Source organism: Empidonax traillii, unplaced genomic scaffold (genome assembly GCF_003031625.1).
Source record: "Empidonax traillii isolate 1590-97213 ecotype Southwest subspecies unplaced genomic scaffold, ASM303162v1 scaffold562:size474401, whole genome shotgun sequence".
In the NCBI taxonomy this organism is placed as follows: Eukaryota; Metazoa; Chordata; class Aves; order Passeriformes; family Tyrannidae; genus Empidonax; species Empidonax traillii.
In genome coordinates, this window is record NW_020955755.1 from 312,536 (window position 1) to 439,360 (window position 126,825).

Consider the following 126,825-nt stretch of genomic DNA (forward strand, 5'->3'; position numbering starts at 1 on the left):
AAAAAAAAAAAAAAAAAAAAAAAAAAAAAAAAAAAAAAAAAAAAAAAAAAAAAAAGAAAGAAACTGGAAATTGCCATTAGAAATTGCCATTAGTTCAAACTAAAGGTAACAGTTACAACAGTGGGAACATATGCACTTCTTCACATGCTCAAGATGCCTGTCAGACATTACACACATAGTACACCAGACAAACTGTGTTCCCACAAGATGAACATCATTCCTACTTACGAGTTACATTTGGAGATGAAGATGCAAGGAGGTAGGCTGATGTCTCCAAGCCCACAGGGTAAGTTAGAAGCAACATCAGAACAGCACAGGAATTTCCAGCTGATCACACTGCAAGGCCTCTTGGTCTGCTCCTTAATTTAAGGGCCTTTTTCCTCCCACCATCAGAGAAAGGAGAGTACACTGGACCACTGAGCAACATTTCCACTGGCTAAAAGAGCAGGATTTTTTATTATTCTCTATTAATGTCTCTCAAACCATTCTCCTTGCCCCAAAGGGCAGAAGTTGCCCAGCATGGCCCTATGTGAAATATATAAGTGATAGAAAGAAAATGAACAGGGCATGAGACAGTCATTGCAGGGCTTGGCTTCTTTCCTGAGGTACAGGGCCACACACATTGCATACTTTTATGTAATGAATTTTTTTTTTAAAGTTGCATTTATTTCAACCTGTAGTAATGCAGTGTATTTAGATTATTACAGCCCACTAAATTCAACCACTAAATTCAACACCAGTTTTGATTAATGATTGCAGTACTGCTGGATGTCTACGATTCTATGATCAGGAACATGCTCAGGTGCATCAAATATCATCTGATCATGTGGAGAAGCAGCTGGAGCAGAAGCAGCAATCCCTGCAGTGTGTTCAGCACACGTCCAACATGGTCAGCTCTTCCCATGGAGACCCAGATCTTTTCCTTCCCTTGCTGTGAGGACACACATTCCATACCTGGGCAGGCACCTTCAGAAGACACTTCTGCACTTGTCAGCTACAAGAAGAAAATGGGCCAGTCATGACTGTAATTCCCTCAGGCAATAGGCAGGAAAAGGGGGAAGCTCCCAGAGGGTGACTTTGTGGGAGCTTTACTGCCTTTTTACCTCTCCCTTAATGGTGGCAATAAATGCTGCCAACTTCCATTAAAGGAGCATCCACCATCCAAGCAGCAACCTCGAGCCTCTCTAGGCCACTCCTTCCAGTCCCTGGCAAAGCATTTCATCACAAATGATTCCCAGGAAGTTCTTACTTCTTCATGGGACCCCGATAAAAATGTGGTAGTATAAACAATTTCAGACACTGTGCATTTGACAAAAAGCAGCTTGAGTAAAAAAGGTGTTTTAAAAGAAAGAACTTCCATGGCTTTTGATTATACTTATTATTTACTTTATTGAATTGTTTCCACTTTTAAAATATATATTTCCACCTTTAAAATATAAACTTCTTGCTCATGCTCTGCGCTGCCTATTAAGACGGAGAATAAAATTAAGACTGATCGGTTTTGCCCTTGGAATTCTGGTATCAGCTACCAACACAACGTTTAAATTGCAATTAATACCTGGTGAATTTTAATCCAAACCAGTAAAATTTGTAAATTGAAATCTTGAGACTGTTTCTGGAAGCATTTCTCTCAATATTCAATTTTGCAACCTTTCTGAAGAACAGAATGGGGTATTTTATGCCTACATTGTGCAACCACATTGCGCTCTGAGAACGGAATTATTCAGGGGGCCATAATATTTCTTCAAAGAACGATTAGGGAACTGAAAAGGAAGCCCTGATGCTGTCACACTTCTCTCACATTAGGCAAATACATCGAACAAATCAGGATGTTCTGTCCAAAGGCCGGAAAGCGCCCCAGTGACTCCCAGCTGTCCGTAAATATGTTGTACTTCAGGAAAGCACGGTGCTCCAAGCCCGTGGACAGAGTAATATTCCTGTTCAGTATATAGACTCCATCGTTGTGGAGAGTGCAAGTCAGGTTCAGGCCGGATTTGGACGAGTTCTCGTTGAGGTAGAGCCACTCTTTGGTGGCAGTGTTGTAAGACTGCACAGTCAGCACGTCCTCGCTTTGGCTGGGTCTCTGGTTTGGTCCAAGTTCGAGAATGCAGCCCCCCACCAGGTAAATAGTTTCCTCAACAGAGAGCATCTGCTGCTTGCGGACGTGGACGTCGCACAGCTCAAAGTTGGTCCAGGAGTCAGAAGTGGGGCAGTACTGCAAAATGTTCATGTTCCTGTCTGAAACGGAGGGGAGACGTTTGCAAATAAATAGTTCTGTCAGAGGGCAGTCATGGAGGGAGGCTGTTCCTCCCTACAAACCGCATCAGCCTTTATTACAGATAACATGTTACAGTGCAAAAGCACGGCAAAAACAGGGAAGAAATACTGATCACTGGCAACTGCAAACTCTGTGTCCCTGACAAGAAAGTTTGAACGTTCTGTTCCCCTTGCAGAAGGGAAAAATTATGCTACTTCTGGCACACTGCACGTTGTAAATTGTCTGGGGATGCACACTTCAGCAGAATAATCCCTACAACTTACACTTTTTATTTTGCCTCTGATACGTAAAAATTGTTTTTAGGAAAAGGGAAATGGAGCAATATTCTCCTGTCCAGCAGTGGTCACAGATGAATCAAGTTATCATGAAGACAGTCTGCTTCATTAATGGCTGTCAAGTGCTGATTTATCATCTGAGCTTAACTTCGGCTCTGTGTTTCATTCCATAAATCGAAATTTATGGAATAAAACTCATAACACTGCTTACATTTCAGCAAGGGGCACGGATGACCTAAGGGCACCTTATAAAGAGAGAAAGACATTGTCAGAATCATCCAGGAACCAAGCACTCCGTGCTCCAGCATCAGACAGGGGCTCAGGAAGAAGCTGAAGTAATCTCCACACTTCAGTTACAGCTCAGTGTGTTTTCTACAGGGTTATTCTACAAAATTGTTACGATACCACCCTGATTTATAGTCCAGTGAAGATGCTGGCTGCGCCCAAGGCTTCACTAAACCATCACACAGTGCACAGGACTGATTCAGTTATTTATCCAGGGAATAAATTCAGTTCCAGCCTCCGCAGACCTGAGCCTAAATCCAAACTCAAGTGACAAGTGGCAACAGGTTTGCAGGGTCCAGACTGGCCTTTTAATAAAATCTGCTCCATGTTACAAGTCTATCCTGCATGAGGATTTCCAGAGGAGCTCCCAAGGGGAAGGAAGAGCAGACAGTGACATACTGACAAGTTATGTGAGGGCACAGGTATAAATAGTCAGAAATATAACTGGACTGCCATGAATGAAGTGCATCAGTGGCATTAGGGAGGTGCTGCCCCAGCATCTGCCTGCACTCTGATTATTTTCATAGCGACCTTCTGTGAAATTGCTGATCAAAGCTCTACATATAGATGACCTTTGTCTACAAATGTATCATTCTCTGACTCATTAAGGGGAGGGGGAAATCCCAATTAAGTTTCTATGACTATCTGTAGCAGTAAACTTCCCCTATAAAAGGTGCTATAATTTGAGAGGGGGGTGTATGAAAGAGAAGTCCATTGCAATGTGGCCCTCATTTGCTCAGTCTACAGCCTGGGTCTTTTATATCCACTGAAATAATGAAAAAAAAAACCCAAATCAAAACCCACAATACAAAACATGAACTTCTCAGTGCCTGACATGGAGTTTCTATTAGGATCTAGGTTCATAAGTGAGAGCTGCAAACAGGAAGGAGGGACTTCATTCAAAAAGTGTCATAATTTACAGTGGGAAATGCCAGATCCTCCCCTATTTTGAAAGTGCAGTCTCAGGAGAAAGCTCTACACAAAAAAAAAAAAAAAAAATAGCCCACAAAACCTGCCAAAACTGAGGTATATACAGAAATACCACAACATATTTTAAATTGTGTAACATATAAAAAATATTAATTGCTGCACATGTTTTATGTACTGAATATAGCAAATCAGCATACAAACCTCAGTGTCTCTCAGATAGTCAGGCCTTAACACTCTCTGACACCTGCATTACTTGGAAGGAGAATCACCAGTGTAACTATGGCAATTCTGGTTTCTAAGTCTGCTAGCTGTCCTAAGCCAAGGTGTCACAGAAAAAAAACTGATTCTAGACCCTTATTCAGCAAGTTATTGATAACAACCACAGGTGTTTGTTGTCCTGAAAGGCTCATGTTTAAATCCAAGACCAAAGTGTGCTACTTCTCCACTACTCACAACTGCATGTCGTTTTACTATCCTGTTTCCACTGAAAAAGACTTTTAGGAGAAGACCTAGGGAAAAACAGAGGCCTGAAGGCCAACAGCAATCCCCTGTGGTGGGGGAGAAGCAACAAGTCTGACCAAAGGACTGGCACTGCAGAACATACCACTGCATGGCCCTCCATATGGACACAGGCATGTCCATGGATTTCATTTTCCTCAGCGAAGCCAAGAGATTCTCTGGGTCAGCACGGACTGGACAAGATGTGTTTGAAGGGTTTCATTACCACAAGGACCATGAGCAGCAGCAGCAGCGTGTCTTTTAATAGCTTTAAAATTATTCAGAGCTAAAATCTTCTCAGAACTCAAGAAGGGACAGCTTGTTCTGTCTGTAAAAGTTGATCTGCCTTCTCATTTTATTCTCCATTTGGAAAGAAAACCTTTAAAACCGCCGTGGTCAGACGAAGTGGGCAAAGGCCAAATTCAGACTTGGGAAATCCTGCTAAATACTGAATATTTGACAAGTAAAAAAACCTGACTTCTAAAGCTCTGAGAAAATGTATTCCTCCCAAAGAATGGTACTCTGTGCTTAAGGAATACGCAAATGGGAGCTCTTTTTAAGTGGTTTGCTTGTCTACTTGATAAAGGAAAAGTGACTGTCAGGAGAGAATGAAACTTCAAATCCTTCCCTCTGTACTGTGTCCTCAGAAAACAGGGTACAGAAATGAAGTGAGTTAAAAACATTGGTTCTTGATTAACCTTTTGATTATGATATTAAGTTATTAAGCTACAGCTCGAATTTGCTTGTGAAACACTGAAATGTCGTAGCGAAAAGACCATGACATCTGTCAATACGTGAGAAATACTAACGCAGGCAGGTATTTTCTACGTATTTCTCCTTCTGTCAATCTAACCCAAGCATTTAAAAAGTAAACAAAGCACATCTGTTGAGGCCTCTCTTTGTACTAGGTGGCCAAATTCCAAAAAAATGAGGGCTGAGCTGGGTGCTGAAGTATCCATCACTCTGTTCTCTCACAAACAAAAGGAATAAATAAAAGCAAACTATCTACCTCGTGTGGTGTATCCTCCAATAACGTATATCTTGCCCTTGCATTCACAGGCTGAGAATTCTGCCAGAGGGTTGGGCATGGACGCCACGAAATTCCACCAGTCGTTCTCCGGGTTGTAGCACTCCACGTTGGAAAGGGACTGCCCACCGATGGCATAGAGCTTCCCACTCACAGCCAGAAGCTTGAAATTGGACCTGAAAGAAACGATTGCAGCACTGAAAAAGGGTGCACAGATGTACAGAAATACACAGGGAAGTGCTTCCTGCCCAGGCTTCGACACACTCATCATCACTCCCGGTTTGGACCTTCACTTGCAGCGTCTGAACCCTTCTGGGCAAGGCCAAAGTTCTGTCATTACACTGTGGTTACTCGGGACAGCAACCAGTGACATTCTGATGTTGATGCTGAGACTGATGAGTATTTTATTCTGCATTTCAGCCCGTGCCAGTTTGAGCTCTAAATGTTTAGTTATCTAATGTGCTCAGTTTCTATTAGGCTTTTATTAGGCTTTTAGTGAAGTACCTCTAGAAGAGAAAAATGCATTACATGTTGTGGGAGACGTACACACAGTGAAGGATCTTAGTCAAAACTGCAGAAATTTCCAACAAGACTTGATGAATGCCTAACAATGCATACCTGTCTTAGGCTGTATCATAGAATCTCTTTAATAATCCTAATAAAAAGCAATTTAAAGTGGAGCACATTGAATCACGTTCTGCAAAAGGAAGAAAGAGTGAATCTTCTGTACCTTTTTCAGCATTGAACTTTTGAATACATCCTCCATCCCACTGGAGCAAGATCTATCTGTAAATTATGTTCTAGCCATAGCTGCACGAAATACATTGCACTCCACGAGCAATTATTTATTTCTCTTTCTGTTCCATTATGCTCTCAAATCTCACACATGGCAAAGGGCAACTTCTAATTACTGAAGCACAAGAAACCTTCTATCTTACACTCTGAATACAGGCAGAAACAAATGATCCATGGATAACAAAGGTGCAAGTCTGCAGGAGGAAACTGGAGGACTGGAAGGGAGAAGGATTCTATGGTCAGCAATTCCTTCCAGCTATGGAAGCTGGGCTAATAAAAGATGTGCTCCTCCTCTCCTCAGAACCAGTCTCATTGCCTAGAAAGGTTGTTCCTTCTCTGCTGCTGAGCCAACTGAGACTTCACCGTGACTGGATGTGTGAAAGCATTATGCCTGTAAAACTGAAAGGATGTTTCAGACCTCACACTGGCCTGCTGAGCAGCAAAGGGAGTTTCAACCCTGCATGAATCCAAGACTCAAAAACTTACCACTAAGTAGTTTTGCAGGGTTTTGTCTGGACAAAAGGAACCCTGCCTAGCAGCAGACTGCCCTGCAATTTCTTTTTATTAAATATATTCGGGAAAAGAGTTTGTCTCCAGATGGAATGGTTTTGTCCTTGTCATCCTGATATAGCTTTGGAAACTAAACTGCTCCTTAGAAGGAACTAATTGGTTTTTTAATCTTTTTTTTTTTTTTTTTTTTTTTTTTAACTGACGTTTACAATAAAGTCACTCTGGTCACCTTCTCTCTATAGCAATTATGTTGTCCATTTTAGAGAATCCAGAATACCATGGTGATCAGAAGCAGGTATGAAATGAGGATAATTACTATCTGGTGAAACACCTACAGCCCAACTTTCGACTTTAAATATTCTAAAAGGAGGCCACACACTTTTGTGTCAGTCATTTAACCACTTCAGTACCTCAGATTTATCATTAAAGATATGGTTCATTTTTACTCAAAAGTAGCTGCAAGTATCCATCAGCTCACTTTATATGAAAGTTTGGACAATGGCTCGATATGTTATTAAAACTCCTGTCATTCACTTTTCCATGCCAGTAACAGCAGGTGTTTTTATGGAGAGTGAACATTAGGAAATATTTAGTGCGTTTTTACACTCTTTTTAATGTGTTGGAGCAGCTGGAAAGAAGGAAAGTAAACACCCAGAAGAGCAACCAGCCAGCTCTCCACAACTAACGACTGTTCCATGGACCACAGCTTGGAAACAACAGAGCACAGTTACAAAGGTAATTCCAAATGCATTTTATATTTTTTCAATTTTTTTTTTTTTTTTAATTTCTTATAGAAGTCTGCAGAGCACACTGAATCCAATATTTAGCTTTGGAAGTGTGTTATATATTTGTGATAAATAAGGTATGAGTATTTCTAACTTTCAAATTTTTGAAAAGTCTATTTTCCCTTCAACACCGAAGAATTTTGAGGGAAAAAGAAGTAAAAAATGAGGAAAGAGCAGGTCTCATAAACAGCTAGCATTCCTCAGAAGCATCCTCTCCTACAGGCCTTTAAGAGTCCTCAGAGTGGCAGCAGTTCAGGCGCGGATTGCTCACAAAAATCACGTTCCACGTGCACGTGTATAATTCCAGCCAGGGGCTTACATGGGTATTCCAAGCCTGGAAGATTTACCTGCCACGAGTAGGAATGTTCTGAAGGAAAACAAAAGTGGAATACACAGCTGCAACTGGCACATGCAGTAGAACTCCTATCAAGTATATAATTTTTAAATAGCAAATTTCAACTGACAGTGTAAATTAAAAAGAAAAAAGGTATTCAAGGACATTACTTCCAACAGTCCAGTATGTACTTTGTTACCTTCTTGACCCCAAAAACCACAAGTGATGTCGGGCAACACTTAAAATAAGCTTCTTCTAATTAAAAGGTTCAGGTTCATTTTCTGAGGACACTATTCCAAGTACAGAAATATCTCTGGAATGAAAAGATCTAGAACCTGTGATCTGTTATGGACAATTTGTGAGGGGCACTCGATTTAGCCCTCAGATGATGAGACATTCCATGCTCAGTCACAGGCTTCCTATATGAGCCTGAGCAAATAATTTTAGCTCCCTTGTGCTAAAATAGGGAATAACACTTTCTAAAGGTCCTGTGGGCATCAGAAGAATAATTATATACATGAGTTTCCTATTGTGAACAAGCTTGGATAAGACCTCTACAGCTAGGAAAAAAAGCTAACAGCAATAACCTAAACCAGAGTGGCTGCTGGGCATTCAGGATAAATCTGATGGCTTTTGCCTTCTACTTAGAAGTAATTTGGGATTATTTCATCTAAGCACGTGTAGAGAATCTCAGCACCCTGGAATTCTGTATTACAGCAATGGAAATAGTTAAAGACAGATATACCATCAAATTTTTAAAGGTTTTTTGGGGGCAGAGAATTCCTATATGAACAGCAAACCAGCACAACTATTTCCATAGCACCTTAGCCTTCCCATATGCAGCCACTCACTTGGAAAAATCCAGATACTCAGTTGTCTGAAGTCAAACCAATGGAAACCAAATGAAATTTCAATGGAAACTGGAACCCCCCCCCCAAGGTATGTAAAAAAATTCCTCCATGGGATGTAATTGTATCGGCTGACACGAATTCATCTGCCAGACAGTCACACGACTGCAACTCCTGAGCAGCAGGCTGGGCAACAACTGCCCTGCTTATTTTACTACAGCATAACAAACTAAAAATACAATGCCAGGCAAACTGCAGAACTAATTACAGCACGTGTGCGTGCGTGGCAGACAGGCAGCAGCAACTTTTGGTGTTTCATGTAAAACCCCTCACATTAAAACACTGCCTTGCTCTCTCGGCTCCTTCGGCACAGGCCATCCCTTTTGGCCTTCTCAGGGAAGCTGAAATGTTATGTCAGAGAGAAAAAATAAGTAAATAATTAATAATTGCACAGTTGAGACTCCGTGAAGGCGGTAAGGTCAAAACCACGTTTTGTGAAGGGGTCAGCTGAGATTCCATCATGAAAAACAGTTCCCTCAATTATTCAGAGAGCAAGATACTCACTGATACCTGACAATCTAGGGGCAGGAGTAACTCTCAGTTCTTTCTGGTCTGAAATAACTGCCATGAAATGTAAGACTAGGATTGCTCCAAAAATAAGCCATTTGCATGCTGCTCTTCTGAAGTAAACTGCCAGTGTGAAAATCTGTGCTAAGGAACACCTTGATGTCACCTGCCGTGGCTTGGAAGATTAAGTTGGTGAGGATAATAACACTGGGGGAAAACATCCATGTGTTTATTTCAAGTACAATGATTATACATCCAAGAAATAAAAAGGGAAGGCATGGAGAGAAAAAAAAAAAAAAAAAAAAAGGCTGAGCTAGAGTTTGAATACCCAAGTTGCAAGGTGAAAAAGGGGCCTTGAAAAGGTATTTTTCAAGAACCGTGCTGCAGAATCATCGCCCACCTTTCGTGCTACGCACATCGCACAAACCAACACCTCCTCACTCCATCAGTGACTGACTCTGGAGGAGATCATCTCAGTGAAATAGGGGGAAAAAAGGTGAAACGGGAAACACCTAATTTTAGATCAAACCCCTGTTTTGAGGGGCTTTAGGTGGCAAAAACTGAACAGAACCTGCAGTTCTGCTACCCAGATACAAAACATTAATGCCAATGGTTTGGGTCTCTTCTTGCTCTTTCAGTTTACTGGATGAAGAACTTCCATTCTGCAGTGAGTTCTGGCCTCCTTACTTGTTCTTTTTCCGAGAGACAAGATAAAATTTTAAATTTTTTTTTTTCTAAAATGGAAACAAGAAGGAAGTTCACGCTTTGTTTCAGTGAAGTAAAAGACTTTGTATTTATAACTCCAAAGAGGGATTAAGGTAGAGCAGCTACAGCCCTGGCCAGGGAGAAGGCCTCTCTTCTTGGGTCCTTCTCAAGGCTAGCTCCCTACTTTTATTTCAATACAAATTATACAAGTGTTTCTGAATACTAACTTAAACGTAAACGTCAAATAACCAATTTTAAAAAAAAATAAAGGAAAAAAGAAAAATTATGAATGATTGAATGTTGAATGATTCCCAGCTCCACATGAGTGAGAAATTTCTCACAATCCTCCTGACATTTTTCTGGTGAATATTTAACTGAACTGCAGGCCTACAAAGCATTCAGAGTTTTATGGAAGTACAAACCAACGAATAACTGCTCCAACTAAAATTTTTTCAGCCAGCTCTGGTAGAGAGCATATCCCCACTAAGGGCAGGAAAACTTGTCACTTACTTAACTGGAATTAACACAAACCACAAAGAAAGCAGGGCTGGAATTTTATCTTTGGGTTGTTGGTTTGTTTTTTTTTTTTTTTAAACCTTTGTTACTTCGAAGGGAATTTTTACCACCACCCAGCTGTCTGGAGACTCTGGAACCTCGTGGACCGCGATTCAAAGAAGTGAGGAGCCCATCACCATTTCACACCAAGGTGAGCGATCACTCTCGGTGGAAGGTCTCCCTCAACCTTCCCATGCCACGGCAGCTCCCTGAGCGGCTCCCTGAGCAGGAGAGAGGTCCCTGAGCCCGCGTTGTGCTGCTGTGGGATGAGCGCGGCTGGCAAAGCCCGTCCAGGGGCTCAGTGCCAAGCGGGGCCTACTTCAACCACACACACGGACATACACACGGTGTGCTTCGGGGAGCAAGGGTTACCTCTTCTGGTTCATCGAAGCCAGCTGAGTCCACTCGTTCAGGCAAGGGTTGTAACAGTGGGCGGCCGAAATCTCGTGGCTGGTGATCCTGTAGCCCCCGACGATGAACAGGTAATTGTCCAGCATCGCCGACCCGTAGCCCCGCACGCTCACCAGGTCGGGGGGCAGGTTGTTGGCCAGGGGCAGCCACCTCTGCGCTTCCTCGTCGTACCTCAGCATGGACCAGGGGGGTTCCACCTGGGGGTGACGGCCCTGGGGCAGGCCCGGCGAGGAGGCGCTCATGAAGTCCCCGATGACCACGAGGGTGGCGGTGCCCCTCATCCGCCTCTCCCTCAGCTGCTGCCGGAGGGCGTGGGGCAGCAGCAGGTGCGGCCGGGCATCGGGCCTCCGCAGCACCTGGTGGTAGTGGGCGGCCATGAAGTCCAGGCAGGCGTCGTGCAAGTCCTGCAGGCCGTAGACCTGCGCCAGGCGGTGCAGCTCGAAGCAGTTGCCCAGCCTCACCTGGGACAGGAGCAGGCGGAGCAGGGGCGTGACCTGCAGGTAGGAGGCGGCCTCCACCAGCTCCTCCAGCAAAGGGGGCTCCTCGTCGCCGCCCTCCTCCTGCTCCAGCCTGGCCAGGCACGACGTGTTGATGAAGTCCAGCACCAGCTCCAGCCCCAGGGCGCTCAGCCCCCCGCGCAGCAGCTGCTCCTCCTGCCCCTGCCCTGCCTCCCGCATTCCCGAGCGGTAGAGCGCTCGGAAATAGTCGCTCTGCTCGATCAGCTTCCTCTTGCACACCGGGTAGCGCTTGTCCCCCAGCCGGATCTGCACCACCTCCTCCCCCGCACCGGCCCCATCCCCTGCTTCCCTTTCCCCCTCCTCTTCCTCCTCCTCCTCCCGCCGCCGCCGCCGCTCCGCCAGGGACATCGCTCACCCCCGGCCTGGCTGCGCTTCAGCCCCGACGGTGCCGGCAGCGCCCCGGCTCCTCCTCCGCCGGGCCGGGCCGGGATGGGACGGGCTGGGATGGGATGGGAGGAGCGGCGCCGGGATGTCGGGATGCCGGGGAGGGAGGCGCTGCCGCCGCTCCGGCCCTGCAAGGAGAGGGAAGAGGAAGGAAAAAAAAAACAAACACACACACATAGAGAAGAAAGAAAGAAAAGCCCTAAAAAGGCAATGTTGAGCGCTCCGGCGCTGCCAGGCTACCAGCCGGGGGGAGGATGTGGGCCAGCAGGGCATCCCCGGGGCCCAGCGCTGGGGAGAGGGCACTGCCCATCCCGGGTGGGTGTCAGGGACACGGTGGGAAAAGCCAAGCACTCGGCTCCAGGGGGACAGCCCAAAGGCTCAGCCATCGCCCCCGATGCTCCCTTCCCTCCGGCTCTCCCGATTTGGGCCGGGATCGCAGCTCCCGCCGCAGCTCCGACCCCTTGCCATAAATGTACCGCTGCATCCCTGCAAAGGGGGAACGTTCTCGAACCACACAAACAGGATAAAAAGTTCTGTACGTGTCCGTGGATTGGAGCACCGCCGGAGAGGAGGAGGGAGCGGTACAGCCCGACACTGTGGCATCCATTCCCAGACAAAAAGCAGCCGACACAAGGGCTCACCTTGCACGTCTGGAGCAGCAGTGGGGTTTAGGTATGGCAAGTGTGATACATAATCCTGCCGTGATTCCTCCTGCGTAGGTCCCTCCGTGTCTCAGTGCCTGTTTTGGCCTGTGAAGACACTGTGTAGCCTGTCCTGCTAGTCTGTATTCTCTGTTTAAACCAGGCTGCTGGAACAGGACATCTCAGGGGAGTGAGCTGCGTACCAGGGCCCTGGAGTTTGCTGGGCACGAAGAAGGAAAATGAACAACTGGGCATCTTGGGCAGGAATAAAACAGCAGATTTTCTGTTTGACTTGTTACATTATTCAAACATAATGACAGTTCTTTAAAAAAAAACAAGCATACAAAAAACAAAAACCCCCCAAAACCAAAAACAAATACAAAAATACCAAAAAAAAAAAAAAAAAAAAAAAAAAAAAAAAAAAAAAAAAAAAAAAAAAAAAAAAAAAAAAAAAAAAAAAAAAACACCAAACAACAAAAAACCACCTGCAGAAACAGCTGAGGAAGTCTGAGATCCCGTGTATTCCTGTCTGATGATGCTTGACACAAAGATGTTCAAAATATATCTATCTTTATAAAGATATTTTTCACCTCATGTGTTGCAGACCATAGAAAATCTTTTCCTTTGGCAGTAGTGTGACTCGTCTCCAGTTATTGCAGATTGCGTAGATTTCAGACAATTCCTTACTTCCATTGCTTGGAAGGATCTTTCCTCCCACTAGTAAACCTTTTCAGAGTGGCATTAGGCTGTTTGGGGTGGGAGTGGGGTCCCTCTTTTTTAAGGAAGGCAGGGTTGTTTGCTTTTTAGCATTTCCTCTGTGAAATGATCCTCTCTCAATGTGTTGTTGATCTTCAGCTTCTTAACTCTAGCTCATACAGATGACATGAATGTCAATCTCAGAGTTACAGGTGTTCTTTTCTGGTGGCTTTTATACAAGCATTTTTTGAGGTGAGGTAGATTTCTGTGCAGTTTTGTTTTCCACTTCACTTCAAAGCATTTTTGTTATCTTGCCTTTGAAGGGCCTGCTTAATGTTCTGACACCCTTTCCTGTAGGATCTCAGCCAGCCCCAACGAGCTCTCTTCAGCAGCCACAGTCCCTCACTAAGTCACCACCACCTCTCTTTCCTACTAACGAGTTTCACTCTTTGCTTAGTTTGTGTTCCTCTTTCATTCTCTCTCAATATTTAATTACTTTTCAAATTCCACCTTCCTGTCTTCTGTTCTTGGTGAAGCACTGCATTGTTTTGCTTTTTGAGTTTCTTACACCTCACTGAAGCTCAGTTATAATCACTGGGGCTGTTTTTTTCTCTGCTTCAGGTTCAGCCTTGAAAAGATCATCACACACAAGGGCCTCACCACTTCTGTAGGAGTCCAACCCATAATTCCTTCTTGGGCTTTAATTCCCAGGGGCAGACATTTCAAACAGTTGTAATCATTCATCCTCCAGATGTAAACAGGCTTCTCATGTTTGGCATGGCCAGTGAGCTCCCCTGCTGGAATACAGTACGATTGCCAACACAGTGGTATGATTGCCATCTTTAGACATCTGTTTTGGAGTCTCTTATGTTTCATGTATTCATAAATTAGCTCCTAATTGGTGAGTGGTTTTTTCCATGTAGTCAGTTACGGTAAGTTTGACCTCAAAGTGTTGACACCGCGGCCTGGGTAGATGGAATATTTTTTTCTGTTGCCTTGTGGGTCTTCCTGTTGCCCGTGTGCCTGCACCTGCCACTCTGCCTGAGTTTTGAGTCCTTCCTCCTCCCAGTCCACGAGATTTGTTAATAGACCAGATCAGTTCTGTCATCATCCATATTTTCTTCCTGCCAGCAAACTTTTGAGGGCACAGACTCCTACAGCTTTTTCACCAGGAGCTCTCACTTGCCCAAGGGGGGTCAGCAGCGCTCTCTGTTGAATGGCCACTTTTGAAAAAAAGCCTAAATGTGTTTCCTCACCCAGTTGTTTTTACTAGGCTTATTGAGAGCTCTCTGTGCTTTATCCAAGTTTGGGGCAGGTCAATTGTGTTAAGCCAGAGCGTGCTGACAGGGCAGTCCCCAGATTGCCCCTGGAATCAAAGAACAGGTCTTGCTGTTTCACCAGCAGTCGTCTTTGTTGATCTTAAGTGAGTAAGAAGTGTATTTTTCACAGTTGGAACTCCAGTGCTAGAGTTACAGAGTCAAAATCTGCCGTAAAAGATTTGAATGATTTTTGAAACAAATATGAGAGACCATCTGTCATTCTTCAAGAACACGCTGAGGCACGAAACAACATGAAAACAGTCATGGTAGATGTTAAATGAGTTTGTGATAAAACATACCCTGAAGAACAAGATATTTACAAGATATTTTACAGCGAGAAAGACAAGGGGAACTCTGCTCAGCTTTTCATTACCTGTCTTTTAGAGCCAAAGCCCCTGGGGCAAAATCTTCCAGCTGTTTCAGGTAGTTCAGGTTTCTTTACAGTACCTGAGAGACAGATTTATATCGAGGGAGAGGGTTCTTAAATGCCACCAAACAGACCAGGAGGACACCAGAGAGTCTCAGTCAGGGCTCTCTTGCTCTAGAGCTGAGATGGCTATTTCTGCTTGGGATTCACAGTCTGGACAATTTTTTTCTTGTGCCTGGTGCCTGAACTATTTTCTTATAATTAATTAATTTCCAAGGCTGAAAAGAGATCACCCTTTTCTTTTAGAAAGACTTGGAAATGGAAGAAGCTCTTTTATACAGGAACCACATTGTATTAGACCATTCAACCACGACACAGAAAATCAAAGCCTTTCTCTGCCTGGGCATACATTTATTTCTGTAGCCATCTCACTTTTCCAAGACAGCAAAAACAAGGGAGCACAGAGAGTCAGGAGGAGCTACTGCTTCAGAGGCAGGAAAAGTAAAAAAGTAAAAAACAAAACAAAACAAAACAAAACCCCAAACAAACCGACAACAACCAAAAAAACTCCAACCAACCAACAAAAAAACCAAACCCCAAACCCTTAAGCATCAGTACAATGTCTCAGGGAAGTGGTTTTATGCTTGTTTTAGGCAAAACTCTTGATTTAATGCAGACCCACTGGATAATACTTGAGGACCAGACAGTGACACCAACCTGAATGCTCTAAGGATAGAACCACATAGAGTGAAAAAAAAAAAAAAAAAAAAAAAAAAAAAAAAAAAAAAAAAAAAAAAAAAAAAAGGAAAATTGAATTCCTTTCAGCTTTGTTAGTCTTAAGTGTGAAATGGAACAGAATCAGGGGTTATTTAAAATATACATGCTACCTAATACAAAATATAAAGTGCCCCACTCTTCCCTCTGAGATGCCAGGGAATTGTGTTTCACTGCCAGGGAACTTTGAATTGAGTAATAGTGGAATTACTCAAGAGAGGAATTATTCTTTTGGAAAGGATTTGCCACTGCTGCCATTGTTTAGTATTTTCCTTGTCATGGGATAGGAAGTAAGCATCTGTGGAACATAGGAAATATCCTGCAGCATCTCAGCATTAAAAATGTCAGTGTTCTAAAGGATCTTGGCATTTCTGAGAGGAACTTACCAGAGCAGAGTTTTACTTCAACTGAAGTTTCTATCATTTGTGATGGATGACTTGCTAAATAAAGGCAATTTTTTATTTTCAGATTCGCAGCCAAACAAAGCACTTCTTACCCAACGCCATTAGCAATGCTTTTCCAAAAAAATAAAAATAATAATAATAAAAAGCACTCCTATTTCTAATAGTGCTTTATCTCCCAATATTTTCTGTACAATTTTTTTCTGCTTTTAAGGTAACATTTAACTTGTTCTTTGCCACAAAGGCACGCTGCAACACTACGGAAAAAACACTTGGAGCCTTATTCTGGTTTTTTTGAGCACAGATTATTTATTATGAAGTTCTTATCCCTGCTTTAGCCAAATGTGAGTGATGAGCATTAATGCTGCAGTGTGTGCTGCTGAGCTCTCTCTGGGCAGCAGTTCCAGGAACCTGTGTGCTCGTGGGCACTCTGTGTGGATCACGAGGTGGTTCAGGCAGCAGAATGGAGGTGTAAGCCTGTAAATTGTTACCACGGCCTTCAATCTGTTCCATTTTTTACTCCTCCAGGCTGCTGGAGTGCTCTGCCTGCTGCTGTACCCCCTGCCAGGGATGTTTGCTCTGCACAAGTGCCCTGTGCAGCCACAGCCAGGAATTCCTCGTGTAGGAGACTAAACTGGGGGCTTTTGAAACAGCAGATATTCCTTAATGCTGGTGCAGAGAGGCAGAGCTGAATTTTAGCACATAATAACTAGGTAAGAGGAATGGTAATCCACATGGAAGGCTCACTAAGCATCCAGCTGTATAAAATGCATCACAATATTGAAACTCCATCCCCTCTGCCCCGTTTCAAGTTCTGCCATAAATCAGCATTCGTTCACTGCTGTTTGCTAAACGTTGTGCCTTTTGTCATAAACCTTGGCTCAAGCTTGCACGTGTGCCAGCAGATGTATATTTGTATAAATCTAATCTGGCTAAGGCTTCTGTTGCTCTTTGTTTGAACACACAGATTCCAGTCTTTGTGGAGAGTTTTTGCCAGAATTAGTCTGAAGACAAGCTCCAAAACAATCTCAGGGCCTGGCAGCCCCTTGGAAACGAGGGTTTAAAAAAATGGTTTTGCACAAAGTCCCAGGAACAGAAACTGTAATATTTCACCTCTCTTTACCGTGTTGCTGGGATGGGACTGAAACCAGGATCCTGGAGCCAACTGTCCCAAACCTTGGAGAAGGTCAGATTCATTAAAAATGTGAGATATTGCTCCAAACCAGAACCTGACCACTAATAGTTGTTTTTGACAAAACGGTTCTCTTTAAAAAAATGCTGTTTTGTTGGACTTCTGACATTTTGCAAGAATGTTTAGATTTCAAGGAAAATTTTAAAGGAGAAAGAAAGCAAGCACATTATTTAAATAATGTCAAAAGTAGTTGCTTGGATTTTTTTTTTCCCAAGTATTTACATTTCATTATTTCGTGATCCCTCACATAAGTATTTTGTAACTTTTATACCGCAATAGAGTTACAGTGACATTTTTTCTGGCACTATCAAAATACTTAGCTTACGTAAAATTTTGACCTTACAATCGCTGCAGTGAAGGCAAAGCACATGCACATATCTCAGAAAAATGAGATAAAGGTGATTCAATTCATTTACATGGAGCACAACGCAGGCAGAGAGCTTCACTGACATCACATGGGATTGTGCTGCACATTTGATTGAATTTGCTTCCTGATGTTCAAAGGAGGACTGTCCTCCCCACATTAGGGCTGAGAGGGGATTCTCAGCAGTTGGCAGAAGAGCACAGGACAGACACAGCCTGGGCAACAGATGACCCACAAACAAAAGCCAACACGCTGGTGCACTGAGCTGACAATGGGATCAAAGCTTTGGCATTTTTAGTCTTTTTTTCAGGAATGCTTTCCTGTATAAGGTTGACTTAGTTGCGGCCTGCAGTGCCTCCAGGGAGCCTACGAGGAAGATGGAGAGAAGCCATTCACAGATGCCTGGAGTGACAGGACGTGGGGAATGGCTTCAAACTGACAGAGAGCAGGGTTAGATTGGATATTAGGAAAAATATCCTTCCCTGGGAGGGTGGGGAGTCCCTGGCACAGGTTGCCCAGAGAAGCCGTGGCTGCTCCATCCCTGGAAGTGTCCAAGGCCAGGTTGGATGGGGCTCTGAACAGCCTGGGCTGGTGGAAGGTGCTCTTGAGCACAGCAGGGGGTTGGAACTGCATGATCTTTAAGGTCCCCTCCAACCCAGATCCTTCTGTGGTTCTGTGATTACACAGATCCTTTCTGGTCTTCACATATTCTAAGTGATAGAACCACATATTCCACAGAAACTAAATATAGTTCCCAATATCAAGATATATCTGCTACTTTATAAGGAAAAAGTGGATGATTTTGTTTATGTTTGGCAAAAAAAGGGTTAATGCCTGATGATGGATTCTTTGTGCTTGGTAGCTCTTGGATTGTGCCATTCTCACTGCCAGTCCAGGAGGGAAACTTCAGGTACTTTTTCTAGGAAGAATCATTAAAAAAGACTATTTTTTTCCTGTGTGGCAGGTTCATCTAAACCTCTTTTACTGAAAGGTCTGCAAAACCATCCGTATTCTCACAGAAAATGGCAACTGCCTTTTTGTTTTCCAGGAAGAAATTCGAGCAGATGGATGAAAAGAATTACTAAATAAGCACAAAGTGCTGGTCTGATACCAGCCAGAGACTCTTTGCAGCAGAAGTCCCTTGATCCCTCTTTGCAGAGCACATGGAACAGTCGGTCCTTGGTTTGCAGGTAAGACTCGGATATTTCCTTCCTGTAAAATGTTTGTGAATTAAAATTTCAGCCTTCATTTCTATATATGTATTTTCCATAGAAAAGTCAAAGTAAAATTATAGGGAAGCAAGGCAGAAGATTCTAAAACTTAATAGGTGGAACTTTTTGGTTTCTAAAGGAAATTGCCTAAAGCAGCCATATATTTGCTTATTTATTTCAATCTCTTTATATTTCATTAAACAGAAAGTTTCCCTGCAGCTATTCTTACTCTTAAAATTTATTCAGAAACAGAGAAAGGAGAATAACAGGTAATGGAAAGGAAAAAAAGGCTGCTTAGTTAACGTGTAGAGCAGAACATATGAAGTTACTAAGAGCAGCAATGTGTCTATTGGCAAAGTGTGGCAAAAAGGAAAAAAAGTATTTTTAAATATACACTGAAAACACACAGATCTGTACACAATAGGATTGGTTCAAAACACGGTGCCAGAGAAAGACTTACTGGATGGTGTGGCAGATACAGGCATATTCAGCTTTGCCCAATATAAATACTTACTCTGTATCAGTTTAATCTCCTTGTTAAATGCTTCCCCAAGTTTTGAAATCTAAGTCTCCAGGATTTCTGTTCTGGAAGACATGGGAAGTGTAGGAGCAAGGAAAGCAATCAGGAATTTTGCATGTGTGTCTCATAGTACAAAATAGATGTAAAATTCCTGCTAAATGTATTGCCAAAACACAGGCATATCTTTCAAAATTGTGAGTTTGTCCCATGCCAGATGATGCCTTGGATTACTAGGAAAGCTGAAACAAACATTTTAGCAAAATACATTGTCAACAGTGCTTGCAGCAATGGCAGAGAAATGTCTGAAAACTTCCCTGTGCAGTCCACTGAATGCAAGTTAACAGGTCTTTTAAAATGCATTTAAGGTTTAATTTGTGATTTTCACAGAGGTGAAAATGAAAACAAAGCACATCAAACTACCAGAACTAAATAAAACAACACAAGTACCAAGAGCTGGTTTCCAGGACAGAGGCTTAAAGAATTACCCACTTAACCCTTTCTTATAATTTCATTCTTGTGTTCCCCACAACAGAAATCCTCCTAATTATATGAATATGAATATTATATGAATATGAATATTATAGGAATACTAATATAATGAATATAATATTAATATTATATGAATAATTTATATTATTAGTATTCTTAATGCATGAATTAATATTACATTCTATGAATATTAATTTAATAAAATAATGCCTTGGCCTTGCTATTGGATCAACATGAACAAACCTGCTCTGGGGTTTATTACCTTCCAAGGAGCTCTGAAAGGAACTTAATTGTTTACATTTCAGTTCATTTCCAAACTGGGGGCCTTGTTTTGCAAAACATCAGCTATAATGACTACAGAATTAAAAAGACTTTGAGGTTTCCCCTATTCTATGCAACTAACCTATATGTAGAACTAAGGAAATTCCTTGATTCTAATCCTGAAGGATAGAAAGGCAGTGTAAACTATTTTATATATCCAAAGCACAATTTTTATTGCAGACAGCCCTATTTCTGCCTAATTCTGTCAACCTCACTGTATAGCCCAGTGACTTCAAATCAGTTCATATATTGTAATAATTTAAGGTCTTCCTGTATGAAAGGCCTACAGGGGTGGGAACCAGGGATCAGACTGGCTCCTGTTAAGAAACAAAAGGCATGGGGATTTCAGGTTTCAAACCAGGTGCTTGAAAAATCGCCCCCCCTTTTTATGTCAACTCCATTTTCTCTTTGACAGGCCTTTTCCAAGCTTAAACATCAGCAGAAAACTCCGTATGGACTGCTGAATATTCTTAAAATTATTAGGGGCAGGATGAGAGACACACACTCTTGTCCAAAGAAACAAGTTTTCTGAACGACCAAAGACAACCTGTGCCTTTTGCCTCTCAAAAACTGCCTCCAAATTAGTTAGAGGGCAAGAATTAAGTTAGAGGGCAAGAATAATAACCATTTTAATTTGAGCTCACAAAATGGTTGCTTTCTTCCAGCAGCTGTCCAAGCAGCACCATGGGAATTGTTTGGAAAAAAACCATCCCCTGGCTCGCGTCCCTGGCAGGATTGGCAGCATCCCCAGCACTCCAGAGATTGTCCCCTCCAGTGCTGGTTCAGCCTTTGGTGCACCCACGGAGCAGAGCGCACAGTGACTGAGCCCAGCACACCAAGGCAATGGTCCTGCTGGTGGCAGAAGTGCTGTTGGTGCTGGGTTTGGCCCTGGGGTCCGACTCGCTCTGCTCCCCCACCGCCTTCTACAAGGACTGCTGGATCCGGCGCTTCCCGGGCCTCGTGCTGGACCTGCAGGAGTCACAGAGGAGGGGAGCCCAGGTGCTGAAGGGTTATGCAGAAGACTCACCCCAGCAGTGCAGCAGAACCTGCTGCCTTCTGAGGAATGGTGAGTGTTTATTGCCAGGATCACGGCACACGTTAAAATTTACATCACAGCACACAAGGAACACGCTTTGGGTAGTGCTTGTGTAAACTTTATTTGAAGAAGAAATGGGGGAGAGGATCTATGTATTTTGTTTTTGAGGCACCTGGTAACTGTTCTCCCATTTTCAGTCCCACAGAAAGGAAATTGGTAATCTGAGTTTTTTTAGAAGGCTGCACTAGGAACACGTGAAAATCTTAGGGTCTGCTCTGAAATTTTAGGTCTCTGTTGCAAAGCTTGTAGACAATGCTAACATTAAAGGAATGACTCTTCAGTATTCATCACCATCTACTCCTGTAGAGAACAACCAGTGACAGTGATTCCAACAGCCCTCTTCTTCATGGAGTATGGCATCAGAAAGGGGAGGGAACACACAATTTTCTTTTGAAATACAAGAATATTCATTTCCTTGGAGAAAGCATTTCTCTTATTCCGTGTTCACACCGTGTTTGTGGTGCAAACCAAGTATAACATTAATATGAACAATAAAGTTACAGCAATAAATGATAGCAGTTATTTAGCTGGCAACCCCTTTTCCCTGGCCTTGCAAACTCAGAATAAAAACAAGAAAAATCAGTGTTTATCTTAAGCCCAATACTGTATTTTGTATCACACTGCACTGGTACACTGTGGGAGTATATTTTAGGAGAATACACGAAGTGCATGTTCGTGGTGCCTAAATTTTCAAAACTCACAAGACTTGAAGAAGGTTTTGGATATGCAGGATGAAAGTGAGGAACCAGTTACTAAAAAAAAGTCAATACAAATTTTGATGAAATTTTGAATCATGAGCAAAAATATGACCTTGACAATCTGGCAGTGACCTGACTGCCATCACCATTCCTGGGAAGAGTCAAAATCTGTCTTAAATAATGTGAGGAAACAAAAATTTAATATATTTCAGTGACATTCTTCCTTTTTGGACAACAAACTTTTCCTCATAGAACAAGAGCTGCCCACTATTAATGATCTCCTGATGTTCAATAACAGAATAACATGCAAAATGCAGTAGTCATTCTTCTGAGCAGCTCAACTTTACTCTTTCTGGGTTGCAGTTTCCTGCAATCTAGCAGTGTTCTACCATGGAGCCATCCACGGGAACATGAATTGCCTGCACGTGTCTTGCCCAGCACTGGAAAGCTGCATCCTGAAGGCTGGAATGAATGTCATTTTGTACAACATCACAGCAGGTAATCAAGCACTTTATTTCTAGAGGCTGAAAACATGGCAAACTACAAAAAATGTTAAAATTATACCAGGCCAGCTGCTGTGCTAGAAGATGTTCTGAAGTAACATGCTTCTGAAGCAAAAATGCATAAGAGTTTTTTTTCATGCTCTGTGTGACTTATCAATACTGTTTGCCCAATATTTGGGCAAAGTACCCTACCAGGTACTTCGGATCTGTCCCCAGATCCAAACAGTAGCAAGGCTGAAAATTTATTCTCATTAGGCATATGCACAAAGAGCACACAGGTTGCACAGCCTTCAAACACAGGAAGCAGACCCACAACCACAGATGACACCAAAAGCCTCATTCTGGCTCCCAGGATAGAGATCTATTAGTGAATATATATATATATATATACACACATATATAAAATGAAAACAATGTCACCTGATGTTTGAGTCCCAGCTTCTCTCCAGTTGCTGGTGCAGACTATCAAACACACACACAGCTTTCTGGGATTTCCCTACTGCCAGCAACCTAGATCCCTTTCCTCACTTTTGCTTCCTTCCCCAAGCATCCCATAATAAGTCCTGTGAAATCCCAAAATGCATCCCATGAGGTGTCCCACAGCCTCCGGTCCAAAAGGTGCTGATGGGTATTATCTGGGCTCCAGGTACTCCTTTTGTGGGTGTGCAGACAAGCTCTTGCCACACAACACTAACACTGCTGTGATTTCGCAGGGATTGATCCAGATCTCCTCATTTTTGAAAAACTGACCTCCAAAAAGCCAAATATTCACTCCCCACTGAGCGGATATGAAAGGCAGAACAGCACAAAGACCACCGAGGGGGAAAGGTGCCAACACCACAATGCCACGTCAGGGTCCCCTCTGCTCCAAGCTCCAGCCTCTACCACGAGCCATGGCTTAGCAGCAAGCGCTTACACCTCCAGCACAAGCCCCACGGCCCGAAAAAACCAAGTTACTGATTATCCCAGGGCAGAAACTTTTCCAGCAGGTGACCAGAGGACGAGCACAACCTCAGCGAGCACCAGGCAAACCGCCGGCTCAGACAAGAAGGCTGAGCACCCAACTCTGACACCCAGGGCTGATGATGGAGCATCCCACATGCCCACCCCTCCCCGCCTGAACGGCAGCAAGCAACACCTGAACGAAACCAAAGGCTACAGCGGCAGGAATTCGACCGTGGAAAATGAGGCACCCGCTCGGGAAGCGTCAGCTTTGGGAGTGTGGTTGATTCCTGTTGTCCTCTGCTCCTCTCTCCTCTGCCTCTGCTGCTGCACTGCTGCTCTCACCACAGGGTGCTGCAGCAACAGGAGGGGTCACTACAGGCCCGTGAGGAGGAGAACAAAAACGTCAAGACAGTCCATAAAATACGCTGCTGTCAGGAGTGGTTTGTAGAACACCGTCCCCATCCTTGCCGTGGGACAAAGAGGCTTTTTTAAAATGCATCCTCATACAGCAGTTCGTTCCTTTTACAGAAGCGATGATATTTTTTCATAATATTTCAGTTATAATTTAATTCTCGTCAGATGAAACACAACTGCCCTGTCTCTTCAGCTCAGAAGTGCACACTCATAGCTCCCACTGTGTGCTCAGAGGTGTTCAAGCACTTTTTTTCCATAATCTGATGCCAACAGATGTCTAACAAACAGTGTAACGCTCTCCCTAACTTAAGAGAGCAGGTTCACTGGAGCTGTACCTATTAGCACGTCCATGTGTCAGAATATTATTTAATTATTAAGATTAATGCAATGTTCAAAGACAACTAAATGAGGTTGTAAGGCCTCATGAACACCTAGTTACAGCTGAGCAGGTTTCAGAAGAAAAGACCTCTCTAAAATTATATTTTAGTCCACATTGATTGCCACTGGAGCTTAGAAAACTGGAGTTTAAAATAACCCCTTTTTTATAGTATTTTATTGACATCATATGCTAATTTGTATGTAATAGAAGAGAGACTGAGACAGAACAAGAACCTTTTAGAAGGGTAGCATTATTTAATCAGCTCAAATAACACAAAATTCTTCTGTTTCAGCTAGAAAACTTGGAATAGGGTATGACTTGTTTTTAAGGGCAGTCCCATGCTTATGTGTAGACCAGGAGCTGCAGACTGTGTGGCTCAGGATTTTCTCTGGACAGTGCTCTACCTCAAATTCCCTCTCAAATTCTGAAGGAAAAGGTCACGGCTCAGTAAATCACCCTTCTGTTAATGACATAAGCAGGTTTCACTCCATTTGTAAAGTCTTCACCAAGAAATTAGAGCTTTGCAAAGTTCACGTTGTGACCTCTGCCACATTCACAGATCACAAATCTGATCAAATACATGAAATAAACAGATTAATCACATGCTCCACGTCAAGTTGTGGTACTTCTCATCTCACTCAGTACTGATGGCAAGCATGTTTTGTCATACAATTCTCCCCCAGCACACTTCAGCCAGCACGGTCACACCAATTTGCAATGAAACTGCTTTTTAAACTATTTTTTCTCCCCGTAATTTTTAAAATCCTGCGACCAAGGCTGACAGCCTGCAGACTGCAAACTCAGGGGTGCTTGGCCTCTGCCAGCTTGTCTAACTCCTCCATCCTATGAATGACCCTCCATAGCAGCTTGATTCAAGAAAAAAAAAAAAAAAAGAAGAAAAGCTAGTCCTAAGGGATGAATAGTACTGGTAGATTTTTTTTTTTTAAAGAAAAGGAAATCAACTCCTGAAAAAAAGACACTTGGCTGTCCTGGTGCCCAGCAGACAGTCACCTTTCATCCTGCCTGTATTGAAACACTTATAGAATGTACTTAAGGGAGGCTTGAACACTTCAGAGAGAGCTGTAGGAGCCTGTGAATTTTAAGTTTTCCATGAATTAGCTGTGATAGAATCAAATAAAAAATCAGTTTCCTTTGCTGGGCTGTTCTTTCTACCAGACAGTAGAATTAGTAACATCAAATTGTTATTTTAACTATGACTTCCAGAGTCATAATTGACTTAGGTCCGTTCTGAGTCTACAAAGAGCAAAGGAAAATTGATTTTGTCTTGCGCTGCAGAGAGGATTTTATCAGGTGCTCCTGTGTCCTGAGCAGTAAAGGACAACGTTATGGAGACAATCAAGCTTATGGGGTTTGGTTTTTTTTTTTTTTTAAACACTTCAGGGCATTACTCTTGACAATCCTGTACAAGACATGCCCCTGCAAAACAGAAGTTGCTCCACACAAACTTGCTCATGTGCCAGTCCTTCTGCAAGCACTGGCAAAGCTAATTAAGGAAGCAAATTTCCCTTGTGTACATACTAGAACAAAACTGCCTTTGGAATAGAGCCAGGCACAACTCCAGGCACCACCCACACCACTCTCTGAGTCAAAGTGCAGTTACTTCCTCAGTAATTTTAGTTTCAGGGCTCTGTTCGAAAAAGATTGGGAATCACACAGATGCACTATTTCAAACCAGAATTTTAAACATTGCCCTCATTATCCCTGAACAAAGGAACAACCTGGTAACAGCTGAAATTTCCCCCATATTTCCCCCTTCTGCTAAAGCTTCACATTAATACAAATCTAAAAGGAAGGACCACTAAATAACTAAGTAAGTGCAAAATTGGGATTACAGGACAAGCCTTTCCAGTCCCAGGTACAGCTCTGGCAAATTCTTGTAGGCAGAAAAAAAGTCTCCTACCATATGAAAACAACCTTGACCTAAGAATCCTTCCCAAAGTGAGTGTTTTGGAAGTGGGAGCACATGCAGTCTGTGGCTGCGTGTAAACACAAAACAGACAATGAGCAATCCTAGCAGGGAGCCAGTCAAGCCACAGGGAACACTGCAGGAATCAACTCCCTTCACTTCTCTATGTCCTTATCCTTACACTGTTTTCTCTCAGCGAGGAGCTGGTGGCAGGGCCACGTGTTTGGTTCTTTCACAGGCATGCAGAATCCTTAACTCCCTCTGCCCCCAGAAAGAATGACTTTCTAAGCTGAAATCTTAGTGAGCCAGGAAGGTACAATAAAAGCAAGAGTTACTTTATGTCCTAAAAGCTGCTATTTTTAAGTAGGGTTTTTGGGTTTGGGTTTGGTTTTTTTTTTTTTTTACTGTGAGAAGGCAATAAAAGTTGTTCGTGATTCCAGTGTTTCAAATCAAAACCTTTCAAATACCAATTATCAAATATAAGCTGAACATCCATATAATTTCTCTCTCTGTGCTGCATTGCAGTAAGCTGGATGCTAAAAACAATTTTTTTTACCTTGAAAAGCCTGGGTGGATTCAAGAGAGAACTCAGCAGGCCTCAGGGCACCAAGACTTGAGTTCACTCCTATTTAGCTTCATACTCACCTCACTACTCACCAGCTCTCACTTTCAGCAACTCTCATCATTTCTTCTTTCCCATTTCTTTGGATCTTCTCAATAACTGCTAGTTCACCTTCCCACCACCATCCCACTTTCTACCTCATTGAATTCCATCATTTTAGACACAGGTATTTTTCCTTAGGGTATTTGTTAGCCCTCATGGTGACAACTGAGTACCCCACACTCTCCCAGGGGCTTCAACACCTCTCCAGAAGTTCTAACTACTTGGGCACATTATTTTACAGATAGGGAGTAAAGGTAGAGAGAAATCTGAGTGACATTTGAAAAGCACTTAGAAAGTTTAGAGTTCTTAACTTTCAGACTTTTAATTAATGGATCTGGGAGCTTAAGTAATTTAATTAGTTTTGATTAATTAGTTGCTCTAAGTTATATGCCTAAAAAAGCTGTGTGAGAAATCGAAGTGTGATTAAGCAGGGGACTGAACCAGGACCTCCCATGCTAAGAAAACACAGAATAAAATGTCCAAAGTTACCAATACGAATCCAAACATACTTTATTCAAAGAACAAGATTCATGGACAGGACGACCATGTTTACAGAAAATTAAGCAGTAAAGAAAAAACTGATTACTCCTGTGATTATCATCATCAAGTCTCACGTTTTTGCTTAAGGTTCTGAATAATTATATATCCATATAATTAAGGAATATTAATAGTAGCTTAATATTTCTGTAATGACCAGGTGTACCTGCAGAGCCTGCTCTCACGCTTGTATGTTCAACAGCTTCTTCACGGATTCCTTATACTGAGACATGTTACTTTCTGTTTCACCCTCATTTTTCAGTGCAACTACAGAGTTTTTGTAATTCTTAACCACTTCAGATGCAAGCAGCTCTTCCTCGGAGACATTACTGACTCTCTCTGAGGCTTTTATTTGAAGCAGAGTATCCAGGGCGTTTTTCTGAGAGCGACTGTTTTCCCAGATATACTCCTCCATGTCCTCCTCAGACTTCTCACTCTCCCACTTCTCGGTTTTCTGAAAGAAAATACACACTGTGTTTAAAAACTACTCGAGGCTGAAACAAAGCTACAATAATTCCAGGAAATTTCTCTCTCTCGTATCAGTTGACTTCACAAATGACATTCACTGGGGAAGGTATTTCCTTATTTCCTCCTCCAAGGTGCCGGGCTTGTAACTCGAGCCTGTACGAGCAGGATGAGTTTCTTTCCTCCCACTTTAGCAAGTTCTTTATGGATCTGGCAGGTGTAACTGGGCGAGTCAGAGTGGGAAGAAAAGCTTGTGGACTACACACAGTGAATAACAAATAACCTTGTAAAAATAATGATTTTAAATGACCCTCAATGCTCATGATTTGGAGGCAGTTATTATTAGTTATTATTAGTTATTATGCCCCTAGCATATGATTTTGGTACGTCTACACTGGCTGTAAGACATGAAGGGAGACATGCTTCAGAGGTAGATCTGTATTTTTATATATGCTTATTTATTTTTTTTTAACTATTTAGTACTTTACTGATGTAAACAACACATAGTATCCTTATATCATTTCAAGGATCACAATTTGAAGTATTTTGAGTTTATTTTTAGTGTTTTTCTTAGAATTATTATAAAATCATGTCTAAATAAAACTTGCATTTTTCTGGAAATAAGTTCAAAAAAACCTTATAGTAAAGCATTTACATCATATGTATTTTTGTCTTTTTAAAAACTCTTGCAGAAAGGGCTCTTCAGAAAATTTTTAACTATGCTATGCAGAATCAAGAAAAAACCCTTGCAACTGCAGAGAGTTTTTTTCCTTTGTTGTTTGCATTTGGTTTTGAGTTCTGGGGGTTTGGGGGGGGGGGGATGGGGTGTTGGTATGGATTTTTCATTTATTTTAAAGCATTCTGTCCTCTAATTGTCAAGGCTGCTGCAGTCAAACCACAGTAATTAATAACCTTTCATTAAGACCCAAGACTTCTTTTTTTTTCCACTACAACCCTGAGTGCTTGGATCTGTCTATCTGAACTGAAAATACTTTACCAAATGCTGCATCTTGCACCTGGTAAGTGGAATCTCTTGTCTGTTAAATCCCTGAGTCCAAATGTTTAGTCAGAAGCAGTGAACAGCACGGTTAAAAGGTTCATTTAAACTGACATCCTTTTTAATTAATAACATCATCCTGGTTTACATATCCCTTGTTTACCTGCATAATGACTGAGACATTTTTCCCCCCCAAAGCTCAGGCAGAATTTTAAAGCAGAAGCCTTTCTCACAGGGATAGGGTTTCTCAGGAGTAAGGGAATATGGGTATCACCTCTGGCCACTCCTAAACTCACGTTTGAAGTTTAAACAAAAGACCACTGTGAGGCTTTTAAACACCCCTAAGTTATAGCAGAGACAACAAGAACTAATTGCAGTTATTACATTTATCTCTTCAGGACAATCCTGCTCTGCACATATTAACTCAGAGGATTTTGGAGATGCTGGCTGATAAAACAGATTAAGCTTTCCCCACCTCTTTTCAGCAACACAGAGCAAGATTTTAAAGGAGATTTTAAAGAAACTGTAAAGTATTTCTTTCTTGGACTCCTTCCCAGCAGAATGATTTGTCAAAATGGATTTTAAAGCAAAATCTGACTCCATGGTGAGGGGGAAAGCAGGAAGGGATTTGACAGCAGGGGGAGATTTCCAAATCCATTCCTTCATCTCTGCTACAAGAAGCCAGTATCCATCACTGCACTGTTGGTGGCCATGCCTCAAAATGAAAAGTTATCCTCCAGATATCCAGCCCAGACATACATCACCAGCAGGAAACTGAGCAGGAATCGGGTTCTTGCAAACTAACTGAATCAAGTGAAACTTAAATAAATGCCTTTTCAACACAATTTACAGCAGCAGGAAAGTGAATCTAGATTTATACATGCAGTTGAAAGCATACCCTAGGTAGACAAGGTATATACTCTGGGTATCCATGAACTCTGAACAGTGGGAATGTTATAAGTTATGTAGTCTTGTTTAAAGTGTTATGAATGAAACTTCAAAATTAGGATTCTATCACCCCAAATTTAGTTAGTTGATTATTTTTGTCCCCTGCAAATTTAAAATGTTAGTGAACACTGCAGTAAAAGTCTTAAAAATTAGAATAAAACTGTGAGAACTGGAATACAAGTGTATTTGTAACATTTTTCTAGAACCCCCACTTGGAGAACAAGGCTAAAAATCAAGGCTATATATTTCTTCAATAAATTCACTAAATATGATTGCCTCATTCTGTCACACATAAGACAGAATCTCAGTACTACCCAGTCTGGCTGAACATGCACTCAGCTGATAATTTCAACCTTTGTCTCTCTTACTAAAGCTTACAATAAGAACAAAACCAAAACCAAATTAAAAAAAAAGACCAATTACTTTAGTGGGATTTTTGGGTTGTTTTTTTTTTTTTTGAGGGGAAGAAAAGTTCTTGAATTCCAAGTCAAATTTCAAACTCTGTATGGCCTGGAATAAATACACCTGTTTCTTAGTACTGCACTGAAATAAAAGATACTCTGTGTGGTACAATAATCTCAGATTTTCAGGTAATAAATGACAGCTATGCTAATATTTTCCAAAAGATTGGGTACCTTTAATCCTAAAAGGAACTGCCAAAACAATAACAGGCTCTTTGGGTATAATACACCTTTGATTTGTACTACTTAGTTAACAACTTACAAAGAAGTGTCAACAGAAACCGGTAGAGAGGCAAAATATATTTTTCTCACGAGATTCCATTTCACTAGACTGAAAACTAAACAGCTGCAACAATTACATTTATGTATCAAAAAGAAGCCTTTTTTCCCCAGCAACTTAAGGAGCTTAAACTTACTTAAACTTCCTTAAGCAAAAAGCTTACTATGGTCTGAAAAAGTACAAACACAATTTTTAATTCAATTAATTTTGGTACAAGAGGTACAAAAAAAAGTGTAACCTTGTTCCACTGCAATACACATTTCCTGGCAGAAAAACTTTCCTTCCTCCTACTCGAGAAACCAAGTTCCAAAGTGTGTGCAGCATTAACTATCTACTAAATATCTCCTGCTAATATGTCAGATTAGACTTTGTACTTTAAGAAGTACTGAAGAACAGAAAATCCATGGGCAACTATTTATTACTCTCTCAAGATCCCAGATCTGTAATGCAGAATTGAGATCCTCCACTCTCCATCCTCCTGCGTTCGTGTAGATGGAAACATCACGTGGAATTGGAGCAAAAAAACCTGAACGACTCTGAATGTTCTTCCTTACTGGAAAATTGATTTCCTGCTCCATTTGCTTCTCCTTCCTGCTTTCAATTCGTAACAGAACTGGACTTTTGGGTGATAAACTGTTAATCCACGCTGAGTGTGAAGAAATCAGTCCATGATCCTTTTAACCACTCGAGGGCAGCAAACTCTTACTCTCTAAAAACCACTTGATTACCACGAAAATACATCCAGGTTTCCAGTGATGTTACAGCATTCAAGAAAGGCATCATTTAAAAGACAGCAGCAATACAACTGGTTAAGCTGCTGTTTAATATTCTACCTAATGTATCTGACCCTTGATTCATTCAATCCAGGCACCAGCCTTGGGGATGATTTGAAAAGAATCACAAAAGAAGTCCCTAAGAGGATAAGATCAATTCTTACCACCTGGTGCACAAACCAGCTATCTAATTAATATATTCTGAAAGCCAATAAAACACAAATATTTCATTATTAACCTGAAAACTATTAAATAGGAAGCAAAAGATCTCCAAGTATTTTAGAGTGAGAAAATAAATGATCATTGTTAAGTTTTAAAATCTGACTGTTTTAAACCACACATTGTTCGCTTACAGTTTACAAAACTTCTTTTCAGCAAGTCACTAAAAGGCATTACCACTGATCATGGAGGAAAAAAAAAAGAAAACACACCACAAAGCAAAACATGTCACACAAAATAAATAAATAAAAAAAAAACATGTCTGGGGAAAACCATTAATTTTTCATGGAAATCAAAGACAATTACAACTGATTGACAAACTCATCAAACATTAACACGGAGGTTGGAAGGTAATAAAGGGGCAGGAGACTTGTGCATATTCAACACACACCGAACACTCACGTAGCAGTATCACATAGCCCTGTCTGCCATCACTAATTAATGCCAGAGCACAGCACAGACCTGCTCTTCGTCTGAAATTAATAAAGTGAGCAGTGTCCAACTCCCTCGTCACTGCAATACTGATCTGTCATTAATTTAAGATTTGTAATGCAGTGTAATGCTGCTGGGGAGAGGAGCATCCACGTGTACCTTGAAATCTAGAGTCAATGTTATCTTTCACAATTGATTTAATTACAATTGACCACAAAAATACAAGGGACAGGTCCGAAGAGTTCACTGTGCAAGGAAGATCTGTGGTCTAAAGATATCTTACTATACCTAGAGGCCTACTTAAAATTTGTAGTAAATTCATAATATATTGGAATAATACCCTTCATACATTTGCACTGGATATCTGACATGTAAAGGCACACTTAACAAAATAAGCTACAAGGAAAAATTCCAAATATGCCATATCATGAACAATGATGGAAAATTTTACATTACATTTCTTGCTTTATCTAAAGAGTTACAAAACCTTTTTTGTATTTTTCAGGACACTAACATTGACACAATGAAATGCTAAAACTAGCAGCAGGTGCAGGGGAGGTCCCTTTGCTGAGCAGGAGGGAGCTCAGAAGAGCAGTCAGCTCAAGGCAAGGTATGTGAGGGAGCATTTAAGAAACAGAACATTTCCAAATCACAGCCACTGTTTACTTTAGCTGAGGAAAAGCCCTAGAAAAGACATATTCTAAGCAACAGATCCCAGTGTGGAATTAGGCAAACTGCAGATATTGTGTTCTCAGTTTTCACAGCTTTAAAGCCAGTAAGACACCCCTCTGTTTTTTTGGAATAGACTTGGTTTTGTCTTTAAACACGGTCACTGTTAAAAGTGCACAGGTAAGAGGAGATAATCACAGAGCACACCATTTCTCTGGGGGCACTAAATTCATATTTTAATACTGTGCACAGGCAGCCTGGTATGATGCCACATTAAAGGTACATTTAGCAATCCTGAAAATTAAGGTGTTTTCTGGCAGGTTCAGGGTCAATTTTAGGCTCCTGGCCCAGAGGAGCAAAGCACTGGGAAAGAACCTCTTATTAAGGTCAAAACGAAGTGAACTTCTTAAAAGAGACAAACTGTTTACAAACAACAGAATAGCACTTGTGAAGTCAGAGAAATGCACTCAAGCTGACTCTGGAATTAAGATCAAACACAGGCAGCTTACCTTGGTTGAATTTGAGGAAAAGTGAGGTGCCAGAGGGAAAGAACTTCAAGATAATTTAGTTTAAGTTGTGACAGAGAGCACGTGCACATTAGACAGCACGAGCTGCTCAAAACTGCTTACCCAGGATTCGTGGTACAGGACCGTGAGCAGGTGCATGCCATAATCATAGTTCTGTCTTCTTAGGGGACACCTGCAAATCCAGGAACAAAGCTCATCTTTTGGAACAAGACGTTAAAAATCACCATCAAAGCTCCTAATTTGTGGAATCTCAGGGAAACGTGTGATTGATTCACATGCACTTCTGAATTACACCCACCCAAGAATAACATCTTGGAGGTGTGAGTATCAAGAACATGGGAGAAAGGGAAACTGAAACTCAGGAGGAAAATCTACAAAATCCAAGAATTTACAAGTCTTCAGAAAACATTAAAAACTTCTTTGCCCTCTGTGCCAAAGCGGAATCCAACACACGTAAGTCTGAACTCCTTTAAAATCCTGATTTTAACAGTTAGAAGCAGGAGCAGTCTTAAGTTTAAGTGCTGTTTTAGCCCTAAAAATATAAAAATTCCCCAAGACAATAGCTGGTATTACTGAAAGACACCCAGCCCTCTCTATACAGTGACCATTGGTACAAACATTTTCATTTCCTTCTTGTAACTGTACCTGTCTGTGACAATTGTGAGCACATCTGTCTCCTGGCAGTACCGCTCTCCCACGAGTTTAACAAGCTTCTTCTTTGCATGGTCATCCAAATTCAGGTTAGAAAGTTTAACCTTCAAGTACAAGAGAAAGCAACTTTAATTCCTTGGGTAAATCCAGTCTCTGCACCTTGGAAATGCCTGAGACAGTGTGGCACACCTTCTATTAGGAATGACAAGGATAACTACTCAGGATGCACTTGCAGAATTTCTTCTATTTGTGTCACATCAGAAGTCTTAACACAAGGCAAGAATAATGTGGATATTCAAACAATATATACATGCATAATAAACACCCACATAATGCCTAAATCTCCTGAGCTCCCTTCCAGCCTCAAATATGTCATGATCCTATGCTGAGAAGGCTGCTGTGCCTACTACATACACACTGGTGCCTGGAGGTCTGCCAGCTTAACATTTGTAAATGGTGCCACATTCATCTTCCAAAACCTGTGCAGTTCCAGGGTCAAAAAATTAGCAATGAGAAGATCTAAGCAAGACATGGAGAACCTTTTCTACAAGGACATTCTTCAGAAGGTACACTAAATTAAATACATACCCATAACCTGACAACCTCAGTTCTAACACTCTGCAAAAATACTTGAGGAAATCCACTGCTTTTTATTTATTCTGACGTTGAGGAAACCATTTCCCTCCTTTCCTGATAGCAGATCATGCTTGCACGTTTTGAAAAGAGAAACACAAGTACTTAGGCTTTTGAGACAAAGGCAGTTTACCAAAATTACTACTTACTCTTAAAGTCACCACTCTTGCTTTGGGATTGCGAATAGACGTCCCTGAAGAAACATAATCTACGGTTTCGGTTTCAATAGGAAAATGCTGTTCACATTTCTCATCACTGTCCAGAGCACTTGGCCATTCAGTGCAGAAATCTGTGTAAGGAAGAGAAAACACTACATGTAATACCTGTTTGGTGTATTTGGCTGTTGCTTGTGTTGTTTTTTTTTTTTTCTCCAGATTTACTGCAATCTATCTTTTTACTGGGTTTAATTGTTTTTGTATACCGGGTTCCCCAAAACCCAGGACACAGTACTCCAGATGCCAAACAATCACAGAATGGTTTGGGTTGGAATTGACCCTCAAAGATTAGAAAGAGTCCAACCCCCTGCCATGGGCAGGGACATTTTTCACTACATTTGGCTGCTCAAAGCTGGTCCAACCTGACCCTGAACACCTTCAAGGACTGGGCATCCACAGCTTCTCTGGGCAAGCTAAACTATCAACTCATCAGCCTAAGCAGGGCCTCACTGAAAATTAAAATTTCAGTCTTACTGGGGTGCTGAAAACCTCCTAAGACACATCTGCCAACCACCTGGATAACTGCAGGCAGCAGCAATAAAGCAGACAAGTACTAGCCAAAGCCTGACAAATAACCAGCTTCACAAGTGTACCATGTCTCACCTTCTGCTCCATCACACACATTTACATTCTCACCTTTAAGAGCTGCACAGTGCTTCTTAATTGCAGGAGGAGTAAGATGCAAAAAATTGGGAATCTGAAACAGACACATTAAGAGTTACCACAATAATGGCTTTTTGTCTGCTCCTAAGTAAATGGACATGACTGAAATCTGATTACAGTTCTCACATTTGTTAAGGTAACACAACACGCTGGGTAAGATATTCAGATAAGTATTCCAGTCTGATTTAGGAACAGACTTCGGTTAGCCCCAGTACAAAAATCACAGGCATGATCACCCTAAAAAAAAGCCTCCAGATTTCATTCATTTGTCATTTCACTTTGTTACCATTTCGTTTAGAAACTAAAGAGGATCATCCTATTTAACACCAGAAAACAGTCTCCAACACAAACACTCCAACCAAAGCAGTGCAGCTTTAGTGAACACTAACATTTAAATGACCACCCACTCACCCACCCACGGGATGTGTCTCACCTTGATAAGTTCTAAGTTGCCCTCTTTTGGGGGAGGCACTCCCCTCTTCACTGGGTAGCCCATTCGGATTGGGAGGGGCACAGAGGCAGGTTTGAAGGCAGCTGCTGTTGGGTAAACACTGCTCCAGTCCTGATCCACAGCCATCCTGTCTGCTCTGGGACTTGCAGCCTAAAGGGTGGAAATGGATACGAGCTGGGTGTGAGACACACTGTTTGTAAAACAAAGCAGGATCATAAATCTGGGGAATCCAATCAGTGTGGAACTGCAGTCTCTGTTTCCTACAGGGCCTGAGCCTGTAATGGGGGCCAGGACAATGAGTTTTGAAATACTGGGATTCTAAAAGTGTGAACCAGTTCATAACAAAACAAACAGATTTTAACTGGCATTTCTTGCTACAGAAATTCCAGCACAGGAGCAGTGTATTAGTATATTGCAGAAAGAGCTTATATCCTCCAATAACTGACCACAGTTTCAGTCAGGTGCTCTTAAAAAAAAACCCTAGCAAACAAATAAGTCACTGTTTTTTTCCCCCAAAACTTTAATTTTTCATTTAGAGGAGGTAAGAAGGAAATGGATATATGCAGTCAACTGGTCTAACTGCTTTGGTGTATTGTAAAATCTACTCTTAGAAGTCAAACAAAAATTTAATGTATCCCAGGTCTGCTTCACTATTTGCCTTTAGAACATCATAACCTGTACTATACAACTTTTGACATGTACCTGTGGATGCCAACAAGAAATTCCCAGTTACTGAATGTCCAGATATCAGTTTTTAATCCACTGAGTAAGTACAATTTCATTGAAGCACAAGATCACATTTTTTTTATTTACACCAGAAAGAAACCACCACAGATCCTGTAAACTCAGACTGAAAATAACATTAAAAGGTCTGGTTTAGCGAAAATGCAACTTTAAGTTACTTTTCAGACCTGCAGTACATGGCGTCCATGCAAGTTAACTATTAGCTTACTGTTATGTTTTGGTTTTATGAAGGCACAGACTGAAAAGAGCTGGGAGAGCATAGAAGGCAGGTGCTGGCCTGGAACACTCACAGGGTTTGACTGCAGAAGGGGTTTCTGTTATCACACACAGCTCAAAAAACTGCCTCAGACACCTGAGTCAGCTGCAAATCGTTTCAGTACTTACAAACTGTGGTGTCCTGCCTCTTCTCCTTACTGAAGCTAAAAGAAAAAAAAAAAAACCAAACATTACAGCCATTTAAAATACAAATTGTTATATAGTTTGTTTGTTTGGTTTTTTTTGAGGGGGGGTTGCAGCATAATCTTCTATGCTTTTTTTTGTGTTTGTACCGAGATTCATTAATACTCCCCAATCTTTACATGGAAGAAGGGGAAGACAAGGTATTCAGGCTTCAGATTGCTCATTTATTTTTTGAAACATTAGATAAAAAAGAACTTCGAGGAAACGAGTGAGAGTAAACTTTCACCTTCATCCCCGTGCTCCCTCTTTCCCATGTGGCTGTTCAGTCACAAATCACCCTCCCACAACAGCACAAGATGGATAAACTTCAGAGCTACTGTTTCCAAAAGAAGAATCGTTTGCCTCCATCCCTTCCTTCTGCTTTACACCCTCTTCTGTGCCACCCTCCAGCTCTGCAGGAACAGTTTGCACATTGCATTCTCTTTTTGAGCTGGGGATGGGGATCAGGTCAATCCAGTTTACTGAGCAATCCTGTGAGAGTTTAACTCCTTTCAGGCCTGAGCCACTCTCTGACTCTCCTTTATAGCCGGGTATCACTTGGAGCTGTGGTGAGGGACTGCCAGGGATGCACCAAGATACCAAATACCACCGGATTTTTAAACTAAACAGAGCTCTTGCTTCGCTCCGTTTCCTCCCCCTCCTCAAACTCTAAAACACTTCAAATTCCACCCTCCAAAAATCAACACTGGTTAATGTAGCCTCAGATAAACAAAGGTGAATCCGGTGCCATTGATTTTCAAGTGACTGGTTTGAGCTCTGAGTTTTAATTTTTTATATATATATATTTAGGAAAAAAAAAAAAAAAGAAAAGAAAAAAAGGTATTTAGGAGTGGACGTTTGGGTTCTTCACTCATTAATATGTCTTAAAACCCCACTTCGCGAAACCTTGTGAATTTCACTGTTATTTCCTTTTCCTTATCCGAGTACTTTACGCACCCAATTCCGCTCATGCTCTTCTTGATATATAAAAAATGTAAACTGAAAGATACATCCGCAGGTTCTACAGCTATAGCGCTCCTTTATCGCCCGACCCGCCTCCCTCGCGGTGCTTTCAGGCGCAGCCCCGCGCCGCTCCCGCTACAAACCTCCCTAATTTCACCTCGGGACCCCTTCAACACCTGAAAGCTCTTCCAGAGACCAGGCGCGGTCTCGCAGGAGCACGCAGCGCCCGGCAAACCCACGACATTCCCTTCGGGGATGACCGAACCCGGGGCACCGCTCCGCCCGCAGCCCCCGGGCCCGGCCGCGCTCACCTTCCCGGGGCTGCGGCCCTTCCCTGCCGCTCACCGCGGCTGCCGACGAGGAGGCGGCGCGGCCACAGCGAGGGGCGGATGGGAGCGCCCTGGCGGCCCCACAGCACAGCCTGGCCCGGCAGCACAGCCCGGGCCGGCAGCACAAACCAGCTCCGTAGCACAGCCCGGCCCCGCACCATAACCCGGCCCTGCACAACAGCGCGGCCGGCGCCGCCATCGCGGCCTCCCCGCAGCCCCGCCCGGCCCGGGAAAGCTCCGCCCGCACGGAGCGGAGCCGAGACGGGCCCCGGTGAGACTGGCCCTGCCTTTGGGGAGGAGCCTGGTGCTCCGGAGACAGAATATCTGTGCTCCGGAGGCGCTCCTGGTCCTGCTCAGGACACCCCAGCAATCTCGAATATGTGTGTCTGAAAGCGTCGTGCAAACACTCCCCGAGCTCTGTCGGGCTCGCTGCTCTGAACACTGCCCAACCATCCCCTGGGGGAATGAACCTTTTCCTAAAAGGGGCTCCCCCTCAGTCTCCCAAGTTATTTTGCTTTTGTTTGTTTGTTTCCCCTCACTCAGATCTGAAAGGAGGAGGACTGGTGAAAACAGCCATGAGATGCAGTTCAGAACAGCTCTGTGTGAAAAGCCTGCCCTAACCAGTAAAAGATAACTCTCAGCAGTCTCCATACTCCCTAGAGTAGTAGATTTCAGAAAAAAAAGGGTCAGAAATACACAGCGATGTTTATTTCAGAATGGAGATCTAGGCAACCTCTTAAGAAGAAGGGTTAAAGTCAGTGTAGCTGTAAATTAAAGCAGCATCACCAGTAAAATTTGTTGGGATAAGGCACAGTCCTGCAAATAGAATGTATTTCTGAAAATAGTAATCAAAACCTTCTGCTGAGAGTTTGATGACATTAATCTCCCCTACTGCTCTTCAACCAGAACCACCTCCTTCCCATTCACTTCTTCCCACAGGATCCTTCACCTCCCCTTTTTTTGTTGCAGACTAAATTAATTCATGCTATACTACATCTGAAACATGCTAAAAACCTCATCTGAATGACTATGGACTGTACAGCAAATAAGCTGAAAAAAGGACTCAAGTTTTTGACTCAAATTTCTTTCATACTGAAAAAGCTTCAGATTAAAAGTAATCTAAATAGCAGCGTAGAAATTCCTGTATTCAAGAAATGGATACTGCTCAGAGCCTGGTCTTTGGAACTCGATAAAAATGAAGTGAAATATCATCAGGTACGTTAAGAGTTTTCTCTGGAACATAGCGTGAGATCACTTACACGTGCTCTAGAGGGAAAGCTCATTTCAGCTATCCTGATGTTTTAGCCACAAAATAAGTCTTGATAGGGAAACAAAACTGTTGGTAGCACAAATGGTCCCAATAAACTACACAGATTTCCAAGTCTAGTCTAAAAACACATGCACAATTTTATTTTTTGTTTGTTTGCTTGTTTGTTTAATGTAAAATAAACTAGTATATCTTCCAGAAGGACAGGAAATGTAAGAGGGAGAAAAATATTCCAGGAAAAACATGCAAGCAGAAAAGACTACAATGATTTGTTTATGTCTAGGAAATCAAAACATTGCCAGACATCATGTGGAATTGATGGGGCAAGGAATATTGAGTTACTGAATGTTTTCCCTTACTGGTAAATTGACTACCTGCTCTGTTTGCTTTTTCCTCCTGCTTTTGAACTGGGCTTTTTAGTGATAAATTATTAATTGAATTTTCTTCTCCACTGCACCACAGCCAATTCAGAGTCCAACATCTCGTCTTGATGGCCACAGTTCATGGGAGACATTTATATCTAGTAATATCCTACATGGTTTAGAGAGCAGGAATGTCACATACACTCACCCCCTGCTGTTGTAAATTCATCTTGTAAGCTGTTCAAAGTTGCCACGATTAGATGTCATACAGATGCTATGAGCATGCGGTGTTGTGGTATTTTAACTTCTGTACTGACACAGTAAGAATACAACTATCACTGACTTCGCTGCTCCTGCTGCTGCTCTGAAGATTGGCTCAAAGCTGGAAATCTCCTGACCTCCCTTCCAACCCCAAATATACCATGATTCTGTGCTGAGAAGGCTGCTGTTTTATTGTATACACACTGGTGCCTGGAGGCCTGCCAGCTCAATACAAAACAGTGATTTCAGGAATCAGTTCCCACAGCTAGAAATTTCAAGGCACCTTTATGGCAAAAGTTAGTGCTGATTTGTAAAGGAATTTCTTTAAGAGAGCCTCTCCAATCTTGCCTACCAGGCCTTTCCCAATCTTCCACTGCATTTGATTTCAGACATGCTTAGAAAGAAGAACTTGCCATCTTCTTGCCTTGGGCTAAATCAGCAGGGGGAGGAAGGGGAATCAAACTGCAAACTCTGTTTCCTAAATGGTCTGAGCATGTGGGGTGGAGGGCAAGACAATTAGTTTAAAAATTATGGAGTTCTTCAAGTGTGAACCAGTTCATAACACCCATTTTACTAAGGATTGGATGGAAGCAGGGTTTGGCTGCTAGTGTCCTTATCCATGAAGATTTTATTATCATGGAAAAAGTGACTCCCCAAAGGTGATTGTCCCTTCCCAGAGCTGGGCAAGGCCAGTCCTGTCCCAAATTCTTATCAACCACCAGGGCCGAGGGCACTGAGTGCCTCCTCAGGCAATTTGCATAGTTGACACCAGTTTATGGAGGCGTTGTTGATCTGCTGGAGGGTAGGAAGGCTCTGCCTAGATGGTCCAAGGCCAACGGGATGAGGTTCAACAAGGCCAAGTGCCGGGTCCTGTGCTTGGGTCAGAAGGATTCTGAGCGTGTCGAGCTCTTTGTGACTTAACTGCGGGCAGGGGTTCCGTGTTGTCTGTTGGTGCCGGTTGCTCCTGGCAGTCCTTCAGTTGTCCCTTGGCTCACCTACAGACCTGCAGGACCTTAAGGCAGGTTCTGCTCGACAGGGTGACCTGGGAAGGGTCAGCACTGCTGTCCAGAACAGACTCTTCAAGGTATGCAATGTCCAGCTCCTGAAGAAAAGTTCCTCCCCGGGGAAGGGCTGCAGGGGATTCACGGTGAGGAGTGCCCTTCCAGATTGGTGCCAGTCCTTCCTTCTGCTTGGATGATCTTTCCTTTGCCTTGCAATCCAGACCTCGCCTCCCTTCCAAAATATGACCAGAAACAAACAGATTTGAGAATATTAACTGAGGGATATTAACAGCCGTGTTACTAATAACTGAATGGGAGCATAGTTTGTCTGCTGGTATCCTTATCAATAAAGATGTTGTTATTGTGGAAAAAGTGACTTCCCATTCCATCTCTTGCTATTAGAAACACCTCATTTGCCTATCTCCTTGACCAGCGTAGGTAAAGTCAAGGGTACAGGGACCCTCTTGGTCTGCTTCTCTGATAATTCCATGAACACTGTGAAGTACAGCTCATTTCTGGGATCAATGGGATATATCCCAGCTCTGGTGAAATGGCACCTCGGTCTCCAGCTGTGAAAGGGACATTCACCTTTCTGAGAAGAGAAATGCTGGTCTGAAATACTCAGGCCATTCCTAAAAACCTGCAAGGAACTTAATGCCCTTTGCTATACCAGCTGAAATCTACTACTCCAGGGAGTATGGAGACTACTGAGAGTTATCTTTTATTGTTTAAGGCGGGCTTTTCACACAGAGCTGTTCAAGAGAACTTGTTCTCTCCTCTCTTTCTGCAGCCTGAGCAAAGCATGGATAACAGCAGCGGTCCTTTTCTTCTCCCCACTTTACTGCTCCTACTGCAGAACATGAGCAACCCTGAATCCTCCATCCCTCCTGCTGGCTATGAGGTGACAGAATCTCCACTCACAGGACCCGGCTCAAGCAGGAACCACACTCTCTTGGACTATGGACTGAGGCCGGGGGAGATGGCAGCGGCCGGCATCGTCTGGGGAGTGCTGTGGCTGGTTTCTGTCTTGGGAAACTCCCTCCTTTGCTTAGTGATGCCCAGGAGCAGGAAGACACAATCCCCCAACTACTTTGTGGTCTCCATGGCTTGTGCAGACCTGCTCACCAGTGTTGTGAGCGCGCCCTTCCTGCTGCTCCAGCTGACCTACGGCAGGTGGATGCTGGGGAACGGGATGTGCAAGCTGGTGAGGTACATCCAGTACCTCACCCCGGGGGTCCAGCTCTACGTGCTCTTCTCCATAGGCATGGCTCGATGCTACACTCTCGTCCGTCCCTTGAGCTTCAAAATGTCCAGGGAGAAAGCCAAGATAATGATTCTGGCCTCTTGGCTCTGCGGTGCTCTCTTTGCATCACCAGCTTATTTTCTCTATGACTCTGGCAGTGACCACCACTGCAACTTTTTTCTGCCTGATTCTCCGCAAGGATTTAACTCCAGTATTGTCCACCTCCCAGTGCTGTTGTTTTTGATCCCCTCCCTCTTCACCATCCTCTGCTACGAGAAACTCTTCACCTACATTTGGAGAAAAGGCACCGAAGTCACGGCTGGCAGGAGGACAGTGAATTTGATCTCAAGAAGAAAAGTGAAAAATGTCAAGATGTTCTTCATCTTTAACTTAGTTTTCCTCCTGTCCTGGCTCCCTTTCTACGTGGTACAGCTGTGGCACCCACGGGAAACAGACTACAGAAAGAGCTCCTTGGTTTTCCTGGCTGTCACCTGGATCTCTTTCAGTTCCTCAGCCTCGAAGCCAATCCTTTTCTACATCTACAACGCAAACTTCAGAAGGGGGATGAAAGAAACTTGTTGCATGTTTGCCAGGAAATACCAGAGAAGCAACATCTTCACCATTACCGCCGGCTATGGGACAATCGGAAAGAATCACGTTTGGATTACAGATGTCCCAGCACCAGCCCAAACTGTCACCAAGGACTCCACCTCTGGTGCTTTTAACAGAGAAGTCAAGAAGGATGAGCTTGCCAGGACTGATGAGTCCAATCCCCCAAATACGTTTGCCTAGGGGGAGTCATTGCTTTGAAAAGCCATGTTTGTGCTGTGGAGAGGGAGGATCTTTCACTCTTTTAAGCAAAGTATAGTTACACATTTTAGCACATCTTTAAGAGTAGAAAAAAATATGACCTATTTTATTAAATGCCTTGGTTTTGATGCATTTGTTCTATTTCATTTATCATGTTTTGGGGAACTCCTCTCCCAGAATCGTGAGCAACGTTTTTCTACAAAACAGGAATCCTTACACTACTATCTGTAGGGATAAAAAAGGAGGTTGGATCTATCCTGAAACTGAAAATGAAAAATTTTATATCCTGAACCGAAAATTGAATTGTTAATTGTGGTGAGGTGCGTGGACACACCTCTGGAGAGTATAAATTCTTCATGCTGTACCCATGGGATATAAAATTGCACTGACTATCGTATAATGCATTCACAAATATGCCTCATAAATAATACCTGCTTTTCCAATTAAAAAAAAAGAATATGTTATTGCATCTTCATTTTCAGCAGATTTGTCAGACGTACCCTATTGCCTTCTCAGTGATGTGTCATTGTCGAGGTCGAGAAAATGCTGTATATTTGCACACACCTGTTCTCCTGTCATATCCTTGTGACAGAAGCCTGGCATGTCAGTTATTGCACATGAATACAAAATAGAGAACGGTGTTAATATGTCGAATTTATAAATCTCTGGTTCACATTAACACTTAATAGAGTTAGTGAATTTTACAAATACAAAATGATGGCTTAGCCAGTCTTCCTGACCTTCTGCTCTATATTCTCACTAGAACAGACACTTTCAATTTTATCTTATTTTCCACATTAGGGTAACATAAGAAGAGACTCTTTATTCAAAGCATGTAGTGCCAGTAATAGAACAAGGTCAGCTGCAGGTGTTGTGTATTAGCTCTGAGTTCCTGTTTCATGACTCCAGTGCGGGTCACTTGCACATCTTGGGTTGCAGTACCAAGAGTTATTAATTCATTTTTAAACCCTCTTCAAATTTTCCAGGTTTTCCTAGAAAGAACCCAGTTAGTCATAATTATTGTTTAAACATCAGCTCTCAGTAGAATGATCCATATTCAGCACTCTGCTGCTTGTGTTAGATTTTACTCAAGAAGAACATTAAATTGTCTACTTCAAGAGGGTGTTTTTAAAGGAGCATTTATGGAATGTTCTGGTTGCTGGAATACACAGCTCTCGAGTCCTCTCACCCCATAACACTTGAGAAAGAGTTGTTCTTTTTAGAACTGGAGTGAAAGAAAGAAACAAGGAGAAACTGATGCTGATAATACAGTGCAAGTGCCCTGAGACAAAACCAAGAGTGCAGTACAAATACAGAATTTTTCAGCTTTTCATGCAACCATCACTTCTTATTCAAAATTGCTACACAGATAAAATACTTTGTTGCTATTTATTATAGCTGTTATGAATAACTCTCTTTGGTAGATGTTACTGTTCAATTTATACATCTGTAGTATTTTTTTTAAATTTATTTAATCTTTTTTCATCTTAGGAAGCTTTCCCAGAAATCTAAAAAATAAAGTAGTGTCATCTGTATTTTGGATATATTTAGACTTGAATGTTTCATTTGAATGCTTTTCATGATCAATAGCTTAATTCCACCACAGAGAAACTAGTTAAGATTAAACAGATATTCATAACACTATATGGATATTTCAGTCCCCTTACAAGTACAGCAGCTTCAAATCAACAGACCTATCAAGTGGCCCTACAAATTCACCTCAGGACACGTTGTTTTGTATACTTCTTTAGCATATAGATGTTCTTCCTGTGTTTTGAAATGCACACACGTTTTAAAAAATGTTTCCAGCTACAGCACTGTAGAACTTTGTCTGAAACTATGATTTTGCATAAAAATGGTATGCAGACATGCAATTTAGAAACTCAGATCAGCAGAACTGGAGATGCTATATAAGTGTTTAGATTATGTTAGTACTATTTTTCTTACCTAAGGTTAATTTGATTGCTTGGAACACCATGGGAAGACACTTGGCCAGCCTCTGTGATTGTGCTTTTAAAATCTATGCCGAATAAATTACGCCCAAGTTTCTGATCATAGTGCAAATGTGCACTGCATGTGACCTGCTCTAGAAGCAGTGAAGAGTTTAGAACTGCCAGAGAAAGCAATAGACAGCTGTCTTAAAAAATTACAAGAGATAGAAGTAAGAAATAGGAGATTTCTTGCTGAGGGTGTTCTCCATTTTAGTACAGAAAGAGAAGGTAGCGTGGACCTGTTACAATAAGACTTTCAAGTGTACTTTACTTCTCTTTAATGCCAGCCTCATAATCAATTGAAGGTTGTATAAAAAAGCCCACAGCCTACAGAAAAGAGGCTTTGTGGAAGTGTTTAACTAAAATGAATGAAATGTCCTTAAAAAGTTGACTTTTTAAACTCATATATGTAAAGGTAAAATTGCACAACTGCACTTACAGGATGGTTGTCATGTTCCCAAACTGTCTCTTCAGTCAGAACACACAGTTCCCATGTAAAAAGTCTCTACTGAAGCCATAATTCTGTTTTGGTCAATCTGTTCAAATATACTTGAAATAAGCATCGACTTTTCCTGGTGTTCTGTTACAACCTCCGTACCAATAACAGTATCCTTTTCCTCCAGTGCATCACTAATGATTTAAACAAACCCAATCAAACGCTGCTGGGACACTTAATATAATTGAAGATAGGAATCAAGTAACAGCTGAGGTTCTCTATACAAGAATTTATATTGCCTCATTATTTGAAGGCTCTCCATGCCTGCCATCTGATCCTTCCTCAGCAGTGACAAGAGGGACGGTATTTCAAGCAGTAATTTTGTCTTCCTTTTATGCAACAGATACTTTGCCCCAGGTGGTAGCAGTTTATTTTAGTTCATACAATTTATGAATATCCAGATATTAAAAAAAAATTCAGTGGGTTTCTCTAAAGCCATGCTGTGATTATAATTAAAGAATTCTGCTGACCTAGTGAAGAGCACTAAACTAAAAGACCAAGCACACCTTAAACTGCACACCAAGCTGTTCTCTATTGTTCAGGTAGAATAACATGAGAACAGTGGAATTTGGCTGCGTCATTCTTGAAAAAAACTATCATGGAATACATTACAATTATTGCTTGGTTTACCATACATAGTGCCTCAAATGGCAAACAGGATCAGGACCCTGTGATGCTGGCTTTCAATAAACAAAATTTTCTTAATCAGTGCCTAATCCCAAGTTAGAAAATGCACTCTAATAATATAAATTTCTCCTTATCCTCAATGTTTCAATTTAACAATTCTCTTCTTTCCAAATGCCGACTGAAATGACAGTGCAAGGGCACTGGCACAGTATCTGTCTAATGGAAAGTGGTGCACTTGAAACTTGGCTGAACTATGGTGCAAAAGTCATGGAATTAATACTTTTCTCAGTTCCTTCCCCCAGAGGAAAACATACTCCTTTGTCAGCTCTTTCACCTGGTTGTCCAGCTTTTATCCCTCCCCTCCTTGTAGTGGGAGACCAGGTGAAGCAGCAACAGGATACCAAGCTAAGAGACCGAGGCACAGAATATATAAATTCTTCATGGAAAAGTGAAAACTATCCTGGAAGATTGTGAAATGATGGGTAAGCCACACAATTACTTTGCTTATCTGGGATTTTTCACATATAGAAAAAAAAAAAGGGCTGAACACCTAACATCCTTGCTGTAATTAAAGTAGAAAAAATGAAAATGTGCATTCTTTAAGAGATGAGTGTTGGATGGGTGTTGACCCAGCAGAACTCATTAAAAATGAGAGAAAAACTCACAGATAAAGATTCTAAAAATGGTGATGTTTTGTGTGAGAACAAATGCATGGGTAGATTCATTTCCACCATGCTCCTTCCTTTGGTTCTTTCAAGTCCTGCCTAGAGAAAATATGCTGGTCAAAGAATAATTAATATCTAAGGTCTTTAAGATAATTAATAACTAAGGTCTTTTGTGAAATAAGAGTAGTGTTGACTTCAAAATAGGTGTTTTACTTAATTAGTGACATACAGGAGAAACTGCACAAAAGGGAAGAGTTAACAACGAATAAAAATAATTCTTTCTGCTGCTCATCTTTCCTCATCCTGAACCATAGAGCTGTTACAAATTTGGTGAGATAAAGAGGTGAAATGTATGACTTCAGGAGCCATTCACTTCTCTCATAGCTTCATAATGTAGGGATTTACCTGCTGTTTACAACCAAAGACCCTTAAAGTTCTTAAGTCTTCTCTGGAAGTGTTTCCTCGAAAGATAAGCTGTTCCCAATACTGGTCCAAAGGGACAGGTGACAGTTTGTTCCTGGGTTTCATCTTGGTGGGTGAAAAGCTGGACTGTTTGTACCTGTTCTTCCTGGGCAGAGACCTTGTAAGGCATCGTGCAGTGCTATCCCACCTGCCCCAGCTGGCCTTAGGAAGGGTTTATTGTTGCAAAAACGTGGTTGAAAGGCAAGTGGAAAAGGCAGCTGCCTGTTGTGGCAGACTGTGGGGAGCAGTGACAAACTGCCTGATATGGCCTGATATCCCTGTGGGATGAGGACTGCAAGTTGAATATGTGCTCTGACATGATCACTGCTAGGAAAAGATTCCATAGGTACTCAGCAGTGTCTGCTTGTCTGTCTCCAGGCCTGGGAGAGTGGTTCCCAAGCCCGAGGCGGATGTCCAGGAGCGCTGTGTGCACAGAGCTGACGTCCTGAGAATGGAATTCGAAACGAACGGAGGAGCGCGGGAATGTTTTGTGAGTCTCTTCTGTTATTTACCCTTCCAAATATTTTCTAGGCTTTGGGCTCCATATCATCCCTCTATGTTTCTTGCATGACTCATTCACACTTTTCTTCTAAAATACAACTCCCAGAGGGGACAGTGATGGGTGATGTCAGTGGTGCTGTGTTTGGGTTACCTTCCTGAGAGGTGTCTTCTCATCGAGAAGGGATCCAAATATGCATCTGAAAACCAGACACTTCCCTGTGCATGCCCATCTCGGCCTTTTGGTTATAAATGACCAAGTTTGCTGTCAGGGTGAGGGAGGTGGCCTCTCTAATCAAACCCACGAAGTGAGCCCAGCCATAAAAGCCCCCCACTGGTATATAGGCAGTTGCAGGGTGTTATATAGAATATAATGTTAACAATGAAAACATCTAGGCATTGCTGAAATCACGCATTTCACGTCAGTCATGGTTAGGGCACTAATTGCCTTTGGAGGTTTTTGACCTAAAGATGTGATGTGCTACTTTTGGGGGATATATGTGAAGGAATGAGTTCATGTCTTCTACACTTTAGTCTAATAAAATTTTACCTAAATCATCTTTCCCTCTATCAAGGAATAGGAGACAGGTGCTCTAGTTACTAATTCTGCCATGGTTTCAGACCTGCTGCTCTTATATTGAGTTTCTGCATTTGCAGTAAAGTTGGGTACTACTTTGCTCTCAGAGGAAACTTATTTTTAGCTTTAAAACATCCAAGATAATTCCTGTTTCATTGGGGTGCTTTGTTTTGTAGTTTTTTTTTTTTTTTTTTTTTTTTTTTAAAGCTACTTTTGTAGAGCTTGAATGATTATGTTCAGGAAAAGTTAGTAGAGCAGAGAGTAGAAATGTAGTAATTGATACAGAAAGAATTTAAAGGAAGAAGCATGAGCAAAAGCCTGGAGGAGGATTTGTGTGGCTCCAGTCAGCTTTCAGTTCTCAATGTCTGCTCACCTGCAGTATTATGTGGAATATTTTATTCAATTCTGTGGAGGCCTAAACTGAGTAACAGAATTACAGTTAGTATAATAGTTATATTATATATATGTAGTTATAAATAAATATAGTTATAACTACGGTTAACTGAGTAACAAAATAAAAAGGGAAATGTTCTGGAGGGGTTGATTTTTAGACAAGTAAAACCAGGGTATATGTATTTAAAAAACACAAACAAATAAATAAAACCAAACCAAAACAAAAACTGAGAGGTTTGGGTGGATTTTTTTTTTGTTTGTTTTGTTTCCAGTGGTATGGAAATATATCTGGGAAACCAAGAAAGTAACTTTCTGGAATGATCTTTCCAAAGAAAGAGCCCCATGAACAATTATGATGAAAGTTGAAGGCTGTGCAATGGCAGTTCCCCCACTGATGATCCCATAAGGTGAAACGGTTCCCTTTGTTCCATTCTTGGCCACGTGGCTCTGGAAAAGTGGGAAGCAGCTTCTGTTCAGAATGCTGGCATTGAAGACAAGAATCTGCTTTCTGTTACAAAAGGGAGACAAAGAGACAAATAGCAGTGTTCACTTTCTCATTCCTGAATAGGAAGTTCAACAACAAAATGAGGAGTTTGATGCTGGAATGGTTTTGTTTGGGATTCTCTTCCTCCCAAATTAATATAAAAGACAAGCTGTAGTTCAGAAAGGCAACAACATTTGAGAACTCTGATTTTCCATTACTTAATGTAACAACGAAGTGCTGCTTTTGGCTTTGCCAAAACTTTGATGGAAAAAAACCCAAACAACCGAAGCTGCATGTTTAGACTTAATGTAAAAGTCTGCTGCAGCTACAAGTAACACCTAATTCGGGGTTTAAAGATGTGCAATGTGCATGCAGATAAGAAAGGGACTGGGAGGGAAAGGACCAAGACCCTCAGCAAAATTAAGCTGTTGCTTGTGATTGCTGGGTTTGACGACAGGAAGAGGCAGAAGTGGCTTCTCCCTGAAGCCGTCCAAGCTGTCCCCTGATTCTTTCCCTGCCTTTTGCAAGGGCAGCCATCCATATAAGGCAGCCCAAAGGGAGGGACCCGGCTTTCCTTAGGGTGGAACTTGATAAGTTGGGGGCAGAGCCAGGCAGCAGCTCCTCTCCCTGCACCTATCCCGGGAGTCCGCTGAATGGAGCTGAGGCAGGAGCCGGGAGGAGGGATAGGACACGCGACAGGAGAAAGTAGGTGCTGTTTGCCGGCTGGTTTCTTTGTTGGGTGCCTGGGGGGTGCCTTGTTTTGATTAGCCCGGCTAGCAGAGGTGTTACAGGTAGCTTTGGTTGCCGCTGCTGGGTAGGCAGCTTTTGCTACATCCACTTGTCCAGGCAGCCTCAGCGTCCTGAAGTGATGAACGTACTTCTCGTGGGTATTTCTTATGTACTTGTTGTGGGTTATAGGCTTGGGTGAAGGGCTTTGTGTTTAACTTTAACGTTTGGCTCCTCCATCCTTTGTTTTTAAGAAAACTGATGAGTATTTTTAAGAAAACGGATGTATTTCTCTATCTGCTACAGGACTAATGTAGAAATGTGAGCTGATGTTTGCCTTGCCATGAGCAGTGTTAAGAAATGAGCAGAGTGTAGCAAATCATGTTAAAATGTATAGATGTAAATATTTTTTGGGATAACCTGGAGGGCTCTGTTTGAATGATAGCTCATGCAATACACGTGAGGATCTTTAAGCAACAGCAAAAAATAAGCTTCATTTAAAAAGAGGGGGTGAAGGCTGAAATTCTCTCTCTCCAAGATACTCTATTTTGCTGAAGCTGAAATAACTCAAAATGTGGATGTGAGTGTCTTCTGACAGAGGGGCAGTCAGCTGCAACTCCTTAACATGTGGGATTTATACTGCAGATAACACAGTACGTTATAATATGACATTATAGATGTAATTTTGATGTTAACATCAGCAGTGCATTAAAGTTAAAGTCACCTCTCATGATACAGTTAATATTCTCATCTTTTCGTAATGCTTTCATATTGTGATTTCAGCCAGGTGTTTCAGATGAGGGAGCTTTTCATGGTGGTGTGTAAGAAGTAAGACAATACAAAACACAGCTGCTCTCAATCTACCAAAATTACTAATATTGCTGCTAAGAAATTGCTGCTGAGTCTTAGCAGCAGTTGAAGTCTGCCATATGAAATATATGTTGATCTAGAAAAACCTTATTGTGTATTCTGCTTTTTCTAGGTACTTGTTTAAGAATAGCAACAAACATTAAATGGCCTGAGGAAACTTGAAAATGGGACCAGGAGTCCTTGATCTTTTTCTTTCTAGCAATATTAACCTCTTGATATCAGCTATCATTAATTACATCGTCCTTTTTACACTTGACTAAAATGTTCCAGAGTACCATGGTCTGAGAGATGAGATCCCATGAGGTGACTGAAATAATTTATTCAAGTCCTAAAACCTTAAGACCTCTTGAGGTGTAGGTGTTGAAGTTCAAACCTCAGCCAGGTGTGTTTTTTGGGCAACAGCAAGTTTATGAATTCCAGGAAATCTTCACAGTTCCATCTCTAATCGGGACACTGTAAGAACTACTCAGCTTAAAACAATCTCATAGGATCAGGTCTGAAGACAGCTCTGTTGCTCTAGGAGTGTTGCATTATTTAAATAGTTTTAAGGCTCTTTCTTAACGACGTAACTTTGAATCTTAATTTTCTTTCTTCCTTCCTCCAGAGTGTTTCAACCTCTTTCATTTCCCGGACTCTTGTTACGTCTGGTGTCTAGCACGTGCAGTTTTCCTGATCCATTTTCCTGATTTAATTCCAGGGGCTGTGAGTGACAGCAGGTGACAGGCTGACAGCTCACACTCGTGTCACAGTGAAGCTCTGCGATAACAGCACAAAGTCATCGGCTGCCGGAGAGCACACACCGGACGGGGAGGACACCCAATACCTTCCTCATGATTTTAAATATTGATCAGAGTCAGTAATACCCGTGCATTGTTCCAGGATGTCCTGTGACAGTGGAGAAATTGTCGGGTACCCCTGTGGAGAGCAGCAAGGCTCCACTTTTCAGCTGAGCAGCCTGAACGGAAATGGGAAATCTGCGGCGTTGCTGGAAGTCAGGGGGAATTTAAGCAACATGCAGTACTCTCCTGTGGCACTGGATGCAGAACCAGTGAATAATGGCTCTGGGATCCCCCAGGAGCCCCAGGAGGGCACCAGGGCTGCAGCCTTGGCAGAAGGTGAGGCCGGCAGGGCCCGCACACCGGGCTGTTTCCACAGCCGCTACTTGACCGCAACCAGCACCCAGGGAGATGTCTACAACTTCCTGGAGAGGCCCAGCGGGTGGAAGTGCTTCCTCTATCATTTTGCTGTGTAAGTACCCGCGTTTTTGCACGTGATCTTTTGGTGCACTTGAGGTCCTGGGCTGGAAACCCATTGCACGAGTAATCCCGCTGCGAGCGATGGAAAAGCCGGTTCCTCAAAGAGTCAGTGACTGTACCCATTAACATTTCCATTTTGAAATGGTATTTGTTTTCAAATACGTGCTCTGTGTGTTTGGTATCTCTGAGGGTAAGTCCTGTATGCCCATGGCAGTGTCTGCTGCTGATTTAGCTGCTTCACATTGTTGTCGCTTCGGACGCTGCAATTTTTATATCATGAGATGTGGAAGGCTCAGCTGTCATCAGGTGCATCACACTTCCCTGAGTTTGTTTTGCTCGTGCTGAAGCGCCAAAACAAGTAATTTGATGGGCAAACATGCAGCCATAACGTTACTAATTTGAACTGATTTATGGTAAAGAACATGTAATGAGTACAAATTTAGCAAAATGTTTTTTGTTATACCATATATGTAATACAAGCAAGGAGAAAATTAGGACTTCCATTTACCCTTGTAAAACAGTGGTTGACACAGTAATACAGCTGTTACTGTTTTCTTTGAGTTGCTTATGGTATCTGTCAAGTTTAGCAAGACCTCAATTACTGTTTTGAATGCTGCTTAACAGAATGATAATTTGTCATCTCAGCTGTAGAAAGGGTCCAATTGTGCTCTCACTGAGGCCAGAGGAAGTTTTACTGGCTGGATTGAATGCAAACTGAGCCAAAAGGCCTTGCTTTTATTATAAAATTAGCATTTGTCCTAAAGAAATGCAGAGTGTTGAAATGATTCTGTTTGTCTCAGATGAACTTTTCTGTGGCCCGACTTAATTTTGGAAAAAAACATCAGTTACTGCTGTTAGGAACTGCTCAGAGAAATATATGGTAATTATAAGGATGAATCCTAATGCTTCTATTTGGCATAAAATAGATAGTTTTATTAGTACTTGCTTCCTTTCACCCCCTCAACATCATATAGGGATTTTTTCTTTTAAAAGGATTTTTTGATTCATTAAATTTCACCAAGTAAAAGGATAGATTCTCTTTTAAGGACTATGTTTAAAGTATATAATAGTTCTTAAGGATTAAACAGATGTAATTTGTGTAGATTTAAATATGCAAATAGTGATGATTTAAACTTATTTGAGGTTAGGATTTACTGATCTTGCTAAAATGCATTTGTTTCATCATCTGTGTTGCTTTTGTCTCTGACTTAAAGGTTGACCTTTAATATGCACTTTATATTCTGCAATAAGCATTAAAATAAAACAAAATATAACATTCTATACACCCTCTCCATACTAGAAAACTGGAGAAAATATTAGTATTACCAAGAGAAAGCTTTCTTTTCTTTTTAAGCAAGAATTACTAACTTAAATGAAAGAATATGTAATTTGACTGCTTTTAAAAGTTGGGGTTTTTTTGAGGTTGCTTGAAAGGAAACATTTGAGACATAGTTTTTGGCAAGAATTTTGTCTAAGGGATATTTATCCTAATAATTATCCCAATAACTACATGGTGTGCTCATCTATATAACAAGTTTCTGTTTTGGAAAGAACATGCTTTACAACACTAAATATTATTCAAGTGAAGCACTGTTAAAGAAATAAATCACGAGTCTAAAATACAATTAATTTTATAGTGAGAACAACCTGTGACTTATTTTTAAAAGGTTTCCCATGTTATACATGTGCATTTGGGGTAACTCACGTACAGCTGGTCTGATGATTGTGACTATTTTCATAACAAATCCAAACTTTCAAGCTGGTATTTGTGCAGCCTGGAGGAGCTGGATGTGCACTGTCCCTTCATTGTTGTTTTGGCCTTCGTGTGCCACAAAGACCACATAACTTATGTGCAAACTTGTGGGAACCTTCTGTCCCAGAGGGACTGGAGTCTGGTCTGATCTGGAGCCAGTTCTGCTGCAAAGAAGATAACTTTCCAAAACCAGGCAAAGCAAGTGCTCCAGGAGGTGACCTTCTCTCATTCTGAAATTACCAAAATTATCTCACCTCCTGTAACATTTGCAGTGTGTCTGATACTTGAAGTTTCTGTTAAGGGAATATATTAGAGTATAACTCTCATATTTTATCTCTTGAGTGAAAAATACAGTGTGTGTGATAATGAAGGTTCTTGGCAAATCTACACATTTAAATCATTTGATTGCAAATTGAGTCTTATTTATTTGATGAATTTATGTTTCTGAAACGTTTATACATTTAATTACTACTGGAATGGCTAGAATATTGTGTTCATTTGGCTAAATAAATGTAAACTAAGTGGTGAGGGGTGAAGTCAATTTTCATGATAATAAGACTATTGCCCCTTGTTCAGACACCAGGTAGGAATGATCATAAACCAAAACCAGAATCCAGTGTAGGTCCTCAAAGTGCTAGAATGGCAGGGCAGCATTTCCCACCACAATTCCAAGTCTTTGTGGGTCACATTGGCCATAGATAAAGGGTGGAGAAGACAGTCTGAGTATTCCATGTGGTGAAACATGGACAGAGGAGAACGTGGGACAGAGAAGGCTGGATTGGTTTGTTGTAGAAGCTGAGACTGGTGCCAGTGATGCTGAAACTCCAGGAAAAGCAATACAAGAGCAGTCTAGCTCAAGGGCAAAGAGAATCTGATTTAAGCAGGAAGGATGAAGGAAAAAGGACTAGCAGGTTTTGGATATAGGCTGAAAGAGCTGGAACTGTGGGACAGCTGAAAATGGTCAAGCAGCTCAGAGAGCCATTGGGAGGATGAAGGGGCAGGAGATGACAGCTGGAAGCCAGGGAAAAGAGGGAGCGTGGAATTCACGATGGGACAAGGGACCTTTCACCCCGAGGCAACTGGTTTGAATCTTGTCCAAGACAACAGTGAAGAAGTGGCAATGACTGTGGGGAGATACAAAAGGAGCTGTTGGTCTCAGTCCAGTTCTTAGCAAATGGATGTCAGCATCACTGCTGGAGTCAGCACAGCTGGAAGGGTTCCTGGCAGGCCCCAGAGAAAACACGGGCTGGTTGAAAAGGGAGGCAAGTGGAAGTCAAGGGGGAGGCCCACGGGAGGGACCCTTAGGTTGCATTCTGAGGCCTGCCATTTTCTTGCTATGTAACACTGTGGAAGTTTAAGGGAGAACTTGCAGCTGTTCCAGGTTACTTCATGCTGGTCTGGCCACTTCTTAAATGAGCATTAGACCTTGCACTCATTTAAAAGTTAGACAAGCCTTTGTGTCCCATATTTTCCTGTGGGATGAGGTGAGCTGATCTAGCAGCTCATTGCTAACAAGCCACCTCCAGTTCTGCTCCCCTCATCCACCGTCACCGCTCAGCTTCCTCCTGCCAGCTCTGGTTGTCCTTGGTTATATTTGGAGAGTCAGTTCAACTTACTACACCAGCAGAAACGTAGGCCACTGTGGGAGAAAGTGGATGGTCTTCTGTGAGGTCAGTAATCACATTCAGCACCTTGAAGTTCTGTCCACTATTGTTCTCTTAGTGCTCCAAGTGGATCATAATCACCTGTTGGATTTCCACGTGAAATTGTAAAGGGTAATTGTAAAGTAACATTGCGAATCGTCTGGCAAGTACTGCAGACCACCTGGTTGGACTGAAAAAAAAAAAAAAAACAAAAAACCCACCAAAACATTTCCTAGATGCAGAATTTGCCTAGCAACGAGGTCTGCTCTCCAGGCTGCCTGGTGATTTACAGGGAAACAACTCCTCCAAACGGTGGCTGAGAGGGAGTGATGGCTGTTACCCTGAATCATTCCTAGGGGATGCTGCCTGTCTCTCTGTTGACTGTGTGGCAAAGGCAGGGACTATGTCTGGCCTAGATTATGGTTTCACAAGAGCTGACATATTAGATTACCAACATCAACAGGGCCAGGTTCCCTCTCTCACCTTCTCTTCTGCAGAAGGTGTGCTGCTTCTGGCGCTCACTGTAGCCCTCCTGAGCTCAGTCACCTCACTGCAGTGGCAGAAGTGGAGTTCAGATAGAAAGGGGGTAGTTTTCGGTAGCTTTTTTGTAGCATGTCAGCAAGTGGTCTGATGGTGCTGCAACCAGTACTAACCAGTTGGCCAAGACTCAAGTGGACTGAGGGGAAGTTCTAACCTGTTGGCCAAGACTGCAAAAACTTCTTTCTCTCTTTTTTTTTTTTTTTTTTTTTTTTTTTTTTGGCACCAGGAGACCGTGGTATTGCCTCTGTTTTATATGAAAACATGCCCTAAGCTTACTTTGTTACCCTTTTTCCTCCTTCAGACTGACTCCCATGGCTTTTTCAAAGAGAACATGCACACACACCTACAAGTTCCTGTTGAAAAGAACTCAGGAATTATGGAATAATTCAGAGTGCACAATCCTTACAGAAATGTGAACAACGTCAATAACATCACTGACTTAAAACTTTGGGGGGGAAATTACAAAAGATCAAAAACCTGTTTATAAAATGGGGGCTGGCCAGCTAAGGGTTTTTTTTTCCTTTATAAAAGTTTCTGTGTGCCAGAGTCTGTGTCACCACGAGTAATAAAAACAAAACAAGCAAACAAAAAAAAGATAAATTCAGATTATTTGGGTAAATTACAAATTGCAAGGTTTTTTCATATTATTGTTTCTCTTCAAACTTTGCTTTCCGAGGTTTTTTTTACCTCCTCCAGTTTCATGTAAAAAATGCTGTAGCTTTGTTCTGTAAATGCAATTGAAGCAGTTAAGAACCACCATTCTGGCTGATACTCCATTTTTGTTTGGCATGCAGCTGCTGCTGACGTAAAGAACATCAAAAGGCAAGAAATGTAAGGATCTGATCCTTCCTTTTAATGACTGTGGGGCACTTGCCTGCATATATTTTGATTCTTTGAGTCTAGCAGCTCTCAGTTAGTGAACTAAATATATATAACAAGTAAGTCAGCATAGTGTTCTCCAGCTCCTGTTTTTATCTGTAAATGGAGCCTATAACCCATTATTTATAACTGTTTATCTCAGAGGGACTGTCGAATTCCCATTTCTGTCCTTTCCACAATTATCTCTAGAATGCAAGCAGCTATTTTGCTTTTTCCAATGATGTGATTGTAATATGACCAACACAAGCAACAACTAAAGTTCAGAGTAATTATAAGCATATGGCTGCTTTTGAGATTCTGGCTTTGACCTTGATGTCACAGCTTAGTTCTGAACATGGTGTGCTTTCATAAGATAGGGCCTTTAATTCTTCTTATTATCATTCTTATTATTATTACTGGGCTCAGGGTGCTTCTTGCCAACATAACAGTTACTTATTTGGACATTTTATACAGAAATTAAACTGAGAGGGTTTTCAGTTTAGAACTGCAGGAGCTGCAGTTTCTCTCTGAAAAAGCTGCTGAGAGGTACTAAGCAGATGCCTCATCTATGGTGATAAACTTCAGATGCCAAAAGAAGAGCAGTATTAAAGGGAAGAAACTCAAGAAGTATTTATTTTAGTAAAGTGGACTGTTCTTACTGCTTGGAGTTGCCTGTTTGACTGGATGATATGGTGGAATGGCTCAAGTTGCTGATGGAGGTGCACTAATATTAAAGAGAATTGTCTTTAGGGTTCTGTCAAGTTTCAGGATTTGGCTGTTCTAAAAATACATGGGGACAGTTATTAATTCTCAACCTCTCTTCCTTAGGAAATGAGGTTTCCTCAACCACACTGTCTAAACATGTCTGTCTGAAAGTGCCTTACCAAAAACTTCTGAGCCAGTTGGCGAGTTCCAGCTAATGCTGACATAGGATGGGACAAGTCAGAGATACCACATTTCTTCACCCTTGGTTAAAATAGACATTTACGTAGAGGAGAGAGAAATTAATAATGCTAAAGATTCAAACACTTCACTCTGAGCTTAATTAGATTGTTTGGCACTAAAGAGTCTTTTCAGGAGAAAGATGTTCCGAAAGTTCCTAAGGAAGAACTTTGATCTGAGTGTGCTTTGCTTGGGCACAGAGTAACCAAACCACAGGGCACGAAGCCACAGCATACGTAAGGTTTATTTCCAGTTTTTGAAGTTATTGATGACTTTTTCCATCATTTTTGTAAGAAATTCAATCCATCTTGTTCTAAAAGCTCAGTTTGGCAATAATCTGAGCAATGAATATGCATTAATGTCTGTCCCCACAGGCTAATGCTGTTTCTATAGTGAAATCATACATTTCTGTAGTGAAAACAAATGCTGTAGTCATTGATATGGTGCTATTGATGGAATTTGGTTATGCTTTTGGGGGGAAAAAAAAACTCTGTTCTTGCAGAAACCATGAAAGTAAGATATTTCATGGTGTTAATTTACAATTGGTCATTAACTTGGGGACTCCACATGGTACCAAATTCAAGAATAAAAGTGTTTCAGGTGCCTTCATGGTAATTGAGCTGGCATTAACTTAGTGAATGTATTTGCAGAGCATCATTACATGCATTTGTTCTTTCTCCTTTTTGATACTGAGAGCCTGAGAAACATTAATTAATGTGTCTACTACCAAGAGGATGGTGTTGCTTTGTAAGTGGTGATAGTAACTTCCTGTCCCTGTGGAGATGTGTTGTAGATCACATTCCTAAACCTGCTGACTCTTTTGTCTTGGTTGATGATAAATGTATCAGAATCATGAACACTGATGTCACGATGATGAAATGCTTCTGTCACTGTTTAAAGAAGTGATTTTTGTGTCTTCTAGAAACTCTTAGGTAGAGAATCAAAATGGAAGTTCTGTTCCTGTGACCAGGGAGGGAGAGGACACCCAGGCATTCTGGTGACAACACATAGGACATAAGAGCAAACAAGAGACACGCAGCAGCACAGGTGTTAGTGGAAGGCAGTTAGGGGAATCGAGGAGCTTAATTCCTAGGAAAGACAGGGCACTGCTGAAAGGTTTCTGTGAGATCAGTGCTCTTGGTGTGATGGATTCTCAAATGCAGTTCTGGACTACTGCCAGCTAAACTCATTGAAAAAAAAAACAAAATCCAAACCTTAGTGCTCTTTAAAGAACAGCAAAGAAGCTGGGCTGTTAAATATTTTGAAAATGTGAAGTTGCCATTACTGATAGGGACTGTGGATGTTTTACAAACAACATAACTTTGGTCAGTTGATTCAGAAAGGTGGTTTGAAGCAGGAGATCTTCTTGGGTGATGTGTGGCTCGTGCTGTGATTTGAACAGCACTGGTATTAACTGTTGATTCAAACCAGTTTGTGATGGTTTGTATATACACAGGTGAATGTACCTGTAAGTTAAATTTTAAATTCTCTAGTGTTGTAGAAATATCAGCTGGTTATTTCTGGGTAACTCCTTGTTGCAAGCAATGGGGCTGTTCGGCATTTCTGGATGCAGCCTCGAATGAGCTGAATCAAACACCCAAACCAGATACCCTCAGGATATCTATGTGAGAGGTGGGATTTTCCTTTGGTTGAGGGCTTCAGATCTCTGAAAATATTTTATTCTGAGGCAAAAAAAAAAGTAAGTTAGCTATGCCCAAGCTCTCTGCCAGGCAGGCTCCCTGTTAGCAGAGTCCAAAGCTAGGCAAGTTTCCATTAAAACCTGTCTGGTCTCCTTCTCCAGTTCTGCTGAAACCAACACATTCCCAGACTACTTTCTAATTTTAACATATTTGTATTTTCAGCAGAAAAATTGCTCCTTCACCAAAATTTCCAACCAACTCTAATTTGTGTATGATCACATATGTGTAAGCACAAGACTTTTCAACAAAACATCAAGCCCCAGGAGCCTGGAAAAAGATTTATGAGAGAACCGAGGGACATCAAAACTTGCCTCCAAAGGCACATGGACAACTTTCTCTTTATGAATTAGTCAGGAACTCCTTTGGATAACAAAAATATGCAAGGATCTGGAGTGAGGTTTTGCTCAGACTAGCAGGAATGTTTTCTAGAAGGACATGGCTATTCAACATAAGACAGTGTAGTCCCATTTAGAAGAAAGTGTAGTGCTTCCTGCACTCAGGAATGAGATTATCTTGTGCTTTTATAGTAGGAAAAAAATGGAAATGCTCTCCTTAATTTTCCTGCCACAAAATGACCAGTTAAAATAAAAAGCTGGAGCCTCTCAAGGAAATTTCTTTTGGCTGAATTAATTTATTCTCCCCTAAAACCAGGCTGACTTATAGCTATTGGTCTCCTCTGGACAGCTCTGTAGTCTATCATCAAGAAAAAAGTCGAAGCTGCAAGGGGTGTAGTTGCAGAGATTTACTTGGACATGTTGGCTTCAATTCAGTCTTTTTCTCTTGTAATTTAAGTCCAGTTGAAGCAACTGGATTTTTCTCTCTCCTACTGTGTTAGTAGACTGGGGTATTTTGGATTCATATCATAGGATCATGGAATGGTTTGGGTTGGAAGGGACCTTAAAGATCATCTCGTTCCAACCCCCTGCCATGGGCAGGGACACCTTCCACCAGCCCAGGCTGCTCAAATCATCTGGAGCAAACAGCACACAGCTAATTTGTTTTATCCTAAGAAATTTGAAAGATGGGGTTTCCTACAAGCCATTTGCTAGAAATGGCATTATTTGCTGCAAAACTTAAAAAACAAACAAACAAAACCAAAAAAAAACCACAAATCACTTAAAAAGAGGAATTATGAGTTACGAAGTTCGCCTTTAAGAACTTTCATCAGGTTTGTCTTCCATGGAAAATGAGATTGTTGTAGCATGACCTTGGAAAGGTTCACCCTTGATAAAGTACTTGACATCATTTTGCTCTCAGTGTTGGTGGTTAACCTATGAGTTCCCAGCTTAGGCTCCAGTTAAGAGTGCTTGTTGTCCCTAAGTCTCTTAAATGTAATTTGTCCCTGGCTACAATAACAACAGAAACATCTTTTCTGATGAAAAAGCAGTTGTATTTTTTTGTGTTGACGTGAGGCTTAAGGAACTTGGGAGAAATCAAGAAATATTAAAATTTCGTTTACCCTAGCAAGATGTTTCATGGGAAAACCTGACACTTCATGTTCTGTAAATGTGAACTGTGCCACCTGAGAATCTGAAACCAAATGGGAGATTCTCAGGTAATCCTCTTACTTCTGATAAGTAAAACATTTTTTTTTTATTTTTTAAATGGAGAATGAGGAAGGGTCTGCAAATAGATGTTTTGTCATAAGTTTCTTTCTTCAGAAAAGTTAAAACAAAAAAATTCAGATGTTTTGAGAGGAAATACTTCTCCATGTTTAGCAACTATATGGTAGAAAAGAAAAACAGTATTTTCTGAAGTAATGGCTCAGACTGTGACAGCATCCTCAAAAATCACAGAAAGGCTCAAAGAGGACGAAATATTGGAAAGTGGCACCTCCACAAGAAAGTAGAAAGAGTAGTCCAGCTCTACTAGCTGGTAATTATTTATGTCTCTGCCTTATCAGCTTCTTCCCTTTAGGAACTGAACAGCTGCCAACAGGAGACACTGTTCCCTGTTGGTGTAAATAACCACCTGCAAGCAAACAAACAACCACAGCCTGTTTTCACACCCTTGCAGCTCAGAGAAGAGCCCTTTGCCAGGGAGGGTGTGGATGTCAGGGGGGAAATGAGGCAGCCAGACTGGGGGCTGGTGGGGAAGGGGAAATTGCCACGTGACAAGGACAACCTTTAAATACTTTCACCCCAAGCCAGCAGTGCTGAACACAGACCCATCTGCTGCTGCCCCACCTGTAGGTATCCCAGAAATATGATCAGAAATATTTGGGAGGAGACCCGGGATGTGTTTGTTACTTGTTGACAAGTTAACATTGGTAGACTTCGCTGTTATGTTTAGGAGGGACAGTTTGTTTCTCAAACCAAAACCTGAAGTGAGACCTTAGTGCTACTGATCTTCGTGGGTCCCTTCCAGCTTGGCGTGTTCTGTGATTCACTGGTAAGCCTTGCTAAAGGTTTGCATGTTGTACCACGTGCTCAGCTATTGTTCTGCTCTTTTTAGGGAGACTTGGCCCTCACCCAAGGCTTTTTCCTCCAGTGTGTTTAAAAAGGTCATTGGTTAGAGCTATGTTTAGCATTCCAGAGGCTGTCAGGAGCAATCCACCAGGAGGTTTTCTGGTTGCCTGAGAGGCAAGAGGACTGTGTCTTGTGGGATTCTGCAGATCAGCTGGCAATTAATGAGGCTGTTTATCTTTGAGGTTAGACTTGTCAAAACCAACCTGCATTCTGGTGCGTGGCTCAGTTACAGAGACTGCAGCCTTGAAAGAGCTAAGAAGGCAGAGTGGTTTAAAGATATCCAGAGGGAGAAAGAAATGATCTTCCACTCTATGGGGGAGAAAGGTGCTAAAGGACTGGTTGTTTCTGTGGGAGTGGATTTACTTGGGGTGCAGGGAGAACTTGACCTTTGTTTCCTCTACTTGTCTCCAGCACTTTTATCATAACACAGATACTTCAATACTTCATGTGGCAGATGGGAAGATCTATTTTTAGTTGTGAGGAGTAGTAATTAGGTTCCTGCCATTCCCCCTCACTCCTGAACCTCATGTTTGGGGTTCCATGGCCAAAAGGAAGACTAGATATCTTTCAAATGTAAAGCATCACTAGTGGGAGAGGTTTCCAGCATTTTGTGGAGTTGTTATCAAAAAAAAGAGTCCTTGGTACTGGGAAGGCCTTGGCTGAAAGCACTTCTTGCACTATCTCCTAGGACTCAAAAAGGATGGTAAAGTTCTTTTGGAGGAAGCCAAGAGAAGATTATCATGTCTGAGTGCATGCCTGCGTGGTAGAACTGAGGGCGTTGGTTTGTCTGTTTGTAGCACTGGAGCGACAGCTTTTTACTGCAGTTACATGCAGTAGAAAAAAATCTTTGTTTCTGTATTTTGGATCTGCTGTGAAATGGGTAATGCTGTGTATGCCAGCCGAACAAATATTTTTTTTTTTATTAATGGAAAGAATAAAATGCAGATGATCTTGTTTAACATCTAACCCCACTGCACAGCTGTTGGACTGCAGGTTTCCAGAACTTGTTCCCTGGGCACACGTTGCTCCAAGACATGGCACTGGCTTTATTCCAGCTAGATCAGATGCTGTGGGACTGGGACAGAATGAGATCAGAGCCCACAGCGCCTTTTCTGAGTAATTATTAGCAGTTTTAGTATCTATTAACACAATTTTTCTCTCCACAGAATTCGCCTGGCTGGGAAACACATACGGTCTTCTCATTATATAAAAGTGAAAAATCACTGGGATTGTTTTAGGACTTGCCACTGAGGGCACTTAATGGCCCTATCTTTCAGCCAAGGTGGACTCAAAAAGAGAGCTTTTTTTCTTTAATAAAACGCATTTTTCTCCAGTGCCAAACTACATGCAGGAGTGCTGCCACTGCAGTTTGCTGCTGAGCTGTGCAACAGATCTTTTTACATTGTTTCTTTGTTTGTTTGTTTCTTGTGTGTTTTGGTTTGGTTTGGTTCTTCTGTTGCTGTTCTTGATTAATCTGTGATTGATCTGTGATTGACTTTGGCTTTGTCCCCACTGCAACTTGATCTGTACTCGGCTCGTGATCTGCCTTCGTTATTTGCTGGGAAGGAGTGACACTCACTGGCCAGAAGATATAGTGCCATAAAATAAGTGAATTTAAAGGGTCTTTCGAATTTTTTGGAAATGGAAAGAGTGTCTCAATATATTATCTCTTTTTCTCTTTTTTTTTTTTTAATTTTTTTTTAATTTATTTTTTTTTTATTTTTATTTTAATGTTTACAAATTCTGTTACTTTTCCTGAGGCCTAATGGGAAATGTGGTTGAAGATGTAGTGATAATATCTGCAGGGTATGTAAGGATATGCAGTTCTTCTCTTTGCCTGCCTTAGAGTGGAAAAGGTGTAAAGTGCACTGTTATTCTCAGTATCTCAGTATCAGTATGATAGACAATATTTAGAATGGGAATAACCCCTAATAAATGTTTATTTATTGCTAGTGAGGGCAGTAAAAGAAGACAAAGGTATTTTGAAAGGAGGTGATTGAAATGGCAGGGATCTGGAAGAAATGAAAGGGCTTTACTGGGAGGAAGTTACCACACCTTTGTACGTGCATTTTGCCTACAAATAAGAGCTGCAATCATGGCAGGAATAGAACAAAAATTGCATAAAAAAAAGATGAGAAGCAGCAGACCGACCAGTTTCAAGAGGTGCTTGGTACATTTATGCTTGAGGTGTTTGATATGCTGATTTCAGGGACCAGAGGGGTTTTTATGTTCCATTTAAAAAAAAAAAAAAATCTGCATTTTCTTTACATGGAAAACAGTTCTACTGTGTCAAGGAAAAGCTAAAGGTTTACATGTTCCCATGCCTAGACTGTTCTGGTGTGGGATGCTGGCAACACCCTCATGCTGTAAACTCCTTATTGACTTGCTTTTTTTTTCATTTGACAAAGGCTGGCTTGTGTTTCGGGGCCTCTCCTGAACACTTTGCTCTGTTTTTCATTTTTTTGAAGCCTCACTCTCTGGTCATGTTGGACTTCTGCCCCCTCTGCTGGCTGGCTTGTCTTTGGTCAGCGTAGCAGCTCATTGAAGCAAATTTAGGGTTTTTTTGTGATAGATCTCTGTACCCCCTGTAACATACCACCATTTTCAAACAGACAAGCGCTTGAGGTGGAAGTAAACCTGATGAATAATATGCTTGACAAGCTGTTTATGCTGAAATGAACGCAGTAGCAGGATTGGGTGATGGGCAGTGTAACTGGTAAATCTTGAGAACATGGCTGAGATCCATCCCGTGCTGAAAGAATTTCACTGAGTTGTGTTACCTGGATCTCTTTCCTCGTTCAGCCTTATTTTTTTCTAAAGACATTTCAGCCCTTGATGTTTGTCATTAATTAAGAAATCATTAAGATGTATCAATAAAGTGGGAGTACTTCGACTGATTCTTCAGTAACTACACAGTAATTTTACTGTAACAGCAAATAATTGGTAGAGAACTTTTTAAAGTGCAAATAGATGTCAGAAACCTATGCAGGGAGAGAACCCTTAAGAAACTGAGCTGTGTGGTGGAGAGAACCTGGTGGACATGGAAGTGTTAGCTTGATGTTTGGGCTTGATGACCTTAGAGGCCTTTTCCAACCTAAATGATTCTGGGATTCTATGCTATACCCATTTGTATGCTCCTTTGTGTGTAAACATTCTTTAATGTAAACATGTTTCTTAAAAGTTAATGAATGCAAAATGATACTGACTTGACCAGGAAGAACTAACTGATTAAACACAAAATACTTGAGATGGAAAAAGTTGTGGGGATGCAACATAAAACTAGATCTAGATTTACAGTTCAACTTCACAAGTCACTAAATGCTGTTTTCTTTCTGCAGGTTTCTCTTGGTGCTGGTATGTTTAATATTCAGTGTACTGTCTACTATAGAGCATTATTCTGAATTTGCCACTGGAACCCTTTTCTGGATGGTAAGTGAACTTTTTTTTGGAAAGACTAATCAGCGTGATTAAATCTAGATTGCTTTAGGTGAGCAAGGGGGGCAGATGCTAAAAATCCTCATGCAGAGCATGTTACCAGGACATTTTAAATAATGCCAGATTTCATTAAAGGAAGTTCATAGTTTAATGGGGATGATGATTTTCTAAATCTTTAAACCATGAGGATACTTTTTGGTCTCAGTGTGTGGTAAATATTCTTATTGTAGTTTTGTTTTGGTTGTTTTTGTTTGGATTTTTTGGTGTTTTGTTTTGTTTTGTTTTTCCCCTAAATGGTGACTTTTAATGTGTTTTGGAATTTGGTTTTCTGTCTGCTTTAAAAATAATGAACAGTTATTTATTTGTTTTCTATGGCTTAGACTACATTAGCACATGCAGTTTTGGGTGCAACTGACTGTGCCATCGTCAGGATCCCTGGGTTATTTGGAGATTTTGATTAATGTTAATCCTGTAGCAAATGCTGCTTGGCCTTTAAGCTACACTCAGTGTCAAACCAAGTGCAGTACTCTGAGATATAGTCTCACAAATTATCGTGCCATGCCTGACTATCAGAAGGTGTGTAACCTGCTGTCTTCTAAGAATAACAATTTGAGAGGAGTGGAGAAAATGTGAATTTCTTGCCTTCTTATGTACTGCGTGGTAAAGCCTTTTCCCAACAGGCCTATGTGAGCATCAGAATTTTTGGAACTGGTTTAAAATTCCTTTTAAAAAATGGATTACTACATCTCATAAAACACAGGAAAAAATTATTAAGTAGTCTTTTTGTCTTTACCTATTGCTTGTTTGTTCTCTTTTTGTAACATAAAATACTGTTAAAATGCACATTCTGAGATAGTAAGAATCAACTAGAAACCCTGCCTGCTTGAAGTAATTTCATACTTCAGCTCTTCACTGACAAATTTACAGATAGTTTGGTAATAAATAATTTAAAAAGGAAGAAGTAGTCTTCTAGTTTTTTATCTACTTGTTCTTAAAATAAATATATGCACTCTTAACATTACCCTGGATCCCTGTCATAGATCAACTCTGTTTCCACTGACCAAATCTCTCAGAGCTGTAACCATTTCACTTCTTTTTGCTTTCACTCATTGAAATTTTCCCAGTGAGTTGAACTGATCAATCAAACCCATGCTGATTGCTTATGATGTCTCACAGTATAGAAATTTGGCTTGCTTAACTGTTCATTTTGACTTCTAATATTTGTAACTTCCATTTAAGTCTTCCTTTTGCACTCCTTGTTCTATGACTGATGCTCTAAGAAGAGGGGGAAAATCACCTCCCCCACAGGAGCTAAACACGTTTAGGAGTATTTTGACTTCAATTTCCATGGAAATTATTTTTTTAATTTAAAAAAAAAAAAAAAAAAGACCAGAAATACTATGTTTTCAGCAAAGTAGGCTTATGTCCATCTATTTTTTTCATCCCTCCTTCTTTATGTCACTTTTAAGTAACATTTTTATCCTTGCTTTTTATTGCAAGTTTTAATTCCCTAATAGATACTGCAATAATTTTATCTGATTCTATGATTCTATTGAAAAATTATTTTTAAAAAGTTGCCAAAACCTCTTGATTGGCCTTTTGCTTATACAGCTGGAGGCTGTAATGTTCTCTTGATATCTAGTAGTTTGTGTGTCAGCTTTGATCTGTAAATGGCATCTAGATCTTTAAGGATATAAAACTAAACTATAAAGTGGATCATATGTGTTTCTTCCTTTGAGGATTATTCTGATTTTCTATGCTTAGAGGTTATATATTTTTCTACCAGGAGAGGTCACCATGGTAGTTTGCAAAAGACAGATTTTTATTTTTATTGTAAAAAAAAAAGCTTACAAGAAGAGAGCTTCTTAGCTGTGGGACTAATTTCACTAATTGTGCTGTCCTAAAAGCAAGAACAAAATATTATTTTTATCATACACACTATGTTTTTACACAATGTGAGTAACAGACCACAACAAACAGTTTGTATAATCAAAGTCTTATAGGTGGGAAGTTTTCTCTGATTTAATATCATGATGTAAATCCCTTTTTATTTTAAGAATATCAAGTGTGTTCTTGACTTTGAGAAAACATATTGGTTTTGCTATAAATCATATTGATTCAACTTCATTAATTTGATTTTAATTGTATGCCACGATACATATAATGTTGTGGTCATTGCAACTGGAAGGAATATTGTTTATCTCAAGCTTTCCAAGTCAGAGCACATAACCTAAATGTGAAATCAGTGCAGCGTTTCCAGGCTAAGTGATAGTGGCAAAACTGTGTAGGAATTGATATCCTGGATTGGACTTAGTTATTCCAGTTGCATCTCTGATAGTGGTCTGTTTTCAGTGAAAAAGAAAAAAAAAGAAAAAAAAAGGAAGACTTTCTTACAAAACTGTTGTTTATTAAAACAGTAAAGTGCTTCTGAGTCTTTTCTTTCACCAGGGGTCACCAAATTCTGCCCATATTCTCCTGATGGGTGATTTCCTACTGCGCTTTTTTTCAGGCTTATTGAGTAAGGCTTTAAAGGGCATGAGCTGTCCCAGAGGCAGAGCCACAAGCGAGGTGGATATTCTGAGTGCTGCAGCTGCCATCCCCTTTCCTGTTTCAGCAGGGCTGGATCCTGTGGTTTTTCTGGATGAGTCAGGTCCTGTGGTACCTCCTCCTCTTGGAGACAGACTCCATGCTTTCCTTTGACGTGTTTCTTTGCTGGGAAAAGCAGCCTCATATCTTCCAAACACATAAACACTTGTAGTTCGTGGCACTCCTGCACCAGGGGATACAAAATACCCCTACAAAGACTGTCTTCAACCTCTTGCAGAGTGGAAACAAGGCTGCAACAAGCTTCACTGAGTCATCTCTGTGATTTATGTTGAAGTGTGTGTTCTAGTAGGTTTGAGGGCATTTTCTCCATCTCATCCAAGTGGTCAGTGTTAGAAAGTAATGGAATTTTCATCTGTTTCTTGCCTCTGTGCCAATTTGTAAATTCTAAATCTGGTCTTTGCCGCATTAACACTTAGGGCCATCTCCAGGACTGTTTAATAAGGTGATATATCGATAGTCTAATACATGAAGTTCACAGGTACCCCTGCTGGCCTCACCCCATCATTTCTTCCTGCTGATAATGGATATTTTACAGGTTATGGCCCGTAGAGTAGGTCCTATAGTATTTAGTGCTGTTTTGTGATATTAGTGCAATGTGTGTTGCCTGTGTAAAAGCAGGTGTTAATGAGGTGTCTGGTCCCTTAAAGGCACTGACAGGTAAACTGCCCCAGTAGAAAAAAAACACTGATTCTCGTAAACAGTGGAAGAGTCAGACTGTGTGAGTGTAGAATAAAAATAAGGACATGACTCAAGGGCTTTTGCTCTGTTCTTTTATTCCTCTAAACATGTGAGAGACAAAAGGAGGAAGAGAATCCCCGTTTCCTCCTCATCTTTTTGTTGGTCTGTGGGAAGATGAGAAAACAAATCAGGAATGTTATATTACTAACATGGTTATGGGATATTGTTTCATACATTAAACATACTAGCCAAACAAAAATGAGTCCACAGTACTTTCAAAACATTGCATAAGCTTAAGTTGTCTGCTGAGTGATCTTGCTCAGTTGCCACTGTCTTTCTAGAATCAAATGTAACCATCAAGCTTCTAGATGTGAATTATAAACCAATTATTCTTGTGGGTTGCATTACCCCCAGGCTGTGGGTTGCCCTAATGCACTTTAGAACGTGTTGTGTTGGGTGATGGCTGCGTACTTTTGAACTGTCTAAAATGGAAATCACTGTGCAGTAAGTATGAGACATTAACAAAGGGCCAACTCATAATGCCCTCAGTCAAATTCTATTCACTTTGGCTCTTTGTAGAGTTCTCTGTGCAAAGTGGTTTCAGAATGTGGCCCAAGAGACTAAAAAAAACCTTTCTTTCTTGGGAGTGAGAGGAAGGTGGAGAGGTACATGCAGGATTTTTTTCAATTCCTCTCCTTGAAATGTTGACACCCTCCCAAATCAAAAGGTTAAGAAACATGGAAATAATTATTTACAGTTCTGAAGTCCACATTCACATTGGATAGATCCACTTCAGGAGCAAAGCTAAACCCTTCCCCTCCTGCCAGAGATGGTCCCTTCACTATTTACTGAATCTTATGGATTCACTATTTGATCATGTTTGCCTTAGTGGGATCTTTCAGAATTAGGTAACTGAGAAAAAAGTCCTGCTCAAAAAGAGCTGATGCAGTAGTTAATTTTCTTTGTAGAAAAATTGTTGCCTGCTTAAATAGAAATAATAATAATAATAATAAAAAAAATCTTCTCTGTGACTCACCCAGCTCATTTGAATGGAAGTTGTCCCATGTGCTTCCCTCACTGGTGTACAGCTTCATTCCATACAGGAAACAGCAGATGCTGATAAACTGAAAGATAAGGATAGCCCCTGTATGAAGTCAGCAAATTCAGCACATTTATCAGGTGTGCATGGGAACATTTTTTTAAAGAAATGTCAAAGAAATCCATTTGTATCTAAACAACAGACTTCTAAAACTTCAGTGCACTGGTTTAACCTGAAAGATGTAAGTCTGAGTAAGCTGATGATACTACAGGACACTTAGCAGCATTTGGCCTTTTTTCTTCTACATATTGGATATTATATTTTCACATGGGATGTCTGTCATCTTTGTAAGAGCTAGCATGATGGTAAGAAATATATTTTCCTAGTATTTGAGTAGCTATTAAGCTAAACAGGTCGCTAAACTGACATTTTCAACTCTAAGAACTGGGAAACCTCGAAGGCAGGTTATCAGATTAAATTTTGGACACGAGTACACGTGTGCAAACATTTTGGACTGTTAAACCTTTATGCCCTGCTTCTGAGGCTTCATTGTTTGGAGCTGCCATTCCCTGACTGGATCTCCGTGAGCACACACACACTGTTCATTTAGCCATCCCACTTCCTCCTTTTACCCCAGCACCTAAATATTCCAATAAAAAAAAAAAAAAGTGAAGAGAGCCTTGTGTGTGTGTGCTCTCCACCTAAAACCCAGCTGCAGCTGAGAAAATACCCGTCCTTTTTCATGTGTGCACTTGAATCGCTCCTGCCCAACTTCCCTTCTCCCGCTCCTCCAGTGCAGTTATCCAGAACCAGACTGGCAGATAGCGTAAATTCCAGGCTGTGTGTTTCGTTTGAACACGCCCCTGCATGAAAATGTTGATTTTCTGTGCTAATGTGTTTTGTTTTGTTTTGTTTTGTTTTTAATTGGTCATCAATGACATTCTTGGGGAAAAGTTGGCGAGTTTCTTATTTGAATTAGATACGGATGGAAGTTATTTGCATGCGTATTTTCCTTAAAGTTCAGTGGGGTTTTTTTCCCATTTTTCATAAAAGTAGTAAAATGGAGTTATCCCAAGAATAGCATAAACACGTTTATGTGTTATTTGGTGATTAATTTGGGCAGAGGGGAGACTAATGCAGTGACTAGACTTAAGAAAAATAATAATAATTAAAAAAATAATAATAATTTAAAGGCTTCCACCTGACTGGGCAAAGAATATTATATAGGTGTGTGCTTTGGGTCTTTTTTCCAGACAAAAGGTAGAAGCACAGAATAATGGAACGCTGCTAATGACTCAGGGTCATTCAGGTAGTCATGTCAAATGTTCTGACAGTTTATGGCAGCTGTTCTGCTCAAAGGAGACCCAGCTTTTTATACCCTTCCTCTCCTGCCAGGAGTTCAGACAAGGGTTGCTGAGAAAAGTGGAAGGCTGACACTCAAAGCTGATTGCAAGGTGGAGCAGCCAAGGGTGTTTATGAGCTCTATTTTGATCAAATCTGACGTGCCTCTTATTTTTCGGAGGTAATGATCTGTTCCTAATGTTTGGTTTCATTCGAGGAGTTCATCCCTGGCTTTGTGCTGATGCCAAATGGCTTTCCAGGTTTATGAAATCTGCTGAGAATCCTTCATCATGTGTTTATTCCTTGACCATTTCCAGGAGAAGAGGAAAAATAATGCTGAGAGCCCAAATGAAAAGATTCTGTGGGATCCTTGTGAGTCTAATCCCATTTCAGAAGCAAGGGTTCTGGAAAATTTCAGAAAGCTAAAGGAAGATCTCAAACATACAAACGGGTGTAAATTTAATTTGCAGAGGTATTTTTGCAGATTTTAATCTGGTTCATGTTTTGTCCTCAAGTCCTCCACCATCATTTATTGTCATTCCAGTGAGATTAAGTGCTTTTTTCTGACTTTCCAGAAAACTGCTGGTTTGTTTGTTTGTTTGTTTGTTTTTCTTTACCAGAAGGTAAATATGAGGCAATAAATTTAAGGTTCTGAAAAGTGTTTATGTGTAGAAGAGGAAAAAGAGGCAGGTTAGGGCTCTTTTTAAAAGGTGAGTTTAGTGAGGTGAAGATGATCAGCCTTGACAGCCCTGGAAATGGATGTCTCCTATCTTACATCAGGAGCACACAAAACAAGAGTGGAAGTTTCATAATCTTCCTGGTTTGTTTTTTTTTTTTTTTTCAGGGACCACCTATAGAGCTCTGATGTTTGTCCAGTTTCCATGCTTTTTTTGATCTTTGGCCTGTCTGAGGCTGCCAACAAATGTGTTAATGGCTGTGGTTTTGGTGTGTGGACACCTGTCTGAGAAAAAATGAACTGAGATCAGTAATTAATTTCAAATTTCTTGAAGATGCAAATTCCTCCTTTTCCTCCTCCTGGTCCACAATTTCTTTTTCCTTCCATTAACTGTGTAACTTCATTTACTTCAGTAGGGTTTCCTGGATATAACCAGGATGTGATCCTGTTGGCAGATGAAATTAAATCGCAGGTTCTGACATTTGCCTTGAGAGTAAAATAAATTTTAATTTCAGCTTTCAAAAGTACCCTCCAAAGATCATCCAGGAATAACCTAAGTCTAAGAAGTCTTTGCTTCCTCAGCACTCACCTGCTTGTCTCCTTTCCACACTTTTTTTTTACCTGACTCAGTAATTCCAATACACAGACCTGTAAAAATGATTCTTCCACTGCCATAAAATGTCCTGCTCCCTTTGCTGGAAATAAGAGATCCCTGATAAGTGACTTGCAAACAAATGCTACTCAGTGATGATACCAGGAACCTGCTAGAAAACATAGTTTAATAAGTGGGAGAGCATTTTGCAAGATTCCAGAAATGTAAGAATTGTTTTCCTTTGCAGATTGTTCTTGGGTTTTGCTCTCACTATTATGCTTGAATAAATATTTGCATTCAGATTTCAGACAGAACACAAACCTAGAAGAATTATTTCTGGATGCTCAAGATAATACATTAATTAAAAAAAAAAAAATCAAGCTTGGGGAGTTGATTTGTTGTGTATTTTCTTGTGCTTCGGCCTGGAAACTGTGCTGTAAACTTTCTTAACTTTATACCAGTCCTTGGTTTAGCCAGGCTGAAAGTGCCATGAAAGCAGAGGAAAACTGTGCATATTTTCTTGGTTCTCATTCCAGGCCAAACAAGGAGGCAGAAGTGAATACAGAAATGTGAACCTAGCTTTGTTAAAAATCCAAACTGGCATGAAGTTTTTGCATATAAGTTTAGAGGTTTTCTTATCTGTTTTTCAGCTTTGAAATATTTTGCTCTCTTTTCAGCCATCCACAATGGCAGCTTTAAAGACATGTTGGTCTTGTTATTCAGTGAAAATTGTGATTTAAGTGTGTTCACTCTTTGGGTGCTTTAGAATTCCCCAGGTGCAGGTTACACGCTTGTTTAAGCTAAAATACAAATATTTTCCGAAGCTGTAAATTATGTAGTAGGTGTTTGGTGGCTCTGGGTTACTGGATGCAGTTTGGGTTGGAACAAAGCCTAGAAGTTGTATTTTGGCTGTGCTGGTATGTTGAAATGGTGGAGGGAAACAAGGAAGGAAGGAAGGAAGGAAGGAAGGAACAAAGATCTCAACAAATCTGTCCAGGTGGTTGATCTTTACTAATCTGCTTTCTTTAGAAGTATTTCAAGTATCTTATTCTTGGTTGTGCACAAGTGCTTTACAATGCAGTGCTGGAGAGGGAAACAATACTAAAATATAGGTAATTTGTGTATTTTCCGTGCTGTATTTTCCATGCTCTGGCACCACCCAGATCCACAGCAGAGCACTCCAGGTTAAGGAGGAGAGGGTGGGATTCCATCCTGGGGGAAGTTCAGGTTCTCAGGAACAAAGAGACCCACCAGGAGCCCACAGCTTGCACCCAGTTCCAACAAACATTGAAATTGCACTTTTTGATTTTTATGTTCATAAATTATTTTTCATGATCTAGAAATGTTTCATATACTTGTTAGGTTTAGGAATGATATGCTGTGCAGCTGCCCTCCATTCTTTTTTTAAAAAAAAATTAAGTTTTCGAAAGAAACAAAAGAAGAAGAAAATCGTGATTTTCCCTGTGATAGACTGATGGAATGAAACCATCCATTTGCTCATGCAAATCACATTCAGGAACAAATTATATCTCCCTTTTATGTCCTAGCTGGCATATGCATATAAAAATCAGACATCTTAGGCACAATCCTTTTTATTGCACCGTTCATCTCAACGAAATTATTTGTGTCAGTCACAGGAAAAAATTAGATGTGCAAACTGTAATCTAATGAAAAAGAAAAAACCTCTGATATCTTGTCCTTTTAATTCTGATAGGAAATAGTGCTGGTTGTGTTCTTTGGTGCTGAGTATTTGGTCAGGTTGTGGTCTGCAGGCTGCAGGAGTAAATACGTCGGCTTCCAGGGAAGGATCCGCTTTGCCCGCAAGCCCATATCGATTATTGGTAAGATTTAAACTCTTTTTTCCTCCCCCTTTTTTTCTTTTTTTTTTAAAGATGTCAGAGCTGTGTCTGTTCCTCCTGCATTTATCTGCTCTGTGAACCTGTGCAATTATTTCTGCTTTTGGCTTTCTAGAACTGAACATTTAAAATAGGACCGTGAGACACGGGCAGAGATCAACCTTAAAAAGGCAGAATTATAAGTGAAGAAATGACTAAATCTCTTTGTTTAATTGGAGAAAATTGGTAAAATTTTGGACCCAAAATCCTCCTTTAGGTCTCCTGTAGAAAGCAAGCACAAAGGTGAGTGTAAATGGAGAAAAAACGTGGAAGTGGGAAAAGCAGGACTCTGGAAAAATTTTATTGGGTAGCAGTAAAATTAAACAATTTTAGGTGGTTTGAGGGACTGTTGTTAAGTAGAATTTCTGGAGCAGGAGAGATTTCAGGAGAGGTGACTAATAGAACCTGGGATTAATAAAAAAGTGATGGTGTTTGGACAAAATTATAATAGACCATAAAATCACGGAGTCCATTATACAGAGCTGCAAATTTTACATTCGTCAAGCATCAACTCATTGAGTTTTAAATAGAGCACAAAGACAGTGTAAAAGAGGAGAAAATGAGCTGATTTTTTCCTTAACCATCTGTGACACTGTGGGACAGTGGAACAACTCAGGAAACAAGATATTCTATTATATATCTAGATATGAGTAATGAATAATGTGAGGAGCTGCTGTACACACTTTTGGGTTACTGAGGGACAAGAATCATCCTGACTCATCCTATAATCTTCAAATCAGCATGAATAAAGTACAAACACTAGAGAAAGAAATTAAAGGTTGGAACAGAATGTAAAAATAAGGTATTCATTTTACTTCTGCATTAATACAAAAGTCTGTATTTCAAAATCAGAAAAATTCCACTGAAATTTCTTTGACAGCAGGGAGATTTTTTTTTTCTATGGGTTTTTGTTCACATTAAAATTTGGATTAATTCTTAGAAAGTTCAATTTTGAATTTAATTTCTTCCATTATCTTTCCTTCTGTCTCTAATTGTAAATAAAAATTACTTTGGTGCTTATTACTTAAAGGAGATTTAGCAGTCAAGCCTAAATGTTGCTTTCTTCTATAAACTTTTAAAATATTATTGAGTCCTATGCTGCATAAAATAGTATGTTAACGTGCAACTTCTGTAGCTGGGAAAGGAGAATGTTAAGATAGGACACATTATTTCTTGAATGTTATTTTAACATTTTAGGTGCAATGGAAAATGATGCAACTTCCCTACCTTGTAAACCTTTTTTCTTTTTTTTTTTTCCCCATTTTTTATTTCTTAGGCAGATGTTCTAAAGTTAGCCTGATTTTTCTCTTCTTTGCAGACAGATTGCAGGTGATGACACGTATGTGAGAAAAGACAATTCTATCATTACCTTTTGTTTCTCCTGGTTTTGACAGGATGCAGTTCGAAAGATGTAAGGGGGACAAAAGTTACTGGTGTAGAGACTCGTGTGACCATCTCACATTGTCCTTAAGTAAAGCACAGTAGAACTTTATTTATAAGCACCTTTAATTGGTTGTGTGTACAGCTCTGAAAAAGCAGCAGCATCTGGTATGTAAAGCTCCAGTTATCATTATAATTCAGGAAAGGCTGATAGACCAAAAAAATTCAGCAAAAAAAAAAAAAAAAGGTGATGTAAATCAAACTCAAATATGTTCAAATAGTCTGTATAATTTAAGTCCTTGTGGACATCATATTATCTTCAGACCACCAAGGACTCTCCTTTAAGCTGAGGACTCTTTACATTCTGTAATAAAATACATCAATAAAATACAAATATTCTTACTGTTTTAAATTTAAAAATTATTAATTGCTTCTAACGAAAAAGCTGAGAATTGCACATTACAGAATAAACTTCTGAAAACATTCGAGGCACATCAGAAATTTACTCAAATAAAAAGCAATACTCGGGTAAGCTACAGTAGAGGTGTTATGTGACTGAAGTTTATGTATAACCAAACAATACTGGCAAGCTGATCTTTTATATTAATGCCTGCTGGTCTGTAGGTAGAAACTTCATGTAAGTAGGTAGAAACTTCAAGAAGGATATCCACATATTGCTGTTTATAAATTACCAGAATTTAGTTGTTTTGTTTTGTTTTTTTTTTTTAAATTACCGAACTTCCTGACACTTCAGTTTTTAAGAACTGCCATAAATACAAGTGTGATGCTATTCTAAATACCAGTGCTAGTTAGAGTTAGAGTTGAGAAAGTTATTTAAACAAATGTTGGCTCTTTCTGCTGATGTTTTCCGTGCCAGTGTCTGCTTCAGTTTGGGTCTTGTAGAGACATTTCATGCAGGATGTGTAAGTTGTTCCTGGGAAAGGCAATTCTGACAGGTTCTTATGGAGAAACACTAGCACTTCCACACTTGAAATTTAATGACAAAATAGCTTTTTTTAATATCACTGAAAATCCAAACTGACTAACAAGGCCCTGAAAATTTGGTAGCTTGTTTGTGCTTCAAACACCCTGCTAGAGAATGCCCTTATATTCCTGAGAGACTGAAACTGCAGTGAGCCTGCACAATTCAAATTTCAGGTTTCTTGGAGCAGCAGGGCTGGGGCTGGAAGTGGAAAATCTGTTGGTTTTGGTTTTATAGTGCTCTTCCTGAATCTGCCCAGGGCACATGGAAAATACCAGGCTCGAATGCTGAGGCAGAAGGAATGAGCTGGGAAATACAGGCTCAGTACAATGCCAGGAGAGTGGATGAGGGATGTAAAGGTTTGGGAGAAGAACGTTTAAAGAGACTGAAAAACCATCAGGAGATTGAAGGAAAAACAGCAGGGGCTGAAAATAGATGGGATTGAAAGGTGGCAGTGAAAGAACAGAAGGCTGTGCTGACGATCTAGACTGTAAAATAGGACTATTTGGACCAGTAAACTGAGATTAGTGAGAGAAGCCTAAAGATTGGAAACTAAAATGAGAAACAGGAGCAGAGAAGAAGCAGGGATAAAAGAACAGAAATATCTCTACCACGTAGAACGCTTTCAGAAAAGTAGAAAGAGCAAATGAAAAATCAGTTTTATTCTCACTACCTGATTGAAACTCATTTCCTAAGAGTCAGTCTTCTCCCCCTTCAGTGCTGGTCATAGGATCAGTATGTATATTTCTGATAATTTAGTGAGGACACAGGTGCATCATTTGCTTAAGAGCAAAGATCTGTTATTATGACATGATGGCAGGAAAACCCGCCCTAAATTCTGATATTTACAAACATACGTTCACACATATACCTAATGAGGAATAGCGTGAAAAATTCGGAAAGCTGGGCATTCGGAAATTAAGATTATCCCCAAATGGAGGCTCTTTTGTACCCTCATCCCTCCCTTTATTTATTTCATTTTCATAAGTGTACAATTATCGTTGCACGCTCCTTAAAGTGCTATCATTTGGGGAGGATTCCAGCTTTTACAGCAGAAAAACCAGACCGATACTGGAAATCCGTCCCAGTCAGGGAGTGAGGGATGCTGTTGGCTGTAGAACTTCCACAGTATTTGTTGCAGCAACCACTTACACGGTTGTGAGCGAGGCAGGAGGAGGTTTCAAGGAGAGGAAAAAACAAGTTAACCTTTTCAAAGGAAGCTGCTGCTGCCGCCTCTCCAGTTGGCCCCTGTCCTGCCTCTTGCCCAGGCAGGGCACGGAAACTCCGTGGCAGTCAGCTGGAGCAGTTTGCACAAGTGTGCCTCGTTTGCTGGGTGTCCAAGGGAAGGCTTTGAAGTTGGGTTACGGAGGTTCTGAGCTCTCACAGCTGCGAGTGAGGTCAGCAGGCGCTGGTTTTTGGTTTTTTGGTTTTTGTTGGTTTTTTTTTTTTTTTTTTTTTAAGTGCTCCATAACGTTGAGTGCTCTGAAGAATAAAGTGCTGCCTGTTTGAAGCTGGCAAGGGAAATTTAACCGAACTTTTCCTCTTTCTGTCTGCATTTGCTGCCCATTTATGATACTGCCCTGTAGTTTCTGGTTAGAATTTGAATTTTGATGCTCTAAAGGGGTTTACCACAGAAATGCCCATGAGGAAATAAGAAAAATGTCTTCTCAGAATAATGTTAGAGTAAGCTTCAGTCATTAAAAGAAACAAGACATGGTCACTGAACTAGGATAAGAGAAAATAAAGGATGCTGGCACCGTGAACACAATCCATCATGTGCATTGTATGGTGCTGGAACTGTGTAAACTGTGCAGTCGTGGAAACAAAAAACAAGGAACTCTGGAAACAATTATTTTTTCATGCAAATAAAGACTGTAGCACAAAGTAAACCAACAACTTTGTTTGTTTTGATTTCTTTTTTTCCAGCAAACCTTTGTTCTGACAGTTCCCTAAACTTTGAAAGCTTGGCTTTACAACTTTGACACAATTTTTAAACCAAGTGTATGCATGATACTTGACTTGATGCATTTCATTACTGAGTGAAGCAAACTCTTACTTTTCCTCGTAAATCAAAAGCCTTTTTTTTTTTAAAGCTTTTTCCTCAGTCTATATTTTTTGTGTATTTCAGTGCTGAGATCTAAAAATTAATACTTTTTTTTTTTTTTTAACAGATCTCATTGTGGTTGTGGCCTCAATTATTGTTCTGAGCATAGGATCTAATGGGCAGGTGTTTGCTACCTCTGCAATAAGGTATGTTCTTCTGGTGATGCAGCTCTTCAGTACCACAGATGTTACCATCGGGTGTATATCTGATTTCCTAATTTTTGAATTAGATGTATTTCTGATTTTCCCAACGTAGGAACAGTTATTCTGTTGAAACACTGGGCAGTGGAGGACTGTATGCTTTTGTGCTCGATCACTGCTGGGCAACAAGGGTACAGAAACAAGGCATATGAAAGATGGTGGGAATGCTGAAGCCAAATGGAAAAAAAATTAAATGTTATGTCCTATGTAAAACATCAAACAGCTCTCCTTCTGAGACAAGAGAGTATTACAGAACATCAGTTTATTTAAGAAGTAATCCAGACAGCACTTAAGTCGGTACTTTTTTGAGTATGAGTAATTACTTTGTTTAAAGAGTAATTATGCTTTGGTGGATTTGTTTGGCACAAGCAACTCACACTGCACATGAACCAGAAACATTTGATGTCTGCAGTGTTTGTTCAGCTTGCAGCAAGCACTGCGAGCTTGTTTTGGGAGCAAAAGTGGGTAAATAGAAGAGAAGAATGATAAGCAGAGTAGGTGAACTCCCCGCTCCTTCTAACTTGACTTGCAGGACGCACTGCCTGTTCTGTCACAGGCCTCTGATTTCCAGTGCAGTCTGATCACTGGGAAGTGAGAATGTACAGTACTGTCTAAACTCTCCAGCTGTGTAAACAAACTCTGCAGGGAACTACAGGTATGAAGCATTTTGAAGGTGACTCTTACCACAGAACACGAATCGTTACGTGATAATAAAGACTCACATGAGCAAAGTGAATGTGATTCATCAGCTTGTACAGGAAAAGAGGAGGGTGAATGTGAAAATTCCAGCAGTTTCGTTGAATTTAACTAGAAGCATAAGAAGAACTTTTCTGAAAACCTTCTCGCGGTTTCAAGGTCACCAAATTGATAAAAGAGGTCTTAATTCCAACAAATTCCTCTTCTCTTTTTAGTGGAAATGCGCTGTGCATGTTTGGGGGCTATCTGGATTTTCTTGTTCTTTGTTTCATGTTTTTTCAACCTTCATTTGTAAAACTGCCAGCCTGTGCCATGCCTGCCAGCACTGGGCAGTAACACAGCTGTGACCAGCTTGGATCCAAAAGGCAGGAAAATCAAGACCTGATCCTGGCATCCTGAGCTGTGTCTGATAACTGTACAGGGGATTGACATGTGGATCTCTCCCCTCCTGACATGAGCAATTGCATTGTGTAAGTCTGTTTGTGCTCACATATTTGGTAGCCTTGTCATTACACTGAGGAACCATATGGACATTTATTTTTCTTTACTTGAAAATATATATATGGAGTTTATGATTCATTTATTGTCCTAAAAGGACATAGGACTGTATCCATTTCCAACTGGATTATTTCTGTAGCTCACACAACAAGGACTTCAGTGATACCACCTTTGATTCATGTTCTGCTTTTGGCAAATAGAGAAAACAGTTTGCTCCTACTTGTGTTAGAAAAGCTTGAAGCACTGGTTTTCCTTGGGAAGGAGGCATTTGACAATCAGAATCATACAAACTATGTGGATAGACAGAGCAGTATTTTTTATTTAATGCCCTATTTTTCTTGCAGGGGCATCCGATTTCTGCAGATACTTCGCATGCTCCACGTGGATCGACAGGGGGGCACCTGGAGACTTTTGGGATCGGTTGTTTTCATCCACCGTCAGGTACTTGACCTTTTAGGATCCCCCAGCATTTTGTTTACTTCAGTAAATTCCTTTTGTGGACTTTCAAATCGTGGTCTGGTTTAAACGAACTTCCTTTAAATACTTTTAAAGTCCATCATGTGTTTCCTTCTGTTTTTAAAATGGGAAACTATTCTTAACTATTCAGGACAGTGGATAACAGGGTATAAGCATCAGGTTTGGGTTGGTTTGTTTTTTCTTTTTTGGAAATGAACTGCTGTACTCTTTGATGGTATCCTTTAATATAATTTATTAAATGCAGCTATGTGGGCTGCCTTTTATATTGCAGATATTGCCCACTGGCTTCATGGAAGATGTACTCCTTCTTGGTTGCACTGTGGAAAAGTCAATTATTTAAATAATTCTATTTTCTCTGCCTGAATAAGGAGTTTTCTAATGCATTCTATAAATATGAACTATGTTATGATAATATGCAAGAAAAGTTGCTTTCTTCAGGGTGCAGTCTCAGAGGTAAACTTGGCCATAAGTAGCTATGTGTCTGTTAAAGCTTTGAAACAATTGTTCTTCATAAAAGTTCATTAAGCAAGAAAAACTTAGAAGTTTTCCTGCAGACTTTAAAAAAATGCCAGTTGAAGGCACCTTTTTGAGTCTTTGTGGAATCTCTTTAACCTGCTTAGCTTTATCAATATAACAGAAACCTACAGCATCAGCCTTTTAATTTTGCATGTCATACCACGCTGTGCAGGGTGGAGACTTCCAGGGGTGGTTAACTCATGCTTTAGGAGTGTAGATTTGTCCCCCAGGTACTGACTGACAGCTACAGATTTTCACACAGACAGTTTTTAAATTTTCCATTTAGAAAACTTTAATTCTGAGACAGAGATTGGGAGGTGCTTAACCCGAGTGATTAATACCACAATTCAATTGTCTTCCCTTTACTATTTTTTGTCCCCCCTCTAGAACTGTGGGAAATGTTGTGTCCCCATGGCTGTGCAGCAGTGATGCACACCAAAGTGCTCCAGCATAAAGCCTCCTTTCATACTCTACAACAGGATGACTTTTAATGCTCCAAGTCTGTGTGGTCTCCATTTATTATGCTCACATTGCCTGGATATCAAGCTAGGGCAGAGCTGATATCCAAATACACTTTCTCAACATTTGCTTTTACAGAGGTGTTGGAGAAAATTCTTCCCTGTGGGTGTTCAGAGTTTTTGGTCAAGAATCAGGAAATACTATCTCCAAAATACGACACTTAAATCTTTAAATGTCACGAGCATAAATAAGTTCAATGATTTAAAAGGGGGGAAAAAAAAAATCCTTGGAGAAGTGCATTTATGAGTAAATGCACCTGAAATCCTGCTACCCCAAAGAAGTGATTATGATGATAAATAAAACTCCACAGATCTCTAGTACTTGTCCAAGCAGATCACCCACTAACACATTAATAAAAAAAATACCAAACACACAGTTCTGTATTGACATTGGACAAGTGCAGCTGAAACTCCAGCACAGTACCAAACAGAAGGGAAAATGGAACCTTTATTCCTGTCCAGTCCCTGAAAGAAATTTTTGTTTAAAAAGAACCAACACAAACCCAAACCAAAACAAAAACACCTCAGCTGCTTTTTCATTGCTGGCAGAGTACAAAGCCCTCGTCTATTTTTTGAGTTAGATGCTCTTTCAGAAAAAAAATGGGGCCCATAACCATTAAACAATGTGAGAAAATAAATCCACGTTTTTTTGTGACCTGTGAAAATAGCGAGCATTTGTACCTCTGTGGGCCCAGAAGAGCGTGGTGAAGTTGTCACCAATGATTTCCATGTGTTTTGGAATTTTACATACAGCTTTATTAGCTCACTCAGGCCTGGTTTGGCTCTTTTATTTTCAGCAGGTTGAGCTTATAGGAGGATTTCTGGCCAAAAGCAACGAAACATTATTCAAGATGGTGTGTGGTGATGGAAAGACGTGGAGAAATCATGCAGCTTACTGCAAAATCTGAATTAGCCAATCTGGCTTCTGCTTTGAAGCCTCTCGCTTGCTTTTTCTCATTACTCATCTTGTTTTGTGAGATCTTCTACTGCTTTTGGGAGGGGGTTACCGATGAGTTGAGATTTGGAGTTTCCTTGTATTTTTCCCAAGTGTTGAACTTTATGTTGTGTGGTCCTTATTGTAATTGAAAATATAGATCTGTCTAAGTTTTCAACTCTCTCAAAATTCAAATTTATTTTATTTTATTACTTATTAAATGCAGTATGTGTGAGATTGCTGTCATTATTCTTATAATTAAATACAGGCACATGTTACTTTGTCTCCCTATACACATGCAGCCCGGAGTGGTGACATTTAGAAAAAGTCTAAGGCAATTATACTTTCATCTGGCCTTCACTTAAAAAGAATTCAGTCTTTAGATGAATAGTGCTGGAGCTGAGGGGTACCAGTGGTGAAATAAGTGAGTAGTCCTGTTGATAATTCCGCCACTTTGAAAGGATCATCAAAACTAAATGCTGTCAAAATTCATTATTTAGGTCATTATTAAATGATTGGAGGAAAACCCACCTATTTTGCTTTGTGCCAAGCTCACTTAAAGACTTGCTGAACCTTGATTTTTAATTAGTGCTTAGGAGAAGGAAGTGTATCTACATTTCCTTTTTCCCAGAAAGCTCTTACAAGGAAGCGAAAAGGAAAAAAAAAAATAAAAAAGAAAATCTGAAGGAAGTTTGATGATAAAACTGAACCTTCTGTCACAAACAGTTTAAGAAACAGGGGTAGAGTATTGCAGGAAATGTTTGAAAACCTGCCATACTTTAGAAGTAGAGGTAATCCTTCTTAGACAGGTTTCAATTTTAACTTCATCTTATGCAAGTATTTCAATTTCCTGATTGGTTTGGGTGCAAGGAAAGAGAAATGGAGAGCTTAAGGAAGATGCTGATGCTGATGAAGACGTAGTACAACAATGTTTCATAAAAAAGGGATGGCTAAATATGTGCAGAGAAAATATAGGAATGATGCATGTAAACTATTCCTTAAAGTAAGGGTTTTTTGCCTCATAACCAGGTACTGGTATTTCTCTTATCTTAACAATAAAGTGTTGAGGCATCAGTATTTAATCTTAAGCAATCTGAACATCAGGTACACAAGTGCATTGCTTGGATGTGCCCACAATCACGTGACATGGTTGTTGTTCCTTCACAGTTACTTCAGTGTTCTGTTCAGAAAACGCATTTCTAAAGCTGTTTTGCTGTTTTAAAAATGTTGAGAGATTTGGTGTTTTGAGTGGACAGTTAAGTGGAATGATTTCCATTCACAAGGCATAATTAGGAGAGATTTCCCACTCTACATTTAGCTGCCCAAATGATCTCATATTATTAATGACGACTTTTGGAACTCTCTAGGCTGGTATGAATAGAAAACAAGTCACTGTACTACCTGTTTCACCGGAGGCAAATTTTATACCTGAAATATAACACATTAATTTTTCTACTGTGATGCAAAAAAAAACCCCCACAGATATTTACAATGTTTTACAATGACAGAATACACAATATACAAACCTTATGTGCTTGTTTGCTTTCTCTTTTGACAGGAGCTCATAACCACGCTGTACATTGGATTCTTGGGGTTGATTTTTTCATCCTATTTTGTTTATCTGGCTGAGAAGGATGCGGTTGATGAAGATGGCAAGACAGGTTTCTCCAGCTACGCTGATGCCCTTTGGTGGGGCGTGGTAAGTCCTTACCAGTCAAATCTGTATGCATAAGGTTTTCTGTTAAGTTGTGGTATTTAAAAAAAAAAAAATCTGGTCTTTCTTTTTTTGCAGAATGTATTTCCATAGGGAAGCTCAACAGCCTTTTAAGAAGGACATAAGAAAGAATGTCATACATATAATTAAATTATGGGAGAGGGAGGAGAACTTACCAAACTGAGGGAAACAAGATATAGTGGGGGGAAAAAAAAAAAAAGGATTTCCAGCAATGGGTTTGGGAACTAGCTCTCACTTTTAGCATCCAGTTCTGTCCATGTATATTCACACATGGGTTATTCCTGCATTAATAAAACATCCATGTGGACCCAGTGCGCTTTTTTTACCTTCCTTTCCTTCCTTTTTGGTTTCTGTTTGTAGTTTTTTTGTGGGTTTGTTTTGTTTTGTTTTGGTTTGGTTTGTTTGATTTGTTTTGGTTTGTGTTTGGTTGGTTGGTTTTTCAGTTTTGTTTTGTTTTGTTTTAAGCTCTAGTTATCCAGAGCTTGCTTTATGAGTGAATACTTAGCTATGGATTACAAAATAGCTTCAAATCCTAGAAACTACAGCACTGATTTGAGTAAAGAGTGAAAAAAAAAAGAAAAAAAAAAAAGAATAAGGTCAAAAAAGCCAGGATGTGTTCATACAAGAGAATTCTGAACTTTGGGAATATTAAAGGAATTCAGTTACGAAGACCAACAGACAAGTTTAAAACCTGGTTTATTACTTTGCTGAGGTAGATGACTTGGAATCCGTGTTTCAAAGTGCTCAACGGGTTTTGTTGCTGTTTTCCAAAACTTTCTCTCGTTTTGTGTTAAGAGCAAGATAAAATCAGCTCCTCTCTCTCTCTGGCTGCGAGAGGCACACGGAGAACACTGTTCAGATTGTTGGTTGAGCTTTTCAGGCACTCAGGCCTCCTCAGCATTCAGTGAGTCACGGTGCAGGTGCAGTTCACAGCTGGGAACAGCGACAAAGGACAAAGTGAATCAGTTTTCTTTTTCTTTTCAAACCTTCTGTGGCGTAGAAACACAGATGTGGAGTGAAATTTGATTTCGCTTTTGCCTTTCAAAACTAAACCGTAAGAAAAAAAAACCAAACCAAACCAAAAATCTCTTTAGCAAGTATTTGAAAGCCTTGTGTGTCTGACAAAAACCACAGAGTGTGTTATGGGGAATATTTTGCTTTGAGTAGAAAGTGCAAGCTTGCTGAACTTGATACAAGTGACCTGAAAGGTTTAAATGGGAAGAAAAGGGAAAATAAAGAACGAAGGGGAGTTGGAATGAGATGCTGACTACATTCATTCACCTGCTTCAGTTCAAGGCAAAGTTGTTTCACCCAGATTTGGCAGGCAAAGGGGTTAAACTGCACTAAAATATCGAAGACCTGTTGTGTTTTACGTGAAGCCACTTGCAGAAGTTACAACATGTACAACACATGCAACAACAGCATTTCTAACAGCGTGGTCAGGCTGCCAGAATTGCAACCCCTGTCACAGCAGTTTTCCTGTCCTTTCTGAGTACTTTTCCTTGAGGAAAGAAGAAAAACTGTGTAAATCTTCTCCTCTGTTGGCCCTGCCACGCCTGCCTCTTGCTGCTGGTAACACTTTCTGGTCTTGCTAAAAAACTCACCCGTTCTGTACCACTGAATTTGAATTAAATAGTTTCTCCGGTAAATTGGTGTTAACTGGCAGAGCTACTCAGGATCAGTTGCTCAGAATTTCCAGCAGTAAATTTTCATGCCAGAGGTAGCAGTTTGAACCCCTTTATATTTAGGATGGGTTTTTTTTAGAGGTGTGCAGTTCTGACTCTTCACGCTTCAGGACACCTGCCCGTCTTAAAGCATCTGGGCAGCTCTGCTGACTTCTACTGAATTGGAGTTTTTTCCCTTTTTGAAGTGTACAGAAATATTTTCAGAGCCTGTGTGAGAGCATGGGCACAGCAGCCAGAATGTGCCTCCATAAATCTGTGTTGTGAAGGTGTCATTTTCAAAAAAAAAAAACCAAACCAGATATTCAGTATTCTCTTCTCAGACATACTAATAACTTCTGGATGTACAAGCAGGAAAAAAAAAATCTGTTGTGGTTAACAAATCCAGAGAATTACATTATTTATAATCCTTTCTGTATTCTGTGTACTAATTAGATTACCAAGAAGGCATCCTCTTAAGGTAGCCAGGGAAAAACTTTCTGAGGCAAGTTCAGGCACCTGCAGGAATCTGCCAGCCAAATGCTTGCTGTAGAGATGGAAAATTCATCTTTTCTGTGGTTCCAGCTTTCATGCTGTCTTCCATAGTAACACTAAGGCAGCTCAGCATTGCTGCAGTTTGTTTTTAAGCCCTGAGTGCTGGAAAAGACAGAAAAAAAAAGAAAAAGGGAAAAAAGAAACCCCAACAAACTCAAACCAAACAAACCACCCACAAAAAACCAAGAAGCCTTTCATAAGAAAAAAAAAAAAAGAGAGGAAAAGGAAGGAAAAATCACAGGCTTTAAGGGGTCATCTGGGTGCACTGAGGAGCTGAAGTGCTGTTAAAGAAACACTGCTTTAGCTTCCTCCACTGCCCACTAACACATACTGCATTTCAAAGCTGGATTTTGGGAGAGTCTGGTTTAATTTTGGGGACTGGCAAGCTCAGCTGTTTGTACTGCTGGTGGTACAGAGCACCTGAGTCACTTCAGAGGCCACATTAAATCTGGACAAACACCTGGCAAGACAGAGTTCCTGCTGAGAGCAGTGTACAGTTCAAAATAACAAAATTCATTCAAAGGCGTAGATTCTACAAAGTGGACTTCATCAAGGGAGAAATTTAAGATGAATAAACACAAGCCTAACTTTTTTTTGAACTTGGAAAAAATAAGTTTGGTAGTAATTGGTTATTTTTTTCCCCCTGAAAATCTTTTTTCCAGCTCTCTGTAGAACTGCTCTGAGAGGAGGAGGAAGTGTATTCTTATGCTTTTATTGCTTGATAGCTTCTTCTGAGAAGCCTATTTTTGCATAATATCTAAGCATTTGTCAGCAAATTTTTCCATAAAAGGCAGCCTCTATTGTAGTCACTGTAAATTTACATATTCTTTGAAGTCTGTTTTGGCTGTATTTCTGCTACCATTCAAGGCAAAAATGAAGGGAGGGGGACTAGGTTTAGGGCTGGGGCTCCCAAATAGGAGTGCATTTTTTCTATTTAAAGTCCTCCCCAGCGGATAGTGCTGGTGACAGAATTCTTCCTTTCCTCACCAGAAGCCTTTCACTTCTCAGGGACTGCAAGCAGCATTTCTCACGCTGTTTTATGGCAGCAGCAGCTCTTTACTGTCCACTGGGCTCATAATGAGTTCTCTTCTTTCCTGGTTTATCAGGGTGAGCCCAAAACCTCCATCCTGCTCAGGTCCTCCTGCCTGTGTGGTTTTCCAGGGGTGGGCTGTCACCCCCACAGTGATTCAGTCCTTCTTCAGCGAGTCCCTGCAGATCTGTGTAAGCTTGTGGTTAATGACACAGGGGTGTTGTTGAGGCCCCGAGGGCACTAATTGCCCTAATGACCCTGGCCAGCATCACCAGTGGCCTCCAGCCATGCCCAGGGGCTCTACTTAAACTCAGCATCTTCCTCCAAGAGGTGGTTTTAGCTTAACTGTTGTGCCTCCAAAACAGGGGTCAACTGTGAATGTCTGCTGGAGAGTGTAAAACCAGGATAAATGTGATGTTTAGAGTACCCCCATATCCCAAAACTGCTCATTCATACCTATCTCCTGATACTTCTCTCATTTATCTCCCCTTTCTCTCTTTTTTCCCCTGCTTTTTGGAGAAAAAAGGTGTACCCTGTGGCGCTGAAAGAGGTGTTTGTTTCTGGCCTAGGTGACTGTCACCACAATTGGTTATGGAGACAAAGTTCCCCAGACGTGGATTGGGAAGACAATAGCTTCCTGTTTTTCGGTGTTTGCCATCTCTTTCTTTGCCCTGCCAGCGGTGAGTAGAACTTGAATCTGTCTGACTTGGGTGCACAATGAGGTGTTTTTGTAATTGGTGCCTTTGAGAGGAAATAACAGGGTTGGTGACCTGATCCTGGCTTTCCAGGACCTGAAGGGAGCCCACAAGGAAGGTGGAGAGAGACTATTTCCAAGGGCCTGGAGTGACAGGACATGGGCAATGGCTTCAAACTGACAGAGAGCAGGTTTAGGTTGGATATCAGGGAGAAATCCTTCCCTGTGAGGGTGGGCAGGCCCTGGCACAGGTTGCCCAGAGAAGCTGTGGCTGCCCCATCCCTGGCAGTGTCCCAGGCCAGGTTGGATGGGGCTCTGAGCAGCCTGGGCTGGTGGAAGGTGTCCCTCTCCAGGGGTTGGAACTTGTCCCCTCAACCCAAGTGATTCTATGATTATTTGAATGAAACCTGTATTTTTACAGTCATTTTAGACAGAGGTGGCCTAGAAAGGAGGTAAGAATAACTTCCACTACTCAAAGAATTGAAGATATTCTAGCCTATGAGTTGTAGAGGGGTTTTTTTTTATCAGCATCTTGGTGCCAGATGTGAACACTTCTTTGTTTCTGATGTTTTCTGATTATATGGTAACAGTTTGGTGTCCTGTGAGGACAGGAACAAAAAGAACCAGGAAAGTCTAGGGAACTGCATTTGCCATCCTATGTGGTGCTAGAGAGACCTTTGGGCTTTTTGGGTCTTTGAATAAACAGGGTGAGAATAAAGACAACAGCATCAAGGCAACTGGCCAAGACAAAGTATTCCTTCAGTAGCTATCAATTTGAACAGAAATGTTGGAATTATTTGTTGGGATTATTAAGCATATCTTTGCCTTGTTTGCTCAGTTTGACTGGAAAATCAAACTGGGTTCTGGCTTTAGGTGTAGGGGTGGGTTTTTTGGTTGTGTTTTCTTCTTTTTTTTGTTGTGGGGGAACAGGTGGGTTTGGAGTTTTTTTTAGGGAGGGTTGGGGAGGAGTTTTTTGGGGGATTGGGAGGAGTTTGGGATTTGGGTTTTTTTTGTGGCAAGGAATTCAAAATAAGTGAAAAGAACAGCTGAGAATCAGTCATGTGATGCTGTCATTTGCTTCTCACACCATTGTGCAGGGTTGCCTTTGGAACGTGTCTGCCTCTGTGAGCATCTCTGGCTCCTGTAGCCTCTTGTTCACACCAATAAACACCTGCTGTTTATTGAAGTTACATGATGCCAGCATTGATCTGCTCCATTTCAGATTTATTTGTTTGTAAATTTTCAAGGGACACTTGAAAATTCATCCTTTTTCTCAGGAAGTCTTTTATAAAATTTCTGTTTCTATCATATGCTGAGTGTTTGATTTAGGTATGTGAAGCCATACTAGAGTCTGACTAGGGATTTTGGATATATTTAGGGTATTCTGGGGTCTGGTTTTGCCCTGAAAGTGCAGCAAAAGCAACGTCAGAAGCATTTCAACAGACAGATCCCAGCTGCAGCTTCCCTAATTCAGGTAAGGCCCCTAACAGTAAAATATATAGGAGCTTATTGGAGAAGGAGCATGGCCTAGTGGTTCAAATACTGAGAATCATGCCTTCTAGATTTTATTATAAACCTATAACTTGTGTTTAACCACTTAGTCATTTTGATCCTCCTCATTCATTAGAGAAAATTAGATTATTGCCTGTCCCTCCTCCCTCTCTAGGCGAGCACAGGAAAGCTGTGCTAACCTGATATTCCCAGGCATAAGGACACTAACTGGATACAATGAGAATGTGTGGGGAAACAGTAAACAAAACAAACAAAAAAAAATCATCATTATGATATTTAATTCATAACTTCCTTTCGATGTTCTCTTAGGTCCTGGGCATCTGTGAAACCCTGAGATGATGAGTCTATGTGATAATATAAAATGCCCAGGGATAACAGTCTGTATGATAATATAAAATGCCCAGGGATAACAGTCTTTATGATAACATAACAAATCCAGGAACATGGTGCACAAATATTGAACGTGGCACAGTGAAGAAAAAAATGAAGCAGCAGCATCCGGTGATGCTTGTGGGGGATTCACTTCTTTGAGGGTGTTTTATGTCTTGATTCCTGCCCTCCATCCCCCGTGGGCAGGGATAGATCCCAGCTGCCCCCCTTACCTTGACTGAGGGTTTTGTTGCCAGTTTGATTTGCAGCCAAACGTGACTCCCCTGCCCTGCAGGGCAGCGGTGGCTGCTCATCATTTACTGAGATTTTTGGGCTGGGGTGTCATTGCAGACCCTGTGGCGATGCTATGCAGCCGAGAAATCCTGCAGCTCTACAGCCACCTGGAAGATTTATGTTGCATCCCCCGTGCAAAATCCCAAAAAGTCGGCAGCGCCATCTAGCCCCGGTCTGAGAAAACAGGTAACGGAGGGTTGGTTGGTTGGCAGAGCTCGGGTGTCTTGCTTGCTTTTAAATTTCAAGGGAATAACTTGCCAAAAGCCTCTCGCGAAGCGCCTGAAGAATCTGGGCAGCTGAAATGCGTTTGATTGTTTTCCTCCTGCTACAGGACGATTTGGCTGCGTTTTCCTTAAAAATGTCCCTGAGAGACAAATCTCTTCTAACTTTAAATTTGCTTGGTGGTCAGATAGGTGCCAATTCTCCGTGGTTTTATCCCCTTTGAAGTCTCCTGCTTTCTCCAAGGGTACTGTAAAGCGACGATGCGTTCGTTCTGCCTCGTAGTTCACCCAAAAAGAAAGGAGGAAGATGGTTTAAAAACTTGTGTTGACATCCAACATGTGGCTGACAAGTAGCTGTGCTTTCCTGAAGTACTCCACGGTACTTTTATTTGGGGCTGAAAACAAAAGTTCTAACCCTTTCACTGAATTTCAATTTCATTTTTTAAATGAAAAAAAACCCAAACATATGACCTCAAGTGAATTTACTGCATAGTGAAACTCACACGTGTTCTTGTCTGTGTTTGGTGATGTCTTCTGATGTCGTTCCAGGCTAGAAGATCCAAAAGAAAAGGAAAGCTAGGATGTGGTAATGGTTCTGCACCGGCAATAAACCCGGGAGAAAATGCCTTGTCTGTGCCACAGATCACTTATGATCACGTTGATGAACAGGAGGACAAAAAAGATGTGTCTTTCTACATTGATGAGCCCAGAGGTAACTTGCTTCCACTGAGTTTAGCTTTTTTTTTTTTATTATTTTTTAAGAGACAATGTTAAAAAGAATTGACTTGCTGAAGGGAAAATTTCTGTGACAAAATAAGCTAATGAGTAAAGCAAGATGCCTCCAACCAATGGTTGCATAACAAAAGTGGGAATACACAAATTTAGATTCATACGGTCTGAACATCAAGACCTTTCTTTGTTTACCAAACTTAAATCAAATAAAATGTCGGCTATATTATTAATTGTCCTTTTTTGAATTATTTCAGAGGCGTGTGGAAAGCTTCCTCAAATCTGCCCCACCTTTAAACTTTATCTCCCAGAGAATCTGAAGGAAGGAAAAATAAGCCAGGAAAAATATTTTTCACTTTTTTTTACCGCACCCTCTTGAACGTTGCACAAGCAAATTGTAGTAGGAACAGAAAATTATTTTCAACCAAGAGGTTTTTATAAATGGGATTTCTTTCTTGCTTCATTTAAAATATTATATGTTTCTATAAATGATGGGTGTATTTCAACCTGAAAACTGATTGAATTTCAGGGCTGAGTTAAGATACTTGCTTTGTTTGTAAAATTCTTATTTTTAATTAAGGTTTGTAATGGAAATGTGCATACAAAAATGGTATTGTTTACTATAAAAGAAGATTTTCTGGAAAGCTAGTTTTTCCACTGCTGTGTTGATCTCCTCTGTCTGATGGGGTTGAGGGTCTGTTCTGGATCTGCTAAAAGGGAGGATGTTTCCTTGCAGTCTGAGTTCTGTTCCTTACCTAGAGGCACACAAAGCCTTGCCAAGTTTACTGAGACATCCCAAGATGCTGGCCCTGGTCTAGGGGATGCTATGTTATGATTTGAGTTAGGTTTTCATCTGCCTTTGATAAACATGAACCTCAACTCTGGATAAAATCGCTGCTCTTACATCACATCGAAGCTGACACAAAACTTTCCTTCCACTGATGGGGGTTTTCATTCCCCCTCATGCCCTGCCTTGTGCTTCGTGCTCTGATGTAAATTTTTAACCTGTTACTTTGAGGTCAGATTGCTTTTCAGCAAGTGTGGTGTTTTGGTTTATTTGTTTGGCCCTTGCAGTGCTTTTATGGGCTCTGGGAAAGGGGGTGAAGGGTATTTATGATATTTAAGAACTCCACGTCTCAGAATACTGTTTATTACGTTTATTAACTAGAGCATTGTTCTCTGAATGGTCATAATTAATGTGAGCAAAACTCCTCATCCCAGGAAAGGGGGTAAAAAGACAAGCCTGTATCTCTTTTCTACCTGGCAGCTTGGTAACAGGAAAATGAAAGAATTTATCCCCCTTATTCTGAAAATGTTTTGTTCTGAGAGACAGCCCTGCATATTATTCCCTTACAGATTAATTTTTATCTATTTTTTATTTTCTTTTACGTTTTGCCTTAGCCAGCATCAGGGGTATAATCACACTTAATTTGATTTTTCTGATTCATTCCTTCTGTTGCAAAGCTTCCAGGAATGTGGTTGGCAAACTCAATTGCTCAGTTGGCTGAACATTCTTGACACCTCTAAAAAAGTTTAAACCTGATTTCTCTCAGTGAGGTTCTCCTTGCCAGAATTAATAGGCTTCTATTCTTGGAAAGGGGAAGTATTAGGCTTCAAGCCTGTAAATGGGGTTATTTTTTTTTCTTCTCAAAAAAGCTGAAAGTAGAAAAGGCAGAGAAAATAATAATAATAAAGAAGGTAAATGAAAAGAGCCAGGATAGCTTCTATTTGAGTGTTGCTATAGTGGAATATTTTATTCATTGGTTGTGGGGGCTGGATATTTTACAGAAGATGGTGGATTTAGATGTTTAATTAGATCATATCTGCTATATCACTTTTCACTAGGAGGAGCAGAGATGTTGCTTTAAAGCACCTCTTCTATTCTGCTGCTGGGGTCAGTAGGAAGGCATGAAACAAATGCCTGTCAAGTGCAGATAACAGAAAATTCCTTATTTCCATGCAGACATAGAGAGAAATGTACTTAAAATATCCTTTATAAAGGATAAATTTACCCTAATTTGGGAATTGCATTATGTGTGTGCACCTTTTCCCATGCAAATAAAATTTTTCTTATGAAATCTTGTTCGTGTCTCCATGTCCACCCAGCATCCTCTTGGCTTGCTTAAAACTTGCTGAGGAGGCATATCTTTCCATGCTGGACAAAAATTCTTTCCTTTTTTTTTTTATACAAAGCAGGTTTTAGAAAAGGGAAATCTCAGAAATAATGTTGATCATGTATATTATCATGTGTATGTGGAATAAAAAACAGGTAGTGGATAGTGCATAATATAGAAATGAAATCTTTGCTCACCAGAAACGATGGAACTCTGAAACAAGTGCTTGATAACCCAACAGGAAAACAGCCCCTGATTTCTGCACCTTGCATGGGGTGTGACTAATTTAGAGTGCTCTGCAGCACTCAGAACTTGACCATTCTTACAGACATGGAAAGGCCAGAAACTTCCCCCCTAATAGCTGGGAGTGGCAGGTCATGGAGACCAATCCTTATAGAAGGAAAATAACATTTTGGTGTAAATTTTTTTTTTCTATATGTAATTAGAGCTCCCTCTTCAAATAACAGCATGCTTCACAAAATGAACCAAATAGCTATTTCATAATGCTTTTTATTAGGGAGGAAAAAAAAAATGGTAGAAATTTAAAAGTTTTTAGACCTTGAACACCAGCCTCCTGGGGCAACTCCAGCAGATGGAATATATTATTTGCTGTCAGCCATTGTAGGTTGTATACACAGCTCATTATTGTTAAATTTGTCAAAGTCACGAGACTCTCGCAGTGATAAATCTCTGCTGGGCTAAAAATAAATTTCCCTATTTATCACTGTGCTTTTCTGTTTGCATTTTGGAGTTTCTTGTATGCTGATGTATGTGCAGTTTAAAGCAAAACTTCACAGGAGTAACTTTTTACCAGGAAGGGGGAGAGAACTGTCATTTTCTATGAACCCCCCTTAACTCTGTTAACCCTCTCATATAAAGTGTGTGATGCTGTTAGTGTTGATTTATTCTGTCTATAATGCTAGTTTGGATGCTGGCATTCCAGCATTCACCTATCTAGTAATATGCTGGTTGTTCCTAGAAACTGGTTGCACTTCCCCTTTGGGAAAAAAAGGGCTGCTTTCCCTTCATGGTGTAGATGGATTACAATCTGCAGTATATATAAAGAAGCAAACGTTTCAAATGGAGTGGGTTCAGAGATTCCAGCGCTGACAAGCTGAGGGAAAGGTGAGAAAAAAACACACATGGCTAAAATTAACAGAATAAAGGAAACACCAAAGATTTTGAGGGTCTGCATAACTGTCAGTAAGTCAAAAAAGCGTAAATATAGCAACATTATCCAAATCAGCAAAAGAGGGTATCCAGATACCTTGCTTTTGAAAGACATCATGCTCTTAGGAAGGTGAGTTTAGCAGATGCTGGTGGCTTTGCAGCAAGAATTCGCGTTCAGCCCCCAGCTGTTCAACTCCTGCATTTGTCACTCAACTCAGTGCTTGTACTAATGGTCCTTTTTCTGTAAGAGTTGTGGAAACACCTCTTTGCCTTCACCAGAAAGGGTTCAGTCTGTCCTGCTCCAGCCCTGGCTGTTCTGAGTGAGAACAGTCAGTGAATTTTATCTTGCATGGCCAGAGTGGATGGCAGGACCAGGGGAGGAAGAGAACAGCTGCCTCTGCCAAAAATCGCTCTTACTTCTGATTAAATCTGGCAGCTTTTTGAGGTTTAAAAAAATTTATTTTTGTTCTGCACTTGCTCAGCTCCCCGCTGTGCTTGATTTAAGAGCAGAGTTTGCATCACTGGTCACACCAGACTCGAGCAGGGACTTTGTGCCAGATGTTCCCCAAGACCATGGGAGTGCATAGTGGGAGAAGGTATTTGCAGCTCCCTCAAATTTTTTCTAGACAATATATCAGCACAGCAGCGAGAAAAATAATAATTATGAGTTGCAAAAGAGGGCATACCCCAGAATAGATGTTTTGCTGCCAAAATGAATATTTCAGATAATTATTAAAACATTAAAAAGGTAGAAAATTACAGGAGCAAATAAATTATATATGAGTCAACATGCTGAGTAATAACAATAAAAGAGGCAGCTTTTTAAAAGGAGATTAAATTGTCCTAATAAATTGTAAAGCTTTGGGTTAGCTGTTTCATGATGTGGCCCTGGTAGTTTTTGCTCTTGGATCCAGAATACACAGCCTTGCCGTGTGAAGTCTCTGGGAAAGAGAAGGAAGGAAAAAAATCCAAGACCCTGTCACTGGGGTGTCAAGAGAGAGTTCTACTCTTGGAGATCAAGTCAAGAAATAGGTTTCTCTTTTGTTATGTTTGAGCAACCAGCAGGTTCTTCTCACAACACAGGGCCTTGTGTGCTTTTCCTGACATCTGTGGTGGGAGAAGCTATTTTTGAGCCAGGTCCTCTGGAGCCTTGGTCCAGAAGGTTGGACAGTACCACGAAACAATTGACTTGGGAAAAACACAGAAATGAAACAGGGTTATTGGACTTCAAGAATGGAAAGTCAAGATTAAGAAGTGTTATACTCAAAGTTGTCTTTATATGTAAGAGTATGCACGTGGTATAAAAGTAGAATTAGAATTTAGTGCTAGAATAACTAAAGTCTTGGTCTAATCACTGTTAGTCCAGACCTAATTGTTGCCAAAAAAAGAATCAAATGCAATGTGGTTTTTTTTTTCTCTGTACTTAAAAAGTTGCAATAATAGTAAAAATACAATTAAACCTGTAAAACCTACTTTTTAATTTCTGTTTTCCTAGTATTTATGCTCCTCCAGTTCCTAAGGTGTCATTTACTGCAGGCAGAGCAGGGCAAGTGGTACAATGAGTTGTTGAAATCTCGTGTCCCTAACAGGGAGGAATATGAAGTTTGTGGTGACAGTTCCTCCTTTCTCTCCTAGGATCTGCTTGGGGTCCCTTAAAAATGTTTCCTAACACACTTTGACATATTTTTTCATTGCTGTGCAGCTCTAGGTTTTAGCTGAATTTACTAAGTATGTTCTCTTTTATGTGTGTGAAATAGTATTTCTTTGTTCTCTGTTGCCCTTAAAACCGGTTTTGTCCTGCTCCAGGACTGCATTTTTGTTTTAACTGACCATTAGTGAATTGTTTACAGCTGTGGGGTCTCCAGTGCCAAGCCTGTGTCCCATCTCTTATCTCATGCCTGTGCTCACACACTGCATCCTGTGCTCCCACTTCTCAAGGCCTCTGGTGTTCCACCCAGCGTGTATTTCTGTAAACTGTGTCATTATTTAGCTGTAAATATCTCATCCCACTAAAATAACTGCTGGAGATAGGGCAGTGTGGTTGTGCAACACAAAGATAAACAGAAGTAAAGCAAGCTAGATACAGACACCTGCTCAATTAGAAAAGTGCTGTCACAGTTAAATCACTCCACACAGCAGGCTGGAGAAGCTTTATTCCTGAGCTCTTGCAAACAATTGCGAGTTTTTTTCTTAACAGCCTAAACTTGAGATGAAAATCTCTGCAGGGTGGAAGTTTGACCTGATTGCTAACCATAAGGTGTGAAGACTGCAATGTCAGAAAGCAGTTAATAATTTTTTTTGTTTTCACTGAAAAGTAACACTGTAATTAGATCTGGGTATTACAGAGTAATTACACAGTAATTAGATGTAAGTGTAAATGTTTAAGTCTAAACAGATATCTAGTCTAAATAGTTTTTCTATACAATAAGTGTTAATACATAATCTAAATAAAGTGTAAGCAGACACAGGCTAAACAAATACATAAATGTAAGCATAAAAGTGTAATTTGAGATAAGGCTGAATAGATGAGATATACAATTATAAAATCATATATTTGTGTGTCTATGTCTAAATAGATCTAAGTGAAAATAGACAAGCATGTGAAATATATCTATTCCCTTTGCAAACTAAGCAGCTGTGCAAGTGTAAATGTCTCTGCCAGAGAAGGGCGTTAAAACCCTGTTTTTAGAAAGGACCACCCTCTTAATATCTTTTTTGTCCTTCATCCCTTGTGCAACGTTCCCCCTTCCCTTTACTCCAGGTGCAGGGATGGGGGCTGTGACCCCACGTGTGGGCAGTGAGGATGATGATGATGATGGTGCCGGGGCAGCCCCAGGTGTGGGCAGTGAGGATGATGATGATGGTGCCGGGGCAGCCCCAGGTGTGGGCAGTGAGGATGATGATGATGATGGTGCTGGGGCAGCCCCAGGTGTGGGCAGTGAGGATGATGATGATGATGGTGCCGGGGCAGTCCCAGGTGTGGGCAGTGAGGATGATGATGGTGCCAGGGCAGTCCCAGGTGTGGGCAGTGAGGATGATGATGGGGCGGGTCTTGCTGTGGGAAGAAGCTTTATCTCCCAGAGGTTGCCTGGCGTCCCTGCTGGTGGGAGCTGGTAAAGGGGGACTCTCTGAGTTGCTCTATCAAGTACCAATGCTGAGATTACCCAAAAAGAGTTGGGGGAGCGTTTTGTGCATGCCTGAATCTGGAGTTTAGCAGCTCTCAAGAAAGACACGGAGGGAGGAGCCATCTGCCAAAGGGCAGCTCAGGAGAGGGGAGCAGAGCACAGGAGGAGGTGAGTCAGTGTGGAGTGTCAGAGGGAAGATGCAACTGGGGGTTGTATGAGGAGCTTATTGGGTGTTTCTTGAATTAATATGAGCGTGCAATGTGGTAAGTGAAGTGGGATAAAGGCACTGGGGGTGTTCTGGCATGATGAGCCAGGGGATGGAGTTGCTTTCCTCGACAACTAAAGGTGCAGTCACTCTCTGTCAGGAGCAGCCATGAGGTGTTTTCAGTTTTGGACGTGGGCTCTGAATTTCAAGAGTGGCTCCTGAGAGAGGATGGCAGTACCTTTCCTTGGGAAGGAAAGCACTTACCCCCTGTGTTGGATGTACAGATGATAGGCTGCCCAGGAGAAGTGAAGTCCATCAACAGCTTTCTGTTCTGTCACCTTTTATGTGGGAGCAAGCCCTGGAGGTATTCAATTTTGGGACGTGGCTCCAAGAAAAAGAGGAATTTCAAAAGAAAAAAACAAATACACCCACCCACACACCAAAAAAAAAGGACACGAAAAACAAACAAACAAAACTCCCCAAATCCAACAAACAACAATAAAAAAAAACCCAACACAAACAAACCAGTCAGTAAGAAGGAAATAAGTACCAGGGAACATGAATTGGTCAGGAGTAATGATGTCAGATTGGGCTTTTTATTCTTCTCTGACAATGTGCATTGCAAATAGGAGAGAAGCAGAAGACAATTTCCATACTGATTTTGAGTCTGTATCATCTTTGTATGTGCATAAACACAGTATCTGGATTACAGCCTAGAAAACTAGCTTAGGCTACTGTAAGACAGATGAAACTTGTTGGAATGTGATACTTAAAAAAAAAAAATATTTACCAGCGGTTCACTGTTGAAATGACAAATACATTTATTTCAAGAGGTTTTTCCTGCTTGGTGCTATCAAATAAGCCTATCAGTGGGCCAGATCGTGGATTAGAGTGGAATTTTTATTCAATATGCAGTTGGTATTGACCTAGAAGTGGCTGAGAGCACTTTGGAAGAGAGCCTGGGGGTGCTTGTGCAGTTGGCTCCTGCCTGGCGTTCCCCACTAATCCCGTGTCCCTGTTTCCCTGCAGTGATCTGTCTCTACACTTTTGATATCAAGCAGCTGCCTGGCTTGATCTCTGTTCTATTAACCAGCTGTTCATGGTAGATGATGCCACAGTGTGGAAGAAATAACTCCCCACTTAGACCTGAGGGGTGTGTTGGGCTCAAATCAGCCCAGCTCTGCACTGCAGCACCTGCCTTGCTTGAGATTCCATGATCCAAATCATTTTGGGTTTCCCTTTTTATGGAGAGCTTGAACCCTGGTTAAGATCATGATTTTCTAATTGGTCAGGTTATCTTTGATATTAAAAATTGTCATGCAGGTTGTGCAGCAGGGAATGGGGAACTAATACATAAATAAATGCAGGTTGTTTGGGAAAACAGTCTGTGAAATTTACTTTTAAATCCACCGATAAGAATGTGCTGCACAATTTGGATTTTCCTCAGCACTGCAGAATTTCTCTCTCGTTAAAGGTTTCAGGGTCTCACACAGTCTCACTCCAGCGTGGTTTAAGATGTGGAATATGTGGTCTAACGTGCCAAAGACCAAACTTCAAACACCATAAACCTAATTTCAAAATGCAAGGTACATCTCCATGCGATCCAGCGCATGAGAAAAGGGAAATGGGAGGCAGGGGGACCCCCAAGGAGCATTTAGGACAGTGGTGACATGCATGTTGTAGTGCTGTAGACAGGGAGGTTTTCCACTGCAGCTTCCTAGCGACTGTGTGGAAGTGAAGGCATTTTTGAGCCAACGTGGTGTCTTCTCACTGAAGGTGAGAAGCAGGTGCTTCATCTCACAGATGGCAATAAGGATAATTTTTTGTGTTTCCTCTCTTTTTTTTTTTTGCGTGTGTACTGGTTTCTCAGAGCCAAAAACTGTCAGCTTTGTCCTTTCCCACCAAAGAAGCAGCTGAAGAAACTGTGAAAGTGAGAACGCCAGACAGTGACAAAAGCTCCAGTGGGCTGTTAGGCTGGGATGGAAACCCTGTTTTGGTGTCGAGGCTGTGTGTCAGAGGCTCATCTCCTGCTGAGGAGGGAGGGCTGCATGAGTCAGTGCTCCTGGATTCCACAGGAGCTCTGTCACTGATTCTCTGCGTGACCTTGGGCGGACAATTAACCCGCTGTGCCTCGGTTGCATCATCTGTTAAACCAATATAAGTCTTGTCTCTGTCACAGGGATATTGTGGGTCTTAATTGTTCCTGGAGTGCTTTTAGACTGACACAGCAGTGCAGAAGTGGAGAATGCCATTAGTCAGTGCAGTATTAAACACGGGCCTGCACATTTGTTTATGGTTAGCATAAACAAGGAGGAGTGGTAATCAGGAATGTCAGCTTTTGCAAGAGGAGAGGCTGATTTTTTTTTGGTGGAAAATGTACTGAATGCTCCGTGGGGAAAAAAAAAAAAGATGGTGTGGTTTAATCTAGAATGTAAAGCTACTTTTCGGCCGCAAAAATTTGTTCTTTCTGATGGAAATGACAAAAGGTTATTGCGGGAGATCGGGGCGCCACGTTAAAAAAATTACAACCTTTTGAACTGGTTTTACTTAAATGTTGGTGTAGTAAATATACTTTTACTACTGCTTTGAAATACACTTAATTTTGAAGAAGTGAATCAATGTCTTGAAAAGTATGCATTTTACTTACTTAACTTGTATGTCAGCTGGGAAGACTGAAAGGATTCCATAATTAGAAGCAAAATAAACACTGGCCCTTTGGGGAGATGGGTGATGTCTATATATATGTGCATCACCAACCGTTAGTTAAAAAAATGGAGAAGACTGAGTGTACCTTTTTTTTGGTTTGTTTGTTTTGCTCTCTTTTTAACTAGCCAGGTGTTAGCCTCTCTGTAAACGATTTTGCTTTGTTTGATGTGTCTCTTTCTGTAGCATGCTGTTTGCAGTCTCATAGAAAATGCTTGGAAAATAATTTTGATGTACAGGTATATAGGCTGTTCTTTCCAGATTTCCCCAACCACAAATCCATGGGAATATTTGCCTTGGAAAGCGCTTGGAAATCCTGTGCTTCGGAAACTCTTCCTTGCACCGCTTGGAATAAATGTGGCGATGGAAAATCTGACCTGTCAGTTTGCCTGAGGATAAATGCACAGGGGACTTGAACATCTTGATTTCAGTTTAACCCTGTCAGGTGTGCAGAAATCTCTGTATGTCTGAGTATAAATAGGAGAGAAGTCTGACAAAAACCTTGTTTTAACCTCTATGCATGGGAAAAACTTTTCTGCCCTTTGTGAAATGGAGTGATGGGGCATGAAGGTGATGCCAGTGTTGCACTGAGCCGTGATCTGCTTTAGTGACACTTTAACATCTTCATGTTTTATTTCTGCTCACTTCAATAGAAAGCAGTGTATACAGTGAGAGTGGTTGTGGTTTAGGATTTACACCACTGGGGTAGAGAAGATTTTTGTTATTATTGTTTTTGAGAGCTTCTTCCGTTTGATTCCTGTCTGCATAAGATCTGACAGACTGGAGGTGAAAAGAATTAGTTGCTCTGATGACTGTCCACAGTCTCTGTTAGTCACGAAAACCTAGGAAAATCGGTGCTGCACCAAGAGCCTGCCAGTTAGTCAGAACCCTTGAGAGTGTTTTTCATGACTATGGCAAAAAAGAAAAAGCAGCTGCTTGTCATTTACTTAACCTTGCTTGGGTTGAATTTAATCAGCAAAAAACATCTGGAACTGATTCCCCTTCAATTTTGGAGTGTCCAGTAATCTGCTGTGTACATACAACTTGGTGCACCTTTAGCATCAGAATACTTGGCTAAGTGATGTTTTGCAATATTGTTATCTTCTGGAAAGAAAAGAGGAAGCAACAGTAATTTCCTAATGAGCAAATATTTGCAATGTTCTGGATAGGTTGGGTCGTTCATCGATTTTGTGCAGCTGTTGTATGAAATCTATTGATCAGAGTTAATAAATTTCCAAGTGAGTGGGACTGTTTATTTGTATTGATTAAAATTGGGCCAAATTGTGAACTGTTAAGCATTGCTTGGCTACAACTGAGGGAGCCATTTGACCTTGTTGCTTTTTTTGATAGGAAGCAGCATTGAATCATCAATATGTGGAATTATTGAGGATGTTAAAACCTTCTGCCTATTATCTGAGTGGTTTTGCTTAAATGTCTTAGTTTTTCCTGCAAAATTAGGGTGTTGGACTTTTGTAGTTAGCTACTGATATCTGCTTTTCATCTGACTTTACTGCTAAATTGCTGGCTTGGATAGCAATACTAGATAAAATGGAAACCACTTAAAAAGCCACTCAGTGGGAGATATATGGAAAAATAACATGCATTTAAGCAATGTATCGTGTAGACAATGCATTCCTTCTTTACAAGGGAAGTTGACAGAATGGGAATACATACTATTTTTTTTCAATATGAATCCTGCTCATTTGCAGGAGAGCATTTATGAATAAACAGAGCATTTTTAATAGAACCTCTCTGGAAACCATGAGCGAGTAACTGCATCTCTGGGAAAAGCTTTTTCTTCTTAGTGTTCTCCTCAAGTGAAATTTGCAGTGAATGTCCCAGGTGACTTTGCAATAATTTCTGTGGGAATTCCTCTGGGATAAGGCCCATGGAGAGTTGGGGGAAGCTGATGAATTACTGTGGACATCCCTTGCTGTCTGCTTTGCCCCCGTTTATTAGGGAGTTCTCTTGCTTTCCCTTCCATGCTAATGTGGGTGAGACTCCTGTATGGCACCCTCCTGTCTTGTATGATGAAAAAATATAGATGTGATTAGTTCTACCCAATGCAGCAGAAAAGTATCCAACTTGGAAATATAAAGCAATTCTGATGGCTTTTAAAATAATGTTTTATTTTAATGATGCGTTATTTTTGTCTTAAGCATCTATAGTAGTGGTAATCCACCATTAAGGAAAAAAACCTCCTGGTCTTCCTCTCTTTCATTCTTGCTGTGGTCTGGCATGGACTTAACGTCCCCTGTAAAAGGAGATGATTTTTTTCACCTTTGACTAAGGTGAATTATGGAAAGAGCCTCTGTAATGCAATTCAAATAACTAATTCCTGGAATTCTGGCTTGCACACAACTTGGTCCTGAAGCTGCCTCATGAGCATGTAAACTGTGACCACGCTCTGACCCTCTGGATCTATTTGTGTTCCTTTAACTATTATATTATGCTGAGTTGTGAGAACCTGATTCCAGTTGTAAAAAAAAAAAAAAAAAAAAAAAAATCAGAAGCAGCATAATGCCAGTATTTGTTGCTAGTGGCTTTTTCATTCTGCTTTTAGTGGGGTGAATCAGACCATGGCAATGGGATACTCTAGACCTGGTTGTACTAACCCAATTAAGCTCCATTTCAGGTCAGGTTGACCTGAATCTTTGCTAGATTAGTTTGTGCTGAGTGAGCTGTCACGGAGCACTTGTGTGCCAGCAGCCCCAGAGACAAGTCTACGAGTTTCTCTTGCTGTTTATTTCAAGGGCTCAGATTGGCTGCTCTGTCTATAATCTTGTGAAAGACTGGAGAGAGTGTGCATTAGATTTTGGTGTACACATCTTAAGATTTATGGGGATTAATTTAAAAAGCCTGATGAGCAGAAAGTATGTGCAAAAATACAGATAAGAATATCAGTGTTAAATAGGATTTTTTTTTTTCTTTTCCCTGAAGAAATGGTATCTCTGGAAGTTCTGTGGTTGCACTGTTTCTAGTAAGGTAAACCCACACTCATAATACAACAGATCTATTAATATGTCATATGAGCAATGTCACTTTTAGCTGCTACAGATTTACTTGGATAAGACAGTGATGGCTTTTATGGGGAGTTACTTTGCCTGGTAAAGACAGACCCTCAATCTACATTACTTGCTGTCTTCTGCTTAAGCCCCCTTTAAAGGGTAAGGGTGTTCTTTGCTAGGTAATCCAATGCATTAGAATGTGCCAAACTTGGATGTGGACTGACTGGAGTGTAAAGGGCTGAAGGGAAATACTTCTTGGACCCCTCTTACAATTGGAGAGCAATGCAGTAAAGTCTGTGTTGGTAGTAATTTCTTAAAATAAAAACCCCAACAAAACAAACAAACAAAAAAAAACCACAGCAAAATTTGAAAAAGTTTGTTTACTATTTTCAAGCCTTTAATTCAGAATAAGGCTTATTAAAGAGATTTCTGATGCTCTTTCCTTCTACCCCTTTCATCTTCATATCTCCTCCCTCCAGCACTGAGGGATTGTTTCAGAATGGCTCTCTTCAGTGGTCTGGTCTAAGAAGTTGCTTTTACAACTGAGCTGCTACTCCAGGGTAAATAGTACTGCTGAATTTTATCTCTGTGATCTCAGAGTGGAACACAAGATGCCAAAGTTTTAATTGTGGATCTTTGTCATGTTAAATCTGGGCATAAGAGGAGCAGGTCCTTGTCAAGGAGGTGCTTCTGTTCCACACTAGCAAACATTACCATTAAAATAAGCTTTGCAAAGCCAGAAACGGTCAGTACTTTGAACCGAATGTTCTGTTCACTTGTGACTTCAACCTAATTTAAATCTGTATCTCGGATGGGAAAAGGGCCATACCCAAATCTGGATAAGAGTACACTAAAGAATTTATATCTTGGAAGCCAGCTCATAAGGTATCAGTTTGGGGGAGATCTGGGGGGATCCCAAATAGAAAAACACAGTCAGTGCTCAGAGCAACAGCAGGAGCATCAATATGGGGAGGGGAGGTGGGAAAAAAGGTGTTAATTTCTCCCTGCTGATCTGAAACCAAGTCTCCAAAACCTTTGTGTAGAACACTCGATATTCTTTATGCTGCCAAGAGTCCAAATGGCAGTGAAAATCCTGAGTCTTAATACCTTAGGATTGTAACAGGAGTCTTTACATTATCCTCCCCAAAGTAGTAATTTACCTCTTGGGCTGTTCCCAGAGTCTCTAATACCTTCCTATAAAGTTTATTGGAAGAAAATTAATTTTACTTATACCCTGCCTTTCTAGGGCTGTGACATGCTGCTTCACTAGTGTTGCATTCTTTTCCCCCTGTAACAACATCAACAGTGTTAGAGGCCACTGCAGGAATTTTCCATCCACTGAACAAGTGCACATTCAGATCTGTGCTACAAATCAGTGTAAACAAATTCTGGTGTTTTCTCAGCGCCATGTGAACAAATTTACTGTATCAGAAGACCCATCAAGGATTCTTGGATACCACCTCAGGCTTGGAAAGTCCCCCAGCTGCAGACCATGGGAAGTTCTCTGTGAAGCTCGCACTGTATATTTGTCCTGTCCTTGTGCATCTGCTCTTCACCTCAGCTGGAGACAAGGCAGTGCATAATACAGTTCTTTGTCCTGGTCTGGTTTTATCTGATATTAGGCCAATCCAGATGTGTCTTTTTTCTCTTTCAGCAGTTGTGCATACCATCCTGGGATGATTTGTACTTGGATATGCTCTGCATTTGAACAACCATGGAATCCTGCTACCTCCTAAATACACTTACAAATATATATATATATATATAATCCATTTTGTCCAGACTTAATAGATGAAGCAAAATGGTTATTTAAACCATTGCTGAATGAACATTTGAGAAGGCCTAAATATTCTTCATGCAACCTGTATTTGCCAAAGGCAGAGGTAGAGGGAGGATTATCTGTGCTATTTTAACCCAGTCTGTGGATAAAACAGAAATTGCTTGGGGACAAAGTGCCTTTCCTTCCCTTCAAAATCCATCCTCCCTATGGCAAGGACCTGTGGCCGTGCTCAGAGTGCAGCCTGGGGTGTACTCTAAAAAAACTATGAGTTTTTACAAGAAAAAAAAAAATCCAAGTGCTCTAATCAAGTTATTCCACAGAAACTTTTCTTCCACTTATCGTATGATCCTAATGTGTATTATAAGATGAGATGAGAATTGGAAATCACTGTTTGGATCTTTCAAGGGTTTCAAGGCAGTGAGGGGGATCTGAATCTTTCATTCCACAGAAAACTGAAGGGAATATTCTGCAAGGCCAGTCTGTGGTTTGCCTGCCAACAAATAGCAGAATGTCTTTGGTCAATGGCACAAAGAAGATTTTCCTGACCATGTTTTCAATTTCTGTCTTTTTGACAATGTGTCTGAAACCAATAATGTTGGTCAGAAAAGAAAGGGATTTGGATGGATGGATTAAAAGACAAATTACAATTTTGTTTGTTTGTTTGATAAAAGAAAAATATTTGGAAATCAAGAGAAGTTTTTTTCCCCTGATGCCTCTGGTGGGGCTCAACATCTGTAGCTGTGAAAACAAGAGTGTTCCATCTAACAAATCATGAGGTGAATAGCACTGAGTGAGAATTGAGCCATGTCCTCACAAAGAGGAATTTGTGTCTCAGTCCTCAGTAATGTGGCTTTTAAAGAAGCTTGGATGGAACCAAGGCCTTGACATGAGACTGATGGGGTAAGAAAATACATTTCTGTTGTGATTTGTATAATAGCTACTTTCTCTGAGCATGCTGATCCCACTCAAGTCACTCTTCATGCTCATTCAGCATTCATATTTTAAGTGTTTTCTTAATTATAAATATTTTCTAGTAGAGGCTTTGAATAAGCAATATGAGAAAACATTATAATGAATGCACATACTGATTGAGCCTCCAAGTACATGGGTAAAGACCCCATGTATTTAATTTTAAATAAGATGTGGTCAGCTGGTTCGTAGCATTTCTGGAAAGATAACTTATTATGAAGGGGGTTTGTGCTTATAAGATGTTTTAGTTTGAATTTTATGATCTGAAGATCCGTCAGTCAAAATTTTTATAGTATTGGGTATACATAACAATGGCTACTTTGAATTCCTTTTTTTAACAGTTGTAACCTAAACCCTTACTGAAATTAATACTCTGCCTAAAATATCTTCACATTCAACATTTAAGAAGTAAGTATTCAGAGCAAATGTATTTGAAGTAGGGAACAATCTGATTAAATTTTGTCTTTTCACCTGGAATGTGTGAAAAAACAGCTGGAGTTTTCATTAGGAATAGTTCTGATTTAGTGCTGTCTCAGACACAATTTTTTTTTTTTTTCTGAATTTGTTTTGAGTTTTGGGACAAACAGGGCAATTATTTCCTCTAATATTGGGATTTATCTTAATTTACAGGTTTTTTTTTTTCTAGTCAGCACGGGACAGGCAGAGGTTGTATGTACTGAATTCATGATTAACTGCTTGTCAATAGGAAATTGTTCTGCAAGGGTTCAGTTGTGTGATGCAAAGAACTGCATTGGAACAGCAAATAATTGTGGCATATTTCACTGTAATTACAGTAATTGAGTTTTGTGTTCTTGTGAGTCAAAACATTGACAACGATTCAGAAGATGTTTCTATTTTTACTGTCACTGCAATTTGTATTCTTTGACCATTAGCAGTCACGAAAAATAAAAATGTTTTCAGACGGGTTTATTTTCTATAATAGCCACACTAAAACTGTACTTCCTTGTTAAAATAAACACTTTTACTATAATGGCAGTTCTGAATCCCATAATGGAACGTAACTCTATATATTTATATTACGTGATACATTCCCTATGTGTAATTCTGAGAGTGTGTATGTGTTAAGAGCTCTCCCTGCAGAGCTAACAAGCTGCCAAATTACATTTCACTGCCTATTAATTGTTTCAGTTTAAGGTCAAGTTCTTCTTGTCCTTTAAAAAAAAAAAAGGCAGTGGAGAGGGATCAATTTCAAAGCTATTTTTGTCTTATTTTTCTTGACTGTTCTCACTGTGTGTTTTGTTCTTCAGAAGAACTGAATGAGCAGTCTAGTTTGACTGACTGGCCTTAACAAGTTAAATGCATTAGTATTGGTGGCTTGAATTTAGTCCTGGAGAGCTGATCTCTGAACATACTCACGAGGTGTAGATGGTATCTCCAGCTTGAAAACGTGTTAAAAATATCTGTGGGTGCGAGGATTGTGTCAGATAAGCAAAAGAAACAGAGTAGGTGTCGTGGTTTTGCTCTGGGTCAGTTTGCTTTCACACCCCCCACACAATTATTATTAGTTGAGAGAAGGTTTATGCAGACAAAAGAGATTGGATTTGGGAAAATAATATGAATATTTATTACTAACACACTAAAACTAAAGAACTGTATCTACAACAGTTTTACTTAAGTAAAAGTACTATGTATTTATAGTTATTTTAAATTAAACATTTGAAATGTCTAATGCAAGACTCTCCAGTTTTAAACTAGTAAACCTTTCAAAGAAAGATAAATGGAAGAGGAAGGATATACAGAGATTTCTTGTTCGTCACAAGGTTGTTTGCAATGTAAACATGTTAAAATAGGTTCCAAAACAGATTTTTTGGTACCTGGTCTCCTCACCTGAAGGATAAGCTTGAGGGCTGGAAAGTCTAGGTAGGATAAGTAGGTAGGTGCTTTGCCTACTGTATTTTTCCTACTGTCATAATCTTAGTCATTTAATAGCTGAACTGTATCTACTGTGCGATTCCCTCTGTGGGTTTCTCTGAATTCTTCTCTTCACCAATATCTAATCTAAACCTGCTTTCTTACAGGTGATAACCACTGACCCTTTTTCTATCACTCTGTGCCTGTACAAATCTCTCTTCCTCCCTTTCTATAAGCCCCTGTAGGTACTGGAAGGCTGCAGTGAGGTCTCCCTGGAGCCTTCTCTTCTTCGGGCTGAACATCCCCAACTCTTTCAGCCTGTCTTTGCTCCAGCCCTGTCTTCATCTTTATGGCCCTATGACTAAATGATTAGAGCACCACCGCAGCTGGCTCAAGCTAGCTGCATTTAACACTCTTAAAAAAAAAAAAAATCGCATCTGACTTCTTCTTGGAACAAATTTAAGCTTGGTATTCTGACAAGGAACTGAAAACAGCTTCCTCTGGCTTTTTATTGTGAGTCATTCCCATGAGGAAAACTGAAAAACAGTCCTGGGGATAATGCAACCAGAAATACAAAAGTTAAAATATCTAAATTAGTAGCTTTTCTTTGTCACTTAGTGCTGTGTTTTTATTAATGCTTTTATCTCAGCACAGTCAATAGACATTATAAAATAATGAATTTGCTCAGATTAGATTGGCAAGGAAAATCTGTGCTTGCTGGTTTTGAAAGGGGGTGAACTGTGCCCACTGGAGAACATGGCTTGCTGTCTGAACAGACAGTGAGTGGCACCAGCACTGCAGGTTTCTCTTCTGACAGGTCCTATCTGGGCATGAGGAGACACCTGCAGCTCTTTGTGCAATTGGTCCCTGACCACTTTGTGAATCTGTCAGCAAATCTGCTTGTCAGTTAGTGCCAATCACTACACAGATTCAGCAGTGTGGACACTTGCTCACTCTACGAGTAATTTTACGCAAAATATTCAGCTGTATGCTTTAGGCCCATATGCTTCATTTAAAGAAGCTGATTCTGTGCTCAAGGTACTTATTGCAAAGTAGACCTGTATTTGTGATGCTGCAGAAGATGTGAGGTTTGTGGGTTTGTTTTTTGTTTGTTTGTTTTGGTACTTAGGTTTTTTGTCAATACGTTACATCCTTCTTGTTTGGTCGGCCTGAAAAGGATTTTTCAGGCAGTTGGGTAGATAACAGCATCCTCATATGCCTTCTGATGTGTGTTTCATTGTTTTCTCTCTGCATGTTTTCCAGCACTGCATGCCTTTGTGATTTTTGAATGATGTGTTGGTATTTGTGAACATCTTTGTGCTGTCCCATCAGATGTGTAATGAGTGATTGATTGAGTTCCACGGGGTGTAAGTCAGTATGTAATTTGGCCTGCAGGCTTATCTAAACAAAAGAATGTACAACAAATAAAGTCAGCATTAGTGCATTTTGAGTGCTGATTTGTTTCAAATCAGATACACAGGAAACCAGATGTTGAAGTTTATCTAAAACACTTGCAGCCCAACATGTAACTAAGTACAGGAGTAATAGTGCACAGCACTTTTTGCATATAGTTAGCAACACGTTTGCAGCAAATGCAAATCTATTCTTATTCCTCAATTCACTTTTTCAGGTACTCTTTTATTTCTGTTCTGCTGGCAAACCACTGCTTAGTTCATTCTGGTCTGATTCTGAAGGTCTTCTGGGAACAAAATCAAATTCAGGGAGGATGTACAAGAGTTGCCACAAGAATCAACCACATCTCTAATGACAATACATTTAGCTGCCTAAAATTAGGGTAGAGAAAGTGGCTTGACTTTTTAAACTGTGTTGGGCACTTGTAGCTCTAAGAGTTGTATAAGGGACAGCCTGAGTACCTGGCATTTACAGATGATTTACAAATGAGTACAGAGTAAGGATTTAAAATCCAGCTTCAGATGCTCAGATCTGTAGCAGTTCTACAGAAAACTAAAATAAAAATATCCTTGTCTTATTTAGAGTAGTACACTCCTGTCACTCCTGTAGCTCCACAACAGAAATGAGGCTTTGATGATAACTTTGTAAAGAAATGATTCAGTCTATGGTAATGATGTGTTTTCCCATATTATTCAACATGACTTCTCAGGTGAGCTTAAAGGCCATTTGCCTGCTGAGATGTATAAAAATAAAAGCAAGCTGAAGAGGTTTTTAAAAGCAGGCTGGTGGTCAGGTGCCAGACATAGGCCCTTTGGCTTTCATAAGTTATTAAGTTTCCATTTTTTTTTCTGAGGAAAGTAAGGATTTGGAAACGTTTGGGGCCTAGACTGAGACCAGTTTGCCTCTCTCTAGATTTAAAAAAATCTGTATTTTTTAGTGAGGTGATATGAGTTCCTGCCACAAAAAAGCCAATGAGACATAATGCTGTGACCTCACAAGCAATTCCTCCCTGTGGATGAAGGAAGCACAACCATCCCGAGGATTTTCTGTCAAGGTGCAGCCTTACATATGCAGTCAAATCACACATTTATTTCATAAATATTTGTTACTTTGAGTAGTGCACCCTGGCATTGTGGAAGAGATTGTCTTAACAGCTTCTGATCTGAAAGTGATGAAAAGACAGTGGGGCTGAAGGATTGCAGTGGCGTTTGCTTTTGGTCTCTTAAACTTGGATGTTTATCTTGGTTGGTTACAAGCAAAACCCCAAGATAAACAGAAAAGCCCCCCCCCACACACACACACTTTTCATCTGTTAGGATTATATCCTTACCAGTATTCTCTATACATGAGTTTTTCTACTGTACTGTGGACACAGGTTTAAGCTTATCCATCAGCTCTGTGAGCTCTCCCCTGATATCAGGTACTTTGTGTTGTTTTCACGTGATTTGTTACTTTAAAAAATTGAGGAATAGATATTCTTGTGACAGGAACTGTTTTTATGTTGAACCATCTCAAATTTACTATCCTTTTCTATGCATGTGCCTGCGTTTTCCGGATTTAATTTGCAGATATCTCCTTTTGTTCAAATTTGTTGGTGTTTGTGCTCCTGGGAGGAGCAACCACAGGTTCTCTTCTATATAATGTAAGCAGCCACTGCAATGACCTACAGACTTTTATAAAGCAAACTGTGTGGGAATGGTACAAGTCACCTTTCAGTTTGTTGAATTGGGTGTTTGTTTTGTGTGAAGATGAAAAAAAACTTGTAATAAAAAGAGTAGGTTGGGATTATTGTACCATTCCCACACCACGGTGAAATCTTATAATAAACACATCAAAACATAACCAAGAGATATTTTAGTAATGATGTCTGACATTATCAAAGCTTAGATTCCTTATCTGTGTTACACTAACTCCTGTCTCTACAGTGTGGGGAAAAAGAGTTCCCAATTTACAACTGCAGCAGAAAACAGGACTTTCCATGGTTAGCATTGCCGTGGCCATTCTCAAACAGGCCATGCCTACTAAGAGCAGGAAAAAATAACAGGGAAGATTTTGCACTGGAATCTGTTCTCAGATAAAGAAGGTGAGAACCAGAAAAAGTAGATCTCTTCTTCTGTCTGGTCCTTTCTATTTACATATGCTCCTTCCCCGTAGAGCATTTTAATGGCATGATTAACAGAAGTGCTTCTCCCAGACATCTTTTCCTGAACATGCTTTGAAATTAATGATTTCCGTTCTGCCTCAAAGACTGAATATTGAATGGTGGTTAATAGGGTTTTGGTAATGGTTCTGATATCATAAGGTATTAGCGTTCATGCTTGGAAGAAGGATTCCAGGAGGCCAACGGTAGAAGGCGCTCCTAGCCCGTATTCCACAATTGATTTTTTGGATGTCCTTTTAATATGGGGTACGATATCGGTCTCCGTTGAGGAGATGGCCCTTCTTCCAGGTAAATGGGAAAAGCTCAGCTGAATTCCAAGTCACCCGCTTTCTCTGCTTGGTCCCTAAATGCTGCCCACCTCTCCTCACGCTGTGAGGTGGCTGTACATCTGCCGGCACTGGGTAGACCTCTCCGTCCACGGGCAGCGCCATTTTTCCAGATGTTTCCATCCGGCCTGCTTGAAGTCTCATGGGTGTTGCCATGTTTATGACCTTGGAGGTCAGAGGAACCCAGTGAGGCGAGGGAAGAGGTGGAGCTGGCACAGGAGGGCGTGTCGATGACATAAGGAGGTGGAGCGATGGCGTTTTCGCGCACTAGATGTTCCCGCGGGCATCTCTTCCCACCCTCTCATGCGCCGCCATTTCATGAGGTGTTTTCCGAGCCCACACGTCTTCCCCGGCCGCCATTTTGTGAGGCGTTTTCTGAGCCCACATGTCTCCCCTGGCTGCCATTTAGTGCGTTAAGGTCCTCACGTCCTTCCCGACCGCCATCTTGTACAGTGTCCTTTATATATTTAATTAAAGGAGACTTTGGGGTGTTACAGTGCTCTTTTCTCCGTGTAGACGGACTTTGGGAACCTGATTTCTTTTTCGTCATTAGACCCTTTAAAGCCATCAGAACAAGTCTCCGTGCGATCAGGGTATTTGCTGCACCTTTCTCGCCTTTATCAATTGCCTGCCATAATTTGAAGCCCAATTCATCCCAGTCGTCATAGTTTAGAACTTCAGGGGTAAATTGTTCATTGCTTTCGAAACACCTTGCCAGACTCCAACCAATCAGGGGTTGAGGAGAACTGTGAGGGGAGAACATGTCTGGGCATGCTTTAACACGTTAAAACAAATGGAACTGGGGTATGTTTGATTAAACACATGCATTGACAATAATAAAACTATGTTTTCTTGAGGAACTGTCTTTAACATGGTGCTCCAACGATGCATTCTCTCTTACAAAGGTCTCTCAGTCTCCGCCATCATCTGCCTCAGATGTTTCTTCCACACACGAAGTTGTTCTTCTTCACTTAAATCAGCTCCTACACTTTCCCATCACAGTGTATGCAAGTAACACTGCTTAGGTTTTACTTGTTTTGACCCTTACTTTTAGTGATTCCCCACACACACAAACATTTCTTTTCTCCCTTGAATTTATATGTGCCATCCTATCAATTTTCCAGGATACTCTGCCAGCTCATAACTGTATGTGCCAAGCTTTCAAGAATGATCAGAATTAAAATTTATGGGTAGCTTCCTTAGAAAGTGTTAGTATGACTAGTAATCACGAATAAAACTGCTATTTTAGATCAAACCAGCTTAAGCTAGATATCCATAATAGCTTTTGAATGAAATAAATACAGGAAAAGATATTGAAGATAGATACCTTAAAGTAGAAATGGCTTTTGAATATTGATGCAGCTGAACCTAGAAAGGTGGGTTTGTGTTTACTGCACATTTATGGTGAAGTCAGCCCTATACTTGATGGAAATAAGTTTTGAGGCTGGAGTTTTATAAAAAATCAGGTTTTATAAACATGGGAAGAGCCTGTGTGTGTTGTCTCCCTAACGTATTATGATTTCTTTGAATTATTTGTGCAGTGAAAGGACGTTTAGAAGGGAACACCCAGGACATGTCACGGGCCAACAGCTTCACTGATGACATTGACCTCGTATCAGAAGAGTCACCCCTGCCAGCTGTATCCGATGTGGCACAGTAAGTGGGACAACAGCTCTTTAATTGATAATCTAAATGCTCATTAATAGTGAGGGAGACTCGTCACTGAATCAAAATATTATTCTTTGACTGGCTGAACTTGAAGTGATTATGAGTTTGAGCTCCTTTAACTAAACATGAACAGAAGTCGTCCAGACACTTGGAAAAATCAGCACTGTGCACTCAGCTTTGTGATGGGTGCAGTCTTGGTGTCTTTATTGTTTTACTTTGTAAGGCAGCTGACAGAGTTCCTGAGATTGAGCTTTACAGGCAGTTTTATACTTTGTAGAATTCTGCATCAGTTTAAACTCTAAGGCAGTCCTAATATGAGCAGTGTATGAATTGAAACATAAAAAAAAACTCAAATGAGGTCATGCTTGCAAGAGAAAATATGGACTTGTCATTGGAAAAACCCTTTAGTAAATATCTGAGACTGAAGGGGGAAAAAAAAGAAAGAACAAAAATTGTTGCTTGCCTTCAGCTAGGGAAAAATGTCAACAATGGTGTTTGTTCAGGATGAATTTGAAAGCAATGATTCCATTGTAGAGAATGATTGGTTTTAAGATCTCACATCATATGGTTACTTTCTGTCCAGGTAACTCATACAGATGATGTGTCTCCTGCATCTATAGTAACTATACTTTGCTTTCCTACTGGATATCCTGGTGCTTTTAGTTTCCCAGCATGCTAGATTTTGGATCTGCTTTCAAATCAGAATTATAAATTGTTCTACTCCAATTTGTTGGTTTTGGTTTGGTTTTTCATTTGTTGTGGGGTTTTGTTTTGTTTGGTTGTTTGTCTGTTCGTTTGTTTTCCCAAATCAGTGTGGTACAAGCACAGGGTTTTACATTAAAAAAAAAAAAAAACAGTTCTGATTTCTACTGTTTAGTGCATGAAAAAATGGAGGTATTTTATGTCATTTTGTGTAGTGCACCTTGCAAATGATACCTGCGGTTTTAGTTCATGTTAGAGTTTAAATGCATTACACTCTTGTGGGGAAAGTAAGAAAAAGAAAGCAGAAAGCTAACCAAATGCACAAATGCAAAAAAAACACCCTGAAATAGGGAGAGATTCAAAGTAATATACTATTAAATCAATAATTTCTCATGGTGGGGATGTCAACAGAATGATCTTGTAACTGGAAATTGCTAAATTAATGATTTTTATGTTCTAAGGCTGACCACAGATAAAGTATGTATAATTTTTAATCTCTGAATGTTTGTACTGAACCTCAAATGTACAGAAAGTGTACGGCCAAAAATTATAGATGTAATATAAAGTTAAAAGGTGCCATGTAAAAATAAAATCAAAACATCATAACTTGTAACTTGATGGTTCTCAAGTCAAACTTGCCAGTTTTCACCTCTGTCGCTGATCATCTCATTTTCTGTGCGCAGTTCTACCTCGTAGGGTTCATTTAAGAGTTGACCTGATTCTTGAGTAGAAATTTATCATTTCATTGTTCAAAATGTGAGCTTCACTGGAGGAGCACAGATCATGGTGTATTTATGGATCTTGCTTTTAAACTGTCGATTCTAATGAAAACAACAAGCTGTTGACACTGTGTTTGCCTGATATGCACACCTTCTACATCAACACTAGATATACTCAGCATAATTATTTATCTTGTCTTTTAGCAGAAGTGTAAGCAGGTAAGTCTGTGTGTGTGTGTTACACTTGCCTTGGTGTGTGAGCTTTCCCAGAACAGCATGGCTTTTGCTCTTCACTTAACTAGTGCAACGAGTTTTCATCCTAGAGCCACAAAAGCAGTCAATGATTAGACAAAAATATGTACACACTGTGAGCCTTCTCAGTTTGCAAAATGAGTGAAATCATGGCTTTCATGTTGCAGTTAATGACAGTATCCTACGATGATGACGACAGATTCATGTGGAGCACTTGGTGAACTCAAGTTTGACTCTGTCAAGCTGCCAAAAGGCAAAGTTTTCTTTGCCTTCAACAAGTCTTGTGGGCTAAAAAAATCACTCCTGTAGTAAACCTTTCTTTCAAAGCCAGGAACTGGTCATTTTTTAAACTTCTAAGCTGCTGTGTTGATTATTAAACATGAAATGGCAGGTAATGTTCTGAGGGGTTTTTTTCTGTAATGTGAACAACAGATTCTTTTGAAATCTGCTCTGCTGGACTGATGATAGGAGAGATGTTCTCTGGTGACAGTAACCTTTACTTTAGGCCATACTCTCTTCTAAACTCCTTTTATTGTGTGGGAAGGGCACAGGAGAAGGAAAAGAGCTGATGCTCTGGAGGTCTGCAAAATGAGTGATCTGCAAGCTTGCTAATTCTTTAGCTGTGTCCATAAACAGCAAAAATGCAAAGAAAACATCTCAAAAGTGTGTGTGAATTTGGTAAGTAACACGTGGAAGAAAGGAGGAGAAATATACATCAGACTGAGAGCTGGGACAGAAAACCTTAGTGGATTTTGGGTCCTTCCTAGCCCAAACATTTAAGGCCAGCTGCTCCCAACAGCTGGCTCAAACCAGAAATTATAGTTGTGCTTTATATGTGCTTAAGTGGCCGTCTCTGGGGATGGGTGTGTGGCTTGGTGGATGAATGTGTCCAGAGGAGAGCAACAAAGCTGGTGGAGGGGCTGGAAGGTACATTTTGTGAGGCTGAGAACTCTGGACTTGGACAGCTTGGAGAAAAGGAGGCTGACAGGTGACCTCCCTGCTCTCTGAAGCTGCCTTAGGAGGGGGGAGATGCTGAGAGAGGTGCTGGTCTCTTCTCCCTGGTGTCCAGTGACAGGATATGGTCTGATGTTTGGGCTGGATGTGGTGCTGCAGAATGTTGAGACAAGGGCAATGAAGCTGGTGAAATGTCTAGAGGAAGTCATGTGAGGAGCAGCTGAGGGAGCTGCAGATGTTTAGCCAGGAGAAAAGGAGGTTCAGTGTGGATCTTAGCACTTTCTGCAACTCCCTGGAAGGAGGTTGTATCCAGGTGGGGTCAATCTCTTCTCCCAGGTAAGAAGTGACAGGACAAGAGAAACAACTGGATGGTTTAGTTGACAGGTATTCAGTCAAAAGTTGGACAGGATCTTGAGGTCTTTTCCAACTTTAGTGATTCGGTGATTATGAAAAATTTCTCTGCTGGGAGGGTGGTCAGACACTGGATCTGACTTCTAGAGAGGTGGTCAACGCCCCAGGCCTGTCAGTGTTTCAGAGACATTTGGACAATGCCTTTAATAATATGCCTGAACTTTGTCAATTGGTCAGGAAGTTGGGCCAGATGAGCACTGGAAGGGACCTACAAGGCACTTACATACCCTTGAAGTATTAAAACCCACTCTTGAGGAAGAAGAAGAAGAAACAATAGCATCGTTCTTATGCTGAATTGTGCAAATGTTGTTTGTCTCCTGGATTCTACCTGGCTGCACTGGAGCTTTGCAATAGTAAAGGAGACCACTGAAATAACTTTAGGCCTTATTTTATTTTTTTTTTAATCTCCTGCTGGTCTTAGTGTTAGGCAGATTGTGATGACAACAACCCTTGGCCATTAAAGTATTTTCTGTCGTACACGCCAGAGTTAACCTTCCAACAGGAAAGAGAGGATTTGGCCAATAGACTGCATTGAAAGATTACATCAACCTGGTTCCAGATAGCAGCGTCTCAGGAAAAATGCACACAGCACCAGCTTCAGAGGCAGACATCCTGTTTTTGTTTTTCAGAGCTCTTTGGTTTAATGCTGTGGTGTTTTCAGCTCTTTATACACTGTAAGGGAAAGCAAAAGTTGGAAATCCTTTGTGTCGGCGCGGCGAGGCGACCGTGGCTGAGCGCGCGTTTTTGCAGCTCGCTGAGGTCACACAGAGGTAAATGTCGGCTGGTCTCTCAGCAGAGGTAAATGTCAGCTGGTCTCTCAGCAGAGGTAAATGTCGGCTGGTCTCTCAGCAGAGAGCAGGGCAGTGCTGCAGTTCAGCAGTCAGCACCTCAGCCCTCCAGGGAGGAAACCTTTGGAGGGTGAGATCCACGTAACAGTGACCACGGGCAGTGGTAAATGCCGTCAGTGAACAGCTGTGGTAATAACTCTTCAGCTGTAATGGGCTGCCCCGGCAGGGATGGCTACACCTGTTCCCCACGGGGAAAGTGTTGAGAGGGAGACCAACAGTTGCTCTTCTTCATGGGGCTCTGCCCACAACAGAGTCAAGTCACGTTAAGGGACTGACTAAAACTGTTCCGTGCAGAAGTTTAGAAAGCATTAATGCCTTGGGCTGCAACAGAATAACATAAATCTGTGCAACGTGACCACAAAAATGGCTCACTGCTTCAGTTTAAGGCCTTAAAGTGGTGTAATAGAAGCACAGAGATGTGAACGTGGAAGCCACCCAATATCCACCGTTCCCACCTCCAGGTTTCTTTCTTTCCAGCTCGTAGTACAAAAGCAGCTCTTAGACTGTACAAGGGAGATCTTATCTGCAAAATGATTAGCAGAACAACCCAACGTGAGTATGTGGTTATTAAACAATCCAATGAACTCTGAAGAGGGGTGAAAAGATAGGTCTGAAGTAAGGCAATGGCTGAAAAAACAAACCTCAAAACACTTGCTTCTAACAGGAGAAACTGAGACTCCGAGGGTGAGAGCAGCTGAATGCTTTGCTCTGTGTCATCAGTGGTGAATCCTGATGCAAAAGGACTCTACCACTAGTTAGTCTTCAGTGAGGAGCAGGATCTTCTGTGAGAACTGAGGCCTTTTGAAGCAAAGGGGTTATTTTTGCCTGTTGATGTTTGTACTCGCTCCAGGCTGCCCAGAAGAACAGGGCACCAAAACTGCTCCCCACTTCATTGGAACCAGGTTCTGCAGAGGTTGAGGGGGTACCTTTAGCACTGCTGTTTACTTAAGTGTAAAACCCCCCCATTGTTAGTAATCCATGCAGCTACATTCTAAGGAAGATGCTTCATAAATAGTCTTGGAATCCGGTTTTGCTCTTTAAAAACAAGTCTAGGAACAGTGCAGGTTGTTTGTTTGTTTGTTTTTCTAGTGGAAGTAGTTTATCATAGGATTGGCAGATGTGAAAAATTACTAGTTTCCTTCATTGCCCACTAACACAGATATTTCATACAAAGTGAGTGGAAGAAATGGTAACACTTATACTAGGTCTTAAAGCTTGCATTAGATGTGCTCAAAGAAAATGGTGCTGTAAGCCCCTTTTTAAGTTACTGTTCAACCCTTGAAAAAGGGATGTTAAACCCATCTTTCAACTTTATTTCAGCCTTTTAGTTGTTCCCTCCATGTTTAGATGGTAGATGGCTTTATCAGAGACTTAAGAGTATTCTTTCCTTTGTCTTTTTAGAAATCTAAGTGTGCTACTCCTGTCACAAAGTGTATTTTCAATCTTTCTGTGGTTTTGCTTTATCTCTGCAAGCATCCTTTATCTTTGTAACATTTCCGTCATAACTTCCTTCTCTAGCTTGCTGCTTTTAGTCTTAGTAAAGAAACAGTTTGCCTTCTGACCAGCAAATCTATTGCACAGGATATTATTAGATCTAGTAATTAGGTACTAATCTTGTGTAGCATGATTGAATCTGCTATAAACCCATTTATAACACTTTTATTACTAAGATAGTGTCCCTATCGTCCTTGATCATCAGCTGGTTCTGTTGTGTGACCTGTTGCCCTTTTGCATCTTTCCATGGGTATCATTTTAAAACACTGTTCTTAATTTTTGAAAGCTTAATCAGGCAGTTGATGTATCATGTAAATGCTGACAGTGTCTCTGAGCAAATATGGGTGTTGGAGAGAGTTAACATTGGCCACCAAGCAGTGAGTGAAGGGAATGGTGTTAGAAGAGGTGCAATCACCCAGGATGAGCAGGGTGGCCAAATGACAGCAGCAAGCTTGATTAGAGTGCAGAATATTCCTGAAACTGCTACGGTTTTTCTACCATCACTGCGTTAAAATTTCATCCATATTTTTGAAACAAATAAAATTGAGAGGAAGAGTTGAAAAACTAATAAGTGGGCGACCCACAGTAACATGAAGGGAGGGCATATATATATACATATATATACCTATTATCAAATTCCAACTTTTTCATGGTGTTGCTGGTTCTTGACACTTATTAATCCCTCCTCTCAAGCACATCTGATATAGGTGTTACTGATGAAATTGCTTCTGTCTGCTGCACTCATAAACATTGTTAATTGCTTCAAAGATAAATTTACACGAGGGTCTGTTGTTTCTGAACAGAAAAAAAAGGTAAAATAGTGAAAATTTAGTGGATAGTAATAATTCCTACTCTGGTTCTGTGCTTTTTACCAATATAAGACCTTGTGTTAAGTTACACTTCTTAGTATTCCATAGTTTTGTATTGTCACTTCTTTAAAAAGGCTGCTTCAGGATTTATTTCAGCACCCAAGGTATTTTTATTACTATGTAGTATGAAAACAAGGCTGGCATTAGTATAAATTGGTGCCATTATGCAGTAACATTTAAAAGAATTTGACACTGATTCTGAGAGGTTTCGGAGGTATTTTTTGGTTTTTAGTCTGAAGAGCAACTTCACAGTGAATTTTCGCTCTTTTATTTTTAAGTGAGGACGTTCGGCCAGTGGAGGGCACTGCCCTATAACGCAGCGAGAGGCAGAAACTCCCGTTTCAGTTTTCAAAACCCGATTTGTCATTTCAACGGACTTGACTTATAAAACTAATTTATGTGCATCCGAATTTCCCCCAGTGTCAAACTGGCAAGTTGCCACCCTAAGGAAAACCCCTCCGTGTACTTTAAACACCAGTTTAATGAGAAACTTAACCGACCCCCAAAAGGCTCAGCTTGGTGTTGTGGTTATACTTTCTTTTTTTCTGGAAAACAGACCATTGTAACAGCCCACTAAAGACAGTCAAAATACAACCAAGTGCATATATCATTTCTAAGCCTCTAGGCAGCAAAATGTCCAGACCTGACGGAAAAGCCTGAAATAAAAGGTTGCTTTGGAAACAGAAGCTTCTACAAAACATTTCATATAATGATTTTTTTTTTTTCCTTAAGGAATTTTCTAATCATTTCACAGAATTTTAGTGTATGGATAGAATTTTGCATGAAGGGGGGTGAGGTGACTCTGGGATATAAGCCTGCAAATACCTGTCTTAGTGTCAGAAATACTTGATAAAGAATATATCTGTTTCCAGATCAAAGTTGAAGACTCACATTTGTGGCTTTGTTTTACGCAGAAATGGTTATTTATCTATCTCAGTAGCAACTCTGAGAAAGGAAATAAGGCAACTCTTTCATTTGTTATTGAAAAGTGTGCAAAGTCTTCATGGTTGGCACCTCTTGTCTGTATTTGTGAGGACAAAGGTAGTAAAGGGAGGAATCACGTTATAAAGGCTTTGTTTGGAGTTCATATTTTGTTGAGTTTTTTCAGTTAAATATTGATTATTATAATTCACTTAAACTGTCAAGCTCCATAACACTTGACAGTATCTATCATATGTGCCACTATATGAATCTGTGAGGAAAGTTTAGAAGAACATCACATTAAAGCATATTCTTTGCTGAAGATGACAGCGCAGCCCTCTGTATCAGATCACTTCAGTGTGTCATGGTTAGGCAGAATGAAAGTGCCAAGTGTGGGACTTCTTCTTCAGGGAGGGGAGGTTAAAAAAACTTGGTGGAGGGGAAAAAAAAAATTATGATTGCAATGCAGAGAGAAGTGTGACTGTCCTTTACCATGGCACGTGCAGAAATAAGCAAGCATGTGTTTTCTTTTACCCTTGGTCTTGTGGTTTTGCAGTACTTTTGACTTCAACACTTCTTGTGTGAGACTGAATTTGAAGTGGCTGCTCATGCCTATACCTGTTCTAGTCCTAGGCATTTGTATGTGAAATCCATTGAGGGGGAGGAAAAGCACAGGGAGAGGACTTCATAGGTCATTCCTGGTGTGGTTGAGCCCCATCCATAAACCACGGTGTGTATTTTGTCCAGGCAGCATTCAACACACACACACAAAAATACTTCAGAAATTGCATGTACCAGTTGTCTTTCCTTTTTCTGCCTGCAGTTGCTTCCATGGGCTGCTCCTGTGACAAAAAGTAAGGCAGCCCATCAGTCCAATCAAACCAAAAGCCCATCCCTGTACAAGCAGGGACTCTGTAAGCAATTAGGGGGGGAAAAAAAAGAATGAAGAAAAGCTTGAAGGCCAGAATCCTGCCTTCCAGTTGAAAGAGTGGCTTTTAATCCCTGTAGCCTACTTCCTTAAGGAGTGATGTGGCTGTCTAACACCTTACTCCTGCAGACATTGTTTCTGGGGCAGCATGAAGCAGGAAAAAAATAGAGAAACTGAAAGTTAAGAGATCTCTTTGATGTTAATCTACAGGTCATGATGAGTGTCATGACTGGAGGGAAAAAAGAGATGAAAAAGAAAATTTTATTACAGTTGTTGAGAACCGTTGTGTGGTTAGGGAATGCTGTTTGTAGGTGATTTCTTTGGTATTTCATCATAACAATATTAAAATCCATTTTTATTTTTCCTAAATAATAATTTTCAAATTTATTTTTCAAAATAATATGTCAAAGATAAATTAAAATGACATTATTTGGTTGTGAGGATTCAGAGTGGGGTTGAAAGAAACAAACCAAAAATTTGGAGTTGCTAATTTATTTCTACCCAGGAAGCAGGTAGACTGTCCACTTATCCTAAGATAAAAGAATGAAGACTCTTTTTCTGTCTTTTTAAGTGTTAACTTGATGTTTACCAAGGGCTGCTTCGGTCTTGCTTTATTTGCTTTTCTCTGTATAGTCTTATTCTGTAATTACTGCTAAAGTGCTTTTCCTTATTGAAATATAAATAATTCCTCCTTTAATTGAGGTGGCTTTTCCTAGACTTTTGTATACTGCAACACAGTACACAATGAAGCAAGACACAGACCTGTTTTCAATGCATTAAATGACGTCAGAGTTCAGATGACATGGCTGAGTTATTGGAGCTGCTTCTCTTATATGGGATGGAGTTAAGGCTGTGCTTCATTTATGACACCTCCAAAAACACCTCTCATTAATGTTTGACTTACGTGCCTTATTGATTTTCTTTCTTGAATACACTTCAAAGCAAAACCTTACAGGAAAAAATAGGTTCTTTGGTAAAATATTGCCATTGGCATCTTCATTTCATTCATGTTTAAAAGCAATATCAATTTTCTTTTTCCAGTGGACACTGAGACCACTGGATGTTCAGCTCTAGTAAAAGTACAATGTGAATTTATCTTCTTCAAATTAAATTTTTTCCTCTAAAATCAAGTTTAGATATTTTGCAATGAGCAGGCATCTCTATCTAATACAACTATTTTAATGTGCACAAGATGTTCACAACAACAAAACAGTATTAATTTTCTCTCTGCTTATAGCTATTTCCTTGGGTAACTCTGCCCAAACTAAATAAACATATTCTAGACCTGATATTTCACTCTTTTATTGATGTATGTATGTATCTATATATGTACACACACATGTATTCTATTATATATAATATATAATTATGTAGATTTAATTCAATAACCAAATATTTGTTGAGAAATCAACACATAATTTGGGTTAAATATTAATTATTTCAATTTCTGTGCCTGTTGCAGCTGCAACTAATATATGTCTGTGACCCTCCAAAAAGTGCTGATCTGTGAAAGCTGATGGATAAAATCGTTGCTTTGGTCATTTGACTACTGGATTAAAGCAATTACGCTCTCTCTTTTACTTCAGATTAAACTGCCCCCATCTCCAGGGCCGCTTTTCCCCTCATCACCCAACAATGCTTCGAGATGTTATCGCCGTGTTCTCAAAAAACTTTTGCCCTAATTGCTTAGCTGTTTGTTTGTATTGCTAAGACAATTTATCTCTGCTCTCTGGGTCGAAATGAATTTATCAGACCATTACAGTAGAGAAAGCTTAGTATGTGGGCACTGAAGCTTGCAGTCATTGCACGCTATATTGAGTCCTGTTCCTCTCAGTGCACAGGGCTGTTTTGCTTCCAGCGTGCTGTAATGGCATTTTTCGTGAGTTACTGATACTTATCTGCTCTGGTTTACGTTAGTTAGGCTGCCTGCACCCGAGGACTGGCGAGAACAGATAATCTTGATGGTCTTTTTTTTTTTTTATTTAGTCAGCTGTCTGCGATACGTGTGGTGCTCATTGGTATGAAAATGTTTGAAAACAGAGCTCAGAGAGCTAATAAATCTGTGCTTATGCTGATTTCTCGTACTTCAGCAGTTGCTACTGAAGGATCCCCTCCAGTGGGTTCTGTGACTTGTCCCTCTCTAGTAATCTAAATGCAATAATGCAGTGTAATCTAAAAGTTTGCACACATTCCTGTGCTTACTTGGCTATTTTGTTATTAGAAGAAAAAAATTACTTCTAAACTGAAATGTGTGGAACTTGTAGCACTCACCAGGCATTTCAAATAAACAAAGCATGTACTCTTGCTGTATTTAGTTCTTTTATTATTCCTTATACTCCTTGGCTGCTGTAAATTTTATATTTCATGTAAGAATTTTGCTGTTGGGGGAGTTCAAATTCTTTTTCATCTTGACAATGAATTTTTTTTGCTTCATTTTGTTTTTTAGTGTAGAGAAAATTTCAATTTGATTTTATGCCTAATCTTTTATGTCTAAGTGAAAGACTTCTATTAATTTCATGTTATCCAGCTGACAAACTCTGATTAAATTTTAATTTAGAAAAGGAACCTGTTAGTGTTTGACAAGCATTGGGAAAGGAGAACTTGCTAGCCACGGAGCTGCTGTGGTACCTTGAGGGTTTGGACTGCGAGCCTTTTGCCCCTTCTTGCAGGGCAATCCAAGGTCAGCTCTAAATGGAATAAGGTACAATTTATTAAGCTAATTATCCCTGCTGTTACTGTGCAGCCCTGCTGCTGTCGGTGAGGGAGGATTGCTTTGTGACCCAGACTTTGTCTCAGCTGGAATGGGCTGAGCCTGTGCCATCTTGTCCTGTTTGTCCCCTTCTCCCCCTGCAACACTGGAGGCACAGGAACAATGGGAGTTCCTTAGGATGGGGGATCGATTATGTGCAGTGTTAGGTGGTGAGTGCAGGTTCTGTCATTTGGGGTAGAGAGGTGGGCAGGAGATGGGGAGCTCCTGCCTGGACAGATGGGAGAATAGATGGAGGAAAAAGAGCAGCGGTCTGGATGAAGATTAAAGGAACCCTCACACTTACCCAGACCTCCCTTACACATCTTCCTGATGACTTCAGAGCTTGCTCTGGCTTCTCTCATCATTCATAACCACCTCAGTGTCTCATTAATCCCTGCAGTTCCTCCTCTTTTTTGTGGGGTGGGGTCAGTATGTGTGTGCACCTCTGATGACAGCCCTGGCCAACAAAATGAAAAGCCTTGATTGAGCTCTTTTATTTCAATGATCAAGCATTTGACTGTTGTCTCTCTGGCTGGTCAAGAGTCTGAGTTTGTGTCCTCAACTGGCCTTACTTTTTTTCCCAGGAAGAATGACTTGCATCTGGAAAACTTGGAGAGAAAGCTTTATCTGTCCTTATCAGCACATCTTTTGAGCAACCTCACAGCAGCTCTCTGCTGTTTGGATGCAATGGATGAGCCAGGATGGAGGAGATATCCCCACTCCCTTCAAATTTACTCCTTGGCTGCAAGGAGCTGTCAGACCTGTATGTAGCTGATTATACACAGATTTAGAGATGTAATCGGGTAGGTAGCTATTGCATTTCTGTGAAACAGAGTTTGTGTGACTGTCTAAGAGGTCTCTTCTGTGATATTACATTACACCTTTTTAGATGTCTTTTGTTGTTTGTTTGCCCAGTTGTGAAAGCTCCCAGCCAACTCGTGTGTTTGAACCCCTGCAAATGCACTCAGAGTCTGAATTTAATTTTATCACTCATGCATAGTATTAAACCCTGAAAATTAAGTCAGAATTATCCTCCTGCTTACTTTACAGCAAGTCTGTGTGTGTGATGAGTAAACACACTGTGGGTGGCCTGGGGTAAAATAAAATTTAAGTGTTTGTTTGCAAGGGTAGCTTTCTTCACCTTCAGTAGGTAAGACCATGGTTTAGTAGATTTTACTAGTTGGTTTATTTGGTGTGAGAAACAAATATTGCACAGATGAATGTAAACTTCTTTTTTTTTTTTTTTTTTTTTTTTTTTTTTTTTTTTTTTATTTTGGTGTCTTTAGAAGCATACTGTAAAGTTTTCTCCTCTGGTTCTCAAAGCGTTACCCTTGTTCTTAGTATTTGCATTAAAGACTTTGCCACAGCTGATATCTTAGACCTCTGTAACTAAATTGGAAGTAACAAAACCAAAATATATGTCCTTACCTTACCCCTTCAAGTCTTTACCTCAGACAAGTATTACATAATTTAATTATAGCAACTGGGGAAATAAAAACCCTCACAAAGTCATCCTCTTTCTTTAGTTCTATCATTTGGAGCACTAGGAATGAAGATTTCCAAAACCTCTGGTTTCAGCATTGTGATACTTTATTGCTGGAGCTGCAACCAAGGTTATTTAATCTTATCTTTGCCTTCTCCTCGTTCAGAAAGTGTTTATCTCTCTCAAATAGGAGAGGCATGAGCTCATTATAGAACTTGCTATTCAGGACATCCCCATTCCCTCACTGCTTCTTGTCTTATGGGGGTTTAATTCCTCTGGCACTGCCCCAGCAAGGTTAATAAAAGTATGAAAAAATGAAAACAGTTGTACTTCTCCCTGAGTAAGAGGTTTCAGCCTGTTCATTGGTTACAGCATTGTCGTTTGGTAACAAAGAAATAGAATTTGGGTGGATGGCTTCATCTATAAGAGATCTTCTTCAGTTATGGCTGTGGCTTCCTTATCAACCTGTTTTAAAATGCCTCAGTTTATTGGGGGGGGGGTTGGAAAGCGAAGGAAGCAATTTAAGTTCAAGGTCTTTGGGTGTTTACACTGTTAGTTCTCATTTTGAGTTCTTTTATTTAAACACAGCTGGCCTGTCCTGGACTAACAACCAGCTGTGCTCTGGCAGGTGGAATCTGGAGCGATGGAAGTCTGTGGAGGCAGGAGGAAACCTGAGGAACTCCCAAACGTGGGCTATTA

General features: G+C 40.6%; 5 protein-coding genes and 1 long non-coding RNA gene across 6 annotated transcripts; 3 read left to right on the top strand and 3 right to left on the bottom strand.

The window, feature by feature from the left end:
* Positions 1-1,427: 1,427 nt before the first annotated feature.
* KLHL42 (kelch like family member 42) lies at positions 1,428-11,684 on the bottom strand. Its single transcript, XM_027897840.1, has 3 exons — positions 10,765-11,684; positions 5,276-5,469; positions 1,428-2,238 (listed from the first exon to the last, which is right to left on the bottom strand). The coding sequence occupies exons 1-3, from the start codon at positions 11,667-11,669 to the stop codon at positions 1,787-1,789; spliced, it is 1,551 nt and encodes a 516-aa protein (XP_027753641.1). The 5' UTR covers positions 11,670-11,684; the 3' UTR covers positions 1,428-1,786.
* A 9,012-nt stretch (positions 11,685-20,696) lies between these two features.
* Positions 20,697-23,690, top strand: MANSC4 (MANSC domain containing 4). Its single transcript, XM_027897832.1, has 3 exons — positions 20,697-21,066; positions 22,158-22,292; positions 23,011-23,690. Exons 1-3 carry the CDS (start codon positions 20,844-20,846, stop codon positions 23,688-23,690), a joined length of 1,038 nt encoding a protein of 345 aa, XP_027753633.1. The 5' UTR covers positions 20,697-20,843.
* On the bottom strand, positions 22,511-26,725 carry LOC114064618. Its single transcript, XR_003572788.1, has 3 exons — positions 26,715-26,725; positions 26,122-26,123; positions 22,511-22,642 (listed from the first exon to the last, which is right to left on the bottom strand). It is a non-coding gene; the product is annotated as an uncharacterized LOC114064618 (long non-coding RNA).
* Positions 26,726-27,115: 390 nt separating this feature from the next.
* Positions 27,116-38,220, bottom strand: MRPS35 (mitochondrial ribosomal protein S35). The gene is made up of 8 exons (XM_027897837.1): positions 38,004-38,220; positions 36,676-36,710; positions 35,530-35,697; positions 35,070-35,130; positions 34,368-34,507; positions 33,580-33,689; positions 33,037-33,106; positions 27,116-27,617 (listed from the first exon to the last, which is right to left on the bottom strand). Exons 1-8 carry the CDS (start codon positions 38,218-38,220, stop codon positions 27,345-27,347), a joined length of 1,074 nt encoding a protein of 357 aa, XP_027753638.1. The 3' UTR covers positions 27,116-27,344.
* Positions 38,221-41,702: 3,482 nt separating this feature from the next.
* On the top strand, positions 41,703-42,988 carry LOC114064619 (probable G-protein coupled receptor 19). The gene has a single exon (XM_027897833.1). The coding sequence runs from the start codon at positions 41,715-41,717 to the stop codon at positions 42,945-42,947; it is 1,233 nt and encodes a 410-aa protein (XP_027753634.1). The 5' UTR covers positions 41,703-41,714; the 3' UTR covers positions 42,948-42,988.
* An 8,646-nt stretch (positions 42,989-51,634) lies between these two features.
* LOC114064622 (potassium voltage-gated channel subfamily KQT member 1-like) lies at positions 51,635-113,784 on the top strand (the record flags this gene model as incomplete). Its single annotated transcript, XM_027897838.1, has 11 exons — positions 51,635-52,002; positions 65,253-65,343; positions 73,997-74,123; positions 78,711-78,789; positions 80,382-80,478; positions 84,041-84,181; positions 88,033-88,143; positions 89,536-89,631; positions 90,390-90,518; positions 91,103-91,265; positions 113,670-113,784. Coding segments are annotated over exons 1-11 (1,517 nt in total), but the record flags the coding sequence as incomplete, so codon positions are not given.
* Positions 113,785-126,825: the final 13,041 nt, after the last annotated feature.

Excerpts from the sequence above, each read along its gene's own strand:
- KLHL42 (XM_027897840.1), bottom strand. The coding sequence starts at position 11,669 with ATGTCCCTGGCGGAGCGGCGGCGGCGGCGGGAGGAGGAGGAGGAAGAG. Across the intron at positions 5,470-10,764 it reads GCTTCGATGAACCAGAAGAG|GTCCAATTTCAAGCTTCTGG; the intron begins GTAACCCTTGCT and ends CGTTTCTTTCAG. Across the intron at positions 2,239-5,275 it reads TGGAGGATACACCACACGAG|ACAGGAACATGAACATTTTG; the intron begins GTAGATAGTTTG and ends CCTCCGTTTCAG.
- MANSC4 (XM_027897832.1), top strand. The coding sequence starts at position 20,844 with ATGGTCCTGCTGGTGGCAGAAGTGCTGTTGGTGCTGGGTTTGGCCCTG. Across the intron at positions 21,067-22,157 it reads CTGCTGCCTTCTGAGGAATG|TTTCCTGCAATCTAGCAGTG; the intron begins GTGAGTGTTTAT and ends TCTGGGTTGCAG. Across the intron at positions 22,293-23,010 it reads TTTGTACAACATCACAGCAG|GGATTGATCCAGATCTCCTC; the intron begins GTAATCAAGCAC and ends GTGATTTCGCAG.
- MRPS35 (XM_027897837.1), bottom strand. The coding sequence starts at position 38,220 with ATGGCGGCGCCGGCCGCGCTGTTGTGCAGGGCCGGGTTATGGTGCGGG. Across the intron at positions 34,508-35,069 it reads GCACTGTGCAGCTCTTAAAG|ATTTCTGCACTGAATGGCCA; the intron begins GTGAGAATGTAA and ends TTCCTTACACAG. Across the intron at positions 33,107-33,579 it reads CTCACAATTGTCACAGACAG|GTGTCCCCTAAGAAGACAGA; the intron begins GTACAGTTACAA and ends CTGGATTTGCAG.
- LOC114064619 (XM_027897833.1), top strand. The coding sequence starts at position 41,715 with ATGGATAACAGCAGCGGTCCTTTTCTTCTCCCCACTTTACTGCTCCTA.